The sequence below is a fragment of the Gadus macrocephalus genome, chromosome 1 (genome assembly GCF_031168955.1).
Source record: "Gadus macrocephalus chromosome 1, ASM3116895v1".
Lineage (NCBI taxonomy): Eukaryota > Metazoa > Chordata > Actinopteri > Gadiformes > Gadidae > Gadus > Gadus macrocephalus.
Window position 1 is genome coordinate 17,038,886 of NC_082382.1, and position 115,000 is coordinate 17,153,885.

Genomic DNA, 115,000 nt, shown 5'->3' on the forward strand with positions numbered 1-115,000 from the left:
GACCCAAAAAAAAACACATGCCAGCTGAGATGTAAAATCACTTCCTACATCTAATCCGCCTCTCGATTACACTGTCATCCAGTATCATCTTGCCCTTGGTCCATTACAGTGTTCTGTTTCCCTGGTCGGAAAGGCTAACGTTTCCTTTGGAGAAACCCTTTCTGATATCGAGTTTGATCCACAGATCTTGAGATTGAAAGAATAAGGAAAAATTGCTGGCCAGAAGCAATCATAATGTTATTTTGTTATTATATAAGATTATTGCTCTTGAAAAGGTTTTTGCTTTAGAGCCACAAAAATATATAAATATGAATGACATAATATGGTGTATTTGGAGCAAAAATAACAAAACTGATTTCATGGTAAGATAACCACTTCGTGGCACGTGGTCGGCGCTTAAAATGCGATCCTTATCTCCACGGACGAATGCATCATTTCCACAACCCAACTGACCCCTACACAGTGTGCTGTGCGTGAACCACTGTTCAGTATTTTCTCAATGAAGACCTGCATGCACTTAGGTGCCCTTTTCCATGTAGTCAAGTGGAGCACTTTAACCAAAGGGCCCCTGGAGAAGACCCTTACATCTCTACTAGTGGCCCTGCTTGTGACCACTGCCATGGAAGTATTCAGCTGGAATGTAGTGTTTTTAAAACGATATATATTGTTGTATATATTTATATAGAGGCCAGGGCTCGGTGCAGTCTCTGAGAGTTGTTCTATTGATCCCTGTTGACCTGTTCCTTGGACCGATTGCAAGAGGAGAGGAGGGCTGTTTGGAGCGAGCGAGTGAGAGCTAGAGATACTCTATACTGAACAGTAATGGCTCATGTGTTTACTTCCTATGCTGTCAGCTCTCTCTGCACCTCTCTGCCATTGCTTGTAGAGGTCTTGACTGTAGAGAAAAAACAGGGATAACATTATTTCCTGCAACAACAATTAAGGACTTAAGGGCTTGATTCTCACTCACTGGTGAGAATTGTAGTCATCCACAAATTAAACATGTTAATTTTTTCAATCTTGGTTTTAAATCTTAAAGCCATAAGCCAACAACAAAGTAGCAAAAAAACGGCATTGCATTGTGGACAATGTTTTTTAAGGTTGGTTGATCAGCGATCAGCTGTCGTTCGCTCACATATGTGGAGATCCCTTCCTAAAGGGAAGTTAACGCCTACCACTGAATCGTTGGCATGTCCTGCAGTGAGACAGGCTTTCTGGCCGAAATGGCCGCTGTGTACAAGCCGATCCTGAGTGTGAGTCAATGTTTATGCATGATGCTCCACCAGTAAATCCCAAACCACGGTGCAGCAGCCTATTCCCAGAGGACGGGCGGTATTATTGTTTTCTCACATGGTTCATTGAGACAATCCCCACGCTCCAGTGGGAACACCCAGGACTAACGTCAATCAACTCCTACCTATTGGCTTCAAGGAAGAGATTCACTGATGTAGACCGGGAAATGCCCAGTCCTCCGGAAACAGTTCCCATTTACCCCGTCTCACACACACACACACTCTCTCTCTCTCTCTCTCTCTCTCTCTCTCTCTCTCTCTCTCTCTCTCTCTCTCTCTCTCTCTCTCTCTCTCTCTCTCTCTCTCTTTCTCTCTTTCTCACAGCATGTCCTGCTGTCATCAATGTTTCACTTGTTCACTTTTTTCATCTGCATACTGTGAAACAATGTAAGAGCATTGACATCCGCCACCATTATATTATGAAATATCTGTATTTTATTTTATATATAGTTGTTTAGATCCTTTGCTGTGACACTTGAACGTCGTAGAGGGTGTGTGGTTATAACTTCTATGGTTGCAATTGTACCAGCCAGTTGTTGTCATTCCTTTCATTCCATTGGTTGATTCATCTCATCACCGGCAGACACCTGTGGGTTGGAACCCAATTTACGGTCAGTGGTCTTGGCTGCCAGGGCCGCACATGGCTAAGGCTGTTGCTAGGCAATGGGGGAAAAGGGGGAGGTGCTAAAATATTAAAAACCTTGTTTCCAAGAGCAGAACCGGGAAATCAGTGCTGGCCATTCCCTACTGAGACGCACGTTTCCCAACCTCCTCTTTTAGCCCTGTAGATATTGATGTTGTATGCTGATCAAAGTTAATAAGGTAAGTGCTGTTGTCGCCATTGTAACAAGACAAACCACCAGGGACAGGGGCAGCATCATGGAGAGCACCAGACCGGCGGCACCTGCAGACCTCACATTGATTCAGTGGAGTTACAGGGAAGGGATACCTTTAAGAAGGGGAACTCGAACCACCATGAGATTAACAGTACACTAAGGTTACCAAGGCCAGGCAAACCATTAATCCATGTCACCACTATAGGCCTTATTTATTTAGAGCTCATAAATTCTTGATAAAGTTTTGAGTTAGATACTGGATATTGTTCTTGTTTCTATCGACAATCTCCAACACAAAAGATGCAGCCCACGGTCAACTTTTATTTGATATTATATAATTTTCACTCCAAAGCACTTCTGTAAGGCAGAATGAGGTGAATTTATGAATGAAAACTGAAGATAGCAAAACAGAAGTCAAGGCTTAACTATGATGCACATGTTAAATGAAAACACCTTAATCTTGTATTTCAAAATAGCACTCCGAACACAAGAACATACAACCAACGCTAACCGTGTGTGATTGTGTGTGTGTGTGTGTGTGTGTGTGTGTGTGTGTGTGTGTGTGTGTGTGTGTGTGTGTGTGTGTGTGTGTGTGTGTGTGTATGTATGTGTGTGCGTGTGCGTGTGTGTGTTTTGCAAACCACACACTTTGGAGACACCTGTGTGTTGTGTCCCTCTAGATTATGCTTATGTAAAAACAATAAAGAAGCAGGCACACACAAATTACCATAGTGCCATCTGCATCCATATATGAATAAAACCAATTAAAACCACGGCTATGGTAAATAGCTTCCCTGTGGTTGGAGCGCAGCCGCAAAAGGAGCCTATCGCCTTTGAACACCAGTCCTGATATGCTTCCACTACTCAATGATCGTAAGTCTTGAAGGAGTGCCAAGTGAGCACTCCTGTCACATCCCTCGCCCTAAACACGGTTCAACGTGTGTCTAAACATGAGTTTGCCGTTGTCAGGCGGGAAAGGATGCAGCCTCTGTACACAGCACCATTAAAGAGCTCCAGCTGATTCGCTTTGGTTCTCATCTGCGCAGGTACGCAGCAGGACAAAAGGGTGGGAGGGGGAGGTGACCAAGGCCATTACAGAGCCGCCGTGACCCCACAGAGTCAACAAAGGGCTGCAGGCTGTTGCCAGGCAACACTTTCTCCCATCAAAGCAGGAAGCGGGCAGCACAGAACATTATTCACAGAGTGGCGCGCCGCACAGAAGATGCTGTGCTGTGTTAGTCCATGGTCTGCTCCTGGTCTGGGAGACGGGATCCCACTCCCAGGCTGGTATAAAACGGCGCTCTAATGCAGCTATATTCAGGAGGGGGAATGGGGTGGAGGGTGTGTTTATTAGGTTAGGGAATCAGTAGAAGTTAAGGAAATAACGGGTGTCGTTGTTGTTATTATCATTATGTACATATCATTCACATCATTATTGTATTGTTTTGCCTTTTTTAGGTTTTCTCTACCAATTCTAATTAATCTCAGCAGGAAACCAAAATATGTATACAGTATATACCAACCTGACCGGACAATAGACACCTTCTGCAAAACAAAATGGCTTCTTCACCTTAGAGTCCTTGCTTGTCTTGATGTTGCCCAAAGTCACTCATCAAGATTGGATAGGATATTGGAATGGATCCAGGTGCAATCCTATGCGTGTAGAGTGTGGATGTAACTGATTCTCTATGAAACACAAACAACAAGCTCCACAGTTTATGAACGCAACCGGCCGCCGAGAGCCCTGCATTCATCCAACACCAAACGAAGCATTAGACGGTCAGAGGAGGATTTAATCTGCTACCTCAGCTGGGGGGCTCCATACTGTGAGAAAATAGTGGAAGTCCATTGGCAAAGTAGCGAGCTCTTTGTGGTTGCCAAGCAGAGCACAGACAGGGACACACGCAAACACACAAACACACATATAGACACATACACACACACACACACACTCATACACACAGACTACAGAAGCTATGTGTAAAGAGATCCAAGGCCTACTATCTTCATCATAAGCCTGTGGGTGGGTACAGTTGAGTAAAAAAAATGGCATTGTTTCAACAACTATGAAAAAAGGAAATAATATGAATGTAAAAACAAAAGCCAGGGTAGTTATCCCAGTCTTCTGTCATTAGTGGAGCAGTCAGAAGGAAGGAAGTAGTCGGAAATATTACCATGTGCACTGTACAACTGCTGTAGATCTCAAGGGGCAATTTGCAGCCATATACCAACATCGATTAAATAATGAACACTGAGTGATGGAAGTAAATCCACTCTACAAAACGCAGCCTTTGTCGCAGGCGATGTGGAGAAACACTCGCCTTCTCTCCACTCGTGTCCCGATGATGGAGGGCTCAGTGGGTCAGAAGGCTGTTACACTCATTACTAGTGTTAGCCCCTGCAAAAGACCCCCTAGCACTTTGAGTTACACTGAGTGCACCGCAGCGTGAACACGGAAATACACAGCCAACGACCCCTGAACCCTCAGCCACAAAGCGTTAACAATTCAGCTTTTGTTGTGGGTACGGATGCACATAAACAACCTCATCTGTTATAAATGCGCACCTGTTTTAAGGGAATATCGGCCCCCGTAGTGGGGATGTTATCAGTTATTGATGTATTTGCTCTGTCTGAGTTTCTGTCTGTATGTCTGTGTGCAGGATATTATGGAAGTTTAGCACAGATTTCCACCGAATTTAGTGGGTAAGTTGGTCATGAGCCAAGTAAGAAGGTCCTAACTTTCATGCAAAATGACAAAAAGGGGGTGTGACGGTGGCCGTGAAATGGGTTTCGGGACACAATATCTCCAAAAGTGGAGTACAATTCTGCACTGCAACTGGTGAGGTTGGTTACGGGCAGATTGGTCCACTTTTCATGCACATCAGCATATGGAGGGTGCTTCAGTGGACGTCACAAAACAATGAGTTCATGATGATTGTTAGCTGACCTTCCCAGCCACGCCCACTTCCTATTTTCTTTAAATCTCTTTGTGAGGCGACGTCTATGGAAGCCCATTTCTGCCAGTAAAAAAAACACAAAAACACAAAAACACAAAAACAACTTAGGCTTGATAATAAAAATGTACCCAGTTTTTGCTTTTTCTAATCAAATACGATGCAAATATAATATACATATCCCCTAATTTTGGAAATAGCCGTCATTAGTCATTGGAATCAGCTCAGATTCTATAAGTCTGTTTTAGCTCAGGTCTGCTCTAGTGAGCCCATTTTGTGTATTCAATTGAGTGTAATACACAATATATGTTACCCAAACAAGAAAAGTTACACAGTCAATAATAGTGATTAAAATTCTCTAAATTCTCAATATAGAAATGGACCTGATACATAGCACACATTTTACATCTGCCTACTTATGTTACTACATAGTTATATAATAAATAAATACAGTTTATTATTAATACTCTTGCCACAATAAGTCACACTACTCGCCAAAATCAAAGTGTTTAATGTTTTTTTTTTAATAATAATTGAGAGCAAAACGTCACAAAATCAGTGAGTTAAAATTAGTCATCTTTAATTAGCCACTCTGCACCAAATGATTGATCATCAACAATGAACAATTATTTAATCATGTTCAGTATTTAGAATGAATCACACAGTGACAGCCCAGTCCACCTCACGCACAGCACATTGCACAAGATTAGCCCCCCATCTTTCACACGTCCACAGCACCGTCAACGTGCATCTTGATCTGGACGTCTCACGTCAACAGCCCAGTGTGGCACATTACAGCAGGAGCGCTGTACGAAAACGGTGGCACGTTGAACATCTGACACGGGGAATCTCTCGCGGCAGCAGCAGAGCATGCTTGGGATTATGCATCTCCACGGCCGAGGAGGAGAGGCTACTGGATGCGTGCTGTTGATTATCTGCAGAAAACGTAACGTGAAGGCCGCCTAGATCTGGGGTTTGTGATAACGACGCGCAGTCTAAAACAGGCCCACATTAAGGGAGTTTGTCATTGGTATTTTACGTATTTACGTGTTTTTTTTGGCGTACTTCCCCACCTGGTGTTGGATGCCGCGGCGTGAAGCAGGATTATTTGGCGAGGAGGATATCGGGTGCTCTCCAATCTCGCCGTGTGCCCTTACATGCTCACTGTCTTTTCCAGAGGACCGTCCCCGGGAAACAAGACGGTAAACAGTACAAGCGGCTCTTCAAATTTAAATCGCGGATTTCTCTATACCAGTTGAAGGTGGGTACATAGAGGCACTGTTGATGTAGCTTACTCTTTCCCCATCACTCATATGTGTTTTCAGGAAGTGATCGTTTGGTTTTGAGAATGGTGCAATGCAGGATAAGAGCCATGGTTATGGTTAACGGGAATCGTTGCATGAGTAAACACACCGTGCAGCATTGCTTTGTTTATTAAGTAAGTAATTCGCGCTCTTTAATTTATTAAAATGTGCTGACATATATTTTCTTTGCCTGCATTTAGTTTCCGTAAGGTCGTGAATTGTAACGTGTGTTGTGTATTTATAAAAGTGGTGGAAAGAAAGTATGGATGGAAATGGTGTGTTAACGTGTGTGGCATGCATGTGTCTGTATTTTTCAGGCATGGTTAATGTAAAAGCAGGAGAGCTGGCGTCTGTGTGAGTTCGTGGAAACGAGAGAATATAGAAAATAAATTGTAGGATTTGTAAACAGGTATGCATGTGTCCAACATGCCCGGTGTGTGTGTGTGTGTGTGTGTGTGTGTGTGTGTGTGTGTGTGTGTGTGTGTGTGTGTGTGTGTGTGTGTGCGCGTGTGTACCTACAAGGTATGTAATGTAACCATGACAATACACATCATACTCAACAGCCACGTTTTTCCCTCACGCACATTTCCTATTTTCTCGCAGCCCTCAATTAGCCATGCCTGGAAAGCCTCCAGCAGCCGCTCCAGGCTGGGAGCGGAGAGCGCAGTAAGAGGGGGACTTCTCCTGTAACCAGACCAACTCGCACCATGTTGCAAACCCTCCACCAGACCGCCGGTGTCGGTTGTGGTATGTCGGAGACCCTGGCCTGCCTGCGCTGGTCCGTTCTCCTTGGCCTCTCCGTGGCCCTGCTGTGGATCCCCGGGGCGGCGGGCTCGGCTCTGAACTGCCACAAGACCTGCATCTGCGCCTCCAACATCGTGAGCTGCTCCAAGATGAACCTGACGGCCGTGCCCACCGAGCTGCCGCCCTACACGGTGGTGCTGGACCTCAGCTACAACGAAATCACCCGGCTCCGCGCCGAATGGACCCACGACAAACTGGACAAGCTTCACAACCTCCTGCTCAGCCACAACGGCCTCCACTTCCTGTCCTCGGAGGCCTTCCTGAACGTGAAGCAGCTGCGCTACCTGGACCTGTCGTCCAACAAGCTGCGGCTGCTGGACGAGTACATCTTCGAGCCGCTAGCCCATCTGGAGGTCCTGCTGCTCTACAACAACCACATCTCCCAGATCGACCGCCTGGCCTTCACCGGGGTCAACAGCCTGCAGAAGCTCTACCTGAGCCAGAACCTGGTGTCCCGCTTCCCCCTGGAGCTGGTGGCCGACAAGTCTCGCCTGGAGAAGCTGATCCTGCTGGACGTGTCGTCCAACCGCATCAAGGCCCTGCCCGTCGCGGAGCTCCAGGCGCTGCCGGCGTGGATTAAAAACGGCCTCTACTTCCACAACAACCCTCTGGTGTGCGGGTGCGACCTGTACAGCCTCCTGGCCCACTGGTACATCCGGAAGCTCAACTCGGCGCGGGACTTCAGGGACGACTACCAATGCTACTTGCCGGCGCCAGCACCGGCGAAAACCCTAGTGGGCGTTTTCGAACTGAGCAGCGACTACATGAATTGCAGCACCTTCAAGCAGACGGACGAAGAGGCGTTCCTGGAGCAGACGCTGACCCTGAGCTGCGACACCAAGCACAAGGACATGTCCAAGACCTGGCTCATGCCCGGGAACGTGGTGGTCTCGGCGGGCGTCAACCAGACGGCCCGGGTCCTGCCGGACGGACGGCTCCAGATCAGTCCGGTGAGGTCGGAGGACTCGGGGAACTACACGTGTTTCGCCGTGAGCGAGGCCCACAACGAGACGCTCTACGTGGTGCTGAAGGTGCACAACTTCACCATGAACGCCGGCGGGGACTCCCTGAACACGGCCTACACCACGCTGGTGGGCTGCCTGGCCAGCGCCGTGCTGGTGCTCATCTACCTGTACCTGACGCCCTGCCGCTGCTTCTGCTGCCCCGACCGGGGCAAGAAGGGCGGCGGCGACGACGACAGCATCCACTCGTCCATGATCAGCGTCACTCCCACGCACGACGACCCCGCGCTGGAGGCGGAGCTGGACCGACACGTGGCCTTCATAGACTCCAAGGACCTCCGGGGGCAGAATGGCAAGCTCAACCCCAACGGGGACGAGGAGGCCGGCACGCTGGGGAAGGGACGGAGGAAGAGGTCTGTCGCCGAGTCGATAAGCTCCGTCTTCTCGGACACCCCCATGGTGGTCTAGGAGAGGAGATGGACACCGCAGCGGGTGGGGTGTCTGTCTGTATCTGCTGTGTTTGCGAAGCGGAGATGTGAGCCATGTGTGCGGTCGGCGGGACGGACGGTGCGCAGGAGGGGGGTGGGGGGGGGTACACTACGGTGGTCGACTCGGGGAAACGCCTCGCTCGGCGACAGGGACAACAAACAGGACCTATCCAGCGTTTGAATCTGTAGCACTTAATTATTCATACTGTGAAAGCCCGGAAATGAAAGCGGGCTGTGGAACATTTGAGTGGGTGTGAACCGTACAACAGGGGATTCTGATAGATGTTAGCACTCAGGAAGTAACACAAGCTGTTGCTAAAGTGGTGTGTTTTTTGACAAGATGGACGGATAATTGAGATTTGTTAGATTGGAAAAACAGGAAATCTTAGCACACACGAGAGAGCGTTAGCATAGAGGCTGACTCATAGCCCCCATTATGAGAACAGTTGGTATCATAGAGCATCGGTATATATTAACCTCCTCTCTCCTCTACCAACACAGGCGCTCCAACATCAGTGTTCACCCGGTGGTGAACACTCGTCATTATTTATTAGTCATCAGCCGTAGAACAGCAGCATGCCAAGAGTTATTTTAAAACCCTGGGCCCTGACGGATGATGGGGCAGAGTGTGGATATCCCTCATCATAGCCCCATTTGTTATCCAGTGTTTCCCCTACATGCATCCAGCAGTGGTGCAGCCCTGCCCCCACTGGATTAATAGCGCCACTGCAATCAGACATGCATTATATATTATTATATATATACATAAAAATGTTGCTCGTATAAAATGCTATTAGTTTAATTTGAAAACGTATATCATAGTGGCCCCTAATGCACCCCCTTCAATTGTTACATTGTCATTATTGGCATTGGAGAAATTATGTGGAAAAATACTGACAGCCACAGCTATAGTTCTGCTGTAGAATAAGAGACGCATGAGGATACTGTAGGGCGCATTAGCTCATGAATGGCTTTAGACTTAATGTAGGAAGCATTAGGAGAAAATGTAAGCCACGAGTGACTTGATAATAGAAAGTAGCCAATATATGTGATGCTTCAGAAGAGAAGACCAAGCCAAGTCCAAAGCCAAGAAGGATTGCGACAAATCGCAGACTGAAAACTATATCTGTGCTAACATTAATCGCAAATACAATTCCTTGTGTTTATGGTGCATTCACACTCTATCTGATGGAAATGTATCAGAACCCTAAGGGCATCTGGGCTTTTCCGAACGCTTTTTGCCCTCATAATTCACATCAGCACTGTGCAGATCAGCGGCGTGCACACGCACATCAGAACCGTGCACACGCACATCAGAACCGTGCACATGCACATCAGAACCGTGCACATGCACATCAGAACCGTGCACATGCACATCAGTACCGTGCACATGCACATCAGAACCGTGCACATGCACATCAGAACCGTGCACATGCACATCAGTACCGTGCACATGCACATCAGAACCGTGCACATGCACATCAGAACCGTGCACACGCACATCAGTACCGTGCACATCAGCAGGGTAGTGCAACTCACGCACCCCTCGGCACCTCTGCTGGATAGGAATCCTAGGGGAAGCACTGATATGTATCCAGTTTGACATGAACATAGTAGTAGCACAGCCACTTTGATGAAGTAGAATAGGTTCAACGTAATATAGGTCCTATGAAGCGTACGACAGCACTCCTGATGCTTGTTCTTGTATTCATGTAGTCTATCACTTAATATATATTCATTAGAAGCGAGTTTTATTTGCCTCTTATTTCTCTTCAGATGTATGTAATAGCTTCCAATGGTAGGCTGATAGATGGATGAGATTTTTGTATTGATCCAAATGTTTTAGTATTTAGTTATAGTACAGCTGCTGGAAACTAAAAGTTAAATGTTAAGCCTTATACAGAAAAAAAGTCACATTTAGAACTTTGACATGGAAAGATGTTTTTCGGAACGGGCCTGTTATTATTTTTTAGAACGTATTAATAACCTTCTGATCCATTCTTTACAGAGTAAGGTTCTGTGTTCCTTCCTATACATCGTAGGAACGGGCTTCTCATTGTGGTCGAGTCCCAGGGAGGTTCCTCCTTGAACAACAGAGTAACTCTCCTCTTAGACAGCTCATGTTACTTTCTTTGATCATGCTATGAAGAGGTTTAAAATACCTAACAAATGCTTAAGGCTCCTGTCATTATTGTGTATTGTGTATGTATTCCCTACATGCACTTACTTCAAATGCTGATATGTCTACTATTTAGAAAGGCCATGCTTGCCGCCGGTAGTCAAAGGTCAAATGTTATGACATTTACACATTTCTCATTGGAAACCTATTCCTAGTTTCTGTCTGGGCACATCGACTAAAAAGAGCGGTGTCATTTCATGCTTATTTGTGTTATGGTACAGGACTACCTGTGTGACTAAGAGCTAATTACATTGTTTGATAGTATGATCATTCACTTTGTAGGAGCAGAAAAGAGAGAGTCAGTCTTGCTGTCATGAGTCACTGCACAAAGCAACGGCCTCCATCCAACGTGTGTGTGTGTGTGTGTGTGTGTGTGTGTGTGTGTGTGTGTGTGTGTGTGTGTGTGTGTGTGTGTGTGTGTGTGTGTGTGTGTGTGTGTGTGTGTGTGTGTGTGTGTGTGTGTGTGTGTGTGTGTGCGTTTGTGTGTGAGTTGTCTGATTTGTGCATATTATTACATGCCTATCTGCAAATTCAACTGCGCCAATTTAGCCAGACGATGAATGCGAGTGAAATGCCTGGGGCTCACAAACAACGTTGCCTTTTTCTTTTTATCACATCTGGACTGTGCAACTAACAATCCGTTTTGCTTGTAATCTTCAATTCTAATTAAATCATTCCGAGATAAATGTAACGACGCTGGGAAGATCACATGCTTACCGACTCCTGTGGTCTCCACAGTCTCTTACTTTTAAACAGATTGTTCTGTGGCTGGACGCGTGACTGCTTGGTATAAAAATGAAACATCCTTTGGCATTAACTTAGTGTGTGTGTTTGTGTGTGTGTTCCTGTGTGAGACCAAAGAAAGACACACTTATCAGAGAGGGGTCACCTGAGTCATAATGTCCCCCCCCCCCACACACACAAAAGCACAAACACACACGTGTTCGAGAGTTATGAGAAGCTTAGCATTACAATAAGCCTGAGGAAAGTTAAATTCACCAGAAATGTTTACCTGGACGTCTTATAACAAGGAATCTAAGTACCGGTACTTTGAACTCCACTACAAAAAACTATCTGCGTGAGCCTATGATTGACCCAGTGTTATACTCCTGAGGAGTCTGGTATGCTGTCAAAACTGTGGGATGTGTGGAATAAGGAGCCTGAGGTTTTAAGGAGTTTTGTAATAGAGATTTGGGTTTGTGAATATAGTTTGAGCTTGTCAAATGGGGGACCTGTTCTCGACTTATCAAGCCAAAGTCTGCCTTGGCTAATGGGTGGTTAAAGTTGTTATTTTTACAGTCGGTTCCCTAATGAGGAGCTTCACCTGTGTGTCGAGTGTCTCTAGTGTTATTCAAACAAATCCTAATGTGTTCTGTATAATTCCTCTCAAGCAGCTATTCCTTTCTGTGGCCTGTTGACCTATGTGTTGATCCTCACTTTTCCGTGTTCAATGGTTATGTTTGGACAATGTAGCCGACTAAGAGTATTGTTGTTTCATCAAAATGTCAGTCCTTTTGCTTTCTGTCTGAAGACGGGGTAAGGTCAGCTGTTTCTATGGTAACCTTGACTCTTTGGTATCAGTGTTTTTTTCTCTATGTAGGCAAGCTGATTTTGTTTTTATTAGGGTTCTGCAATTAGATACATAAGAATATCTATGAAGAATAATTCTTCAATTATCATTGTTAGTAAATAATAATACAATTATATGGTAAAATGATAAATTACACAGCGTAGGATTGATTTTCAGGTTTTTTTATGACCGATAATCTCTTCTACCCCGGTGCTTTGATAATTTCCAAACAATACCAGGGCTTTGAAAAAATAAAGTACAGTAAATCTTCACATGTCAGACTTTTATATTGCTACCCGTGCAGAAAATACCCCTGACCTGGCGTGATGTGTCAATGTGATTACACAAACATTACTAGACATGGACACATTAAACAGACTGTCACACAGGCTTCAGTGTGTAGGCCCTCAAAACACAAACACAAACAGCCTCCTCCTTCCACCTAAAGTTGACTTGAGGAATAGGATATGTAATACCTGTCGATTCCAAGTAGTAACTATGAAAAGATTATCAGTAAAATCTAAAGAAACCTATATTGCCACATCATCAGTATGAGTTGGTTGGTTTTTGACTTGGTTGTTTTTGGTCTTGCCAGTATAGCTGAATGGCTTTTGCATGGTATGCTCAAGAGCTCCTCGGACCGCGGGAGGTGTGTAAACGAATAGCTGATACTGTAGAAGATACTATATTTAATTGAATAAAGGATTTGTGTTTTACAGGTTGTGCCGATCCCTCTGTTGGGTTGTGTTGTGTTGACCCTGTTTGTTGTGCGAGACTAAATCCCAGGCCCTCCCTGCTGACTACGGGCAGCCTATAAAGGAGGCTCTGTTCCAAGTACAGGCTCTATTCGTACCTCTAGTCTAGGAGGACATGTTCCTTCCTAAAGACCTGACAGTCACAAGAACGCACATCATGACAATGAGATATCAGGCAGATGGTTCGTATGCACTACAATGCATGACTGGTGTTTATAATGTCTGCACCTATTCAATAAATAACTTTTAGATTTTACGTGAAGTATTAAAGGCTTTATTCACCCAATTTGCACAACTGTATTCAAAACAGTTGCTCTATATATGGTGGCAATGCTATATTCTGCCTTTGATCAATGACATGATTTGCAGCTCGACTCAAGCTAAATAAATGGATATAATAATGTCCATGATGTAGGCTCTGCAGCCCCCAAACCTCAATCGTTTTCTATATTAAACATGAATTTCCTTATACATATTGTATCGCAGAAATTTCACATTTTCTGCGATAACCAAAAAAATTCTTTACTAAAAAGGATAGACACATTTACTTTTTCGTATTTCAAACTAGCTACCATATGATAGCTAGTTTGAAATATACTATATTTAATTGATATGATAGCTATGTTTGAAATACGAAAAAAGTTTCAAACGATAATCTGAAGTTGGATAACATGTTATTTGGCGCTATCTAGTGGCAAACAACGCTTAATGCAATACGTCAACAATAAAATGGATCGTATTACGCACGAATCACCAGGCCACGATATTCCTATTGCCTTTAGAAATACATTTGTTATAGAACCGACCGACAGGGAGCAACCAAACAATGGTCGAAATATAACGCACAGCGCTTTATCTGGAAAGAATTCATCGTAATTAATTGCGATGCTCAAGAAACTAAAGAACACGCCCCAATGAGTATCAAGATATCTGGGTGGACTCACGAGGCTAGCAAATGCCCCAAAATCATAATTATAATGTACAGTATAACCAAGGCATCCCTCATCACTGCATGAAATATGCAGATAGTAAAAGAAACTGGAAAATACACATTTCAAAATGTTTTAATAGAATGATGACAAGATATCGTAACAATAAATTCAGATAAAGCAAATTCAATTAAACGATTTATTTTACCACCAGATAGCAATGTTAAGCAACAAACAAATGTAATCCTACATTTGTTTAATTCCCTGATAATTAATGGTAGCCTAACGTACACCATTTCAGTCTATTACAACACTTTAGTAGAGTAACACTGAAATAAACGTGTAGTAACACTGTCAAATGAATGTGTACAAAGTACTGAGCACCTTATTCTTAGGGATTTTCATTGATGAATAAATGTTTGTTGATATTTAGTTTCCATAGTGAGATTTAACTTTAGCAGCTTAACACATAGATTGAGGTATTTCATGTCCATACAAAAGAATCCAGCTATAACCCATATCACCACGTATACCAAATAGTGTGAATCATTGCAATAATAAACACTGAAGTGGCAATCTCGAAGATTTCAGTTTCTTTCTCATTAGCGACACCTTCGGCGATAAGCAGTATTTTTTCTCAGAGATACCAACAGGGGTGCAACAAACACCTAGTTCGTAACATTCATAATTCTGCAAGTGCAAGGGCTTCCATCAGTGGGACATAGGCTCAATGACTATTGTGTTACCTCATTCGACAATAGATAGACTTCACAGACATTTATTTTCATGCAAATCTTCGAGATTACCACTTTAGTATGTTTAGTCAGACCCACATATCGCAGGTCTATAACACACACACACACACACACACACACACACACACACACACACACACACACACACACACACACACACACACACACACACACACACACACACACACACACACACACACACACACACACACACACACACAGAGGCTGTCCTAGGCTCTTCCTCCAAGTGGTCGTGAAGGTGAATTTTCTCTCGATCTCGTTTCTTGTCTGCCACTACAACAAGAAAACCAAACAGCCTTCGTCAGTATCAACATTTTTAAGAATCCCAGAACATTGCAACACACAAATATCAGTTGGGAAATATTGGGCCCGTGTACTAGCCTAGGTGTTTGATTCCAAACCAAAACGGCTTCCATCTCAATTCAATTCCGGTTGCTTTTGATGAAAGTATCTCCTAAAATGACTTAATGTCTAGAATCCATCCTTGGCCTACTAGTAATGTGCGCAACAACCAGCCTATAGTACAGCCGGAGCCCATACTCCCCTGTGGACCTACCCTGCAGAGGTCCAGGCTAGTCTCCAGGGCCAGCGCCCACCCGGGTCCCCTTCCTCCAGGAGAACAGGCCGGAGGGCGGCGGACCAGCCGGGTGACGGGACTGGGCGGAGCTCCAGGGCTGGGGGCGGGGGCCGCTGGCCAGCCCCTCGGAGCCGCTCATCTTGCGCTTCTGCGCGGGGCCCCTGAGCTCCGGCCCCCTGGCCCCGGCCCCGCGGCGCAGGGTGGAGTGCGGCGGCGGAGCGAAGGCGGCGGCCCGACTGCAGCCGCTGCTCAGCGACGGGGAGCCCGGGTCCGACGGCTTTGATCCTGCGGGGGGTCGGTGTCTGTTGGCCGGTCCGCGAGGGGGCGTGACCTGGGGGTGGAGGGGAGGTGCGGGGGGACACCGCCGCTGGTCTCTCTTCTCGTGGAGCGGGAACGTCCTGACGCTGCTTTGGGTCACCATGGGAACCGGCGCTCGCACTTTGGGGGGTGCCCGGCCCGGTCGCCCCACGGGGAGCCGGGTGGGGTAGGGTCCAGCGGCGCGGGGTGACCCGCCGCCCGGGAGGTTTCCCCTGGGTCTGGAGGGTCCTGAGGAGGGGGAGCTGGGCGGGCCGCAGGAGGAGGTTCTGGGTCTGATGGCCGAGCCCTGGGCGGCGGGGGCGGGGTGACGGGACTGGAGCCCAGCTGGAACCTGAGGTATTCTCCTGAGGACACGGGATGTTGACACGTGAGGCTAGGGCCCGTCAACACACTGCAATTTGCATGCCATTGAAGCTTGATGAAAACACACTCAATCCCATCACGTGTTTTATCAGCCTTACAGGGCTACAGTATGTATGTATTCAAAAGTCAAAGTCAAAGTCAGCTTCATTGTAAGTTCCGAAATATGTGCCAGACAAATAGAAGAATCCAAGTTGCGTTTGTCTCCGTCTCTGATTCAATAAGGAGGATGGGTATTCTAATGGATGATATTTCCATGGGAAGTGTGCGTGTGTATGATGGCTGGTTTAAAGCAGCCTCACCCGACCCGAGTCAGACTGATTCGACTCTGGGGCTGGGTGAGGCCGCACACCTGAGAAATCAAGGTGTACGGGTTAAACAAGCCATCACCGCGAACACTGAGGGAGTTCTGCTGCATGGCAACACGGAGCACCAGCTTATGCATCACTGTCAACAATAAACCAGTTTTCCAACATCAGCGCGCCCTGTGTCCTTGTCTGGAGGACGAGCCCAGTGAAGGTCACCTAGGTGGCGCGTGGCAAACACCTCGTTGCATAAAGCATGGCCCTTGTTACACTCCACAAACCGTATTTGAAGTTTAATATAAACTAGTTATTATGTCAGACATAATAACATCATAATGTGATAATAATGTCAGACATAATAACATCATAATGTGATAATAATCATCAGTCCTCGACGTCTTCCAGCACGGAAAACAAGCACGGTGGTGTATTGTGCTCACTTATCAAACGTTAAACTCCCCAACCCCACTACAACACACTGGCCCCCCCTTGAACCAGGGCTGCCGTGTTCCCCGTGAAAACAGACTCACTTCCACAGATGGGCGTTCACGTGCTGCTCCACCATGTCGCTGAGGGCGAACCGCAGGTGATGCAGGCGCCGGTCAAAGGTGAATATGCTACAACCCAAAGTATGGCTTCCAAAAGTGCATAACTAAAAAAAAGAGAAAATGCATCGATCAGTTGGTCAGCAGTCGAGCAGGGCAGTATATTCATATCATATTCAAAAATGGGAAAGGAACACCGGAGCTGAGGTGAGATTGATTTGGTTATCCTAACATTAGCTTTCAAGCCAATGCAAATCACTTTCTACAAACTGCTACTGGGAGTCGGGAGCAGGTTTCAGCACTCACTCCGAGAGGCTTGGGGTGCCAGGGAGTGGCGGGAATATCGCCATTCTCCTCCTCCTCCTCCTGAGGGTCTGCCTCCTCCTCTCTCTCTCCGCCTTCCTCCTCCTCCTCCTCCTCGTCGCTCTCCCCACTGGAGGGCAGGCTCTGGTTGAAGGGGTAGGGGTGCTGGATCTCCACCACCACCGCGGCGTCCCCCTCCTCCTCGGCAGCCCTCCGGGACGGCTCCCTGGACCTGCGGAGCCAGCCAGAGCGACACATGAGCACCACGCCTCACAGGAAAGGTCAAAGGGCGAACCAGAGGAGTGGAGGGGCTTCTTGGTAATACACCCTGGTACAAACAGACTCCCCTGGGTGTGTATTAAAAAGAAAACACAACCAGCCATGCAGAATGTACACATCCACTTGTCAATAGATTAAACGTTGAGAGATCCGCTCCTAACCTGTTTACACGTATAACCATAATGTGCTGATTTTCCCTGCCCAGTATCTCAGAACATGATATTCATGAGTATGCGATACCAGAGGATGGGGCAGTTGGTGCCGGGGCCGCGTTTCACGTGCTTGGGCGTGGCCGGGTCCTGAGGCTTCTGGAGATATGGCGTCGGCGAGTCCTCACTGGCTGAGAGTTTGTCCACGTCGCTGCCTGAAGAGCTGGCCCTCTGCTCCAGCAGCAGCTGGTCCAACGGCCTGCTCCGGCCTTCCACCCTCCTCCGCTGGTGGATGGAGTGGATCTACGATGGAGGAAATCACGCTTGGTAAGTAAAGAGAGGCTGGGAAACTTTAGTTTCTAATTTTAATTTCTAATTTCATTAGAATTTGTTACACCTTAGTCTTTTTGCTTTTTGGGTCTGAGTATTAATCTGCCAAAAAAGGCATAGTTATCACACTGGGAACTTGGGCATACCAAGATACCTCACACAAGAAAATGACGTTCAAGCAGTGCTTACGGGCTGGGATTGTCCCTGCTACGACACCACTGTACAACGGGGTGCATTGCGGAAGGAACCAAGACATTTCCTCCACTGTTTTAAATGCTCTACGCATGATGATAGCTTGCGATTGGCTTACAGTGAGGATGCTATGAAAGTGTATTTAAGATGCTATAAAAGTATCTTACAGCAAATTGACACTATTAGAGATGATCATAAATGTATTAGAGCATTACAGCTTATATTAAAGTAAATTCTAAATTGATTATTTTAAAGTGTTACAGTACTACAGTACTAGTATTAAATCGTATTACAGCACTACATTAAAGTAATCGACAGTACTACAGATGAGGTGTATTACATTGCACATAAGCTGTCGCGTGCAGAGCGTCTTCCTAGCTGGATCCAGCACCCCGCAGTGTCTGTCCGGATCGCATTCCTTCTCTGGGGAACGAAAAAACAAACACAGTAGCCAGCGGGTTAGTCAGCGAACAGCATTGACCAAAGAAAGACGTGCTGTACTAGCTGAGATGAATCACTTGACACCCCTTCACTAGAAAGATGAATACAAAACCAAATGCTTCATTGTTACCATATAGAGTATTATCCCCAAGGACATGCACAATCAAAAACAGATCCACCCACTGCCACAAAACGTACTGTAGACTTTCTTATGAGTCCGACTGTAGGTCCTCGGGCCCTCAGGCAGAGGACTCTGAGTGGTTCCTGAGGGCCCCGTGTCCGTCTTCGGTCTCTCCGAGGTTGTGGCGGAGGAGTGTGACGACGAGGACGAGGAGACGAGCGCCCCCGGGGTCAGGGGTGGGTGGTCCCGGGGAGGAGCCCTGGTATTAGAGGGGGAGGGGCATGGCGATGAGGGCGGGGCTTCCTGAGGACCTGAAGTCTTGACTGACGGTGAACTGAGAGGAAGTAACCACGACACGTGGGAAGAAATACAGATAATACATCGTTGGATCCATTCATTGTACATCACTGTTGGTGGCTGGATGTTTAAGGATGCAAGGGTTACCAGAGTGCTTTTCTGTACATATAAAAATGTGTTTTTATATGATGTACTGCAGCTTCTAACCACCGGCAAACAGTGCAAAACCGGTCATTTTGACAAAACAAGTAATAGTAATTCTTGTCACACAAAATGGTGCTCCAACATTATTGCGGTCCAGCACAGGCCTGTGTAGTACCTGGCCTCTTCCGTCAGGACTTTGGTGGTTCTGTGCTGGGGTGCGGTTGCTGGTTTGGAGAAGCCGCCAGCCTCCTGAGTTTCCACCTTTTTGTGTTTCTCTCTCGAGGATGGTATCACGGACTGGCGCCCAGGCCGGGGGCATTGCTTGTCGGCTAAGCAAGACGATGGGTTGCACATTTTGATGAGGGCACCATGGCGCCTCTCACAGTGAGCCTCGAACGCCTGGGGTTTGACTAACTGCCCACAGTGACTGCACACCACCAGGTAGAAGTTGTCAAGGGCCGGGCAGTAGCCATAGATTTTCATATCTGTAGAAAGAAAATCAAAAAATATGTTTGACTAAATACATTTCAGAAAAGAAGAACCGTGAGGTAATTCGCTTTGGTTCGTTTGGATTAAGTTGGTGGTTTGAAATACACCCCATTACCCGCACCTTCTTTGGAGAGGGTCATCGTGTCGCTGCCTCTGCTCTCATCAACGGAGTCTTCCTCTTTAGATCCACCTGAATGCAAGGGAAACACGTCTGATGGGAGTTGGAAACCCGAGGTCATGATTTACGGTCATATGTTTTAGATTGAGGACCATATATATTCTTTAAACGTTTAAATATCAGATGCAGAAGCGTTGTTTTGATTTGTAGTGTACATGTAGCCTACTTATGTAGTGTGTACATGTAGTTTGACAGCGGGCACAATGTAGGCCTACTGCATATCATCAGAATTAAATTATTGTTGCGATGCCTTTTGAAGTTGAATTGTCACGAGAAACTAAGTTTGATCAAGGTTATTATAACAGCTGAGCACTTACCGGCTAGCAAATTCAAAATACTTGTAACATGTCCTGCACTAGGACCCAGTGGGTCTTTTGTTTGGGTTGTTTACTGGGTATCGCAGACATTATTCACAGTACAAAGACAACATAATGCGATTATATACAGCGTTTGGGGTGTTTTCTTCACTCACCTTTATCTGTTAAAATATTCCATTTATCTATCCAACAACTCCAGTTTAAACCAACATGGTCGATATTAGGATTGAGCCGATCCAAAGTGGCCATTGCTGCTCTTGCGCGTTCACGAGTTGACGCCATCTGTCCACGCGATACCTTTACGTCATTACACCACAGCATGAAACTCGTGTTCGCATTGGATTATTGTCTGTTAATGCATATATTTCCATATCTCGACATATATTTTGTGTAAAAAAATACTTAAGAAATTATGCATATAATTAAATAGATTTCATACAATTCAGTTAGCAAAAGCAGCTTTTCCTTTTAATTATGAAAACCACGATGCATATAGGTCTATACAAAGGGAAGTTTCCAAAAAATTGTTTTCCAAAAAAAACACAAACAACTTTCAAGAAATAAACATTCGGTCTTCATAACTAACATATGGATTAAAACAATGTTGATAAGTCAAGTAATTAGTTTGTTAGACATTTTGCATCGTTATTACAAACCGCAATTTAACAAGACAATATGTTATAATCCTAATACATAGGATACATTTTTAATAACTTCGTTTCTGAATACGATTTTGCTCTCAACTTATAGGCATGGCATTTGCATGTTATTGAACATACTGAAATGGTCTGCGACTCATTTTTAACAGCTAACATGCATCATATATATAGATAAACACTTAAAACTGTTGGCACAACAAAATCTTCTGATAATATTTAGAAAACACCTCCAATCTTTAAATAAACTTACTAAACAAATGTTTAGATGCAAGTTAAAACCCTTTGCTTACTCATTAAGCAAGTGACTGTAACTCAAGAGAAATGGCTACATTAATTAGTAGCAATGTCAAAAAAACACGAAATACTGGGCGAGTCAAACACTTGAAACAATAGAAAAAATGAAAAGCAGTCCGTAGCAGAAGAGTGACACATAATATACAACGGTTGAGATCAGGACGTTTTGTGGTTAAGTGGGCGGGCCTCTCCCCTCCGCGTCTTCTGGCTGATTGGCTGACTTGTGGAAAGGTGTTTCCTTATAAATGAACCAACAGTTGCTTCCCCACAGAATGAGGTTGAGGAAGCCAAAAATCTGCCAAATAGAAATAAGGAGACAGGGGGGCAGAAATCACAAATTATTGAGAGTATGCGAGTGTCTGGCATATGATTTACTGCATACACATTCACTTCATTTAAATTGAACATTGAATGGTTTAGTCACTTTAACGTAAAGCGAGTTACAAGTGAGGTTGAGAACAATCGAAGCATACAATCAAACCAGACGCTACAGGGATCATAACTTCAGGGTTGAATTTAAGATGACGCGACGACGTAGCTCACCACCGAGGCGTTGAGACGGCCCATGTGGGGCACACTGCCCGCCGTGCAATTTCCGTCAGACCTGCAGACATCACTAAGTGCTACTATGCTTGTGGGGCTAGTGGCCCACTTGACATCAGTCAGACCTTTGCCCCAAGCCGAAGACGAAACCAACCACAGGAAGGCCAGGGCTGCAGTCACAAACAGATCCTTGCAGAGAAACAGAAAAGTCACAGCACAGATTAAGCAATATAAACAATTTAATATGATGACACTTGTGGCAAGCAGGAGATAGAGAGTAAAGGTTAACCAATTTTCAACGTGGGTTCAAGCTGAAGCAGATCTCGCAGTAGTTTTAAAATGGGGAACAGACATTTTTCTGGGTTTCATTTGCCAAGCGCTGTCAAGTGCCCTCACTATCTCTCTCTGGCCTGCCCCCAGAATGAAAGGGCCTCACTTGAAGTACTCTATGAAGCGCATATATCAACACACAATAAGCAGATCGCTCGCCATTTCATGGACCAGAAAGAATAAAATTAAAAACAACGTCAAAGCCAGAGAATTGGCACATACCACTACAGGACCGCGGCTTGTCTTCCTGTAAAGGTGTTCGAAGCCCAGATAGAGGACCAACGAGGCTGTGCTGTAGAGGAAGGACAGCACCCCGATGGAGACAAAGAACTCTGCTGACGAGGAGTAGTTGCCAATAAGGAAAGACTCAGTGGTGTCATTCTTACAGTTAGGGACTTTGTAAGGATGCTGCATCAACCTAAAGTAGGAGAAACATTAACATTGCCATTAAGTCATGAACATATGCCAAACAAATATCAACCAACCAGCCAGGACTTGGGCGAGACAATGAGAATGATTGAAATGATAGCAAAAACAAACCTAAATGGGTAGTTAAAACTGGCAAATATTTCCTCGTTGACGCTTCCTTTGCATTGCACGTTGATACTTGTGGTACCAGAAAATCCTGCAGTTGTTGCAAATGCAAATATGGAGAATATCTGCCAAATCAAAGAAAGCGTCAGCAGGAAAGGCAACCCAAACAAGGCCATTTTGGGGTTAGGACCACTTTCACGCATTTGTAGAGGAAATTGATTGATACCAATACATGACACCATATTAGTGTTCTTTTTCGTAGTTGTAGGAACAGGATGTACTAATATAAAACTATGGTATTTAAAAATCGAACGTTAAACTTATCAACATCGGAAAATCCAGCCCTAAAAATACTGTTTTTACTATGCTTTTTGCCTGCTTGCTGTCTCTAGCAATCGCCAACGGGTGTGCACACTTTATATTAACATTATACAAATGAAGCGTTAACAACTATATCATATCCATCCATTTAAAACGAACTAGCTACCTGCTGAACATTAACACATGCATCCCAGCGCCGTTCTGGGTGTGTTACAAGTCACAAGACGAACAAGATTACATGTGAATAAAACATACCAATTCCAGAACTCGGATGAATGCAAGGGGCTCCTTCAATGGCCCAAAGTCAAGAGAGAATCTCGACGTCAGAATTGTCTGATGATGAAAGATATACATTTACTACAATACTTGCAATACACATTATGTTGCAAAAAGTTGTGTCGATGTTATAAATATTATTACCTGGGCTACAGATTCCATCGCTCTTTATGATATCAATATCCTCTTATGGTGAATCAATCCTTTCGCTTATATCTACTTTTAAAGTCCGCAACTTGTCTTGTCAAACTTTCTTTTCCAAGTGTCTGAAACTGGCCAGTTGGCACATGTCTGTTTAATTCTGACATGTGACCGCTGACGCTCTTAAAGTGATCTTACATGGGGCAAGAAAAGTTTTTGTAGGACTGCTCTTTGGGTTTGTTATGACTGCACGAAATGCATGGACTCGTGAATGCACATCCTTTCACCAACTCGTATTTGTTTTATATTTAACATATAGGCCTTCGTCCCTTCGTCAGGTTGGTTATTTTTTACTCAGTTTGGGAGTTGTTTATTTTTTTGGCATATTTGGTATTTGGATGTAACCTCTCTTTCCTTCTAAATTAAGGTTATAAGACATGAGCTATTAAATAATGTATATAATCACATCATATAAATTGAACTACCGGTACTACCGGAAAAACTGTTTGGCGCAATAACTGTAACCAACACAGGAGGTCGCTGTTTGCCGATCAGGGATTGCGTACATTTTTTAAGCAATGTCGATTGAATAATTGCTCAGACAACTTCCTTCTCCTCATCTTAGAGGCAGTATTTAACAAGGGATAAGAGCTTCTTTGTTCGCTTCTTAATAGTTGATGGGCTGCCACTAGGGAGGTGATTCCACGGCTCTGTACAGACTGAGTTATGATCCCAATAATGCCAAACAACAATCGGCTGTATAAATGTTAAGATAAGTATAAGAATAACACAAGATAAGATAAAACATATTTAACAATTGATGCAATATGGACAGTGTAGGCCGAACTTGAAAAGAGTAACTTGAGGAACACTGAAAGGGAAATACGTGATTGTGATGCCTCCCGCATACTGGCAGTAGAAGAACCATTAGGCTGACCGTTGATTTACACAACACGAATCCTTTCAAACCTGTTCCACAAATCTCTTCTTTGTTTGTCTCGATGACATGGTGTGGTCTCTTGTGCTGTAGGCGACCAAACCAGTCAGACCAGCAGTTCCAAAAACATGACCTAATGACAATGTGATACATCTCCTGTCCTGGCCAGTGACAAGGAAAGTTTTAATCAACCTCAACGGCATGGTGTTAATATGTGGCTTGTCTTCTCCCCCCATTCCCCATAATAGTTAGTCTAGTGAGAAAACATATTATGCATAAGTATGCCCTCAAAACACCACCAAACCATATAATCTGATACTTTCTGAAACTAAGTTTTCCTGTTTTCCTTCGTCACACGATTAGCAGTCATGGGTTCTGGCTCCGAGATGCGCAGCGCACTCAATCACATGCGCAAATTGAATCAGGGTATGAGGCTGTAGCGCAACCCCCCAAATTAATGCTACAAATTTTAATTTTCTATTTGGTGGAAATACCGACTGCTCGGTTAAGTGTAAAGATAGGAATATCCCTCACTATATTCTTTTATATTTGGAGATAGAGATTTGACCACAGCATGAATGACAATATCATGTTTTGGTCTTTACGTTAACAATTTGTACAATAGACTAAATCAATCATAGACTGCCACTTCACGTTGAAGTAGTTTCGACAACCATATAGTCAGACAACGTAAATAAGTAATTATTTTATTCATAGATTATTCGTGTAACAGAAGTCCAAATATATCTTTATTGCACTTTTTTAATACATACATTCTTACAAATGAATGAATGACAAATATAAGACGCATAATTAATTGATTAGACGCATAAAGAAATGCGAATTACACCATTAACTAAATATTTACTGCACCGGTCTTCGACTCAACCAATCTTGACAACCCTTTGACAGCAGCTGGTCAAATCGTTCGCTCCGACTCCAGCCAATCGGAAGAGTCCATACGTGGGTCACGTGAAATCCTGACAAATCCGAGCGTCGTTATCCTGCCAAGATGCATGTCCCATGGACGCAATTTGAGGGAACCGTATAGTCCATCACTTTGGCAAAGGAGTAACTCAACGCGAATAACCGGCCTGAACATCGCATACACATTTCTTTTGTGCGTTTTTTGGGCATCCGTCTGCTCGGACTAATGCGGCGTTTCATCTGCTTCACATCCGAAAGGAGAGGTTTCACCTGCCAGCTTTGAGTCGTCTGTGTGACCCGTGCACACAAAGCCCGCGATAGCTCCGCTGTCAGGACTACTGTGTGTGTGTGTGTGTGTGTGTGTGTGTTTGTGTGAGTGTGTGTGTTAGAGAGTGTGTTTGATAGTGTGTGTTTGTGTTTACCTTTGTGGTTGTGCGTATGTGTGCGTGTGCGCGCGTGTGTTAGCGCGTGTGTGTGTGCGCGTGTGTGTGTTGTCAGCAGTAGCGAAGCAGCAGCGACCATCAATTTCTGCGCAACATTAGGATAAAGCGCACTGTCGTATTTTGTGTGTGAAATCTTGCCATTGGCACACATTGAACAATGGGACTTTCGGGCTACTGCGTGTTGTTTTTATTTTTCACTTTCGCAGTGGCTCTAGATGTTCACCTAGAGCGCCGAAACTTACGGCATCATGTTTTTGTGAGAAACTCTGACATGGATAAAGGATTCCGGGTTTCAAAAAGGTCTCTTCCTGCATGGCTTGCACCGACCAACCAGCACACGATAAACAGACGGAGCGCCGACCAAGGAGACACCTGTGAAGCGCTACAAGGATATGAAACCAAGTTGGCTGCCAACACCCACAGTGTAAGTTATCGTCGCTGGTCTAGTAATTCCTCACCTGTGGGATCATTTTAGCGGCAGTGTGTTACGCAGGTGCTGAGTAGCAGAAGACAGCAATACAGAAGAGACCCTAGCTTCGTGTAGTTCTCATTAAAACTATAAATTATGCTATAATTTAAGTTCCTTCAACGAAAATTATACCTTTTTCCTGTATCTTTTTAAATTAGTAATAGTAGCCAAGTTATTCTCGTCCTAATGTTATTATCTAATGGTGAGTGCAGCAAAGTTATGACATAATCATATTTATAAACCTTAAACACAGAGTTTAGTTGAAACCTTGTGACAGGCAGTGTGGAAGTTACGTTGTAATTGCAAGCTGTGCCTTTGCACGAAAGCTTCAAAGGGAAAATGTCTGGCCACTTCAGGGCTGTGTGTCATCTCTGTGGGTTCAACCGTGTACACATGACCCACAAAAGAGAAGAACGCCAAACTGGATCAACGTGTTCCGCCACCTTTGGGAATACACGGCAGAAGAAAAATAACAACAGTCAAACAGTTCCACCAGCCGGACACGGTAGCCCGGCCTTCATACTCTACCCCACCAGGCAGACTTCACTGTGCCTGGGGAGGAACTAACCCTGGTCAGGGTCTCAGGGTGTGGCTGCCGCTGGGCCTTGATGCCCAAGATGGTTAGATCCACCTTGACCTTTGTCCCCCTGAAGGTCAGAAGTCCTCTCAACTTTCTGCTCCTCTCTGAGGCTGCCCCCCACCCACCCCTTACCTCCCCCTGCTGGGAACCCCCCCAGAGAGCAGTTTCCTAAGGCCACAGCGGAAACTTAAGGCTTTACGGATGCACAGTGACATAGTGAAAGTGGAGAACCATTGGATAAGATTAAGGATTCCCTAAGGAAGATTAAGGGTGTGTTGTACAGGCAGCCATTGGCCTATCTAGTTATCTATTGGTGACTTCCAGGCCCATGGTGATCTCTGAATAGTTGTGTGCGGGCCGTACTGCCCTATTGCCTCTACTTGGTGTGGCTCTCTGTGGGGGCTGTTACTAAGGGCCCCATCACTCAACCCCAGCATGGCTAAAGGAATGAGTAAATGGTTAAAATATAATATCCAAAAACAAAATATTGACCTGCGTTACTAGGTTACAAAGAAAAATATAAAACTTTGGATGACTTACCATTAAGTTTTTGATTCTACCCTAAGCTTGTAGCCTATATGTATACGGATTTATTGTATGTGATGATCTTATGGGTTCCAAAACAAATTCAGAGCTGTGTTAGTGCTTCCATGCTAATGTTCTTTGTTCATTTGACTAATTTGAATGTTGTGTTTTCTTTCTTTTCTTAATCAGCACATCTTCAACGACCTGAGCGGATCTGTTTCACTGGCCTGGGTTGGAGATGGCACAGGGGTAAGTGTTTTGTACACTGGTTTCATTATCCCACCCTCTACTTAATAGGCCCCCAGCCAAACCCCCCGATACCCCCCCTCCCCCACCTGGATAGTTCCAATGGGACAAGTGTATTATGCATTTCATAATAACCATAAGAAAAATAATCATTAGAAATAACCGATATAACTCAAGAATGAAGCAATACAACGCTTAATAACAGGGCAATAACTGCCCCTGGTTTAATAGTGTCTGTGTTTACCTAAGACTGGCAGAACGAGTCCAGTGGAATATACTTGTGATCTGTGTTGTAATGGCACCAACTGACAATAACAATGAGCCAGTGTCTTGAAATAAATGTGATACTATGCTTTCTTGGCAGGTCATTCTAGCGCTGACCACCTTTCAATTACCGTTTCTCATGATCAAATTTGGGCAGTCAAAACTCTATCGGAGGTAAGTACCCATGTCTTTCGTTAATAAATAAAAATATTTTCATTTTGGTATCTTACAGTAAAGTCTCACTCTTCATTGTGTTTTCCAGTAATGACTACGGGAAAACTTTCCTGGATGTGACAGAACTAATTAACAACACGTTCATCCGAACAGAGTTTGGAATTGCCATTGGCCCTGAGAACTCGGGGAAAGTGAGTCTTGGAAACATGCAGGATGAGATTGACTCTGCGGATGCGGAATCCGATGATACTGAATATCCGATTGTATATCAGGGTTATAATGGTGTTTTGCCACATTCAATAACATTGTAATAGATAATCTGCCTATTAACAAACAATTATCTGTCCCATTTGTCTTATAATATTTGCATACTTATCATTATTTCTGTGTCTCAAAGGTCATCATGACTGGAGATGTGTCCGGAGAACAGGGATATCGTATCTTTGCCTCTGACGACTTCGGGAACAGTTTCACCCAGCATGACCTCCCCTTCATCCCCGTGATGCAGATAACCTACAACCCTCGCGATGCCAACGTACTGCTGGTTACCAGCAACCATGTAGGTGGATTTGTTTGTCTTAGTGTGTCTCGGTGCTTGACCACCATTTATGGTTTCTGTCATGGCCATATAAGGAGAGCTGATTACGGGAAGGCCTTTACTTCCTTGTAACTGCCTTTCATTATTGGAATTGAATAATTGCTGACTTGTTGTACTGTAACAAGGTCTATGTCATCCAGGATTGCATCTACAGTTCCACAAGTTGCCCCAGTAAAAGGCTGTGAATTTGTATTCTCAGAATCAGTTGTGGTTGTCCAAAGACTTTGGCGTGAACTGGGTGAAGATCCATGACATGGTGTGCATGGTGAAATGGTAAGAGTCGCTGAAAAAGCCCTTTTGTCTTTCCTTCTTGCTGTACCAAATAATTGGGACCAATGGTGCCTTGACACCAAACAAAGCTCAGAGCAATACTGAATTTGAGGTGGAGTGGGCGAAACCAAACCTTTAAATAGTTTATCTGGAATGGTCCCAGTCCAGGTATGTGAGCAATGAGACACAGATATGTTTTAGTATTGTAGCGATCGCTTTCGTAGATATTTCTTGACATAGTTCCTCTTTGATACACACCAGATGGAGCCCATGAATAGAAGGCCTTCTGTAACATGACATGAGTTCGGATAACGTGCATCTAAGTAAAGTAGCAGCCTATGTTGCGCTACTTGAGGCCAGGATGTTGTAGCTCCCCTGGAACGCTCGCTGACAAGCGTCAAGGTTTTAATGTATCTTTCTCCTGCATTTCACATTTCCACAACCAAGTTTCTATTTCAATATAAGCCAAGGCAGCATAATTAAACGTCAGTGAAAACCATGACGATGCGGTCTGTGGAGGGCATGGATGACAACACAGCAAGTAACCTGGTTTGTTTGTCTCAGTGTTTCCTGCTGTGCACCGCTGACTGACTATGACAGCTGTAAGCGCTTGTATTCACGGCTGCAGCACCAAGGAGGCTGCCCGCTCTCGGTTCTCGCAGACCTTTATATCGTTCCCACAAGGCTTGAGTATCCCCGATACGACCAGTCGAGGGGAAAGTAGGTCGAGTTCAACCAAAGGAGGTTTCTAATGATGTGAAACATAACAATACAGGCAACGTGACGGAGTACGCAAAGTGGCTTTATGATAAACCCTGGCATGTGACACATCAAATCAGAGCGCTAGCTATCCTTATAGCCTGTTAGCCTTACCAATTGTTCTTTCAACTGTTAAGTCATCCAACCATTTTAGCCTAAGGGAATTGCGGTGAATTAAGATACACATCAGTGCAAAGCAGGAAAGGGTAAGGCCTTTTGTTCAATGACTTGTAATCAAAGCCTGAACCTTACCTCCCAGTTGGAAGAGTGTGCCAGTAGAGCAAGGATTGCTTATTATGCCTTCCCTGTTTACATGCCACAGTGTTACAAAACCCCATGACACATGCATATATGTAAAATAGGTTAGGCTGCACCTTTGGCAATGCTCACTTGCAAAAGAGAAAAATATAAATTCAAATCTACTTATTATTTTACTGAGATTTAAATGTTTCCTCATGTTGACAGAGATGCTTACTTCATTGTGGAAGCAAAATAATGAAATAGTCAAGCGGGTGAATTTCATCCTTACTGCCCAATTAATCATTGTTCTAGATAAATATATTCACTGAAAGGACAATGGTCATAAATGAAAGCCTATTTGAGTGTTTGGCCGTTGTGACCGTTGTTTTTTTTAGTTAAGGCCTTTAAACAGCCTTATATCTCACTGATTTCAGGGGGCCGGAAAACACCATCTTCTTCACCAGCCACCCCAACGGGTCTTGCAGTAAGTCAGATGTTCACTTCATGCCTTCCAACTTCCAACGTTTGTTTATTTTACATCCAATGGTTATCAAGGGTTTAGAAAACACACCTGCCATATGAGTGCCACATGAGGAAACAATACGTCTACACAGGAAGTATGTCTTCTGAGATTCTCTCATCTCGCAGCTGTTTTGTTGTTTGCATGTCGCTTCGAAAGCATGACTGAATGCAAAATGTAGGAACTGAGTTGTAGTTCTATTTTTGCAACATTATTTATCTTCAGTTTGTATACACATGATGGTTATCGTATGTACACGTGTCTTGTATTTAATTTATCTTAATTATTTCAGTGGACCGAGGGATGTTGGATCTGAAGAGGACGACCGACTATGGAAAGACCATCAAGACCGTGGCAAACAACATTTTCTCCTTTGGACTCGGTGGACGCTTTCTATTTGCGTCTGTAATGACTGGCAAGGTCAGAATGAGATCCAACTATCGACTACAAGATGTTAAGAGACGTGCTTTTCTGCTTGTCGTAGCAGTAGCACAATCCTACAGATAGATTTCCTTCCATTTGGTAGTGGGTTAATGGGACTGTTCTATATAAAATGGCTGTTTGAGGTTAAGCTATGGACAAATGTGATATGTCGTGTGAAGTGTGTCAACCCGGGTTGAAAACCAGGTGACGTGGTTTTACAGGCTGCATTGCTGCGTCACTTGTTTGCCTGAGTTTGCATATATCTGCATGGGCTTTCGTTCTGCCACTGCCTCCTCTCTACCTCCTTTCCCGTAAACAAAAAACACTTTGGATCGATGGTTTACAAAAGTTTTTAAAGACATATCTGACCCAGTTTTAGGCGTCGACCTGTATCCTGTGTGAAAGTGAAACAAACCACGTACCATGTACGGGGAATTATCTAAAAATACTTGTTTCATAACGTCTGGTGTTCTCTAGTGCAGAACTAACATTTGGAGATTGCAAGAGCGTAAAACTTAAACAGTAGTTTAAGTTTTAACTTAAACAGTAGTTCCTGTCTAACTCTATTGGGCGTATGTGTGTTCAGGGCACCTTGAGGATGATTCACGTTTCGGTGGACCAGGGAGAGCTGTGGAACATGGCCCAGCTGCCCCCTGTGGGCCACGAAGAGTTCTACTCCATCTTGGCTGCCAACGATGACATGGTGTTCATGCACGTTGACGAACCAGGGGGTCAGTTACTCTGAGTTTTCTTGGTCACTACGCGATTGTCATGGTTGGTGATCGGTGCGAACAAGCTGTAAAAGCCATGTCCTCTCCCTTTGTGGGAAGGTTAGCCTAAGCCTAAACCTAACCCTAGGCCGACGCAACTGATTTACCTGATGTACAATGTACCTGAATCACTAAACACACATGACCTGTTTAGAATAAATGTTCAAACCCCTTTCATATCACTTTCAAATCAAACATATTTGAACCTACTATCCTGCACCAATAGTCAATGTCAAGGTGGCAAGATGTCATTTCGTCCAATTCAGTTTTTTTGTTGGGCAGATTCAGGATGTGGCACCATCTACGTGTCAGACGACCGGGGAATCGTGTATTCCAAGTCCCTGGAGCGCCACCTCTACACCACCATAGGGGGCGACACCGACTTCACCAACGTCACCTCCCTCCGGGGGGTCTTCATCACCAGCACCCTGGCTGAAGGTGAGCACACACACGCACACAGGCACAGACACACAGGCACACAGAAAGAGAGCCTGGCCACATACTTATACTTGACCTTTTGAGAAACACACACATTAAGAGCATCTCTGTTTCCCACCGGCCCCATTTCAATATTTTATTAGCTTGTCTAGTTATGGTGGATGCCTCCTACCAAAGGATTGAAATCCTCTGTGCTGTGCAATGCAATGCTATACCATGCTAGGCTGTAATAGGAACCATTGTGTTGTTTTCCCCAGATAGCTCAGTGCAGTCTGTGGTGTCCTTTGACCGGGGGGGTGAGTGGGTGCCCCTAATGAAACCAACCAACAGCAGGTGTGATGCTACGGCCAAGGACCCAGAAAAGGTGACTCAGCGAGAATTCTAGGGTTCAATGGTAGACGTCTAAAGATGACAAGAGTACAATTTCTGCAGTCAAGTTCTCAATGAAAGGTGTTGTACTCTTTAATGGGGAACAAGGTATGTGTTTTAAGGAGGAAGCCAAGAGATTAAACAGCCGTGCTGTTTGTGTGTCCACAGTGTAGCCTACACATCCACGCAGCCTACAGTACCTCCAAGCAACTCGGCGTCCCCATGCTGCCTCTGTCTGAGCCCAATGCTGTGGGTCTCATCATAGCGCACGGTAACCACTCACACACACACACACACACACACAAGCATGCACCAACGGACACACACTAACCCTCACTCCCTCAATTCACTCACTCACCCCACCACACACACTCACCCCACCACACACACTCACCCCACCACACACACTCACCCCACCACACACACTCACCCCACCACACACACATCTACTGAGACTGTGTTAGATAAAACAGCAACAAAGCTGTTTTACTGCAAAGACCAAAAGACCTTTCATTTCTGCAACAGTTTTTCTGTTGTGAAGAAATGAAAGGCTTGGTTTTATTAATTGTTTTGAACCAGGCTCTAAGTAACTTAACAATCAAGCCCCTGCAACCCAATGTCAACTCAAAAACAAACTACAGTAGTATGAGTGCTTGGTCACTTCATGTGTGCATAATAATGAACTTCAGTTTGAACAAGGGATAGATGGACTGCAGTATAATTTTGTCAGTGCAAATGCAGTATTTTGAGAAATTCAGAGAAATACCGAGAAATGTCATTAGATCCTTCAGGGTTTGACTGGGTCCTGCAAGAGACGCAACACTCCAGCTTGCTGCGTGTGAGGCTGCAGGCTTCATTATATCCTAAACAAGTTAGGGTATTTTTGGTTGAAACATTAAACCTGCCTGCCCAAACAAGATAACATCGTCAGACATCTGAGAATAACAAAGTGAAAGTAGGATTTACTTTATCATTCTATGTTTAATAGTTCAGGCATTTTTGACCAATATGTTATTTTTTTTAGCATTAATATATCCTCAGTAACATGTTCTCTTCCCCCCAACAGGCAGCGTTGGTGACTCCATCTCCGTGATGAACCCTGACGTGTACATTTCCGATGACGGGGGCTACAGTTGGTTCAAGGCCCTCAATGGGCCCCACCACTACTCCATCCTGGACTCTGGCGGCCTGATTGTGGCCGTGGAACACAGCCCCACCAAGCCCGTCAACCAGATCAAGTACGTCCCGATCGGAGAGGGAGGGGTGTTGTTTGAGCTCGATGGAGTTAGAACACGGCCAAACCGGTCTCTACCGTCGACAGGCGGGGGAGGCGGCAGGGGCTGGGGGGAGGTGCCGAGTTACTGATCATGTGCTGTAATCAGGACTGGCTGTGTGATCGAACAAGATGAAATGGTTTGATGTTTTTGGGGGTTTTAAAGGCTGGTTTGCAAGAAAGATGCGAAAAAGGATAATATTGATCAGCGTTTGTTTGTGCTTCCTCTCCTTGACAGGTTTTCTACGGACGAAGGTCAGTGCTGGGGCGTGTACAACTTCACCAACGAGCCAATCATGTTCACCGGCCTGGCGTCGGAGCCCGGGGCCCGCTCCATGAACGTCAGCCTGTGGGGCTACAGTGACTCGCTCTTCAGCCAGTACTGGGTCTCCTTCACCATCGACTTCAGAGAGCTGCTCACCAGAGATTGTGAGCCACAGAATCATTCAAACACACACACACACACACACACACACACACACACACACACACACACACACACACACACACACACACACACACACACACACACACACACACACACACACACACACACACACAGTCAGTCAAAATGACCAAATGCAAAAATCTATATAAAATCTAATATTTTATTGCTTATAATAAATGACTACTTTATTGACTACTACCCAAGTATTATTTAGGGTTATGATAAGTAAATCATAACCTGAAATGCAATGATACGAGTTAGCTCTATAATGTTCAGGTGGCGATAACGACTACGTGCCGTGGTTGGCGCACTCGGATGACATCAGCGATCGTGACGACGGCTGCATGCTGGGCTACAAGGAGAAGTTCCTGCGTTTAAGAAAGGACTCTGTGTGCTTGAACGGACGTCAATTCAAGGTCAACCCCGAGCCAACGCCTTGCTTGTGCACCCTGGATGACTTCCTCTGGTACGATTTACATATTATCGTGTGTGTGTGTGTGTGTGTGTGTGTGTGTGTGTGTGTGTGTGTGTTAAATATTTGGACTTGTTTCAGAGGACTTTGAACTTCGAATCCTAATCCTTAATATTGCCATCTCTCCTCAGCGACTTTGGTTACTTCCGGAAGGAGAATAGCTCTGAGTGTCTTGAGCAGCCCGACCTCAAAGGTCAGGACCTGGAGTTCTGTCTGCACGGCAAGGAGGAGAAGCTGATGACCAGCGGGTAAGAGGAGGCTTGCTATGCTTCATTTACATTAAATTTACATTGAGCCACCCAAGTGTCCCGCTGGTATCCCTGTGTGGACACAAAGGGAGATTTGACGACTCTTTGTGCTTGAACACATGAGCGGACGATCAGCGAGAGCGCAGAGGCTTCAGTGAGCCGCGGGCTTTGGGTTTCGTTGATGGTGGTTGATAATCCAGCAAACAAAGGAGGAGCGGACCAAAACACGGGCAATGAACAAAGAACCCTTGTTCGCCCCTGAATCAATCCTTGTACTATCTAAATGTCCCCTTGCCCTCCTATGTCCACAGCTATAGAAGGATCCCTGGGGATAAATGTGAGGGGGGGGAAACCCCCGCTCGCGAGGAGATAGACCTGCGCACGCGGTGTGTCAGTGACATGGTCGGGCCTGAACTACAGGTACACCTTCTCCTCCGGCCCTTCTGTAACATATTTAATTTGATTAATTCCTGCCTGAGCCCTTAGCACTCATCTCCTGTTTACAATGTCTCTCGTCTCTTCAGTCAGATGTGCTCAAGTCCTCCAGTTCGGCGGCCATCATCGTCACGGTGACCATCGTCATGTTGCTGAGCATCGCGGCCGGTGCGCTCTTCATCAAGAAGTATGTCTGTGGTGGAAGGTCAGTGTTGCTCTCTTGATCTCTTAATACCACTACTGATGCTCCCATAGCAGGGACCGGGCTTATACAGCAATTGGGGCCTAGAGGGAATTCTGGTGTTGTAGAATACTTCCAACGCAAACATAAATTCACAAACTGATTGTTACCGACCTAAACGATCATGAATGCTACACCATAAGGATATTTCCACATTAGCCAGCCCACACGGTGCTGATTTGAAACCTATACAAAGTTTTTTGCAGTTTGCTACTGCTGGCAGAGTTTGTGTTTGCCATTACACGCTTCCAGATCCCCGCCGAAAGCAACATTATTAGTTGAAACAAATATGAAGCAAGAGAAAGTGTAACCAAGATCTGAGCTCACCTGCCATCAGACTTTACATAATTATCTAAAGTCTGATTTATGAGACTAATGTGATCGCAATCCTTCTATGATTCAATGTACCTCACACTATCGTGTGAGTGCCCTGTGATCTGACCAATGTGTTGTGTTGTGCAGGTTCCTGGTCCACCGCTACTCTGTGCTTCAGCAGCATGCGGAGGCCAACGGCCTCAACGGGGATGAGCCGCTGGAGACTGACCACACCCCCAACGGCAAGATCGAGTTCCACAACGACTCTGATGAGGTTCGTCTCCTTCAAAGTGGCAATCTCAAAGATCTCCAAACATTGTCATTTAAATAAATGTCAGTTATGTCACTGTCTATTGCCGAACGAGGTAGCACAATGGTGGTTTAGCCTATGGCGTACTTCTTATGTATTATGAATTTTAAGAAGCATTTTTTATTTGTAGAATATGTGAGTTATTTCATGAGATTTTTCAATAACATTACTGATCACTATCGATCAACCATGATTACAGTTATATCATAAATCATTTTAAGCAACGGGCATGTTGAAATAGTTTGAACATATTATACCAAATACAAAGGCAGAGACTATTTATTCTAACTAATCTCCCTTTCCCTGTTGATTAGGACCTGCTGGAGTAGCAGACCATGCCTGGAGAGCAGCAGACTTGGGAGTGTGCAGTGGCCTGTTCATCTCTCCAGCCCAGCTACGGTTTCCTTTCATCTTTAATGTGACCTTTTGGCCTCTACCGAAAGCCTAAAGAGTTGGTGTTACTTTGCTGTGAAGCATGAGGTAAACACAGAATGAACCGGGGTTCCCTGGGGTTGGTGCCTCGGTGAAGGGCGATTTGGCAGAAGAGAGGGTAGCGTTGGAAGTGTCACACTGTTGCTATTGATTCCTACTGATTTGATAATTGATTAAGCTTATTAGTGGCGAGGCTTTGTTTTGTTGTTTTGCTTGAGAATGGCTGGACAATACAGTGAATTAATGGCTGCTGTGAACAAGAGCCAGAGCAATAGCGTTGTACTTTCCGAGCGGCAAAGCTACCAGGCGTTGTTGTTTCACCGGAGAATGATTCTAATACTACTGACTTCTGTTGAAGGTGGTGTGATGTGTAACTATCCCTTTTCTCTTCATGCACTTGTATATAAACCTTATTTTTCATCTTTTTCACGTTCCAGGAACACCTGAAATTCATTTTGCTAAATGCTTTTTACGGTTACTGGTTATTATTGTGGCTTAGGTACCATTTCTTCCCGCCGCTAAAGCCTCGATTTTACTTGTGCTTTTGTTTTCCTCACAGTGATCATTGCAGGCAAAAACTAAGTCCCTTTAGTTGGATAGCAATAACATGTTTAAATATATATATCATCCACATTCACGGACATTATTCATAACTGATCTAACTGATGTTTGAATTCAGTGTGGATCAGTGTGTAAACTAGTATGTAAGTGTAATACCGCCTAAAGCACAAACTCCTTTGAACACATTTGTAGTTCCATATTCCTTAAAATAGTCGTACAAATGTAACTGTAAATATTAGTAATGTAACATAATTTGTTACACAAAAATGTATCTTATCACCGCCTAAGCAGTTCTTTGCAAATCAGCCAAATCCTGTTCTACACATGACACACAAAAAAACTACAATAAAACATTGTATGGCGGAAACTTAGAATAAGTAATAAGCACATTTAATATCTTCCGCTATTTTTACATCATGTTACTGTGAAAGTAAATGAAGCAATTGATTTAGACAAATAGAACTAATGAAATAATGAATAATATATGAATAACCATTAGTATAAGCTGACACAACACATGAGCTGAATTTATTCTGTGAAAATATAGGACTAATCAAAAATTCTAAGTGGACCTGTATTTATGAACGACGACCGGGTTCAGAATGCAGTTGTGTGCCACATATTTCATAGCAAGTGCTTGGTGCAGTATATGACTAGATCAACTGGATCAGACTGGCTCATGAATACAACCAGTTACATCTAAACTTAAATAGTAGTTGACGTATTTAGGTAGAAAACGTATCTAAACAAAATAGACGCTCATTGAAGTCCATTGCATGTTTATTGACAAGAAGGAATGTTTGTCTTTATAGGATTAATCAAGAAGCAACCCGAACATGTGTTACCATGAGACGATAATTGTGTCGGTACCAAACTGACATTGTTTTATAGTCTGAATGTTTGAAGGGCCGACTTTAAAAAGCAGGGAAATGTGTAATGTTTTGGCAATAAAATGAATAAAGGTACATACAATACTGTATTTGTATTTAAGTAAACTGAATAAAGCTGTAGTGACATCTACTGTATAAAATAATACATCATTGTGATGGTTACTGTAAATATACTCTGCACAACGATACATCTTTGTACCTGTTTGTTTCTCTCTTCTTAAATGTATATTTGATGCAACTTGCTTTGGGATGAACAATAAATGACCATGGTACTTCTGATCTTTTGGATTTTATTTGCTGTCAATGTTTAAGTTAATACCCCTGTAGAAAACAGAAAAAAAGCACAAAACCTAAATAAATACGCAAAATGTTTATTTGTGAAACTGCCAAATAGAAGGAAGGGACACATTGCAGTTTGCGGTTTGTCATACGACACAATCTGCAAGTCAGCTAAATTGTATGGTGAGATCCCTAGCGCTGGTTCACAGTCAGTTTTACAACAGTTGTGAAGATACAATGCATTATAATCACTTATTACATACATTCAAATTAAACCATGCATGGTATGGTGTACACTGATTCCTTCTTTTAAAGATACAACCCAATAAACTTAATTTATGATATTGCACCAGAAATAATCGATCAGTTTCCAACATAATTTCATAGGAAAAGCAATTAACTTCAATAATTGATTCACCTAAATTCTGTACAAAAAGGCACCCTCTCTGTCAAAGAAGTCCTTACCGACTTTCACCGCAGGGGAGGGCTTGGTCGTGAGCATCAGCCCCTCAAGGTCACTCTCAGTCAACACTTCTCCATCCCACCTCTCCTCCTCCCCGTCGTCTTCCCCCCCTTCCACTGGTGGAGCACCACGGTGGTCTTCCTCTGATACTGAAGGGGCAGGAGTGAGTCTACCGCTCTCCACCACTGTCGTGAGGGACAGTGGTTTGGGCCGAGTGGCCAGAGAAGCATGACCACTACCTGGGGGGGTTCCACAGAGTTCTCCCCCTCCTCTTCCTTCTTGTACTCTGGGTGTCAGCAGCATCCGATTGGCTGAGGGGACTAGAGTGCCGGCGGAACCACTGGCGCCGTCCCCGGCCCCAAACATGGTGGGTGTATTCTGAGCAGGCAACTGCAGCAGGCTACTCTGTGGCGCTCCACCAGCCGGTAGCCGCTCCGGCTGCTGGCCGAGCCTGGCCAGCACCGAGGCGTCTTGCTTGACCTTTCGTGGGGCGGTTGGGTTAAACTTGCTCTTCAGGACCCTGAGGATGTCATCGGGTGGAACGCCGAAGCCCTCGGCCAGACGCTCCACTGTCCACTCCTCCGGCTGCTCCCGCCGCAAGTACCTAGCGAGCCAATGAGAACAGAGGGTACTATTAGACACAGAGGAGTTCATCATACTAATATACACATGGTGGAGTCCAACTGTGTTGGATACAATCATTACTTTACTCATTAAAAGGCAGAGGTTGTTCTCACCGGATCTGCTCGATGGTGTCCCAGCTCAGACTGCGTTCTGGGGCCCCTGAGGGAGTCATCCGCCTCTTGATCTTGGAAAACTTCACAGCCATCTTCCTTTTCCTTTCCTCGCTGGAAACAACATGTGACAAACCATCTCTTGTGAATTTGCTGCCAATAAGCAGGGTTTATATATTGGGGTATGAAACATGGGGGATTGGCTCTACTGCTTACCTGTGTAACGCATCTAGATTGTCCTCTACATCCACCATGGTGCCATCCTCATTTAACGTATTTTGGTCCTGGGCTTGTCTTCTACCAGGGACTCTCTGTGCAAAGTTATGTTTCGTCCATGCTTTGACATCTCTACTGGCAAACCGACAGCTCTTCGAGGAGACGGTGGGCATCAGCGACAGCGCGCATAGCCGGGAGACCAGCGAGACGACTCCGGCGGGCATGACCAACACACCTCTGAAGGTCTCTGATGGTTAATGTTTTAATTAAAGTTTAGACTACAGGGTAAACAAGCCGAATAGAGTTACCATGCAAATACCTTTAAAATATACGAACCTTGACACGCTGACAGATTATGTTTGGTTGACAATGATGTTACTCATGGATGTTTAACATTGAAAACATGTTTAATCATTAGAAGTCGTGGATATCTTTCCTTTACACCAAAAGTTCCGCAAACAATCAGGGTCAAATGTAATGCTTTGGTATTGAATAAAAAACACTGCCATCTGCTGAGAAGGAGGGGATGTGGTTTGCCGTTTCTTCATTTGCATACTGGAAAGCGGAATCAGAACAATATACATAATGTAGCTAAAGCAGCTCAATGTTTTTTTGGGTGGGTTGTAATTCTAGTTTTCTACTCAGATGTAATAAATTTGATTGCTTTATTACCGAGCTATAACCGTTTATGACTGGACTGTAGAGTAGAATGTCTGCCATCTGGTGGCCATTTAGGAGCACTGCTGGTGTAGATCTGGAGGGTAGATTTTATGATTTGAACGGCCCCTCCCCCACAATGCCCCCACCTCCTCCATGCTGCTGTTGTTTCATTTGCGCCATTTTGTTCGCTCACTTTGGTGATTGGGCTTCAGAGAGCTGTACTCGGGCCAATCAGAGGGACACCGGACAGCGAAGATACGGTAAGGGAGACCCGATTGAAGGCATTGGTAGTTGTCAACACGGATTGGTTTGTCATGGACCAACCAAATTACTAATTCTACAAAATGCCTAAATCGAATAGCACAATGATTGCGGTCGAAACTAATCACAATAGAATACATTGTCGACTACATACCCGTCTGCCCTTCCTTGGCTGTTGTGTAAATATGATTGCCGTGATTAAGCAAGCTAGCTAAATTCTCTCAAACAAAGGAATGGTTTAGATGGCTGATTACGCGTTAAACACGGCCCGGCGTGAGGGTCAGGAGACGTCGTTTATGTTGGGTACATAACAACAAATGATTCCCGTGAACATGTCCGTGAATCAAGCTATTGATAATACGCCACAAGCTGCATTGTTTAACTTGGGCTAGCCTGGCGGGTTCACGAAAATGACTGACCAAAACAACGCCCCCCATATAGCATAACAAGACGAACCATCTAACGTTACCGCTATTTAATATCCCTCCTTGGAAGTAAAGCGCATAACCATCTGGTGTACATATTTTATATTAATCCGCAATCAAACAAGGGGGGACTGGGTAACGCATGTTTGTATGCCACTAATTCACAGTTGACCAAAGATTGGTTCCAGACTTGACCATATGTATTCTGTATATCATTTCTTTGATTAGGACTGACGTTAAGTAGCAATGGAGCAGTACACCACTGCCACCACCACAACTGGGGAGCAGATAGTCGTGCAGACCAGCAATGGACAGATCCAACAGGTAAGCATAAGAGTTGAGAAAAAGCAACACGGAATGTCACAATGAATGCTTGATTAGAGCATTTATATATACTGCTCTGGTAAGTACAGTTGGAACTGAGCACAGGAGGATTCAACTGATCATACACCTGAACAACAACAAAATCCCCCCACACCCGCTTTAACACGCTGGTAGATTTGAGTTTGTTGCCAGAGACTAGCTCTCCTGCCCTGACTCCAGGCGCAGGGTACGGTGACGGCAGTGCAGCTTCAAACCGACGCGCCGGTGGTGACGGCCTCAGGCCAGCAGGTGCAGACACTCCAGGTAGTGGTGGGACCGCCGCCCTGTGTCACCGTATCACAACCAGTGTTCCACTCTTCAAGTCTGCATGCTATGTCCCAGGCCATGGCTCCATGACCCATTTAGCACACTTTGGTTGTTCAAATCACCCACTCCCCTAGCATGCACAGTAGCTTCTCAGGCTGCATGTCGTGGACTAAGTGCAGCATGTCGCACATGATGTGACGGGCTCCGCCTCAGGCCTCTTTTCAAATGGCTGGAAAAGTCTTCTGCATTCCGCTACAGTCTCTGCATTCTGCTGCTATTTAAAAACAAAAAACAGATATCAGAGAAGTCAAACCTGCCCCATTGTGACGAGGACACCGTTTTTTCATAGTGAACACAGGTGATCTGTAATGTGTTTGTGTGTGTTTGTACTTGTTTCATATTCATTCACACCGGACTCATCTCATGTCATGTTATTTTTCCGTTTCATTGCTAAGTGAATGCCGGTTGTGTGTACCTTTTTTATACCAAGCAAGCTGAAATCACAACAAATGTTGAAACGATTTTACCAGCAATTTTAGTTGGTGGTAGTGCTGAGTGATTGCATAGTGTTTCGCTAGCTCTTCACCTTTTGATATCCCTTAACATCTACTGCCTCTCTCTGTGTAGGTTCAAGGCCAGCCACTCATGGTGCAAGTGAGTGGAGGGCAGCTCATTACGTCATCAGGGCAACCCATAATGGTACAGGCCATGTCTGGGGGGCAGGGACAGACCATTATGCAAGTCCCCGTGTCTGGAACCCAGGGACTGCAACAGGTCAGTACTTTACCACCTCACATAAATCCCTCAGCTATAAATTGCGATTTGTAAACTGATTAAATGTGCTGCACAGCATTTCCTGAAAGATGATGAGATGATATGACATATATAATTGCAAAGAACGAATTGTGTTTGAAGTAGGCCATACATATTATAGACCGTATGTCAAGAAGAAACGTTATTTAAAATGAGCAAAATAAACTATTCAGAAACACACTCAAAGCTAAATAACCTTGACCGTCGTTAGATATTACAATAATTACTTACTTTTTTTTCCTAACAGCCTATTTAATGATATTCAGAGTTGTGATTAAAGGGATACGCAGAAATATCTGTAAATCAGTATTTGACTGTCTTACTAAGACGATTTGTTTAAAGAATAACATTATAAATAATAATTAAATCAAATTAACTATATATTCTCTTCAAAACATATATCGGCTGCAATGTAGTTGGTGTGTCTGTGTGTGTTTGCACGTGAGTGCAGGGGGTTAAGGAGGGTGACAGAGAAACATGTGATTTAAGAAAGAATGCTTAGAAGGATAAGGGAAGCGTTGTTTTGGGAGGATAATTACTCTACATCCCTGCGCTCTGAATGATATATGAAATGGAATTGCATCTGGTCCAACTGCTTATTGCATATTATTAATGTTCATATTCTCCTTCACATTTAGAGAACCGGCTGGTTAATGTGTCATATTAATGTTTACATCCTCCTCTACAAAATTCTCTACATTCTCCTGAACGAAATGTGGATCCAGGCGGGTTAATGTGTTTTATAAAATAAGGTTAACATTCTCCTATGCATTCGCAGATCCAGCTGCTGCAGCCGGGGCAGATCCAGCTGCAGGGGGGCCAGACCCTCCAGCTGGGGGGGCAGCAGGGCCAGCCCCAGCAGATCATCATCCAGCAGCCCCAGACCGCCATCACCGCAGGCCAGAACCAAGTCACCCTCCACCCCTCCTACACACAGGTGGGGCTTTTGTGAGGGGAATCCGGGGGGGGGGGCAGGGGAGGTCGTGTTGTCGCATGCCAAACCCCTGGCCATCAACCGGCTTAAGCTAACATCCTCATGTGTCACACAGGGCCAGCAGATCAGCGTGCAGGGCCAGCAGGTCGCCCAGACGGCCGACGGACAGACCATTGTCTACCAGCCCGTGAACGCAGACGGCACCGTCCTGCAACAAGGTAAACCCATTGTTCGGTTGTTTGACACTTTTAAAATGTTTTTAATGTGTACTTAATAGGGCTGGGTAAATATAACGATTCATCAATGCACTGCAATTAATTTGTTCTCGATTCAATTTAGAATCAGACTTTTTTTTTTTAATCGATTTATTTCCATAAAAAATAAGTCATTGTAATCTAGAAGCGAGTATCCCTAAATGTACATGCCCTTTTACATTTGTCCATGTTATGATTATTACTTTCATGCTGCAAGTTTAGCTCAGGAACAATACTATACAATGGTGTATTCCCTTTTTGCTAGTTAAAGCACAATGAAATGGTTATTTCTAAATAATGTTTAGGTATTTTTGTCATCTGCACGTATTATTGAATCGATATTGAAGCAATTGGATCAATATCGAATTGAATTGTGAGGTACCTGGCAATACCCAGCCCTAGTATTTACGTAGGCCCTGTGCTACTTAGTTTAATTTCCGATACGCTTCTTTAAGAAGTAGGTAGGCGGTGTGGCACCTTAGGTAGGCGGTGAACATGGGGGGGGGGGGGATTGAACCAAAGACCTTAGGGTTGGGAAAAGAACACCCTCCTGGCCGCAACGCTAGCCTGTGCTATGTATTTTTCTCTCATCATTGAGGCGTACATTCTGAATATGGCGGTCACCAACTCTTCTTCTTCATCGCTCTCCTTGGCAGGAATGATCACCATCCCTGCTTCCAGCCTGGCGGGTGCACAGATCGTACAGGCAGGGGGCGCCAACACCACCACCACAAACAGTGGCCAGGGAACTGTGACCGTCACCCTGCCTGTCTCGGGCAACATGATGAATACAGGGGGCATGGTCATGGTAAGACCCTCAGAGGGAGCAGAGGTATCTGAACCTTTCTTTTACCCATCGTCTGCACGGCCTCACACGGGGAGCAGGTGCTGGTGGATAAAGACTAAAACGATTAGAGCACATGGTTTTGGACATTTTCATTTTTGTAGTAGTTGCACTTTGTTAATGCTTGTGAACGGTGAGAATTGTGGCGATCATTGATCACTGACTATTTACATATACCAGAATGACCAAGTGGTTTTCGGGTTATAATACTATTACGTTTCATCAAATTAGCCTGGCATTTTGAGTCATTTAAACCAAACCCAGTGTAAGGGCACTAATGAGAACCACAATTGTAACCGCCACATTAAAATCTGCTGTGTTTTATTGTTGGAACTGGTTACTTTTCACTGACATACTGTCACCGTCATGGTGTCCCTGTAATGAATCTCTACCCCTCTTTTCCTGTGGCCGTTGTCCCTCTTCTACCAGTGGCTCTAACACTCTGTCCATCTCCCCCCCCCCCCCCCCCCCCTCTCCAGATGGTTCCTGGGGGTGGGACGGTGCCCACCATGCAGCGTATCCCACTGCCGGGGGCTGAGATGCTGGAGGAGGAGCCTCTGTACGTCAACGCCAAGCAGTACCACCGCATCCTGAAGCGCCGCCAGGCCCGTGCCAAGCTGGAGGCCGAGGGCAAGATCCCCAAGGAGCGCAGGGTAGGGGAGAAGCCGTTGTGCTGGGGGAAAGCCTCTGTCCGCGCATGCACTGGTCGAACCGCCGCTCCTTCACACACTCGGGAGTCTTTGGATCTGACTCCCAGCCGAAAGGATCTGGGTTCGAACCCCGATGACTGCAGCCTACCTGTTAACATCTTTGAGCCGGAGCCGTTACTGTTGTTTACGTGCTCCTTAATTACATGTATCTTGATTCCAAGACGGGTCCGTGTTTAACGAAGGGACCTGCTAAATAAGAGGTTGGTTGTTTGCCCTCAGAAATACTTGCACGAGTCTCGCCATCGCCACGCAATGCAGAGGAAGCGGGGAGACGGTGGGCGGTTCTTCTCCCCCAAAGAGAAGGAGGAGATGGCGCTGGCCCTGGCACAGGTACGAACAGCTCTCCTCATACTGGATCCACGTGGAGAATAGAGTAACCAAATCCCTAAAGTCGTTTTTCTAAGGGCACTTGCATTTGTGCTAATTGTTGGATGTTTTTTCCATTTAGTGTGTGTTAGAAGAGCTCTACATGACCATTTAATCTGTTGCCTCTCCTCTCTCTGGTCCTCCGGCACTCTGTCTCGTTCACAGCAGCAGCAGGAGGCGGCCCAGGCAGCAGCAGATGAGACGGTGGCCCAGATGATCCGGGTGTCATAGACGAGCCAGCAGGCCACCGCGACGCCTCTTTGGTGTGAACACCACCACATGGCCACCCCGTTGGGAGAGCCCTCACCACAACCCGGCCTGCCCCGCTGCATCTTCCCATCCATGTCGACCCCCTCGCCCTCCATCTGCCCACACTATTATTTTCTCTGTGAACTCCTACGATGTTCTTCCAGAAAGCTGGCCTGGCCTTAAAGTGTGTGTGTGTGTGTGTGTGTGTGTGTGTGTGTGTGTGTGTGTGTGTGTGTGTGTGTGTGTGTGTGTGTGTGTGTGTGTGTGTGTGTGTGTGTGTGTGTGTGTGTGTGTGTGTGTGTGTGTGTGTGTGTGTGTGTTGGGGTCCACCCTCCAGCCTCCCTCTCAGCCTCAGTGGCTTCTCAGCCGAGGGTCGGGGGTTATCTCACACTAGGAGCTATTTATACAGACGTCATTCAAATGTGAAGGTACGCCGCAACCAGCGCTTGATCCAGCTAACTTTGATAGCATAGGCGACCGAGTTCATACTCAGTACTCATCAAAGGGCCACATTTTCATCGTTTGTTTTGATTGTTAGTTTTTTTAAAAGCTGGTACAGGAAGTGTAAAAAAAGGTATGACATCTGCCCTGAATATTTCAACTTTTTTTTTTATGTAAAGTTTTCATTTGTATGAACAATAATGTGGGAAAGAATTACCTTGGTCCACTGAGAAACCAACATCTAATAGAACCATATTGTATATAATTTCTTCCTTTTTGTGTGCATCAGTTATACTTGATAAGGTGCCCAATTCTTTGTATGGGCATGTCTTTTTATGACTATTAATGTTTCATCACATTATATCCATGTAGTTACCTATAGGTGTTTTTTATTTAAATTATAGAAGCCTTTTTTTTTTTCTCATCCCATTCAGTCCCTAATGATACTTTTTTTAAATGAAAATAAAAACAAATACCAGATAACTCAAGGTTTCGTTTTCCTTATACCTAGAGCTACTTCTATTTTTACAAATAAAAAAGTATTTGCTTAAATGTTAAATTCTGAAGTAGAATTCCTGCTTAGCAGAACTAGGTAGAGGCCTAATAAGTAGACAAAATGCGTTAAGTCAGGACGAGGTGGAAAGTATTAGGTATAGAAACTGTAAAGCCTTAAATGTGGCTTGGGTTTGACAGTCACAGGATATACTTAACATAAAACAAATGTAAGGGCTAGGATACAATTTTCAGCCATTCCATTGTTATATCCTCAACTAATAATTTATGACAGAATATACACAGGAAATTGAACAATACGGAAAACGATTGTGTGTCAAAAGTAAACTCGTAGGCAAGCCGAGTTTTGCTTTTGCCCTGTGGGCCAGCTTTCCCTCCCGTTGTGATGAATGGCGACCTACATTGACCCCGACACCAAAAACGGTCCTATATCATACATAGTATATGTCCTAGATACATATCTAGGACATACTAAAAAACTAAAGTCCGTGTTGCATGTACACGGTCACGTCCATTTGAAAATAGATGTAGGTCAACGTTGTTTGTTCTGCTGTGGTTGTCCTGGCATGTAAACGTAGAAGGCATAGGCATAAACATTAAGTAATACAGTGTAACAGAATGATAACATTGATGCAATACATCTATCGCCTGAAAAAATCTGATGACGCTGATTGGGCGACACCACACAACACACACACACACACACACACACACACACACACACACACACACACACACACACACACACACACACACACACACACACACACACACACACACTGGCACGTTCAGGTGATGCCACTCCAACGACACATTGGCCCCTGTGTGTGTGTGTGTGTGTGTGTGTGTGTGTGTGTGTGTGTGTGTGTGTGTGTGTCTGTGTGCGTGTGCGTGTGCGTTTACTGCCGTCTGGCGATGACAGCGAACAGGGACAACATGTGATTCTGCCGGCTCGTACAGTAATGACGCTGGGATACAGGCCGACACCATTTCATTAAACAAATTTCGGCTGAAGGTCAAACTGAAATCACCTGAACCACATCCCATTGGAACATTTCTACAAACCGACGCCAGGAGGAGGATACTAGGGAAGGCTGTTCGCTCTAGATCGAAGAGATCATACAATATTATTTCGTCCTCTTAACCGATTCGCACCGTTAACGCGATGACTGACTCGGTGGTGGAAGGCATGACGGACGTCAAACAGGCGACGAAATATGTGAAAGAAACCGAGAATGTCGCAGAGAAATATTCATCCCTGACTGTGAGCAAGAACAGCGATATGAACATGAACGTCGGGGAGCTGCCGTCTGCAGCGTTCACTGCGGTCCCGACTCTGAAATCCGTCAAGAAGGTAAGCGCCGTGATGTCGGGTCATTTGCTAAGTGTGTGACAGTAATACGGCTCTCCAGTAGGCTTTTATTCCCGGGGAAGCCACAGTAAATCCCGGGTAGTGCGCAGTGATGTCGTGCAGGTTTTCCATGATCACTGATCTCTCTCTAGAACATACAAACACATCGCAGGAGGAAACACAACTTTTCTATTGACTGGATTAGATTATCCTAGATGTAAAGTAGGCCGGCACCTTTCGAAGAAACATAGTGCAGACATTTGCGTTGCACTAATTGTGTTCAAAAGTTTTTGACATAGATAAATCTAAATATATTCATATGACGATGAAAGTCTAGCGAAAGGCAGACCGATAACGCGTCCTTCAGTGTGGGGCACTTGGTGTTCATGCAGTCTGCAGAGGTGTTATTTTGCTTATCGCAGTGTTGCGCTGCGGCAGAACCGTTGCTTTGATCGCCGCTCAGATAGGCTTCCGACGTGACGTTAAATTTCCTGTATTATTTTTTCTTTTTTAAAGAAGCCGTTGTATTAAGTGATGTCACGCGGACCATGTTCATTTTACTCAACCAGAACCGAGGTAGTTATTTTCAACACAAAGCCCTATGAAGCAATATAAACCAATATATATTGTATACATTTCGCCCGTGAACTGTCCTTCTCACTCTGACAAGATAGGCGCACTTGCAGGCTCAGGGAATCAGATGTAAAACGCCTATTCGTTGCTTGCTGCAATATGTTTCTTTGAAAAAACTATTTTTTGTTCAATGAAATGTGAGATCCCAGTTCACACAAGAGGAACAATACAAAGCCCACGAAATATGGTCAAAATGAAGAGGTAGAAAAGACAATGTGGACGATATGAAAGTTATCTGTATCATGTTGCGCTATGTCAGCTCGTCACCCTTGCAGGTCGCCCCAGTTAAACAGACCTAGGTGGGCAGAATCCTTCTCTGTTTCAGTTCAAAAGTTCATCACAGCTGGTTGGGCCTCAGTGACTGTATATTCCTACAACATCAGTAAGTCTCCTCTGATTTGGCAATCCAGAAACCAACGTTTGTTGAAATGGTACCACGGATTCGCACAGACTCAGGAATCTTCTTTCTTCAATTATTTATTCCTGTAAACATTATTCTCAACCCATGTGTGTCCTACAGGTGGATATGATATCTTCCAAACTCACTTAGTCAGTTTGAGTCACTATGTAAATGTAATTATTAATTATTAACCCACTATATTTATCTATATGATGTGGATGTGTTTCCGCACTGAACTGAGTCAGGAGTCTTGACAAAGGTTATATTTTGACCATGGATGCTTTCTCAGAATACCTAAAGCACACCCTCAGTAACCTGCGGTTCCCTTTTTAAAGGTTGCCATAACTGTGGCCTAAAGCTCATCTGCACAGTTTTACAGCGCTTCAAATTAAATACTGTGCTTTCAAAGTGTTTCTGCTGAGCTAAGGCAGAAACCATCTCCCTACCCTGATGTTAACATTGAATACAAACATTGTTCTAATGATATAGTGACATAAACAGTAAAAAGGTTGCTGCACAGAGTGAAGGTCACAATGTGTTTTGGGGGGGGGAAGTTCATTATATTTTGTGTCCACCCAGCTTGTGTTGAGGTTAACACAACTTTTTGCCCCGATATCATAAGCCATCCACATCTCATTGTGCCCATCAGAAACCTAGAAGTGGACCGTCTAAGTATGAAGACGGAGGATAAGTTGGAACAGGTAACTTGTTGATGCAGCAGGAGGTTAAAAGTTCAGTTCCCTTTGTAAACCGCCTTAATCAGTGTGTGTGTGTCTGGGCTTGTGTGTCTGAATGTGTGTGTTTGAAAGAAACAAACACACAGAGGATATGAACTGTCTATCTCTTTCATCTGCATGATGTTTGGTGTGTCTACATGCGCTGGTGGTCTCCTGAAAGTCCAAACCTTAGCCTATGACCCCAGCAGAGGCAGAGAGTTACATGAAGAGACGGGCAAACCAGAAAAAGGGAAAAGAGGGCCTGGATTAGGCAGGTCCCCCCCCCCCCAGACTCTCACTCTCCCTCTCCAGGTTGGCCATTAGAACGATGATAATCGAGGAGAACCTCCCACCAGCGCTGGCTGGCTGGGTTTTGGGATAATAGCCTCAGGAACACTGAGTTCCACCACACAATAGACTATAGGCTCAGGGAGGCACATGCATGGACACAGGAGAAAAAACACAGACTCAATCAGAAGTCATGGCACAAAGACACGCGCACGGCAGGGAGCGGGTGAGTCTGGAAGTAATGCCTCTTCTCTTGATGTTATATATATATATATGGTCTGTTGTTTTGTCTATTGTCTGCAATGAGTCTGATTTGTTTGTGATCATTTGTTTGAATGTGTCCTAACAAAACTATAAAAGGCCAAATTATTCTTTCCTCCTATCGAGCGAATTAAGCAGGGTGTCAACTTTCCAGTGTGCCAACAGTGTGCCAACGTTACACCTTCCAACAGTTCACATTAATTAAAAACCTCAATCTTAAACAATTAAGTGGTGAATCGTTCATAAAATAATCAAGCTTTGCTCTCCCATTACAATACATTGAAATGCTGGAGTAGTAGGTTCTTCAGTTACTTGCACATGCAGTACTGACACTGAAACACAAACACCTAGCTATAGAGCCTCATCTTTTATCCCCAAGAGAGCAAATGGATTCAAAGTAAACGGAAAGTAGTTTTCCACAAGGTGTGAGGAGACATTGCACACCGCAAACCAAAACAGCACCACACAGAGATCACTGTCGTCTACTCGGCCTCCCAGGCTTCTTGAGTTCCTTCAGTGACTATATACACTCCACAGGGTCTCTCCCACAGTACAAACATCTTCGGATGAGTATAATGAGAGATGGAGAACCAGATACAGATTACAAATCTTCATCTTTCTTTTATTTTTTATACAAATATTCATCTTTCAACCAAATCGTATTAAATGTTTTAAATCTGATCATGTCTTTTCGATCGTTTTTAGGTTAAAATTGTAATATGCATGTTCTCTAGGCTATGAATTTCCATTAGGGAAACTCATTTCCCTCTAATTCATTCAAGGAATGTTATTTTCTATTATAGAATGATGGCAGTGAAAACTAAGATGACAATTCATAATTATTGTTAATCATTGTCATTGAAGTTATTGTCTGTATTATTCATATATTCGTATAGCATTAACAAAATTATGATTTTAAGGGTATTTTTGGTGATTCATAGTAGAACAATAAGTACAACAATTCTGTTCATTTACAAACAGAATTGGTTTCAATATAGCACGATATTGAAGGAACATAGATATAATACATGTTTTTGTCAAATTAGTTCAAATTACCTAACTGGCTAGCTTCTTAATTTTTGGCAAGACATTCCCCTATTTCGGATCTGACAACTGTGTGTTGTGTCAACTTTGTAGCGCTGCACATTTGTTTTCAGTCCAAACATTTTTTATGGATATCCTAAATATCACAGCAGGGAGATAGGGGAAATAGCTTACATCTTGAAACTTGGCTGGAAATGTATTTTAAATACAAATAGTTCTTATTCCTATTTTAATCTTGCAGTTCTGAAATTACTATATAAGGCTATATTAACAAAGAATATTATTTGGAAAATTTGTACGATACTGACTAAGATATTTGTCGAGGTCAGTAAACAATACAGCAAATCTACTTCTAATGGCCAATTCATTTATAACAATTACGGTCTCATTGGGTTGAACACTTCACTCACACCCGATAAGCTGGGCAGAGATGATTTAATAATTGAAAAACATTTTTTCTTAATAGCTTTTTAAGAAATGCTCTTACAAAAGGTTAATTTCACTATAATTCATCATCATGGACTTAAATGAAAACATGTAGCATTGATCTATTTATGTGGCATCGATAATGTTTTTGGTCTGATGAAAAAGGCGTGCATAATTCTTCAGGGAATCCACCTGCATATGGCATCATTAAGTCCCCTAATTTATCACTCAAGTCTAACATGTCGACAGGCTTGCTGCCCTCGTTGACCTGATTTAGAGGGTCTGACAGGACATCTGGCTTACTCTACCTAATCTCTCCAATGGTGACAACTGACTGCTAGTGAGAATGCTCCAGAGTTTCTTAGCATGGATTTGTCCGATCTCACGGCTTATTCTAGCACACAGAGCTTTAAATAAGGCTAATTGTATACCGGCCACTGTCATTTAAGTTAGCCATATAACCATTGAACCCAATTTGCTTTATATTGTTGCTGGGATACGGCTGTACTAAACCATTACCCCACCTTTCTTTACACAGAAAGCTGTATTTTGTGTGGATTTATCTACTTGGAACTTCTTGGTGGGCAATTTGATAGCTTTGTTTGACATAGTTTAAGGTGTTTAAGCAAAAAAGGTCAACGTGGTGCACTTGTAAATAGGCTTATGTAAATAGTTAGTTAGATCTTGTAAATATTTAAATAGTTTGTTTGATCTTCACTCCTCCCTTTGTAAATAGATATAATTTGTTTTGATACTTCAAATAGCCGATACGATGTTCCTGTAGTGAGTCTGTGATCATTTGGCTAAATATATTTATATCCATGGCTTATGGCTTAGAAACCAAAGCCTATCCTCATGTGAGTCCTGTTTTGCCATCCTGACATTTCGCCTGACTGTTTCTTCCTATTCCCTTGCCGTCCAGAAGGTGATCTCCGTCTGCTGTCTGCCTGAATCCATGTGGTCGCAGCATTCAGGGGACCTCTCCCTCGCTTGGCGAAAATAAATAAATAAATAAACATTATCAATCTGTTGTGATTATACATTTGTCATGTTTTTGCTGAGGCACTTTTTCCCCACATCAGAGGAGATTAAGAGTGTCTAAAAATAGGCACTTTGCGTGACCCCCTATGATTAAACCATGTGTTTTATGTGTTAGTAATTAATGTAATAACTGTTAAACCTAACGGAAATAAGACGCATTTCTAATTTAGGGAGGCCTTCCTGGCATACTTAGACATATTCCTACATTCTTTTACAGGTTTTGTGTAAACATACATGTGTTTTTTGTTTGCTCAATTGACATAGTCTTCCTTTTACACATTCTCATAGCCAACAATAAAAGACACCTATGACGTTACCATTAGTGAGGCCAACTTACCTGTGTATGTCCACAGTAGTGAAAGTCCCAATGCTCTTCCATGGGGCATTTTGTCATTACCCTCCGCTGCCATATGGATGCCAGGTAGCCTGACCTCGGCACAGCAATTTGAAAATGCATATTAGTCTGGAACCTCTCCCGACTCCCAGGGTGCGCACCGAATGACGTGCAGTGCTCAACAGGAACACATGGCAGAAGCGTCCATTACTACCTATTGTATTAAGCACAGAATGAGTCCTAAGGTGTAATCTTCTTCTAAAATGTAAAAAGTGTGTTGTTCTTTTCTACTGTACGACACTGCCTGACTGGCTGGGCCGGAGCCAAGTCGGACTCTGACCAACAATGAATCATCGACAGTAAAGTGGATTATTAAGTGACTATTGTGTGCGTGTGCTGCAGCATTAACCTGATACTTTTGTGTTCTGCAGATCCAGTTTGCCAACGCGGAGGACAAGCAGGAGTTCAGCAAGTACCCCACCAAAGCCGGCCGGCGCTCTCTGTCCCGGTCCATCTCTCAGTCCTCCACTGACAGCTACAGCTCAGGTACTGCAGGGATGTGTGTGTGGGGAGGCTATTAGCGATGAGCAAGCTGGCTGCATTTTCTACACTATCATATTTCCAGGTGTGCTTCCAGGTAGCCTATGCATGTACATTCTTGTTTCTATGCCAAATTAACACTGGCCACAAAACAATACCCCTCACACATGCACACACGCATGCACACACGCACACACACACACACCCCTGTGTTCAATATGCTGACCTTTTTATGCCCCCGTCTCCCCAGCTGCCTCCTACTCTGACAGCTCAGATGATGAGACCTCACCCCGCGAAAAGACTCAGGCCAACACCCATGGTAGCAGCGACTTCTGTGTCAAGAACATCAAACAGGCCGAGTTCGGCCGACGTGAGATTGAAATCGCAGAGCAAGGTAACCGCTGAGATGTTCATTCAGAGATGAGGCGCTGAACAGCGTGTGTGTCAGAGATCCACCCCTGTGTTCGGGATGTGTTGTTAACTAGAGAGGCTATACTGTTGCTAAATGATGAATCTCATAATCCCTATGGATCCATTAACCCCAGTGTGAGAATGCAGGTTCAATATAATCAGGTCAGAGGGAAACTTACTCCAGTTTAGCTTTTTGTAGCGTTCTCAGACGTTTCATTGTTGAGATCCACAATTGCTATCCAAGCTTTTTTCTTCTCAGACCAGAACCATATAAAATGGACTGCCTGGGTTTTTACTTTACCTCGCCATCTCTAACTTTTCTACAGTCCTATTTAATTCGCCTCCATCCGCTGTGCTCTCCCCAGAGCCGGGAGAGTGATGAGCCAGCACAAGTAGCACACGAGTGGTGTTCTGAGTAATATGCTTACACCCCCAGCTGTGGAGGTCGTTGTACTTCAACCAACCTGAATTTTTTCGTTGTTAACAGCACACCCTTCAGCTAGAACAAGCCTTTTTACTTTCAGACCTCTCATACAGAACAAGCTTGTTTCAAATTCAGACCTCTCATCAAATCCGTTTACCTCACGCTGTTGTTCATCATCATTTTGAACTCCTACTTCACCCTTCTCCTCTCGTCTGCTTTACAGATATGTCAGCTCTGATCTCCCTGAGGAAGAGAGCCCAGGGGGAAAAGCCATTGGCCGGGGCCAAGATCGTAGGCTGCACCCATATAACAGCACAGACTGCAGTATGTACCCCCATTCGCTGATTCCTGCTGTGTCTCTGACCTTGGTCACATTATGCCTGACCACCGGTTTCAGTTGTGCTTTCACGTGTCTGTTAGGTTCTGATCGAGACCTTGGTCGCCCTGGGCGCCCAGTGTCGCTGGACGGCTTGTAATATCTACTCCACTCAGAACGAGGTGGCGGCGGCTTTGGCCGAGAGTGGTGAGCCGCGATAAATGTTGTCAACACAGCCACGGCTAATGGACCAGTTCTGTACACAGCCAGGCTGACCCTATTCTCTCTCCCTCTCTTTTCTGTCTCTCCTTTTCTGTATCCACATGAGCACACAAAAAGGCAATTTCTCAAATGCTAACCAGTGTTCACTTGCAGGCGACTGAGCAAACAGCGTTTATTTTTTAATTTATAATCTGCGTTGCAGTCAAGGCAAAGACAGGCAGCTGTTTGCATTAAATGACCGAGAGCAAAACATCGACCACCTGTCTCTGGGTTTTTTGCTCAGCACTGTTGACTTGCAAATTCCAAAGTGGTGCATGCATGTCTCTCTCTCTCTTTCTCTCTGTTGATGTCTCTCTCTCTCTCACTCGTGTCCTAGGGGTGTCTGTATTTGCCTGGAAAGGGGAGTCGGAGGACGACTTCTGGTGGTGCATCGATCGCTGTGTCAACACAGAGGGCTGGCAGGCCAACATGGTGCGTGTCTCTAGGCGTCCCCACGGAGGGACTCTTTGTTGCGGTCGTTCAGCGTCTCAACGCCTTCCCTTTGCTTTGTGCTCCTTCCCTTTGCTTTGTGCTCCAGATTCTGGACGACGGGGGGGACCTCACCCACTGGGTCTATAAGAAGTACCCCAGCGTGTTCAAGAAGGCCCGCGGCATCGTGGAGGAGAGTGTCACTGGGGTGCACAGGTCAGATTGGCCTTCACTCTCCTCCACTTATGAAGATCCTAGATCCTATTTAAATGTATAAATATGGGGAAAACAAACTGATTGAACAAGCAGATGAGCCTTTATCATCCAGTCATTCTAACAACAGCTGCAGGTCTGATTAAATCACTATAGTAGGAGAGGGGGTTTGTAGAGGTGGGAGATATGGCCAACTGGGTTGAGCATGTGAGAAAACAATTATCGTTGTTAAAAGGCACTGCCAGAGCCAATTAGTCCACAGTTTACACTGAATTGTAAACTCCGGCCTGCTCTGACTGGAAATTCATTACGGAGATCTGATGGTGTTAGTCTGCAACATCTGCTGATTATCAAAAAATAGGACTTATTATTCGCTGACAATAAGTATGATGTCACAAACCGCATGTGTGGGCATTTGGCTCACACCACCCTGTCTTTCCAGATTGTACCAGTTATCGAAGGCAGGCAAGCTGTGCGTCCCTGCTATGAATGTCAACGACTCTGTTACCAAGCAGAAGTTCGACAACCTCTACTGCTGCCGTGAATCCATCCTAGATGGGTGAGCCAGAGAGAATGTGCTGTTTAACGCAACAATCTAAATGTAATCACTGCTTATTATTCATGTTGCTAACTTATGTTTGTGAGTATGTTTGTGCATGGGCTCCCTTAATACTTAATGATGGTAATGGGGACTTTTTCTTTGGCTAGATTGAAGAGAACCACTGATGTAATGTTTGGAGGAAAGCAGGTCGTTGTGTGCGGTTACGGGGAGGTGAGTCAAACTCTATTGAAACACATTGGCCTTGTTCACAGTGCAATCAAAAGTGGCCCAATTTAGAATTTTTTGCAGGTCTGATTCCTCATATTACATTTTTTCAAATTCACAAGGAATCAGATGGTTTTAATCCTGATTTGGGCATTTTCGTACGTGGTCCTAAATCAGATACAGGTCAGATGTTTTGCAATCTGAAAACTCTGTGAGAACATTCATATTGGAAATCACGTGACACTACAAGGAGGATGGAGCGTGAAAACACTAGTTCATATTACTAATGTTGAATGGCGGTTAATAATGATCCTTCCAGACGATCCGTCACCAACAATAGCCCTTGTATGTTTTCAAGAGAATAGCACTAGTCCTGCAATAAAATGTCATCAAAACTTTATGAACCTTATTTGTAGTATACTCTCATACTACGGATGCTATGCCGTCGTTTTATTTTAATAACACATTTGTTTTTAAATTGCACTGCTTGAAAAACATCCACCAGTGTGAAAACGTCCACACCGCATCAACGCTACTGCAGATCAACTTAAAAACAAAACTGTAACACTGAAAATGGGAATTCAGCATTTAGGCTTGCAGTGTGAATGAGGTCATCGAGAGATGAACACGGGTTGTGGGTGGGTGTTCATACTCATACTGTGTGTTTGTGTTGTGCTGACCTCCTGGTCTCTAGGTGGGAAAAGGCTGCTGTACTGCCCTCAAGGCGCTTGGAGCCATCGTGTGCATAACAGAGATCGACCCCATCTGTGCTCTGCAGGGCTGGTGGGTAACAAACCAGCGCTTTCATCATCATTCATTCATCTATTCGCAGATCAATGCGGTGCCTATGGATAACCTTTATTTAGTACTTTCATCCATGGAAATGATTGAATTGGTACTTCTTTTTCACTGCGTCCGTGGGTGGGAGTTGCTGCTGTTTGTTATGATTTAATTATGTCTATTTTTAGCTTTAAGCATATTTATTATTTTTTTGGCGTTGTTTCCACGCAGCATGGATGGCTTCCGAGTGGTCAAACTGAATGAGGTCATTCGGCAGATGGACCTCGTGATAACCTGCACTGGTAAGCTCACCCATTCAGCTACGCTAATACTGCCCTCCATCATTCATAAGGCATCAAGCCTGGAAATGTTTACTGAACAAATATCCTATTAGCATCATCGTATGGTGACCAAAATAAAATAATCTGTTAACAAATATAATGCATTTATGGAAATGTGTTCCTGCAGTCACCATTAATTCAAGTCACATTTCATCAAACATAAAAAACAACAGAGGAAAAACAATGTTTCTTTATGTAGTGAGCCAATATAACAATAACATTGACCAATGCCATTTATTCTAACAGCAGTGTTTTTTAGCATAGAGTATGGCTATTCACCATGAATCCCTAACCTTGTTAATCCAGTTGATTTTCTTGAGAGGGAAAGTCAAACAACCCTGTTCACATGTTCATCAATTCAATTGGTGTCCTTTACATTTAGGCAACAAGAATGTTGTTACCAGGGAACAGCTAGACCGGATGAAGAACGGCTGTATCGTGTGCAATATGGGACACTCAAACACAGAGATTGACGTGGTGGGTAACGATGGATCAATACAAACCCTAGCCTGGACCCGTGTGTGTTCAGTTTGGCTTCTGTGTCTACTTTCGGATGCCCTTTTCAGTATAACAGGAAGTAGCTAAGTTGTTTTGTATGCATCCACAGGCAAGCCTGCGCAGTCCTGAACTGACCTGGGAGAGGGTACGCTCTCAGGTAGACCACATCATCTGGCCTGACGGCAAGAGGGTGGTCCTCCTGGCAGAGGTATAGAACTTCTCTGGAGTGTATCCACTTACTGAGCTGTTGTGCGTGACACAACATTTCACGCAATGCATGGAGATGAAAGATGATGCCCAGCTTCTTTGTATTTTCCAGCCTGTTCTCCAACTTAATTGTTTTTTGATCAATATGACCCAAAATGACCCATAAGAGCGTTTGCTGATTTAGCGGCCCCTATCAACTGGTCGATGAAACAGCAAACAATATGTCACGTTTCTGCATGCAAAATGGTAATATTTATTTTATTTTTAGATGGACATCTTTTAGATAAAATGCGTTTTAATAACATTTCTAGCGAGAAATTTTATTTGAGTCGAGAAATGTATTCAGGTTTGAATAAATCAATTTCTTCGCGCTGTTAGATAATCTGAGCTGTTACACTCAAAGTATACTTATGACGCCAGGGGTCGCTTCATCAAAACAATAACAAAATACGTAGTTTGTTGACGTCGTGCTCCAACGTTGGATCATGGGAGTTGTTGTCTGCAGCACCAATGCCCGTGAAATCTATCTGACGTTACTCAGGCCATGATGCTGTCTTCTGGTTCTTCTGGTTTATTCTCAAGCTGTTAGGAAGTGAAACACTTGTATCTTAACTCTCTACAACTGTGATGTCAGGCGTTTGTCTCATGGGTTTCTGTGTCAACATCTCACCTTGTTTGTCTTCCACTCTCCTCTGTTTCTCTTTTCGTCGCTGCAGGGCCGGCTCCTCAACCTGAGCTGTTCCACAGTGCCCACCTTTGTTCTGTCCATCACTGCTACCACTCAGGTGTCTGGTTAAACCCGACTCTCCTTTATACGACATACTTCTACACTCTAAACAGTTATGGCTCCTGAGCTTATGCAACCACATTTGAATGAAGGAAGAAGAAATGTGCCCAAAAAAAATGTCCTTTGTCCTGTTAATTATTATTAACAATTCCAAATTATTAATGAATAATTCCAAGAGAACTTTAAACAACATTGTTTTCATTACAATTTCTTAATATTATCTGTTTCTGTGAACCTGCAGGCCTTGGCTCTGATTGAGCTGTTCAATGCTCCAGAGGGACGATACAAACAGGATGTGTATCTGCTACCTAAGAAGATGGGTAAGATACCCGGTCTACTATATTCATTAACCTTCATCATAAATCATCCTTGTGTGAGGTCACTTTGACCATAATCTGATTGAAGCTCATTGCTGCCACCTAGTGTTCAGACAACAGCAATGTTGGAAGTCAAACTGCATGAACGTTATGGAATAATATATCATTCTTTTCTAGATGAGTATGTGGCCAGCCTGCACCTACCTAACTTTGATGCCCACCTGACTGAGTTGTCAGACGAGCAGGCAAAGTACATGGGCCTCAACAAAAATGGCCCCTTCAAACCCAACTATTACAGGTACCATTGTGTGGTTGACAATGATTAAGATCAATGTAATACTATCTTTAATATTTTTCTGATAAAAAGGAATAATTTTCACAGGTATTGATGGGACTACCTGATGGCCTGGGATTAAGAAAAAGTATTTCCAATGTTCATTTGTGGTTTTAAGTTTTGCAAAATTCATGATTCATTTCACTTTCTGAATGTAACTGCATATTAGCAATATAAGACACTGTGTTAGATGCAATTAGAAAAAAAAAAAATGTTATATATAACATTAAAGGTCTGTCACATGTTAAAAAGCCTGCTTGCATGCTGTCATGCAAGCAGATCAAACCATTGTGTTGTTGTTGTTAATTTGTCTATACACTCCGGATATATGCATCATGCCAAACAATGGCTAGAAGTTGATTCCTGAGATATCTATGTTTTCATCTGTGCATGCCATTAAATCATCCTGTACGCTGCCAGAACTCTTAATACTCTAATCAATACTGTAATTTAAATTTTTTACTTATTCTGAGTTATAGGACTGGTTGACATTGAGTATTTTACTATCACAGAACATCTCTGCTGTCCATAACATTGGAAAGACTACAGTCCATAAATGTAAATCATATATATTTTAAAAGAAACCTCTTGATTACATATATATATCCCCATCTGAGTGTATGATTTTGACAACATCCATTCATAAACATGTGCTCTTACAAACAAATAGATGGTTTTGAACAGCTGGAGAGCAAAGGGACATTTATAAAGTGTGCAGAACCCTTTTGGTATGTGGGATTAATTTCAAAGGTCACGCACTTTGCAACCACTCCTAGAGTATAATCAGTGTGTAAGAATAAATGAAGTGTTAAACGCAAACAACAAGGATATTTTCAAATTGATGCTGCTTGGACGACTCATTCTGAACTTTAATTCCTGTCATTTGAATTCCTCTTTGTCAAACTAAAATGTATTGTATTGCTGTTGTGTCTGAATAGCACATTTGTAGTATTGGTAAACCTTAAATGGTATAAATGTGCCTTTTGATAAGATTCTAAGGAGTAGATTGCATTTCCACATTACTTTAAACCCCAAGTGGATAACCACTTGGGGTTATCCACATAAACACTGTCTTTCTCTGACTGCTTCTGCATAATATATTAAACATTCCCTAAATGTTAATAGATTTGAGACTATATTGTCATATGATTTAAACTGATTTTTTTCAACAGAGTAAGCTCAAATAAAGTAATTATTCAAATGTAGCCCATGTACCATCACGTATGTAAAATCATGTATTCAATTAGCAATAAAGTCATCATTGTCTTTCAAGAAATCAAAAGAAAACACATTTAAGCACAGTGATTTTGTGTGATTATAACTTATAGTCTTACAATGATTGGAGACAAGCTCAAATCTGAATGAGCCACTTTCTTTTGCTTCATATCAATGTAAGCATGAATTTGGCGTACACGACTATCATCACTAGTAAACTGCAAAAATGTGTAATGGTAGAAGCAACAGCGTGTAGCCTGGCCACTTTAGAAATACAGCTTATAAAATTCCCTTTTGAGGGCTTCATCCACTCACGCTAATTAGTTTTCCTGAGAATATCTCTGTATCTAAACAGGAAACGGGGCCTATCGAAATAGGAAAGGGGGTGTATCGAAACAGGAAACGTGCTGTATCGAAACAGGAAACGTGCTGTATCGGAACAGGAAACGGTGTATCGAAAAAGGAAACGGGTGTATCGAAATAGGAAACGGGGTGTAATGTAACAGGGCGTAACAAGACCTTCATTCCTTGCAGTATTTGATATCCGTCCAGGTTCTGAGCCGTTTTCCCCCAGAAACTGCTGTAGCATAGTAGGACTGCTGGATCTGACATTACATAAGGTAAAAATAGTGAGCAAGAGAATTAAAAGGTCAAGCAAGTTAAGAGATCTAGTGTAAACGTCCATTATTCTCAATGAAAAGCTTAGCCTACATATAATATGCTAAGGGTGAACCCCTTCATGAAAGTTGCTGAATGTGCTTTACGTAACATTCTTTGCATACCGGTCATTCAATTTCTAACAGCTAGGCCTATTGGCCGAGTAACAGTAGGCTGGGCTTCAATGCTCACTGGCCTTCTCTAGAATATTCACTGGCCCAGCCCCCACTGCCTCATCTGCTAATATTAACAGTTGACTCACTGAGGCTGGGGAGCTGAGAGCATTCTAGAAACTTGCTTTTGACTATATAAGCAAAGGGTTGGAGTCAGTTTAGGTGTGACTTTTTGGAAGAATCAAGAGGACAGACCAGCTTCAAGCGACATCTACTTTAGAGGACTCGACTGAGATCCTTCAGGCGATTAAAGGAGTTTTCAGATATAGAGTAAGTAAGAGATTGTATGAAAATGTTAGATTACACTGTTGATTTAATATTATTATCATTATAAATCCCTGGCGAGAGCTCAACAGAATCACAGGACATATGAAGTCAATCATTATTCGATATATTGATTTGAGATTAACATCTTTATGATAGCTGTAATGATAATTCCTCGTATTACGAGATAAATTCAGTATCATGCAAGTTCTTTAAATTATTAAGCTATAGTTTTCTCCAGATTACAAGATAGGTTAGTTTTCCGTCATGACAAGATAATTCTCTCATACTAAAAACATAAAATGTTCTGTTGTGGCAGTAATACACTTCCGGAAAGACGATATATACATACTATACAAAAAAATCTCAGACAGCGTAACATTTTATGTTTTTAAGTATAAATAAAATGATGGCGTCATCATCAAAGATTTATATTAACACTGACATATTAATAATTTCCCCAGGTACAAAACCAAAATAACCAAGATGTCTTCAGCGAAGGGAATATCAATAGGCATTGATTTGGGCACCACCTACTCCTGTGTGGGTGTATTCCAGCATGGCAAAGTGGAGATTATCGCAAATGACCAGGGAAACCGGACCACACCGAGCTATGTGGCTTTCAACGATTCAGAGAGGCTCATTGGAGATGCGGCGAAAAACCAGGTGGCCATGAACCCTTCCAACACAATCTTCGATGCCAAGCGCTTAATTGGTAGAAAGTTTGATGACCAAATTGTGCAGGCTGACATGAAGCTGTGGCCTTTCAAGGTCATCAGCGATAACGGAAAGCCCAAAGTCCAAGTGGAGTACAAGGGGGAGACCAAGGATTTCTTCCCAGAAGAGATCTCCTCTATGGTTCTGGTCAAAATGAAGGAGATAGCTGAGGCCTACTTGGGGCAACGGGTGTCTAATGCAGTCATCACCGTCCCAGCTTACTTTAATGACTCCCAGAGGCAAGCTACCAAGGATGCCGGGGTTATTTCAGGCCTGAATGTGCTACGGATCATCAATGAGCCGACAGCAGCGGCCATCGCCTATGGTCTTGACAAAGCCAAAAAAGAAGAGAGAAATGTCCTAATCTTTGACCTGGGTGGAGGTACCTTCGACGTGTCCGTCCTCACCATTGAGGATGGCATCTTCGAGGTAAAGTCCACCGCAGGAGACACGCATCTGGGCGGGGAGGACTTTGACAACCGCATGGTGCAACACTTTGTCGAAGAATTCAAGAGAAAACACAAGAAGGACATCAGCCAAAATAAGAGAGCAGTGAGACGGCTTCGTACTGCATGTGAAAGAGCCAAGAGAACCTTGTCCTCTAGCTCGCAGGCAAGCATCGAAATCGACTCTCTCTTTGAAGGCATTGACTTTTACACCTCCATTACAAGGGCCCGCTTCGAGGAGCTCAACTCTGAGCTCTTCAGGGGAACGCTGGATCCGGTGGAGAAATCCCTGCGTGACGCCAAGCTAGAAAAGGGGCAGATCCAGGAAATTGTCCTTGTCGGCGGCTCCACCAGAATCCCTAAGATCCAGAAGCTCTTGCAGGATTTCTTCAACGGCAGAGAACTGAACAAGAGCATCAACCCGGATGAGGCCGTGGCCTATGGGGCCGCGGTCCAGGCGGCTATCCTCATGGGGGACACTTCGGGAAATGTCCAGGACTTGCTCCTGCTTGACGTGGCTCCCCTGTCCCTGGGCATAGAGACCGCCGGTGGGGTTATGGCCACTCTCATCAAGCGTAACACCACCATCCCCACCAAGCAGACCCAGGTCTTCTCCACGTACTCTGACAACCAGCCGGGGGTTCTGGTCCAGGTGTATGAGGGCGAGAGGGCCATGACTAAAGACAACAACCTCCTCGGGAAGTTTGACCTGACTGGCATCCCCCCTGCACCGAGGGGGGTGCCTCAGGTGGAGGTGACCTTTGACATTGACGCCAACGGCATTCTGAACGTATCTGCGGTGGACAAAAGCACTGGAAAAGAGAACAAGATCACCATCACGAACGATAAGGGCCGCCTGAGCAAAGAGGATATCGAGCGGATGGTGCAGGACGCAGATAAGTACAAGGCAGAGGACGACGTTCAGAGAGAGAAAGTAACAGCCAAGAACGGCCTGGAGTCCTATGCCTACAGCATGAGGAGCAGCGTGGAGGACGAGAACCTGAAAGGGAAGATAAGCGAGGAGGACAGAAAGAAGGTCATCGAAAAGTGCAACCAGACTATCTCCTGGCTAGAGAACAACCAGCTGGCAGAGAAGGAAGAGTACCAGCACCAGCAGAAGGAACTGGAGAAAGTGTGCAACCCTGTCGTTTCAAATCTGTACCAGGGGGGAGCCTCAGCAGGAGGCAGCTGTGGGGGACAGGAGGGAGCCAGTTCAAAGGGCCCCACCATTGAGGAAGTAGACTAGTTGAAGGGCCTTTAAATGAACCACACATGTAGGCCTAATGTTTCAGCAATGGTAGGACTGTTGATGACACTTCTTATTCTTTTCAATGTGTATTTTCTGCTTTGATTATCCTAATAAAACCAACACAAACTAAGATGTTGTTAGTTTCTTATTCCACCAGACCTTTAAACGTTCCATATGTAGATGGCCGATTAGTTACATTTTACGTGATGAATTAAATCTGCCGTCGAAATCCCGTAATTACATCATACAGCACCTGGAGACAAATTATAACAAGGTATATGTGAAGCTGTCAAACAGAAAGTAACAATTCCACTAGATGGCGGTCTTTAGTTGACAACCAGTTTGCCTCACACTCGGATAGGGATGTTAGGTAGTGTGCCCATGATGTGTATTGAAATGTATTGTAGAATGCCTTCAAATCAATAACTTAGCTTAAAATGAATTGTGTATAAATTAATGAATTAATATGCATCATATAAAAGAATGATGCATACAAATCATGGTACACCTAGACTATATTCCCCATCACGTTTAGTTCAACTGTAACAGACAATTATAATTACCCACACCGACGAAAAAATGTTATAAGAGTGGTAATGTTTTTAAAATATCTCTAGATATGCCCAAGCCAAACCCGTATAACACCTGTTTTATATAGCTTCATACATTTCCAGGTTCAATAATTGGTCAATAGCCATATTTAGATTGAGCCTTTCAATAAAACACCAGTAGACGGGTCGGCCACCAGAGGGTTAAACTAGACAGCGGCTGTGTTGCCTGGTGTGTGTCGTTGAGGGAGGATACTTGTTGAGAAGCAACAGATTCTCTGAAGGAGAGAACCCTACATCCCTCGAGTCGACCCTTTGACAATTCCAGAATGCAGTCGGTGTCTGATGAAGCAACGCAATTTACATCATTGGGTCATTTTAAGTAAAAACGTTTAAAATGTTTATTATATTTTTTAGCGTGGATTAAAAGAAACACATTTTGGATAATATTTTGGCGAGAAAAGGTGCACACTGGTAATCTATCTCCCTCTCATCCCTGATGGACTACGGGGTATAGGATTCAGTTACCAGTATCCTCCGGTCTTTTTGTTTATCATCTAAGCAGGAGCCTATTAGTCTTTCGTAGTCTTGATGTGTTTTGAAGTAGACAATTTCCTTCCATCAAAGCAACACACTGCACTAGAGGACATTACTTATTTTTTTGTGCGCCATCGCGCTGGAACCGTTTTACGCGGAGTTTTATTGTAACAGGTGGTTTTTACAGTCGCGCCTTCTTTTCACTCGGGCTAACAAGTCAGTTTAACAAGTATTTTTTTAATAAATGATCCCCAACAGCAAGTACAAGGATTTTGGTCGGCATAAAAGGTGGGTTCACCATTCATTTTATTGCATTTTCCACGCGGAGAGATCTGTCAATAACCAAGGGAAGAAAATCAAAAAGTCCCTCCATCTAAATGATCAGCTCCGTGTGTGTGTCGTCTTACCGAGGACGCAAGTCAGGTAACAAGCCTCCGTCTAAATCATGTCTAAAGGAGGAGATGTCGAGAGGGGAAGACTCAGACAAAATAACAATCAATGTTGGTGGCACGCGACACGAGACCTACAAGAGCACCCTCAGGACCCTGCCGGGAACTCGCCTGGCATGGCTGGCGGACCCGGCAGATAAACCGATGGCTTCAGACACAGACTCGGCGCCGACGAGCACCAGCGAGTTGTTTTTTGACAGGCACCCTGGTATCTTCGCCTATGTGTTGAACTACTATCGGACTGGGAAGCTCCATTGCCCCGCTGATGTATGCGGACCTCTTTTCGAGGAGGAACTGGCGTTTTGGGGAATAGACGAGACCGACGTGGAGCCGTGTTGCTGGATGACTTACCGCCAACACAGAGACGCGGAAGAGGCCCTTGATACCTTTGAGCCCCCTGATCCTGAAGAAACCGACGACGACAGAGAACTGCCGAGACGTTTCGGCATCGAGGACTGCCCCGACAGGTCGAGGGGCTGCTGCCAAGTTTGGCAACCCAAGATATGGGCCCTATTTGAGGATCCGTACTCATCCAGGGCTGCAAGGGTAAGTTGACTAGTAGAAGCATTGTTTTCTATAAACTTAATTAAAATGTACATTTAAGTATGTCCATTTAACGTTTAACAATTCAGGAAACATTTTGCTAGGTCAATTTCAGTTGGCGCCATAAAATAGCGCGCGTAATGCGAGCCGCTTCAACAGCTGACAAACTTATATTTCCCAATTGCAAGAAATTCGAGGTGTGTGACTTTAGCCAATTAATTCCATTAGAGTATTACTTTATATAGAGTCCCGACGTGTGTCTGGGTTAGAGTCCTAGAATATATCAGATACCTAGAATAGAATTTGACTAGAATCCGGGTTGGAGTCCCAGAGAAAGGACCAAGTTCCTTTAGGTCGGGTTGGAGTCCCGACTTGGGTACCAAATTCCTTCAGGTCGGGTTGGAGTCCCGACGTGGGTACCAGAGTGACTGTTGATCTGATCTTAAATACATTGCACTTTCTATTTTACTCATTTCTTTGCATATGTTTTCTTTTACTTATCTATTATTTTATTTTATTGTATGACAATGTTTATATGTGAGGCACTTTGAGTCAGCCTTGTGTATAAAAAGTGCTACATAAATAAAGTTGCCTTGCCTTGCCTATACCAGGCGCGTGCCGTCCATATGGGCAGGTAAGCAATGTGTGGTAAGCAATTCCTGACAGTGAATTCGTTTTTTAAGGTAACATTTTATCGGATATTCAACAAATATTAACACATGGTGTAAGGATGACAACCATCTCTAGTTGACTGCATCCAAGCCACACATGCATCTTGAGTGTTTTCATCTGAGAGTATAATTGAGAACACGAAGCATTCAAAAGTGGTTTGCAGCAAATGGCCGTGCAACAAAGCGGGAGAGCAGGATGCTCATGGAGGTAAGTCTGAAAGCACAGTTAGGCAATTGAAGGACATTAGCAGTTGGCTGGCAAATGGCAGTGAATAGCTTTCATGTGTATCGGTAAAACATAGGTCTCTCTCAATGATCAATAAGCGCCTAATTAGCTCCTAATTAGCTTGTAGTGATGGCAGCTGCAAAAATACAGCAGACATTAGAAAGAGCTAAACGAAATATAATGGCATTGTGGTCATAGTTGATAAGCTGTATTAGACTTAAACGTAGACTTCTTTTATCGTCATTCAATAAGTGCACCCGTGCACATATTAAATTGTGTTACGTTGGCTCACGGTGGAGTGGACAAAGAAAATAAAAAAGATGGCATGAATGTAAAAAAAGGTTCAAATACTATACTATCTGAGTCTAAAGTCCTGAGCCCACCCTCCTCTCATTCACATGTATGTGTGCTCAATATGTGCACCCTTAAAGGCTGCAGAGTGCCTTTTCAGAGACTCATGTTACCTTTATGGCCTTTTTATTTTCCAAGAACCTTTAAGTCCATCTCACGTAATGCGATTCTTAAAAGCGGATGTCCATCATTTACAGCGGTTTTCCCTAATCCCATAGGTCTGGAAATGCTTTCACATCAGGGAGTGTAACACGTACATGGGCAACGGTATTGTACCACTTTGATTCATTCACAAAGGCTAAAACTAATTGGAGCTCTTGCTATGTAATCAGATATAGCGTACATCTCAGAGTCCTATTACAGCATAAAGTAATATAGACAAATACGTGGATAAGACCGAGCTCAGATTGTAATGCTTGTTTTTGTAAGGTCTGTAGCTGCATTACCGTTGGTGTTGCATTGCAACCAAGAAGATAAAGAAATCCATATGGAAACTCCAAATCCATTACATTTGGCATGTCCGAATGACAACTGTGTCACCACAATGTTCCAACTTTAGAAAACATGCAAACTTAAACGATTATCTAACACAGAAGTTATTACAAAAAGTCAGCCCTTTTTTTAAACGTGTTTATCAGAATAGCCAATATACAGTATGTGCACGCATCCAGAGAAGCAATGATAGTGATAGTACAGGGGCAGTGTAAACCGAAGAACGCTCCACTGTTTACACTGCCACTTTAGAGTGGAGCCAGACATGCCATGCTGGTTAGTGAAAAATAATGTCTTGGATCGCAGCAAGAGATTAAATGATTAGGCCAGTGGCCTGCCTCACACACTCCAAAAAGAGGTAACATGCAATAAGGCATAATTTTTTTCCGAAAAAGAATATCATTATGGCCCACTACTGCCAACATTTCTCCATCTGTATTTGTTGGTGACTCATTGTGAAAAAGACTTTGTGAATCTCTCCAGTCTGCTAGCCCTCTCCTCCTTTGCCAGTTTCTATACATAGAAGGTCTTTAGGTCCAGTGCTTGGTTGTCACCTACCGATCCCTCTAGAGACTACGGACTATGGATGGTGTGTGTCTGTGTGCGTGTGTGTGTGTATGTGTGTGTGTATGTGTGTGTGTAGGTGTGTTTATGTGAGACAAAGGGGTGGGGAGGGGTTCTAATCCTATGTAATTATGTTTGTTTGTTGTGCCTTAGCCTTCAATGTTTGCGGAGAAGAAAAGGGTGCCTCTTGCTGTGAGAGCAGCAGATGCATTAGAGTGCGGCTTGATTAAATGTACAACTCTCTCCTATCACCCATAATTCACATTCATAACAAGCCTTTCCACTCAAGCAACATAGCTGCTTTAATGGTCTTTTAGGATCTGTATCAGAGCTGGGATCTTTAGAACAAGTCAGTATTTCTGAAAACATAGTAGTGGTTATGTGTCTGACAAGTATTGTAACAGAAACAGTCAGGTACACTCACATCACACTCCACTAATGTGGAGTGTAGATTGGCTTTTAAGAAAATTCAGTTTTTCTAACCACACTTGATCAAATCTATCGTTTTTGCTAAATGGCTTTAACCAGATAAGCCGTCTATTTTCAGCTGTGTGACTTCAATTGTCTTTGGTATTGAATAATATGAGGATCTTTCGCTTTTGTTATCCCCATGGCGATGACAACTGGAACTCCACCCATCCGCTCATCTTGGCGTTACAATATGGCTGTCGGAGGAGCTTCTCTTGGACACACAATCATGCACAAGCAGACACACATACCCACACACACACACACACACACACACACCGCCGTGGCGTGTATGGAACTAAATACTTTTACTTTAATAGTTCACGGAACCGGTGACTTGTTCCGCTCTGTGTGGGGAACCGCTCTGTCTTTATCAGAAGCAGCTGTAGGGGACGGTCCACAGCTGGGGGAGATGACTGTGGTCGGGCAGCTGCTCAGCTGCTGCTGTTTTCCGGCCATGCCTCCCCAGCTGCCTGGCTTGGGTCATGCCATCTTTGCACGCCTTCTCAATAGCTGGTTGGCCCCTGACATGTGTCCCCTCTAGGGTATCTGCTGGAACGGTGGTTGGTATACAGACTGCTCGGGCACCCGCTGACCCTCTGCAGGCATTCAAGCACCTTCCACTGCATCTCTTGTATGTATCCTATAATGTTAGGTTAGTAGGCATGCGCTGGCAGTTAATCATTGATGCCATTTTATTACCTTGCTATCTTTGTTTTTTATCGGAACATTTATTAAAGATTAATACATTTTAATTTTGATCGCACCAAGGTACATTTTACTTAAATATATAAATATATACACTTAAATATAACGCCACAGTGTGTGTGGATGTGTGGGTGGAGCGCCATCTATGCAGCAGTTGTTAGTTGATGTTCGCTTCCGAGTGAGCTTCTAGGACACTTATAGTATAACGCCATGGTGAATGCTCAGTGGAGCCCTTTGTCCATTCTGAGCTAGTGTAGAAACATGGCGGTGCAACATGGCGGCCTCCATGAAAGCGGACCTGCTCCCGATGTACTGTAGATATAAAGACTACCGGTAGATACAAATTTGAGGGTAACGAAAACACAATTTTTTTTATTTTCATAGGATTCAAATGTTCGGGCTCAGGCCCACACTGCAAGAAAACATAAAAAATATATATGAAAAGAATAACGTGCTTGAGATGACATGTTAAAAAAAATATCAACTAAAATCTTAAAAAAGTAACAAATTATAAGGAAGAAAGTACATATTTGCAATTGTTTTTCAATGGGCTCAGGTACTTATACATTATTAGGCTAAATTATATTGTTACAATTCTGTATATTGCAGTTTGCATAGTACATTGCACATTTTACATTATCTTCTCTTGCATGACCTGCTGCAATAGCTAAGACAGACCCCAAAGGGGGAGTATGTGCAGGAGATGATCTTGAAGCCTTCTCCCACATGTTTGCATGGTGGCATATTGTCTGAAAGTTTGTTGAGTTGCTTAGTGTGACTTAGCAGTGACGCGTCATATATACGGGAACATTTGGAGACCACCCTGAATGTGAGCCGATTATAAATGACCATTTCCCGGGAAAAGTTATTCTGTGAACTGTTTCAGTATTGTGACAATACAGTGGCGGTGATGGTTCCATAACTAAACAGTAAACCTGATGTAACACTTACTCCTGGTGTCCAGAAGCAAGCACACAGACGGTTCAGGGTCCCCGAGGTAAACGATAGAGACACGTAGACACACAACCCCACAGACAGGGCGACACATGCTGGCCTCACATGCAGGGAACACTTTTCAGATCCAGCCAGGTCATTCAGATCAGTGCCATAGTATTATTTTTTATCAGGCATCGGGTTCAAGATTTCAGAAGCCAAGTATAAATCTTAACAGCACTTCACAAAGTAAAAAGTATAATTGAGTTTTGGTTGACGTCCCCCTTTCTCTCAGCGGTGCCTTTGGAGAGGATAGTGTGCAGATACGCCAGTTTGTTTAGGTCTGGTGTAAATCGTTTGCCATGTAGATAGACAAAATACCGCTGGGACCCAATCTCACACACACACAGACACACACAAAGACGGCACAGTTGAGGTTTGGGGATCCTCCTTTTTATCGGGCTGCGCAGGCGTTTCCTACAGTAGCGTTTACAGAATGTGCGCATGTCATCCGAGCCTTCAGTCAACGTTCATTGTGCACACAGAAGTCTGATAAGTGGCACTAAATCTTCAAGATGTATTGCTTTGGTAGGGTGAAATAACAGTCGCATCGCATATGCAGGGATTATGGAACAGAATCATATTGAGTTCTTTGGATGAAGATTAAATATTCATTTCCCAAATCAAATGGTATTTATAGCCCTTTTAACGACTGTAGAATAGCATGTGGTCTCTGTGGGTAATATATTCATATGTCAACCTGCATAAAAAATGCGGACATACTACATTCAGTCAGAAATGGGCCTTCCTTAGTTCAATTCTAAAGATGTTGAATTTGAATATGGTTATGAATCTGTCCATCTCTCTCAAGCCATCTATAAATCTATAAATTATCGATCAATGTTTTTTTCTTTCTTTACTGCCATAGCAGGTGGCTCAGCCTTGTCTGGAGCCGTGTGCTGTACCATGCAGATCTGTTCGGGGGAAATCCTCATCAGAGACACATCATGAGTCCAGACAAAGTATCACTTGATGTACATACTTTTTCCGGCATTTTCTGATCGACCGGTTCATGGCGTGAAAAAAGACCTGCATCTCGTGTTCCTTGTTAGCGTGATTATTCTGCAACCTGTTGCCACAAGGCAGCGCACAGGAGGACAGGAAGGAAAGGATGTAAAGGGGGGAAAGCAGAACTGCCGGTGATGAGCGTGTCTCTTCTGATGGAGCGTGTCAGGCAGGGGCCTGTTGTGATGAGCTGTCCTACAGGGTTAGCACTAAGTGCCGGTGCCGCTAGACACGTGTAGTGTTCATATGATTCACTCCTCAAAATACTTGTTTGTCTGCCTGGACCGCCCTCATTATCTGGCCCCAGCTGCATGTCCGTCTTCGTTGTCTGAGGAGCTCCAGGCTAGGAAATTGCGGATCAGTTGAACATAATGAAAATGTGTGTGTTTCTGTGTGTGTTTTGTGTGTTTGTGTGCGTGTGTGTGGGAGGGGGGGGACTGTGTACGTGTGTGTGTGTGCGTGCGTGCGTGCGTGCGTGCGTGCGTGCGTGCGTGCGTGCGTGCGTGCGTGTGTGTGCGTGTATGCGTGTGTGCAGACGTTTTTGTACGTTTTGGTTCATGTGTGTCTATGCCTTTGCATCATGCTTGTGTCTGATAGATGCAGCCTAAAAATACCTTGGAATATAAAAAAATACTACTAGTATTTGTATTGGTATCAATATAAATTAATACAATCTACATTTAAAACCTATCGAAGCCTGCATGGAAATTAGCCTTTTAGTTTATTTGTCTAGAAATGTCCTTTCATTTAAAGGGAAGGAATGGGTGTTGTAACTGCATATTCACGGTAGTGATTTGCATGCATCCTAGAAATATCTTCAAACATCTAAATTCTTAACCTTTTCTTTTTTATTCTCAGAATAGAATGCAACTTGGATTTGAAAAACATATCTGCATCGCGCATTTATTATCGGCAGTTATCGGCAGTTATAACCTACCGATGCACACGGTAAATATTGTAAATTCGTCACAGCCTGTGCCAATTTTCCACTGTTTGGCACATGTGGCTACTCTGTATCTCGGCTGCATAGTCGAACTTAATTAGCCTACACGCAGAGCAACAGTTCCCACGTTGGCACACAGTGGGTTTTGTGATGCTCAGGGCAACCGTAGTTATGGAACGCGCGCGGGGGGGGGGGACTCTTGTAAGGATGGGGCCTGGGGGCAGAAGTCTCGTACTCTGGTCTTCATAGGCCCACTGGGTACAGGAGCTCTTAATATAATGGGCAGAAGCAATCTATGCTGTACTGGAAACACCCCGCATGGAGCCACAGACAAATTGTAATGGTTGAGGGTAGGGTTATATATTATTATCAAGAATATACAACATCCTTATCAATACCATCTCGAAATGTGTCTCTCTTATAAGCCAGGTTATAGGTTATCAGGCATTTACCGGCCATTTGCCGACTAGAATTTAAATTGTCCTGTTATTAAACATCTGGACCTGGAGTACTTTGGATTAAAGTGAGGCCCAAACGCAGTCATATCACTGAGTGGCAAATGCTTTTTATTGATCTCTTCCACTCGATGGCAGGAGGCAGAGAGCTCCAATTCAGATGGAGTCTACTTGCGCTCTGTTTATAGAGTAACTTGCAGCCATTGCTCCCCTCGTCTCCTGAAAGCAAGCGTGCATATGTTGAAATAATAAAAGGTTGGCACGCCCAATCTGTCTGCAGGGAGTGGAAACGGAACGCCACACACACACACACACACACACACACACACACACACACACACACACACACACACACACACACACACACACACACACACACACACACACACACACACACACACACACACACACACACACGCACTGGCCTGCTATCGCACATCGGTGCAACTCATAGGAAATACAGATTAAAACACTGTCATTCTTAGAGCACTGGTACTAATAAAATGGGCCATAGTGCCGTTTTTTGGGATGCATGTTGCTTGTGTCTCCTGTTGTGTCGGAGAACAAAGGCAGAATTAATGACCTCTGGCATACGTTGAATTCGATTTGTTGACTTTGGATCCTCAATTAAATTCTAGATCCAATTCTCCGTCTTCAGCTTCCCCAGAATTTGCCCTACCTTTATGGCTTTATGGCTTGATGGTCGATATGCGTGCAATGCTATATAAACAATTATGAAAGGGAACTACAGTATAAAGTGATGGTCGTATTTCTTTCTTTCTCCATAACCCTAAAAAGCAGGTAAGGTGAGCGGGAATGGGTAAGGTAAAATTATGTCTCAAACTATATCAGCATACATGCAGTATACGTAGAAAAAACATGAAATAGGCTGCGTGTCAGGGGTCAGAGCATAGCAGAACAGAGTAGAGTGTAGCAGCCCATGGTACATTGGAAACAGACTTTATGAGATGCACTCCTGCTTATTATACAAGATGGGGTTTTTGTTCCGATTGAACCGTAAAGTCTAATGTGTCAGGAAGAGGTTTCAACGGTTTTAATAAAAGGATTTAACCCAACCCTAGTTAAGTGCAGATACCTTCACTCAGCCAGTATATATAATCTTGCCTGACAATGGATGCTTCAATTACCACTTCACCCTGAGTATAGTTGTGGTTTTGTCTAGGTGAGAAACACTTAATATCATACGACTTACTAAAATCCATACTTTAATAGAGGCAGCCCTTTATTAAATCCCTATTGAATGAATGAATTAACTCCATTGAATGAATAATCTGTGGTGAAAGCAGATGACATCCCAAGATATGAATGCAGGAGGGACCCGGGTTATCTGCATAGCATTTAATGGCTAGGCAGAATAAAGAATTAAATCACTTGTCATTGCACAGTGTATATATCTCACTCGCTCCCATTGTGGGGAGGATTAGCTGTCCCGCAATGCGTCCGGTGTAATGGGCATTGAAGCCATGCATGCGTGCTTTATTAGTTTTTCATACAATACCGTAGACCCAAACACTATAGGACTGATTGATTTGTGTGCAGCAGGACGGAGGAGACTGGAAGCTAAGTGCACCCATGGCACAGGTACATATTTAACCAGCTGGAAGAGGATGGGGCACGGCGCGGCACTACAATCCGGCCAGACTATTGGGATCATTAGTGACAGACTGCGTTTTAGTTTGCACAGAATGAATGACAACACAAACACAGACTGCGGTGGCTTTTGTGTTGGATTCAAGAGCAACTTGCCTACAAGGCACGGCAACACCTGCCGTCAGATGGAAGAATTGATTCACTAATGTTACGAGGTAGAAAACGCAGACTCTCATAAAGACAAGGGAGGGTTTCCATTGTGTCCAAGGATTTGGATTGTTTCCGTCAGATACTTCGTTATGATGTAGCAACCCTGGATACTTCCTGTAGAATGCTTTGACAACATGCCACTGTCCTGTAGCAATCCCATTTGTTTATATGTTTGGAAACCCTTCATTACCCTAAGAGATGGAATGGACCATTGTTTCTGTAATGTGACGTGTGAAACAGGACATTTTGTGATGGGACGTTTAAAAAAATAATAATTGTGACGTAATTTTTATTTATTTGAATTTTCCAATATCATAAAATATAAAAAAATATTCCTCCCAGGGGGAAAATTCAGGCGATACATCCATAATTAAATTTCAATTATTGTCATCTCTTTTCTGACAAAGAGGCTATTATATTTAGTTGTTTTGGTCTTTCATTTGAAATGCATCTTTTTTTACCACTTAAACAAAACATATGTCAGTGCCCACAGCTGTATCCATGTAGCCAGCTCTCTGCTGTCAGTGAGTGGCAGGTTAGACGATGGCTGGACTTAATGGAATCCCATTAGTCTCACAGCGTGACTCTGTGAGTGTGTGCATAGCTGTAATTGATTTGAAACGGGGGCTATTTTCTCAAGGAATCTTGTTGAGCTTTCTCACAGACATAATCGCTAATCTTGAAATCACAGCTTTTGTTCTACAGCTTTTGGCCAATCAGAAGGGACGATTGTTCTCCTGACAGCTAAAACACCATACAACAGCTGCGCCTGGCTATGCATGGTAAATCTGCGCCAATTTAACTTGTCCCTTCCTCTTTCTTTCAGGGAGTCGCGTTTGCCTCCCTGTTTTTCATCCTGGTGTCAATCACCACCTTCTGCCTGGAGACCCACCAAGCCTTCAATGACATACACACCCGGACAGAGCTGGTGGTCGTGGGGAACGTCACCAGGGAGGAGGAGAAGTGGGAGATGGTGACCAAGCCCATACTGACCGTGGTGGAGGGCATCTGCGTGGTGTGGTTCACCTTCGAGTTCCTGGTGCGAATCATCTGCTGCCCGGACAAGGTGTTGTTCATCAAGAACCTGCTGAACATCATCGACTTTGTGGCCATCCTGCCCTTCTACCTGGAGATGAGCCTGAAGGGCCTGTCCTCCAAACCGGCCACCAAAGTGTTGGGCTTCCTGCGCGTGGTGCGCTTCGTCCGCATCCTGCGCATCTTCAAGCTGACGCGTCACTTTGTGGGGCTGCGCGTGCTCGGCCACACGCTGAGGGCCAGCGTCAACGAGTTCCTGCTGCTCATCATCTTCCTGGCGCTGGGCGTGCTCATCTTCGCCACCATGATCTACTACGCCGAGCGCATCGGCGCCAGCCCCGACGACCCCACGGGCCACAACCACACGCACTTCAAGAACATCCCCATCAGCTTCTGGTGGGCGGTGGTCACCATGACTACGCTGGGCTACGGCGACATGTACCCCAAGACCTGGCTGGGTATGATCGTGGGGGCGCTGTGCGCGCTGGCCGGAGTCCTGACCATCGCCATGCCCGTGCCGGTCATCGTCAACAACTTTGGGATGTATTACTCGCTGGCCATGGCCAAGCAGAAGCTGCCCAAGAAGAAGAAGAAGCACAACCCCAACCCGGAGGCCCCCACGGACTCTGCGTCCCTGGGGAAGTCGGAGAGCATCTCCCACAGAGACGGCACCCAGAGCGACACCTGCCCCCTGGCCAAGGACGAGACGGTCGCCAGGAATCGCTCAGGTTAGAGCATGAGCACGACACTCTTGTTCCCAAGCCGACATTGACGTTATGATTTGAGTTACTGACTTACTTAAAACTTATTAGGATTTTGTGGGGGGGCTGTCACATACTGCTAGCTTGTCTCCAATAGTGTTTAGTTGATGAGCTTAATCTTGAATGAGCTTCATATGTTTTATTGATTTATTGGTTGGTATGTCCTGATGCTTATTTCCTAGCAACCAAAATGAACAATCTGTTCTTCATTAATGATAATCACTGCATTAATTACCCATAAATAAGAAAAAGGTTGATTCATCTAAGGTAAAAGTCAACATCTGTTTAATGTCTCTGCTATCCAGTTATATGGTCCCAACAGAATATCTCTAATATATTCAAGCACATCGGCTGAATACAGCGTGTCTGGCGCCTTTACCCCTTTCTCACGTACACCTGTATCACCCGTGCAACAACCAGCCAGCACTGATGTTAATCAAATACAATCAACTCAAAAGGGATGGGAGGGTGAACCTTTATTTCTAATTTAAACCAGGGGTGGGAATCTCTTGGCACCTCACGATTCGATTCGATTCTGATTGTGAGTTCAACAATTCGATTCTAAAACAATTATCGATGCATCTTGATGCATCGATAAACATTTGAGTTTGCTACTCAGAGTTTGATAATCACTTCCTACTTTTGTGATGATCATTAAAGACATCAACAGATTAATTAACTTATCTAATATTTTATTAGAGAAAAAGCTTTTGTCCCAAATATGACTTTCTATGAACAATGCAACAATCAATGCATCTTGCATTACAACACAATATGGAAGTATGTAAAAAATAGGTTTCAGTTTTCTTTTCTTTCTAATCTTTCTTTTCTATGTCATTAAAGAAAAAGCTGCTCTTGAATTAGAAGGAGTTCTTGTGTCTCGCTGTGAGTTTGCGTGCATGCTATGCGTAGGCTGAATCGCAATCGTGTCAAGACAAATCTGCCAATACACACTGAAGATAAATTAAATCATTTAAAAATTACTAAAATTATCCCTCTCTGGCGAACAGAATGTTGCAGCAGGCGAACAAGTTCAAATTATAATTATTTTTTATATATTTTTTTATTCCGATTATTAATTTATCTGCATCGAGACAAAATCGTTTTCCCACCCCTAATTTAATCATAACAAACTATGCCATGGTGTGTGTGTGTGCCTGTGTGTTGGTGAGAAGGTTAATTGATTTATATTTATTTATAATTGATGCAATCAATCCCTAGTTTTCTAATGACGGGGTAAGGTATTGCCACAACGGCTTCGACAAATTATACCACCAGGTGTGAGTGTGATTAGCCGTTACAATCCGCCTTGAAATTCTGCCTCTTCTGATATCACAAGTGGGCGTGTCCACCCAGATGTATGACAGATAGATGAGCAACATTTGCTACAGTCCACTGGATAGACTGGTAGACCCATCTATCCAGCACACATCTAGGTAGACACGCCCACTCGTGACGTCAGAAGAGGTAGATTTTCAAAACGGCTTGTAACGGCTAATCACACTCACACCTGGTGGTATAATATGTCACCTTTCAAATCCCCTTCCAGGCACTCCAGTATGTGGATATCGATGTTACTTTGGATGTCATCCCAGCAATACACGTTCCTTCAGTTATGTAATCCAACCTTTTCCTGCGGAGCCGCCGAGGGCTGCTTGCTAAAAGCGTTGACATTTACACCGGCGGTGCGTGTGTGTTGTCGACCCGGCCAGACTCCAAGCAGAACGGGGACGCCAACGTGGCGCTGTCGGAGGAGGAGGGCTGCAGCCTGACCCAGCCGCTGTCCCCCGGCGAGAGGTGGTCCCTGCGCTGCTCCCGCCCACGTGACAAGCCCGGCAAGAAGGAGGCGTCCTGCTTCCTGCTCACCTCCGGGGACTTCTCCTGCCCAGGAGAGCCCACCATACGGACTGGTGAGTCACACGCACACCCTTTGAATGTATAACCGCACCACTGCACGCACGCTCACGGCACGGTGCTTGAATAGGCGGAGCTGGGATGGGGGTGTGCTGAGTGAGCGAGTGCACCGGTGGTTCGGTGCTCTGCTGGTGGACCGTCTGTGCTCTGGTAATGTGTACCATCGTATCGGTGCTCTGCTGGTGTACCAGCGGTGCTCTGGTAGTTTACCATCGGGGCTCTGGTAGTGTCCCAGTGGTGCTCTGGTAGTGTACCAGTGGGGCTCTGGTAGTGTACCATCGGGGCTCTGGTAGTGTACCATCGGGGCTCTGGTAGTGTACCAGTGGTGCTCTGGTAGTGTACCATCGGGGCTCTGGTAGTGTACCAGTGGGGCTCTGGTAGTGTACCAGTGGGGCTCTGGTAGTGTACCATCGGGGCTCTGGTAGTGTCCCAGTGGTGCTCTGGTAGTGTACCAGTGGGGCTCTGGTAGTGTACCATCGGGGCTCTGGTAGTGTACCATCGGGGCTCTGGTAGTGTACCAGTGGGGCTCTGGTAGTGTCCCAGTGGTGCTCTGGTAGTTTACCATCGGGGCTCTGGTAGTGTACCAGTGGGGCTCTGGTAGTGTACCATCGGGGCTCTGGTAGTGTCCCAGTGGTGCTCTGGTAGTGTACCATCGGGGCTCTGGTAGTGTCCCAGTGGTGCTCTGGTAGTGTACCATCGGGGCTCTGGTAGTGTACCATCGGGGCTCTGGTAGTGTCCCAGTGGTGCTCTGGTAGTGTACCATCGGGGCTCTGGTAGTGTACCATCGGGGCTCTGGTAGTGTACCAGTGGGGCTCTGGTAGTGTCCCAGTGGTGCTCTGGTAGTTTACCATCGGGGCTCTGGTAGTGTCCCAGTGGTGCTCTGGTAGTGTACCATCGGGGCTCTGGTAGTGTACCATCGGGGCTCTGGTAGTGTACCATCGGGGCTCTGGTAGTTTACCATCGGGGCTCTGGTAGTGTACCAGTGGGGCTCTGGTAGTGTACCAGTGGTGCTCTGGTAGTGTACCATCGGGGCTCTGGTAGTGTACCAGTGGGGCTCTGGTAGTGTACCAGTGGTACTCTGGTAGTGTACCATCGGGGCTCTGGTAGTGTACCATCGGGGCTCTGGTAGTGTACCAGTGGTGCTCTGGTAGTGTACCATCGGGGCTCTGGTAGTGTACCAGTGGGGCTCTGGTAGTGTACCAGTGGTGCTCTGGTAGTGTACCATCGGGGCTCTGGTAGTGTACCATCGGGGCTCTGGTAGTGTACCATCGGGGCTCTGCCTGCACCGATCCGATATTTGTATCGGTATCGGTACCGATATTGAAGACATTTCTAGATCGGGTATCGGTGACAAATGGGCCGATCCATATTTTAAAAAAAAAAAACGTTTTTTTTACGTTTATGTACATACTTGAATCCTATTCCTACTACCTTGCTGCTTTGATAATTGAATTTCCCACGAAAATGTTCTCACGGGATTAATAAAAGTGTATCTATCTATCTATTGGCTGATCTATTCAGTTTCTATGCTGTGCGCTGTGAGTGACGTCATAAACAAGCAACACGCCGTGCGGAGCCTACAGTGATTGCAAAATGGAGCGAGCAAAAGGATCTGCTATCTGGAGCTATTTCACTTTACCTAAGCCAGCAAGCTCCACGGCTACATGCAACATATGCAAAGTAAATGTCCCGAGGGGTGGTACTAAACCTTCTAGCTTTAATACCACAAACCTTATAAAGCACCTCCAAAAATTCAAGTCTCATGATCCCAGTCTTTTCCCCTCAATGAAACGTACAGTTTGTAGCCATAATTTCGTGCTGTTTTTCTATATCGGTATCGGCCGATACTAAACCTCAGATATCGGTATCGGTATCGGAGGTGAAAAAAGCGGATCGGTGCATCCCTAGGCTCTGGTAGTGTACCATCGGGGCTCTGGTAGTTTACCATCGGGGCTCTGGTAGTGTACCATCGGGGCTCTGGTAGTTTACCATCGGGGCTCTGGTAGTGTACCATCGGGGCTCTGGTAGTGTAAGAAAAATATTTACTGAGGCCTTTTTGTTAGCTTCATAATATTTAAAAGTGCAGTGTGTAGAAATTAGCAGCATCTAGCGGTGATTGCAATCAAGTTAATAACCCCCGACTCCTCCCCTTTCCAACGACTACGGAGCCAGTAAGTACTACCAAAATTATGTCATCTTCAAATCAAGTAGCCAAGGGTCAAGTGATTAGGTTCCTTGATAGATTATAAATTGTATTTACTAATTTCGTCTTTCAATGCAAAAACTATAGGGCATAGCGTACAAGTAAGATAGCGTTTATGACTTTAAAGGGGAAAAATCAAATATCTTCCCTTTGTTGAAAGGGCTAATATGTCGTGTTCGACGGTAAACATAGTAATCAATGCTATTTTGTGACTGTCATTAACATAAGACCATAATATAGAGAAAACTGGTCTCTGCCAACCAAGCTGTGAATGTTCCACTCTGCTCTGAGAACAGCAGGCGTGCTGTGCGTGTTGTGTTGTGCGCGCAGTGTTTGTGGATGTGTTGAGCTCCGGCTTGTCAGCGGTGGATGTTGACGGCCGACATGGCAAATTGAATATAATGCCAGAGAATCCATCCACACACAAACGAAGCCTAGCTCGTTACATTTTTTCTTGCATTTATTCTTCCCTCCATTAAAAAATGATTTAGTATTACAACTCCTCCCTCAAAAGCCATCACACTAGGACTGCGGTTAAGTGTGTTGTAAACGCTGCATCTTAATGGTATGCCTTCACACGAAGACACACAACACTCCGCCAGCAGGTAGGTGTGGTGAGAAGGTGGCTGTGTTCTGATTGGACGGCTGGTGATGGGTGGTGTTGGTAAAAGGCTGGGAGCCATGTTATTCAACTACGGCTATTGATGCCATGAAGGGCTAAACCTGACAGAGAACAACCACTTGCAATGGAAAAACTCAACAGAGAATATAAGAGCAAAGACTATAATTACATTTATGCATTTAAGACAATGATCTCTGTGTATAGTATAAAGTAAGCTCCCTTGTGTATGGGTGCATCTGTAATTTGCAAAAAATATAAAAGCATCAAACTTTCTGTAATGCATCCATCTGTCTTTCATTATTGGGTAAACCATGCAGAACCCTGTAGGCCTACAGTCTTTACAGCTGTTTTAAAACTGGACAGGTTCAAAGGGATTATGACTGCCTGCCAGAACCTGGGCCCGTAGGGGATGTGTCTAATTCTTGGATTGCACAGGATGTAGGTTATGGCTGATACGCTAGCCGCGCACTTTGGCAGGAAATAGGGGATAAGACAGATGTATGCAGGCAGCTCTGAAAATACTTAAATGGTTATCAGTTACAGGAAATGGTTGCCTGACAGCAGAGTAGCTGTGGAAGCCGCAAAGGGAGTTGAAACAGTAGAGCTTACATACATTAGGTAAGGCAGCCAGTTACCGCCGTTAGCAACCACCAACACAAACAACCCCACCCAGACAGTAACGCCCCTGCTTTGAACGGTGTGTTCACTGTGTTGATGTGTACAACACAACAGATGATTTAGAGTGCATAATGACTAACAACTAAGGAGATGCCCATTGACTGATCAACAGGGCCAAGATGGATGAGCATAGGAGGGTTTCCATGATCCCATATGCAAGGATGTATTGATATGCATTAGACCAGGGGTGCCCAACCAGTCGATCGCGATCTACCAGTCGATCGCCGACAGATCCCAAGTCGATCGCGAGGGGTGAAAAAAAATAAATAATAATAATAATAATAATTTATTTTTTTAATAAAATAAAATTTGCGCGGCACATATACGCGCGGTAGCGCATGCGCTGTCAACAGCAGTTGAAAGCCGTCAACAGTAGTTACACACTCCTAAACGTTGGCATGGCTGAGGGGAAACGAGCTAAGACCTGCCATTTTCACCCTGAGTGGGAGGAAGATCATTGATTATCGTTGAGAAGGTGCCGTGCACAGACGGAATGAAACCCCCACTGAAGTCCGTAGGTTCACGATACACCCCCCCCCCCCCCCCCCCCCATTGAAGGTAGGTTTGCTGGTTGGCTACTTGAAAAGTAGATCTTGGGTCAAAAAAGGTTGGGCACCCCTGCATTAGACTATATACCCATTCTCTTTACTTCTTTTTAATCTTGTTTTTGAGGTGAACCATGCACAGGTGTGAGTGATCAGACCTCAATGGACTGTGCCAAGTGGAGCTGGATGGGGGGGGGGGGGGTCCGGAAGGGCTCCGGTTTAGTTTGGATGCTTCTGAATGTTTGGTCATTTATTTAATGCAAATGTATAATTAAATGAAAAAGCAATGACGTAATTAAAGGATCAATTTATTTGACTGATTCCCCCCTTAATGATGGCAGGGGGTAATGCATGCATTTGTATTCCGTTAAATCCTGCCCTTTCGGGGGCATATTCATTGAACATTGTTTTGTTTTTGTTGATCCCTCCACACATATACCAGCTGCTTGCTACCACCCCAACAGTCTTACATCATCCCCTACTGCATCATATAGCAATCGCCTCCAATAGATAACCATTAGCGTCATGCTCGATCAAAAAATCCAAACCACTTTTGTCTCGGCCCATGTAGATCTGATCTGCGTTCGTCCAATATGCTTGATCCTGTTCGAGACCGACCTATCTTAGCAGCGATGAGATTTTGGTGTTTGTCATCTTTTCTGTCGTATCGCTGAGTTGCATTTTCTGTGCCGTGTGTTTCCCTCCACATCAAGAGAGCTGTAAAGACATCCTGGCTGCAACGGGAATCTATGCCCAGCCCGAGGTCACGACTCTCACCTGATCCGGATCAAGAAAGGACAACCGCGATCTGTTGATGAACCAAGGACCCTCCGGGAAATCAATGAATGAACTGTGTGTGTGTGGCGGGATATTGTGCTTTCTTCTTTCCCGTGAACTACCAAGACATAAAATCACATGGTAGAGGAGCATGTGCTTAATGGACACGCCATCACTATTTCACTCATATCACTCATTTCTATGTTTTAACATTTATTAAATTAAAGCATGTTTTGCATGTCTAACATTGTACAATACATTACAAACCATTTAAGTTCATATGTGCATCGTTTATGGATGTGTCGAAACTGGTCCAGAGCAATGTTAGTCTGTCATTAGCGGTTATAGGTTTCTATCCAGTGTGTTTTTGATTGGGATCACGTTGCCTTCATACATCCACAAACTATAAGCATTTTTTACAAAATAGCGTGCCGTTTCGATTACAACAAGTTTGTTTTTGAACTTTTCTTCAAGCTAGCTAGCTCCATAAATGTGTCATACGGTGTCAAAAATAGAATATATATATATATATATATATATATATATATATATATATATATATATAAATAGATACGCTTATAGATTTGAGATCGAACACAACCATCCATAGTACTGTGATCTCAAAGTCAAGCCTGAGATTGGTGTTCAAAGTCAAGCAGCTCAAAGGTCATAATTAACACAACAGGCCATGCACGTGGGTGTGTGGGTTTGTCTCCTGCCATTGCCACCCGTCACACCTCGACACAGACCACCGCGACCAAGTTCAGACATTTGTCAGGAGAACGCCATCTGCACGGATGTGCTCAGGCAATACCTGTGTCAAAGTAGTCTTGTAAAAGAAAAACAGTTTAAATAAGAAATATATGGGAACATCTATGGAATGCTGTTGTCAGTCTGTTATATAAAGTGTGTCTACCATTGACGCGTCAGTGCTGGTTGAGAGAAGGACCAAATGTACAATAGACTCTATGGAATAGCATTGTATAATTTCATGAAACATCAATAGTGCAGTATGGGAGATTCTGTGACCGGCCCATCCGGTTCAGACGTGCCTAATGTGGAGAAAAGCAGCTTAAACGTGTGCAGTAGCCTAATGTAATTTGATTTGTTCCCTGACACTTTCACATGTGTTAGATCAGTGTAAACCATTTCACATGGAGTCCAAGGAGTACTGGTGACGTATATTTATCATGGTCTACCATAGTTGCCTTATGTTTAATAAAGAAAAGGAAATGTGGCCAATTGTTGTGCTGACACAAAAGTCTGTATTTATGTAGAAGAAATGATATGTAGCAATGCATACATATATTAAATAATATATCTAAAAAACGTTCTCCGTATATCAATCATAACGCAAACAAGTGCATTATTTCAACAAACAGAAAGGGAAAGGTTATTTTATTTATGTATTTTTTCTTAATCTTCTAACCTCGGATTTCTAAAGGGAACCATGCCGTTTGTTTCCATGTTTCCACATGGGACTCGTTACATCTTTGGTTTCTAATTTTGTGTGTCCAACACCTATTAATCAGTTGCCTTTCTCCAGTATCTTGTTCCATTTAGGCATGTGTTTCTATGCAGAAGTGCAAAAATAAAATGATAATTCTCCATGTGGATGCTGAACACCTCGCCATGGAGTCTTATTGTGGAATCTCGCTCGTTGGACATTTCGATTAAATAATTCAACATTTCACATTTTTCAACTTCGTGCACACTAGGCCACACCATCAGTGTGTCGTTAATCACCTCTATTTTTAGTGATGATGAAGTATAGCTGAACCGACTGTAATAGAAGGGACATCATAGCCATGGCTCCCTCGACATGGCGCTTGGATTATGAACCAGAGATGTACAGATGGAAGCGGAGATTCTGGAATGACAGGCAACACTAATTAACGTTCAGCTGCACGCCTGCACCCACCCACCCACCCATCCACCTTCCCCTTTCCTCACAACCACCTCACCTTCCCCCACACACAACGCACGTAGAAAACACTTTGTCGCTTCCAAACACTTCGTCGGAGCGCATTCGTACGCAACTATAACAAACCTGCGAGTCAACCCTGGTGAGGACGTGTCAATTGAGTCAAGTACACACACACGCGCACACACATGCACAAAGCCCGCGCGCACACACTTATGCACACACTGACGCCAACACATAACTGTGCTCTGGGCGTGATCATCATTAATGCTGTTGCCCATGGGGAGAGTTTTCATGTAGAGTGATGAGAAGTGCACAGTGGTGCACTGTGGTGTCAAGGAGATGGGGAGGGGGGAGGATTAACATGAGCGAGTGAGTCCCAAACAAAAAGAGACCAAGACGCATGCATATGAAAGCGACAACGCTTCTACAATAACAACATGTCACAGACTTATGCTGAATGAGAGTTATTTGGCTAAATTGACAGGGTCTCGGGATTCAGTGTCGTTATTTTGTCGCTGATAGAAATAACACATTTAGCCTAATAAGACAAGTGGGACATATTCACAACATCACATTTTTTATTATTCAACCACGCTGTACTCTGTACTTGTACTAACTTTCAAAGTGACTCCAACGTATTTAACCTCTGCCTTTATATTGTGGTAAATAGCTGTCAAGGGAGCTATTATATACCCTTAAGTGTTGTCCTGTGAAGCAAATTCACAGATTGGAAAATATCTAGCAAAGAATTGGTTGTGTGTTACTTAGCAGTCACACTGCAATTTATGTGATCCCAATAGGTTAGCTAATTCCAGTGAGGATATATTGTGTGTCTTACACAAGTCACACTGGAGATAATTGTCTGACTAGAAGCCTCGGCATGGTTGATACCTCCCCTATTGTAACGACACCATCAAAACAAGATGCAGCACTTTTTCCACAGGTTTACTAGTAGTTACACCCATTCCTGCCAACAGGTAGATTCAGCATCAGGGATTGATCAGATGTTATCTTACATGAATCAAGATAGGGTCAGAGGATAGAGTATGTCTGAGCTGGATGTCAGGGCAAGGACAGTGAAGGAAGGCATAAGAGGGAAAGTGTGAGCGAGAGAGTGGAGTGGTGAGAGAAAGAGAGAGGGGGCTGAGAGGGTGAGAGGGATCGAGAGAGAGAAGGAAAGTGAGCAAGTGAGAGTGTTTGAGAGAGTGATGGAGAGAAGGAAAGTGAGGAAGAAAGAGTGACAGAAGCCGACATGTGATTCCATGATTACTTCCTTTCACTCGTTTCCCTTCATTTTTATTGTTTTCGTGTTCACCCGCTGTTGAAGGTTGTCATGACGATATTGAACAGTTTCCATGGAGAAATCCCCCCCCAAACCCACCCCTAACCGCCAACCAACACTGGCCTTTAGATCCCCAAGTGTCTGAATGAAGGTGTAAGGCAGTGGGAAATAAAATAATTGAAGATTGTAAAACTGATCATTTCTTTCCAAAGAACCAGAGTTAAGGCTATCTACATAAGGGGTTCGAAATGTACTAAAGATAAGGAACTAGGAGGGATGCCAAAACAAGGAAATGAGTTAAAGCAAAAATGAAACTAAATTGAGAACTGGAACTTGTAATTGAAATACTAATCTTATCCATCATACAAAAGATGAACAATAATTCACTGCTGACTATACTGCTATAAAAATACCCTAACAAAAAACAAAGGCATCCACAATATATATATTGTTGTATATCGACAAAACATCTGCAAATATCAGTGAACTGAAGCAAATCAAAACTACTAGCAACAATATCTAAACGTAATGGTTAACAAAGAAAAAGTAGCGCATGAAATATCCTTTACAAAGCATATCTATAAAGGTTTGTCATCACAAAATAAGGATAGAAACACTAGATTAGTACACAGATACATACTAGTCAACGTATATAATATTATACAGTTCAATTGATATGTTAGCATAGAGAGTAAAGGGAGCAACCTGTGCAGCTCTCAAAGACTGGTGCCGCCCAGTCTTGAAAGAAAGTCTGGGCTATCCGGATCATTGATTCCTCCACTGCAAAGAAGCATGCTCAATACATTATTGAGTTAACTTAGTTAGGGCTGAGCTTAAACTTTGAGCTCAACCTTTGTTCTGATTTGCATGTCATTTCTCAGGTGTGTGAAAAGAAAAAATCTGTCCAGTCTAATATTTGAATGGCTTAAAATAGTCTATTTTTTTTAGCTTACTTTGGGATGGAATGCGATAAAAATGAAGGCCATATTTTTGTCATTTCTATTCTGACTGCCAACAGCACAAAAAGGTATTTCATAATTTTTGTTGTGACCATTCCGACTCTCTCCATCTGTCTTTACACTGTACTGCCACTGGGCTTCTGCTAAGACATAATCATGACGTCCGTTCCAAATTGAAGGAAGAATCCCTGAACCCATAGCAAATACAGTTATTTATTTTTTTATTTTTTAAGCACTGGCATAAGGAAAAACACTTTTTGATAATGCACTACTGGTTAGATGTAAGCTGCATTTCGTTGTACTGGTTCTCCTTACTTGTGCAATGACTATCACATTGAATCTAATCTAATCTCATCTAATCTGTCCAGCATAAAACTGGAATTTGAAAGGATGGTTGTTTTTGGTATCGAAGAGTGTCCGAAGTTTAGAAACACAATAACAAAATGTTATCACTCTATTAAACAGTGCTTATCTCCCCAGTAATTCCCCTAAAAACTATTTACATTCGTGTTTTTATCTCAAATGACTGCGGCAGTTGGCCGTAAAGATGACCTGCTCTCAGAGTCTGACTCATCCTAACCTCAGTAAAGGTTAGGATATCTAAAAGAGACTTCTCCTTGGGCGAGACTTACTTTATTTTTTTCAGCATACCTGAAAACAAATGTTACTGTCACGATATTGAGGAGACGCGAGTGCAAATGTATAAATGTTAAACATGGAGGTTTATTCCAGACGTTTTACCAAAGCATCCCCATAATGTAAAGGGCCCACGCTCAGCATCGTCAGCCTCATCTCGCAAACACTAGGCTATATAAGTGTGTTCACTCGATTCTCCTCAGAGCGAGCATTAACAGGACTCGCCGGATGAAATCTTTCAAAACTCTGTATCCATTAGGCCCACTCTTGTGGTTTTGAAAGGTCGAAGGACTGTGTTGGCTGAATGCCTAGCACCCTGCCCTGCTGCTCTCTGCGCAACAACCGCTGCCTCCTCATTAGCGGCTCCTCCCTCATTCTGCGGTTCTTTGCGGTTCTTTGCCCCAATTCTGTGATCCGCTGCTTCTGTCTGGCTAGTCTATGTGGAGTGTAACCTTTCAGCAGTGCGTCACAGGTAGCCTTATAATAATAAGTGCAGAGCCGAAAATAGTGTTGGATTATCTGTGGGTTTGTAGACAAGCTCCAATCTTGTTGTGTTATAACTGGTAGGGGATTAATCTTTCGAAAGTAATTAAAAGAGTATTCCCCTCACATAAACAGGAGCTATGCTACAGGGAACTCCCCTTCTGGACACACAATTATTGATTCAGAATTAAACAGATCCTATTAATCAGGGTGACAAAGGCTAACGCTAATTTATAGATATGTTGGTGTACCCCTTTAAACATGGCGGTTCATTTAAATCTGCCTATGGGCCAATGCTTGTCAGACGTTATGAATCAAATGCAACATTATGGTCTCAGGAGGCAACATTTAATTAAAGTCCACTTTTGGGCCAATGCTTGACAGAGGTAATGAATAGAATGCAACGCTACACTCTCAGGTCGACATCCGCAGGTCATATGTGGACTATCTGGGATATGATGTGCTCCACATACTTGATGAAGACGGACTCCTCTACATCTCCCCTTTGCACCTCCGCCGGGTTCACTTAATCTGTCCATCGTGTCTCCAAGCATCCCTCAAAACATTTGTAGCACACTTGATTGATCCTCCTCTGCAGACAGTGCAAGAGAACTCCTGATTCGCTTTGGCAAATGGGTCATAATTTCATATTTTTCCCCAGACACAGATGAGAGGGTGGGAGGGGGCAGTGATGACCCCGGACACTTCAGACAGTGAAGTTCTAGTCCCTGAGCTTTGAGTCACCGCTCCCTGACATAGAGATGAAAGGGCTTGTTCTGGGGTGGACCCCTTATCACAGTGAGATTGACATGGCCATGATTTGTACTTGAGATCATGAGCTTTTCCCACCAAGCATGGAAAGAGAAAATGTTCTGTAGTATCACTCCTGTTAACATTTGTGCCCATATTTTGTAAATGTCAAGCATATTATGTCACATGTTTACATGCACAGACAACAATAACTAAGAAAGAGTACATAAATATAACAATAACCTGAGTACTGTCCATATTTTGGATATTCTGGCGAAGCTGTTCTGAACCTTTTGGAAAACGATTCTTTAGAGAACCAAAGAACCAGAAATGGAGCCTCAAGCAACCATTTTTTAACGGTTCTTCCAGGCACCTTTGTCGGTTCTTTAAGGAATAATTTCATTAAATGGTCTGAAAGGTTATTTGTGGAACAAGAAATGGTTTCTATGGCCTCACTCTGAAGAACCGTTTTCGGTTCCTGTTGGGACCTGTATTTCTCTGTGTGTACCCTGTTTTCTTCAAACTAATCAGCCGAACGTTCCTTTGAAACTTGGTATCCTGCCCACGGATAGAATGATACAACTCAAAATGTATAAAAAGATTCAACCGGCAGCTGCCCTCTCCCTCTTCATATAGGTTGACTGTTGTGCACTGTTTAAAGAATCATCTAATGTGGCCGAGATGGGCCCCGGAATCACAATGAAACCTTGACACTGGTCTGGCGCAATAACATCTGGAAACCCCTCCCCCTTTGTGACCGGGGTCTCCATTAAACAGCGTTTCTACTAAGAAAAAGGAGTCACAAAATGCAGAAGACGAAAACGCAAGGGAGGGGCTGAGAAATTGCGGACCAAAAAAAGACAGGCACTTCAGGCAGACGCTTACAAATGTATCACACTGACTGAAACGGCAGCCTTCAGCACCCATGATGGTTGTGGTGGTGGTCAGAGTGAGAAGGATGAGGAGATGGAGAGGTACGACAGGGAAAGTGGAGCGAGAGCAGGAATCGCAGTACGCAGAAGCCAACAATGAGTCTGCCTAGCTTAATACAATGCATTGAGAGATGATGAAATGCATTAGAAGCGACATATCATAAAAATATCATAAAAATCCTTCTGAATCATTACATTTAAAAAACGCACAGCAATTGTGTTTAACATCACACTGGTGCTATCAAAAAGTACTCAATACTTTACGTCCTGGTTTTTAACGAAACTTCCATGCGATACTTGTTGCTCTGATCAAAACATCTGAGCTACCATGTGCACTGATTTTGACCACAAGTTACTGTTCACAAATGATCATGCCTCCTACGAAAAATAAGATGATTCACCATACATTAAATGTAACCTTTATAGCTGTACGTTTTAATTGCGTAAATGGATAAATAGACTGCATTTATAAAGCGCTTTTCTAACCAGTGGCTATTCAAAGAGCTTTACAATTATTGCCTGGCATTTACCCATTCATACACACATTCACGCACCGACGTTGGTGCAACAGCCAGCTAGTCGTGAGCAATTAGGGGGAACAGCTCTTATTCAATTCAATTTTATTTTATTTGTGTAGACCTTAATCACCGTTACAGTCTCAAAGGGCTTAACAGGCCAGATATTTATGACCCCCCCCCCCTTGGCTACGCAAGCCCCCACAAGGGCAAGAAAAAACTCCCTTGAAATTAGCAAGGAAGAAATCTTGGGCTCCAGGTGACACCTGTGACGTGTGATGTTGAACATGGTTCAAAGGTGAACTAAATCCGTCAGAGACATGCAAATGATTCCCTTCTAATGCAAATGATGTAAAAAAATAAATAAAGAAATGAACACATAAATACAAAAAAGAAAACAAAGCGCTATTGTAATTTGCATTTCAAAACATTCTCTAAAACCAGCAGTAGTGGGTATAGGCAGACAGACAACATCACATGGTGAAACCGTAATGCACAAGTGTGTGTCCGTGTCACGTGAGAGAAATTAATCTACAGGTGTAATTGGTTTTTTGTTCCCGTCTAGCATATCAGTATTCAGAGGCTCGCACCACCGGTGCAAGGCTCTGTTACGCCGATTCCCCGAGACGGCAGACAGGGCACAATAGGGTTGCTATGGTGATGCAGCTCTCCCTCTTCCTCTTCCCCGTGTCCATCCCCATTTGAAACAGCTAACCCATATTAGCCTTTGGGACTTGAGTTGATTTGTAAGCACGGACTCTCCGCGCTGACGTCGCCTCAGGCTCCGCCATAATGGACACGGGAGGGAATCAGGTGTCCGCTCCTTCGTTAGCAGGGATGGGAGCCGGTTTCTTGGGGCTGAGTGGTAAATCGTCAGATGGTTTACAAAAACCAGCATTTGCAAACCTTCAGACGGTTTATAAATGCCATTGTCAAACCCCAAAAAACTATGCGCCGCCCAGTAGGAAAATTTGAGACTTAAAAAAAGAAGCGCAATGTACTATTTTATTATTTTTCTATAGAACAAACATACTTTAATGCGACACGAAACCACATCAGCGTGGCACACACCCAGATATATTCTCCCGAGGACATTCACAAATTTAAAAAAACACTGAAAATAAATCACCACAGGCAATCCAACTCTGTGAATGGGGATGGAGGAGTAACGATCCATGAAGACCAAAAGAACGATTCTCGCCCAACACTCCTACAGGGAGGGCCGTCCGCCGCAGATGCATTATGGCGCCAAGTCTCTTCGGGGTTACTAATGGACATCAGCACTCACAGACTCTACTACGGCACGCTCTGCGTGAGTGAGTGAGTCTCTGTAGTGGCTGTTGTTTTTTGTGTGTTTGTGTGTGTGTGTGTGTGTGTGTGTGTGTGTGTGTGTGTGTGTGTGTGTGTGTGTGTGTGTGTGTGTGTGTGTGTGTGTGTGTGTGTGCGTGTGTGTGTGTGTTTGTGTGTGTCAGTGTGTGTGAGCGAGAGTACATTTTTGTGTGTGTGTGTGTGTTTGTGTGTGTCTGTATATGTGAGCGAGAGTACATTTTTGTGTGTGCGTGTGAGTGTGTGTATGTGTGCACAAACTCGCCGGTGTTCATGGACACATGTTTGCATGTGCATAGGGAGTGTATGCACACAAAAAGATGGTGGGTTCTGCACACGCACACACACACACACACACACACACACACACAACCACACAACCACACAGACACTCTCACAGCCGGGAGTGGTGATGAAAGTCAGAGGCCAGCACTAAGTGTGTGAGGGTTAGACATGCTATTGGCCTTCGACTCCTCTCCCCTGCCACAAGCAACGCACCTTACACCGTCTCTATTTTTCTCCATAACCCCCACCAGTAATTCATCAGACCGACCAGAGGTGAGCAGACTTCTCTGTCCTGCAAAAAAAGAAGAAAAACCCTGTGTTTGTGTATGTGTGTGTGTGTTTGTGTGTGCGTGCTTTTTGTCAGAAAAGTAACCAACCTTTGAAGTAAGGATCCTTTCAAGGGTTGACATGGTCACCTCTAATGATGATTGTGAGCTTAGATGCGGTAACAGGTGCCCGTCATCGCAGCATGGCTTGAGAAGCCTTATGGAGAGATGCGTAATAGTTTGAGATGGTTGACTGTGCTCAGTCACAAAAACTGCTTTCAAAAGCGATTCAAACCTTTAATTCAATTAGATCTAGTGCATCAAATAGGTAAATTGGTTTCAAAGGATGCCTATTTCTATGTTTTATATTGCATAGAATACATCTGCTACACCAATGCTACATACATTCATAATCCGTACCTAAATACATAATGTTTAAATAATTAACTGAAAAATGGAAATTGGTTGATTTGAATCGTAGAGAAGAAGAGAAAGGGAAGTATACACACTTCCTGTTCGCTGTTCCCCTCTTTTGTCTTTATATTATATCTCTTCCTAGTCGCTGTTCCCCCACTAGTGCCCACCAGAGCCTCTGAGAACACACCGTATTCCCCAACAGTGTTCTAAACTTAATACAATTGCAGAGCTGCACTCAAAGCTACCAAATTGTTCAGGCACCGCAAAAGTTTTAAATTCACTCATTCACTCTAATCAATAACTAGTTTCCCAGTTATTGATTATTTAGAAAAGATTAGCTCTTCGTATATGAGTAGAACTGAACCCCAAACTAATTTCTTTCAAGGATGGATTGCAATTACGCCTGACGTAATAATGACGTGATACTTCATTGGTTAGGTTCATATCATGTAATGTAACTTGAACACCCGAAGGATGTCAGCGAAAAGTCACATTAACGAATAGCAGTTACAGAAACAGAATGTGAAAATATAATTGTCCAATTACAGAACGCAGAGGGGGATCCCTCCTTCCACGGAAGGTCAGGAGTGCAATGGGTGCCGTATCTGACACATACATACAGGCAAAACATTTAAATCTGTTTTTGGGTACTGGCCGGTTAAGCATAAGGAGGCATCTAGTCGCATTCACCGCGACATGCTAGAACAGACAGAATAATGAATTAGAAGGGAAAAGTGCCCACTGGAAATGTAGACTGCTGCTAATTTAGTAACAATACAGACAAGCACGAACAAACACGCATCGATACAATCAGAAACAGAGACATTATCATGATCAGACAGACACCGACACAAATCATCCACGCATTCGGTATCATTCCCGAAATAGGCATCGTTCTGGCACTCCTATGTTCCAAACAAACCATTTTAGCTTTGCTTTGAATAGCATGCAGAGACAGGTTCCCGGAATACAGGTGGCTGACTATTCCATAGATAGGGTGCTGGATAGGCGAACAATCTCTGTCCAGCGGATGTATTTTTCACCTTTGGTAGTGAAAGAAGGCCAGCTTCTTTCATTTGAGACCAAGACATGTTTGGGTTCATGTGTAGTAAACCTTTTGTTTACAGTAAGCATTTTGGGTAGCCAAAGGTCTTTTTTGGAGTCTCTATAAGGACCCTGACCAAAACGAATGGACATATTACATAAAAGGAGCTGGAGACTTCATCTTTTATGCTTTGATCTGCTTTTACACACCGCATCACAGGACCTAGGGCTAGGGCTCAGTAGTGTTTCCAAGGGACATGGAGTTACCCAGGGGTACTACAATCAGCTTGGTTTTAGAGGTGTGTGTAACCGGCTGGAAGGAAAAACAATATTGTAGCCTTCCCAGCACTGTGTCAGTACATGATGCCGTTATTCTGATAATGTCATACAATTCTACAGGTTCTCAGCTTTCCAAAGAGAACAAGCATGTGATTAGAGGTCATACCGTGAATGAGCAGTGCTCTCTAGAGTAGGCGCAGTGCAAAAACTAAACAATGGCCCGAAGACTAAGTGGTTAAGATGTTATCCATATATATTTTAAACAAAAGGTTTTTGTTCGAGACACTGTTTGGGGCAGAATATTTGTAACATAATGGTGATGAAATTTGGTTGGAGGGGCCCCCTAGGAATTTTTGCCTAGGGCCCCCACGGACACTCAAATCGCCACTGCTTGTTGTGAAAGTGCCAGAGACGTCAGACGCAGTCTTTATGATTCAGAATATCATCCGAAGGCGCACATAGCTTTTGGTCGTGATATTAGATATAATATTATATAAATACCCATACATAATATTATTATTATTATATTATATTATATAGATATAGAGGAGTCTGCAAACGGCAACAATCCCTTCTCCTCCATGCTGTTCAGTCTGAGCAGCAGCTCATTTGCATTAAAGCTACAGACACCAGAAACAGTGCATTCTGAAGGGACTGAAATAAATAAAAGCTATTTCCAGCAAACAGCTTCAGAAACATGTTTTCTGGAACTCAAATACTATGTTTACTTGTTGTGAAAACGCCATAATATCTCTCCTTTAAAAAAAAACCTTTGGACACTTGCAAGGAGACATCAGTACATGATGGCCTACCATCTCAGTTCTCCATTCTTTTTTAAACCACATCAACACACGTCACTCTTTTCCCCTGTATTTGTTTCTGAATTACCCGAAGTTGCCAAGCAGTTTGTTACCGAAAGGAATGACAGCCCTACAGTTGACAGCACACAACAGATCACAATTGATGGTACTGCTTTCTGCACTGGGTCATATCTTTAAGTTGGCTTTGAAGCAGGACTACCTCAGTTTTGTAAGATTGACACAATTAATTTGGTCAACAGTGAAATTGTCTTCATTTGCATGAAGCAGAAATCAGATTATGTTGAACACTTAAGGGCATATAAATGATGCCCAGGTTACACATATGTGCACACTGTCCTGGATTTAAATGACTCATGTCCTCTCTCTGCATATACCATACTTCAGGAAGATTGTTTTTGACACCAAGAAGATTTCTCTTGCGTAGAAAGAGATTCACCTAAGCAAGAACAAAGGTACTGCATTTTGCACAGAAATAATACTTGTGTTTTGGTAATTGAGAATTACAGATTAATTTTACTTTTATGTTTTTCTCTTATTTTTTAGATGTTCATCCCTCACAAGTTCATCCCACCAACCAGACCATCCACATTAGAGGAATTGATATCATTTATGCGAGAGAGATTTAACTTAGAAGGCCATTTTAATCTGCGTCTTGACAGAGATGTCAAAGTTGCCCTCAAAGGCTGTGGTCAGGATAATAAGACCAGACAATCTAAATGACTCCCCTCCTACAGAATTCACTACCCAGACTCAGGAACGCACTCAGAGACGGCCCAATGATTTCCCAGTTCCATAATGTTCCTATGATGTGGAACACATACTGGAGGCAGGTAACACGGCATATAATACCATACAAACACCCATAAAACGTACAAATGGACCGAAACATGACATTTAGAAAAAATGGGGGTGAAAAAATGAGTTCAGTTTCAACGCCTATGCCGGTGATGAGGAGTTGGCAAAAGCTGCAGAGGCATTAGTGCGCAACTGCGCAAGCACCCTTGCCTAAAACAGCGTGGGAGTGATTGTGGTTGGTTGGCTTGGCAGACCAGCTTATTTTTTTAAATGGGTAACTATCGTCACAAGTTGAGTAGAGCTCGGTTTCTAGAGGTAGCGGTTAACTCAGGCAAAAGGAGCCAGTCTAAACCTGATGGAGCAGCATCCCACGCGAACATCGAAAAAGGGTGCAGAGCTGAGTTGAATTACTCCCAAACTTCCCCGAAGGAGAAAATGCCACAAGTTCTGAACAGTTCAGACTGTAACTTCTTGCAGAAATTTCAAGGGCCGAGACAGATCTAGTTTTAGCTGATAAGGCTTATGAACACTACCTTTGCACTGCCAGAAAGCACATTATTGTGGAGAACTCGTCTAAACCTGTGTGTGAAAGCCTGGAAAATTGGCCTGCTCTTCGAATGGAGTGACAAGTAATTTGAAGTTATTTACGTATTATATCTGGTGTGCTTAATTGGGGGTCTAGCAGCAAAGCTTGGAATGCACTCACTGTGTTTTTATGCATTCTACTTCTTACTATTATTTATCTCTCACTGCACTAGTTAGACAATCGTAAGTTGCACACTAATGGGCGCAATCGTAAGTTGCACACTAATAGGTGCAATCTTAACCATCACATTTTAACCAATCATATGAGTGACCGCACTAATGGGGGTCAGGCATATGATTCATCTCACCAAATTGCGTTTTTGCTGCTGAAGAGCTTTAGGGCCAACAATATGTCACATTTGGTTTTTCACCCATGTATCTATCTTTTGAACCGAGTATCAAATCTTAAAAAACGGGACACCATTGGGATTGTTGAACCCCTTTTTTCCCCACAATGGATTGAAAGTGAAAAAAAAAATCAGCGGTTGCATAATGTTTCTACATTTACCTGTAGCAGTTTCCGTCATCAAAATCGTACTTCTTCTACGGCCAATAATATTTAGCAGTAAAACCAGGAAGTGGACTAATTTCTTGTTTCAAAATCAAACTTGGCCCACACAGCCAGTTGTGAGGAAGCGCAATGTTTTTTGTGTAATTTTACCTGTCGAGAGAACTGATTGCAGCGATTTTTTACTTAATGGGCCCTATCTCTTGCATCCAGCGCAATTGCCACACTGACGCATGTATCGTTGCTAGTTTGCAACTGGCGCAGAGCATTCTTTTCCCTCCACCGCCAGGCCTCGGTACATTAGGGAATGATCTTGTGCCCCAAGGGGCGGTTCGGCGAAAGGAGGAGGCGTGTTCTGTCGCAAACATTCCCTGGTGTTATTTTGCAGTTTCAGAAAACAATTCAGCACAAACCAGGAAATACCTGGTGTAATGGCAGTGGCGCGTTGTTCAGATGCTATTTTAAGGGTGCATGCATAATGTTGATTGTGCACCTCGTGCATACACTTTGCTTCTCTCATCTACCTAGCCACACATTCTTGATAAATTATTTGGGAAAGAGCAGCTGATACAGCGGTAATAAGTGGTACTTTTAAATCAATGCATCTGCAAACACCGTACAGCAAACACATATTTCCTTAACACAGACATCATGTACGTGTGTGCATCCATCTATTTAAACAGTGGAGGAAAAGCCCACGTGTGCTCAACCAATCAGAGATTGAGTGAAATAGTTATTTGACATTGTAATCAGCTGTTCTGAAATCGTAAATCCCGACAGTGAAGGAAAGCGCTGGCGCTTGAGTCAGAGTTCTGGCTTAAGTTTCCTAACAGGCTGCTTGAAACGGGCCACAGATCCACTCACTTATTGATTCACTCAAAAGCAAGATGTGTTCAGGTGGCTTGACCATCACAGCCAAACACTGTAAAGTGCTGCTCAATAAACAAATGGCATGAATTAATAATAATAACCATCGTGAATAATTGACAATACCATACAATTATCAGTGTCACATTCTACTTGAGCTGAGTCAAAGTGTATTTACCACTTAGAGGTTTCATTTTAACCGACCTTTTAAGCAAATCAAACATGAGATTATGGCTTGCCTGGCAGGAGACTACTCATTCATGCTTTTTCCTGAGAGCTCCACTACTCTCTCCATACATAAATTCTCGGCATTGGATATCCCGTAGCAGCTGAGGGTTGTGGAGGGAAAAAGACCACAGGACTGTCGAAACTTCATTGCTTCATAATTTACTGTACTGGGTCTCCAAGAACCATAGTGGAATAAAAATCGCTGACGTCATCACCATCAGTGAGGTCCAACAGCTAAATATCCTGAATAGCTCCATACATTTTGGGATATATATATATATATATATATATATATATATATATATATATAAATATCCCAAATGGATATCCATGCTTTGTCAATGCACAGCTGCATTTTAAACAGGTTGTGGGGTCAAGTGTGGTCTAGGCAGATTTTCATTAAACACAACTCCTTGGAATAAAACAGTTGGAAAGCGATTTTGGATTCCCCTCAAAGGGAAGGGATGTGTCCCATTAGAGCTTTTTCTTTGGTAGTCACGTTTTCCTTTTCGATGCACAATATGTCCTCCCAATGATAGATCCATTTAGATACATTCCCAAACAGTCAGAGCCACTTCCTGCCTATGTGGGATTTAAAAAAGGAAGTGTTTTTCTATAAACAGTGGAGTTATGAATAGGAGCCACTCACAAAAGTTTCTCAATCACAGTTCACTCGCAGTCCATCATTTAGGCGGCTGATCTATTCCAATCCTCCAGGCGGTCAGAAACTAAAGTGGTCTGACCGAACAGGCGCAATCATCCCGTTGAAGGGGGGCCGCAGACATTAAGTGGCCGATGCATTATTGATGAGGCAACGTAGGCGGTGGGCAGGTCATTACGTCTCATGCATTGGTCAACCCAGGATTAACTGCACTGCAGTCCACTCTCTCGAACGCATTCCGGTCTCAAGTTAAAGCAAAACCATTAATGACCCCTTTGTGGCAAACATATGAGTCCCTCCGAGGAAGTAATAGAGCATTGAGGTCTGAAGCCATGAGATCCCACCAGCATACCACAGCTTGGGTGCTGGAAAATACCCTGCACTATTCCTGGACTAGTGAACACAACAGAGTGTAGAAGAATAGTGTGCATGTCATGAGCCAAAAAGAAATAAGAAATACATAAAAACTACATTGACCCAGCGGGATCTGTGTCTGCAGCTTCAGCTCTGTTCCACACATCAATCTAACAACTCGACCGTATTAAAGTCAGACTTCATTCAACTACACTACATTTGCACATGGTAGAGTCAACATGGCAGCGAGCTCGGACGCAACACAATGAAACCAAGGCTAAACTCAGGCACGGCCAAGAGCCGAGCTCGGGGAAAATGAGGGTTTGGATATATGTGTTTGTTGGTGTCGCACTCTTCTTTGTGTGTTTGTGTTCACGTCAAGCCAATAGGGTTAGACATGGGTGGCTTCCAGTGTCCAACGGTAGATGAAGAGAGGATTCTCATGGTTTGGTAAAGCATTTGTACAAAAAATAAGTAGAGTGGAGTAGAGCCACACGTACACGCATATGCAAGCACACGCATACATACACACACGCACACGCAAACATACACACACGCACAGACACACACTCATACACACAGACACACACTCATTGCAAAAAAGTAATTGCCCTGTGATTACTAAACATCTATAATTAGCATGAAGCAATGCAATAACTGGATGCGTTATTGTGGATGCAACTCAATCGCTGTTTTTGGGGACGGGACAAGACGTCGCTATATGAGAAGCTTCAATCAGTAGACTGATCAATGCGGCAGCCAATGTCACGGAGGGTGTTTTAAGAGTCCATTGTAAACATGGCTGTTTTCAATATAAAGAATCAATGGTAATAAAAGCCAAGTCAGAAGGCAGTGTTTGTCTTTGGCCCTGTTTATTTAATTGAACCCAGATGGCTTCACAGACCCATTGGCCTGCGTCTTTTTCCTGCAGCATTTTTGGAGTCCTTCCTGTTTACCTGCGACCTTGTGAGTCATCAGGGACAAAAATAAGCTTTTTATGTCTCGGTGAATTATTATATGTGCGAACGTGTGCAAATGTTTGCACTTGCTTCTCCCTGTCTATGTGCTTTGTGCTGTTTGTGTGTATTCAGGTGCGTGAACATGTTTAAAAGCTATAGCTCCCGAAACAAAAGGAGGAGAGACGGCTGGCCTGCTGCATTTACTCTCTCATTAACGCGGCAGCATGCTGAGTGTGCATTGCTTCTTGTCCTCAGAGAACACTAACACTTCAAGCTTGCTCATTGATCCAGGCATATTTGAAGATTCTCCTGGTAGACTTACCACGAGATTGGCTTAAAACAGAATTACTGACAAAGGCACTTTATTTCTCAATGAACAACCAACAACAACAACCCAAGAATACATTTTTTCCCAAGGCTATTTCTTGCACTTCTTTGACATAAGTTGCGGTACATGAGCAACATTAGAGCAGAAGCCCTGTTACACGGTGCTGGCTTGGCTGCACTCATTAGACCCAGTGGCTGTCAGTGCGTGTCTAGGCCCACTGACTCCTCCGCCCTCTAATTGGTATCCAGGAAGACAGAGTGCATTTTGGTTCACTTGGAGCTGGAGAGCGTTGACGTATTGGCTGATGTCCATTCTTCCCTGTCTGACACCCCTGGCCACATGCAGTGTTGTGAGGTCAGATGATGGCTGCCATGTTCTCATACAACCATGAGGTCATTGGATGGCTTTCACTTACGTATCATGGCTGATATATATCATGCGTGTATGGATTTATATCCTCAATTTCCGTCCAGGGATTAATAAAGGTTTATGTTATGTTATCTTTTCTGATCATCTTTCACGCTGTCATATATCATCATCATATCGTCATGTATAGCTATATTAAGAGGAGGGTATCATATAATGTGCCGCACATTCCACGCCGCCGTGTTTGGGCCTTCTCACCATCGTGATAACAATGACCCTTCTGATGACCCCTTCAAAACCCTTCTAATCCTTCAGCTGTGCTTTCGTCAATGTTGTGTCAAGTGCACATGGGAGATGTTCGGCCTACCCCAGGCCCCCAGCAGGTTCCTGGAGCGGCTTCAAGGAGGCCTAACACATCACATCCTGCCTGGACATCCTGCGTGACGCGAGCTCACGACTGACCCCTGCCATCAAATGTACCTTTCTCACCGCCACACACACAAAACCCCTGCACAGCGTGCCAGACGGCCCCGCGGCCCGACAGGAAAAAACATATCAGGGACCAGTGAGCCGGATCCTGTGACCCGTTCTAAACTGTTTTTTATGTTTTTGTTTGTTTTCTTAAAACCCGTGTGTCCCGAAGCGAGTGAGGCCCGTATTTCCCCCTCCCCCCATCGTGTCCAGAGATTTAAACAACAATGCTAGGTTAGGTTAGTTTTGCAGTGGTTACAAAGACATCTCCCATTTCTACTGCAAGTTGATTCAGGCATAGTCCAAGGCAGCAGGTATGCTACATTATTCAAATCTCCACGCTATAAATAGGTCAGCATGAAGGAACCAGGGCTGGACCATCGGGGGCCGTTCCAGGTCTAGCAGGAAGAAGCAGAGAGCCAGACATATATCATTAATCAATTACAGGATCGTATTACAGAACCTAATTTATCCGGGGCAGGATGGCTATAAGAGTTGAAGCTCTTTTCCAGCAGTTCTCGCCCTCAGAAGGCACACAGTTCGGAGACGTGAACTCCCCCCAGCATTATCCACTCAAGCAGGGAGACAATTAAGCGAGTAATCTGACAACGCACCCAACCTCCCTCACACAATGATGACTTCTGAGACATCATTTCTTTATGGCAGTGATGACAGAGATGGCTATTTGCAAAAAATGCATTTATCCACCATTCTCATTCAGATAAGCAGCCCCCGGGGGCGTGTGGTGGAGGTGGTGATGGTGGTGGGCTCGGTGTGGAAGCTGACAGCAAGAGGAAGGAGTGCGGGGGAGGAAGTGACGCGCGCACATCCTCCCCCGCACTCGCTAATAAAGCCTCACCTTCACCAGGTGGGAGAGGGTCCTCCAGAGAGGACCGGCGTGCACCTCTGCCTCTCTCTCTCTCGCCCTCTCTCTCGCCCCCTCTGTCGCTCTCTCTCTGGGAAACTGGGAAGTGGTGTGTTTTTATATTTACATCTGAAGGGGAACCTCACCGGGTTGCATCATCCTGTCTAATCAGCGGCCATGCACATGTCTATACCTGTGTGCGCGGCCCAATGTGTGTGTGTGTGTGTGTGTGTGTGTGTGTGTGTATATCCGTCCGGGTCCTTTGAAGGTTTGTATGTGTTTAGATGCTTGCGTGTGTGTTTGTCTACATGTGTGCATATGGGTTTTGCATTTGTCTAATTCTGTCTTTCTATGTGTCTCTGTGGGACAGTTTGCTGGCATGTTGACAATAGTGCTTGTGTGTGTGTGTGTGTGTGTGTGTGTGTGTGTGTGTGTGTGTGTGTGTGTGTGTGTGTGTGTGCGTGCGTGCGTGCGTGCGTGCGTGCGTGCGTGTGTGCGTGTGTGTGTGTGTGTGTGTGCGTGTGTGTGTGTGTGTGTGTGTGTGTGCGTGTGTGCGTGTGTGTGTGTGTGTGTGTGTGTGTGTGTGTGTGTGTGTGTGTGTGTGTGTGTGTGTGTTACGGGACGGCCGGGGTTAGGAGAGGATAACGTGACGCAGCGCAGGAAGAAAACCAGCCGTGGGCAGCCTCCGCAGCCAGCGTCCATCTGTTGATCTGCTTCTTGCTCCGCACAGGAGCCATCGGGACTTATTGTGCGACCCATCCATTAAAGACACGACCTGTCCACGACCACCACCTGATTGAAGACCAGTGGACCATCAGACCAGGCCGGCGGGGACATTTATTAAAACCACAAATCACAGCCGGGTGTCAACGGAGCGCCGCGAAAACAAACGCTCCCTCCTCAGCGTTTCCTCTGGCCTCTGCGTCTCTTACCGACACCGGGACATAAATCGTCTCGTTTCGTGGAACCTGCATGAGGAATCCTCCACTTAGGAAAGAGCTGGTAACGGGCTGGACGGAGAGTGTGGGGTGACTTGCACCCAGGAAGACAGATGCTTTGTCTGTGAGTAGGCAAACACCAGCCTGTCCGCTTGAAAAGGAGCAGCCTTGCTCAGTGGAAGCAGGCCTAATTTGTGTGGGCTGCTGTAACATCTGAGCTAGCCACGGCCTAACCTAGGGCCGGGGACAGAATGGTGCCATGTGATGATAATGGCCGGTGAGGCCACCTAACCTGATTGCTGCATCCATTACCAGCCAAGTTTATGCCACAATTGGACATGTTTCAGACACTTTTATTACATTACCGGGAGCAATGCATGTTCGCCATGGCCTGTGTTTAATGATAGGGAGAAGGATGTCAAAGAGGAGGAATAAACTGATGTGCTCTAATAACGGTGTGTCATATTTGGACGAGGGGGCTGTCCATCATCAGCGAGCTCACCATCAGGAAAAGGAAATAAAGCTGAAGGACAACGATGAGATAATATGTGGGTTGAAGAGGTAAAAAATTATTCCAACTCATACTGCATAGGATGAATTCAGACAAAGTGTTCATTTAAAAACACAAACACTAAGAAAGAGAAGTTTGATTACATAGCAGATAGTAAATGCATTCATTCAGCTCTATTCTCCTAATCTCCTTGTGCCATTTTGCCCTAAACTATATTTTACTGGTAGAGAGTTACGCCATATTTAGGATGGCGATGCAGGCAAATCTGTTATATATAAACTTAGCACAAAAAGTAAGGAAATTTGTGTTTGGTCGATTATTTCACTGTGGTAACAATGCTTTTTAGCAATAAATCTTATACCGTTGGAAAGCCTGTTTAGTTCCCTTTCAAATGGTGCCCCATTTGTAAGGAACATGCATTTGTGGCGTGAGCAGCAGCGCTGAGTATGTGGGTTGCACCAATGGAAAATTAGCCCAAATCTTTTCTGCCATTGCCAAACAGGTTATTTTGCTGTTGATATTGACACTTGTTTTGAGCGTCTGGTACCCCCAGGCAACTTCAAGCTGGTGTTCCGCAAAACCAAGTTGCGGCATTATTTGGAGTGAGCCCTAGTACCCTCTCCAAACTCAAGGCCAAGTTCCATATAACGGGGGATGTCAAAGACAGGCCGCGAAGCGGGCGTCCCAAGAAGACGCCACCCCAAGAAGACCGTTTCATCACCCTGTCAGCATTCAGTCTTCAGTCTTCTTCTGGAAAAACGAGGCTTGTCATCATTGGAGGCAATCTCAATGCAGTGAGATATAGAGATGAGATTCTACAACCAGTGGCAATCCCATATCTCCACAGTCTGGGACCGTACTCTCCTCCAAGAGGACAACGCTCGCCCCAGCAGGGCGGGGTTTATCAGAGACTACCTCCAGAATGTGGGAGTGGAGAGGATGGAATGGACTTCTAGCAGTCCTGACCTCAACCCCATAGAAAACTTGTGGGATCATCTTGGACGTGCTGTTCGTGCCAGAGTGACCGACACAACCACGTTGGCTGACTTGCGACAAATGCTGGTTGAAGAATGGGATGCCATCCCACAGCAGTGTGTGACCAGGCTGGTGACCAGCATGAGGAGGTGCCAGGCTGTTGTGGCTGTGTATGGTTCTTCCACACGCTACTGAGGCTCCTGTTTGTGAAATGAATAAATTGTTTAATTGCCAATATGTCTTGTTTCTTCAAACTTCAATCATCCAATCCACCAAACACCAAACGAGTCAATGGCAGAATAAGCTGTAAGCTGTAACTATACAGGCTTTCCAACGGTATAAGATTTATTGCCAAAAAGCATTGTTACCACAGAGAAATAATAAACCAAATGTGGGTTGCGCCAATGAAAAATTTGCCCAAATCTTTTCTGCCATTGCCAAACAGGTTATTTTGCTGTTGATATTGACACTTGTTTTGAGCTTCTGGTACCCCCAGGTGCTGCCAATCAGGTGCCTGATTGGCACCTGATTTTTTGTCCTTACTTTTTGTGCTAAGTTTATATATATATAAACTACAACTTCCAAAATGCCTCCTGCCTCTATACCAGGTCTGTAACAGCAGGAGAGGCAGATAGTATTAAAAGATTGCATTTGATGTATGTATATATATGTATATATTATATATATATATATATACTCTAGCCTTAAAGACGTGTTTTATTGTAAGGGAAGGGTTTTTCAAACAATTATTCTTCTGAGAAATTTAAGCTTTTAGATAATGTCGAACCAAACCAAAAGAAATGACGCAACCCAATAATCTTTTGTAAAAGTGTAACTTTAATTTCCTATTCTGCTCCTTCTGTTAGTAGAGTAAACAGCCCTCCCAAGATTGCTTCAGTTCATCATTGTATTGGCTTGTTTATGATGAAGAATATTTCAAGTTTGTTGAATGTGTGATGAAACCAAGACGTTGTTCTGGTGAGAAGTGGCCCATCACAACACACAGAAGAGTACATCAGGGGCCCCCAACTCATCCTGACAACCCTACTGCTCTATAGATTAAGATGACAACACTGAAGGTAGAGAGGAAAAACACACACGGACACACTTTAAACACCAAGATCTACCTGTATTATTTATAACCACACACACACACACACACACACACACACACACACACACACACACACACACACACACACACACACACACACACACACACACACACACACACACACACACACACACACACACACACACACTACAGACAGACACCAAAACCTCATTACTTACAAAAAATCTGGATTTTCAAAATATACAGATATTATTTACAGGTCAAGTATACACTCTGTCACTCTTACATTTGATATTCAACGATCATTGGTCAAAATGTACATATATATTTTCACACAATAAATACCACTAATTGCAATTCGTTTATGAAGATTTTGCACAGTGAAATAAATACCCTATAGACCTGTCTGTTGTTTGACTGTGCTTTGAACTAGAATTACATTACATAGGACACATTGACAACACAAATAGACCCTGGAGTCACAACACTAACATGGCTCAACTATGTCTATTTTTTAATCAACATCAGCTTCAATTGGTTAATTTGGTAACAATGGCGAGAACAGCAGGCCACACAAGGTTCACCAAAACAGATTTCCTCAATTATAGTTTTAATATGTCTCTGAAATCTGAGTACTTTCATGGCTCTGAATTAATTAAGTGTTCTCCATTATTTATCCAACATTGAGTAGGTCCTACATCCTTTGGTTTGACAATAGCGGGCTGCTGTTTTAATTGAACAATGACTCATTGTGGCTTGTAGGACCTACTCAGTGGTCCAACCAAGATCGATGCATGCAAGATGACGTAAATATTTCTCATATAGAGAGCACAGGAATCACATAGATGTACAGATTTTGTTATATAAATTGACTGCTATCACTTTTTTTTTTTTTTTAATAAGATGAATAGACCCAAACTGTTAAAATATCCTCAAGGCAACATTTTCTATCCCCTCCCATGTGTTTACTTTCATGTGCTTTCTTCAATGTGCTCATTTTAATTAGTGTGTGACATTAATATGTTTGCTTGGTGCTTGGTTTGTGCATTCATAGGCTAAGGCTACCTTGTGTGTGTGCCCTTTTTCACCAAACTAAATTTCCGATGCGTTTCCATGTTTGAGCTATAAGTCCAGGATCTCCACGTAATTAAAGTGCTCAGGTGAAGAGAAGACATGTCCACGAAAAATCACTTCATGATGGACAACTGTACATAACATAAGAAATAAAGTGTAAAAGGCCCATAAGACAAAAGACCCGCTTAATATGAGGCACCAACTGTGCTTCAACACACACTTGCACACACCTGCTCAGTATCATCCATGCCCAGCGGCTGGGGCAGAGCAAGTTAGCTGCTGCTGCTGCTAACAGCTTCTTTTTAGGACAACAGCGACACCTAGTGGCGTGAATTGTGTATTAAAGCCACAAACGCCACAGATTTTCTCTAGCTTGTATATCTCTAAACACAGATTTTCATACAACACACACAAAAAAGCTAAGTTTTCACACCTCAATCAACACACAAAACAGACATATTCAAGTGTAGTTGCTGTGCAGACGAAAACATAAACTGCAGTGGGTAAAGTTTTAGGAATGTACATAAGAATCTGCTGAGATCCGATCTAGCCTTGGTGGGACTGTGGCTCGGCAGTGCACTTTGTCTTGAGCCCCCAATAACAAAGTCAGTGTGCTGTGGCGACAACAGACACAGGGTTTGAACTGGCTGTCACTTTTTCTTATTGTATTGCTGGGATCGGTAGGCAAGGCAACGCAACAACGTTCCCCATGATATATCAAAGGACGATTCATCACCAAAATATTGTTAGGGAGCAGAAACACACACAGCCACCCCCCCCCCCCACATACACACACACACACACACACACACACACACACACACACACACACACACACACACACACACACACACACACACACACGCACGTACACAAAGCTGGTCTATTGGCAAACAGACAAGCGGATAAACTATGTGAGATTTGCATGGACACGGGTCAAATATACACAAAATCCACTTCCACTTGCCTCTCTGTCACTCTGACACATCTACTTACATGCAGAGATAATCACGCTCCCCATGTCCCATAGTGACACATATACACACGTCACACACACATACACACCGCCAGTCACATTGACATCTTCGCACCCAGAGCCCTCTTCCCTAACTCACACACAAACACACACACACACACACACACACACACACACACACACACACACACACACACACACTGCATATCACACATACACACCTCCCTCTTCTCCGAAATGTGCCAACCACACCCACATGCACTACCTCAAGCTAGCCTGATAATCTGCCCGCATGCTATTGGCCTGGGTGAGTTGGTGTAACCCTCTGCCCTTATCTAGCAGGGAGTCCATGTTTAGCATTGTGTAGCCGGCTGCAGCTAGGAGGGAAATCAGAGTGCAGTGTGTTGGCAGCAGCTCTGCCCCTCAACAGAGAGAGAGAGAGGGATGTGTTCTGACTCAAAGGGCCACCGTGTTGTGTAAAGGCTCAGGGATCCTCTCGAGACAGAAAGGGCTTCTGTGTGTGTTGACGGAGAAGGGATGTGTTTTAACGTGTCGGCTCATGGAACAGATGTTGTGCTGTTGGACTGTGTGTTCACTATGTTCACAATGATGAGACATCTAAGCCTTGATCGCTGCAAAACATGTGTCTATATATACACAGTGTTTAGTACATCGACAGGGAAAACAAAGTCAAAGGGAGTGGGCCACTTCTTTAAGCACTCTCTTGACTGGCCATGTGTTTCAGTTTAATTTGACTAAATTTAATTTAATTTAAGTTGCATCGCTTAGTAACACTGTTTTCCCCTTGCTTCGCATCACTAGTGGTGGCTGGGACATACTGTTATTGAGTAGTGTTTGTAATGCTGTGGGATAACAGCATTACAGGACATTGAAGAGATTGAGGATTTACTGTCAACTTGGAAGCTTATTCACCTGGCTGAGCCCAACATATACAACAGCTTGAATGAGCTGAAGCTCTGACTGAAACATCACACAGTTTATCTAAGTCTTCTTCGAACACATCCCTATGACTGACCGTCCTTTGTATTAGTACCAGACGAAACAGCAAGTGTTGCAGAAAGTAGGTCAACCTTGGCTGCTAAGGCATAAATGAATCCTGGCAATACAAAAGCGCTGCAGCAGGTCTATACATCTTAACCTTAGAGACAGCCATGTAGACCCTGGCTAAGCTTCTCAGCCCAACAACAACCTTTCAGACGATATCTTGTGTATTTGCTAGATCCTCCTCTATATCTCCTTCACTCTGTTAAAACAAATGTGAAATGTGGTTGGCATCACAGAATGGGACTGTGAGGTAGAAAGAGGATTCGGTAAGGTAAGGGGGAGAGGCGTGAGCACATGTAAGCAACACAAAAGAAACGTCAAACACTAAATCAGTACGACCAAGACGTGCGCACTGCTGCAACCCTCCCTTTGTCCATCCTCAACCTGTGCAGTTATTGGACTTGTTTTGTTTCCTCTACCTCCTATCTCCCTCTCTCTCTCTCTCTCTCTCCCTCTCTCTCCTCTCTCTCTCTCTCTCTCTCTCTCTCTCTCTCTCTCTCTCCCTCTCTCTCTCTCTCTCCCTCTCTCTCTCTCCCTCTCTCTCTCTCTCTCTCTCTCTCTCTCTCTCTCTCTCTCTCTCTCTCTCTCTCACTGTAAAGCTGGCCCCGTATCCACCATCAGAGACAGCACTGGACTGGGGGTTGGGTTGGTTGGTTGGGGGGGGGGGGTGCGTGATACAGACTGAGCTGATCATAACTGTGACTCCGGGGAGCCGATGTTCTGGTAGCCTGTCTTGGTGCTGGTGCCGTAGCTGGTGTTGGTCATCTCCTGGGCGCCGCCGGGCCCCAGGTAGGGGCGGTGGGCCGGGCTCGGGGAGGGGGCCTCGTTGGGGCCCTTGCCCAGGATGAAGCGCTGCTCGTCCTGCTCCTCCAGGTTGGAGATGTCCTTCATCATGCCCTTGCGGTACGACACTGACAGCTTGTTGGAGCCGTCCGACAGCAGGTTGAAGCGGCGGGCGATGAAGACGATGGGCAGCGGCAGCAGGGCCGCGAGGATGAGGGCGTAGGCCATGCCCAGCGCCCAGGGCGGGTAGTTCATGAAGCGCTCCGAGCCCTGCCGTTGGTGGGGGGGGGGAAAGGGAAAAGACGGAGGGGAGGTGGAACAAAGGAGAACAACAGAGGGAAGAGAGGAGGGAGAAGAGGGAGCCAAGAGATGGAAGGAGAGATTAGCGGGGTTGGGAAGTGGGGTTGAGTGTGGTTTGTCTGTAAAATAAAAACAAGACCAACGAACAGCAGAGAGGTAATGTGGTGGAGAGAGAGAGACCGCGAGAGGAGCAGCAGTCGGACGGAATGTACAAAACACTAGAGCTCAGCCATGTCTGAGGGTTGGCTGACTAAACGGAATATTAACCGAGGTCTAACAGTGCTGGCGATCTCTCCCTCCCTCACTCTCTCTCCCCTCTGTCTCTGGCACTCTCGCTCTGTCTCTCTCACTGTCTCTTGCTAGTGTCAACACATACACACAGACACACTCTCATGTAGCCTGTGGTAGATCTCTAGCTTTCGGAAAGAACGAGTGCTTTGCCTCCGTCAACGGAAAGATCATAGAGATTCTGAACCTCTAATCCTTCCCTCAGTGAGTCACATGTGCGGCGCCTCACGAGGGCTTCAGGGGGCTTACTGACCTCGGCTTCGATCCAGGCGTTGTAGCCCGCGGGGCTGACGGCCATCTCGATGACGGTGGCCACGATGAGCACCACCAGGATAGCGGGGGACACAAACTTCCACATGTAGAAGTAGAAGGAGTAGGGTCTGAAGCCCAGCATGTCCTGCAGGTCCTGCATGAACCTGGAAGCCGGACAGAGAGGGAGGGAGGCCACGAGGAAGGGATGAAGAGGGGTAGAACGGGAGGAGGATAAAGACACAATAGTAGGTTGGATAAAAGGAAGGAGGGAAGGAGGAAAGGTTAGTCGGTTGGGGAGTGAACAATGAAGGGTGGAACTGAAGGGATGAGATTAACTTGTGTCAGATAAAAAATTGGGAATGCCTTCCTGAGAAGCTATACTGTAATCATTTGAGGTGAATGGGGTCCTTTGCAGTCCTTATCTGACATATAACTCATTCTGGACATCACACCTTTAGTTATTGCCGAGGTAAAAATGCACGTCCTATCTGTGTGTGAGTCTAGCATAGGTTCTCTTTTTGATTTGTTTTATTTACACCGATTAAATAACAAAGAGATTGTATTTGAATAAACTTAATACATGTGAAGGTGCAGTAGAAACCCATTTTTGCACATTTAAAACCACACCCAAAATGACCCAGAATACATCCACCATGAAGATCTGCACAACGGAACGCCCGGTGGATATAGGGGCCTCACCTCTCGGTGCCGTAGATCCAGGCCACGGAGATGTTCTCCAGGAACACCACAATGGTGAGCGGCAGGCCAGCGGAGTAGTCGTCAAACATGGCCACAAAGTAGTTCCCGGAGCGCTGGACAAACAGCAGGCCCAGGAAGAAGGCGATGATGCAGCACACCACTGTGGAAGAGCAGAGATATATAGAGGGGGTTGAGACGGGATTACGTGATTCCCGGGATGCTTGTGGATGACAGGGTGATGTGTGAATCTGATAGTTTATGATGGGAAGTTTTTTGCTTTTGTTTTCCATGAGGTTCAGGTTGGAAGTTGGAGGGAAAGAAACAAACATAATAAGGAGAAAGATGATTTTAGGAGAAAATTGGGATTTGTATCTCCTAAAACACTGGGATATATAGGTGTTTAAATATCCAGGTATCCAGATTCTTGGTCCCGCCTTGATGTAAGCCCTACAGACTCCTAAAAGGCAGTCAACTTCTCCTCTCTGATTTCCTCAGAGACCAACAAAACGCTTAATTGAACTTTGTATGCAACACACCACACTAATAACTAATAACTACTATCTTATTCCCATCTTGCTGAATCCTTTCAAGTGCTCCTCATTCTTACCGAGCTACGGCTACCACCAGGACCCCAGCCCCATCCCCACGTACCACACAGGATCTCCTTGCGTATCTTGAAGGCGTCCAGTATGGGGGTGGTGATGCCCGTCATGGTGCCGATCATGCTGCCCAGGCCAAGGTTGATGAGCATGAAGAAGAACATGACCGACCAGAAGGGGCTAGCAGGGAAGTGGGTCATGGCCTCGGTGAAGGCGATGAAGGCCAGCCCCGTGCCCTGCACCGCCTGGGAGAGAGGAGCACATCCGATGGTGGTTATGGGCAGGAATCATGTGGCTGTTGTGCCTAATCAGCTGTTCATGGTATGTGCAGGAAATGAAACGCTGTTGGGAAATCCCTGTTTGAAAATGACCTCCCAATGACACTGTATCTTACAATCTGTGCAACTTTATTTCATTTAACCACAGAATGACTTGACAATGAGTGGAACGGCCGGGAAAAGACCCAATATTCTTATTTCAAAACGGCCCTCGTTTTTTTGGCATGAGATAAGTAAGGGAAAAGTGGAAGTCGATTTTTCCCTGACATCATTATTCGCTATGATAAGATTGTTTTCAGACATTGGACACCCATGTTGTGCAAACATCAGATGGAGGGCCGGAAGGGAAATGGAGAATGTCAGGCAGCAGTATTCTCTTCATGTAAACAGTGTGGAACCAAGCGTTTGCAGAAGATACTATAACCTGTATTGTTTTAAAAAACAATGATTTATCACATGATATCAACGACTTATCCACTATCGGGGCTTCCGCTATTCAGTAGGGGGGTCTGGGGGAATCCTTCCCCGGGCGATGTCTTATTACATTAAAGATCTTAAAGCATTTTCAATCAGCTTGATCTGAGAGCCCGTCCTTGGAAGACTTACATGATTAAGGGCGTAGCCGTACTTACATGATTACTTACACGAACACATGCATGATTGCACGCGTGTTGATTGCAGTTTACATAGAAATAATCGGACTAATGTCACTATCTCTCACTCTCAGTATAGACTAAAACACTCTCCAGCCAGTCTCTCTCTTTTTACCCTGTTCCATGACTAATCCTTGTTCTTCAAACTGAAGCACATCTGGACAACCATTCAGACATAGAATGTTGTCCTGATTTACATTTTCTTGCTTTCACATTGTTTCCATTAAAATGTTCTTAAAGGTGACATATTATACCACCAAGTGTGAGTGTGATTAGAGACGGATAGATGAGCAACGTTTGCTACTAGTACACTAGTAGCAAACTGGTAGGCTGGTAGACTAATCTATCCAACACACATCTAGGTGGACACGGCCACTTGTGAAGAGGCAGATTTTCAAAACGGCTTGTAAAGCTAATCACACCTGGTAGCATTATATGTCACCTTTAAGAGATATACACCGTTTTCATATTTGTATGCATACAAACACATCTAGGCTTCTCTCGTGAACAGTAAACATACACGGGATGATGGAGCCCAGCGCTTTCGTTCACCCAGCGAGTCTCCATGCGCCCCCCCCCCCCCCCCCCCCCCCAGCTCACCTTGTTGAGCTCGTCGGCCAGCAGGCAGGCGTCCAGACCGAGCTGAGGGAAGTCCTCCTCCGTGACCGTCTTGATGACGCCGTACATCTCGCTGTAGTCCTCGCTGGTCAGGTGGGAGAAGTTGATGTGTGGGGGGATGAGCTCTCGGCTCAGCACCCCCGTGTTCAGGTATCCCAGGATCTTCTCCGCGTTCCTGGGGGAGGCAGAGGACACGTCAACCACCGTTTCTGACTTGCATATTCAGTCCTTCAACCAAACTTTAAACACACTCAGTATCAGAAAACATTCTATCAAATCAAATATTCGACTCAATTAAATAAAGATTGGAACATTTAGGATGCCAGTTGCTTGACACAAATGTTTCAATGTTCACAGTATGATGTCCATTCTTTCCCATTATGTCCATAGTAAAAATACAAAAAATACAAAAATACAATACCAGAGCCATATCAATCTCAATAAAACAAATGAATAAAAGGGAGCTCAGTTTCCTGACCTTGTCATGGAATTTAACAGTTGACGCTATGCGGACACAACAAACCACGCGCTACACAACAAAAAGCTACACTCACTCCACGACACACTTCTCGTTCATCACGTTGGCCTTGAAGCCCAGGACGGCAAACACCACCAGCGTGGCCAAGATGGACGTGACGAAGTTGATGATGGACACCAGCGCCGCGTCGAAGTGGCAGTTGTTGTCCCGCTTGTTGTAGCTGGAGAAGGCGATGACGCCGCCAAAGCCCAGGCCCAGGGCGAAGAACACCTGGGTGGCCGCCTCTCGCCAGACCTGGGGCTCCAGCATCTTCTCCAGCTGTGGTGACACGAGGAACAGGATACCGTTGGTTAGGGATTGATACTTAGACTTAGACTTCTTTAACGTCCATCAAACTTTACATAAAAATGGAAATTTGTCTCTGACAGCGGCATACAAAACACACCAAAAATACACAGACATCACAGATATTAGTTACTATGCACAGTAATAGATAGAAATAGGAATATATAAGTTAAAACTATGAAATCAGTCCAGTTTGCTCCAGAGAGGAGTTAAAAGATGTAAATACATAAATGAGTAAAATACATAAAGTGCCTAACTGCATACATCTATCTGACCATGGGTAGTTCTTTGTTAAGGATGGTAACGGCTGATGGAATGAAACTTACAGAGCTAGTTGACTAGAGTCAGTGGATAAGGAATCATAGAAGGAAGGAA

The 115,000-nt window shown here is 44.2% G+C and overlaps 10 protein-coding genes across 20 annotated transcripts in view; 6 read left to right on the forward strand and 4 right to left on the reverse strand.

Annotated features, from left to right (window-relative positions):
• Positions 1–5,675: 5,675 nt before the first annotated feature.
• Positions 5,676–10,812, forward strand: amigo1 (adhesion molecule with Ig-like domain 1). The gene is made up of 3 exons (XM_060050415.1): positions 5,676–6,028; positions 6,260–6,343; positions 6,990–10,812. The coding sequence occupies exon 3, from the start codon at positions 7,094–7,096 to the stop codon at positions 8,618–8,620; it is 1,527 nt and encodes a 508-aa protein (XP_059906398.1). The 5' UTR covers positions 5,676–6,028; positions 6,260–6,343; positions 6,990–7,093; the 3' UTR covers positions 8,621–10,812.
• Positions 10,813–14,192: 3,380 nt separating this feature from the next.
• atxn7l2b (ataxin 7-like 2b) lies at positions 14,193–20,927 on the reverse strand. Of its 5 annotated transcripts, none has more exons than XM_060050298.1 (10): positions 20,350–20,927; positions 19,821–19,889; positions 19,386–19,695; positions 18,832–19,103; positions 18,548–18,630; positions 17,777–17,988; positions 17,261–17,489; positions 16,940–17,061; positions 15,406–16,088; positions 14,193–15,122 (listed from the first exon to the last, which is right to left on the reverse strand). In XM_060050298.1, the coding sequence occupies exons 1-9, from the start codon at positions 20,513–20,515 to the stop codon at positions 15,422–15,424; spliced, it is 2,130 nt and encodes a 709-aa protein (XP_059906281.1). In that variant the 5' UTR covers positions 20,516–20,927; the 3' UTR covers positions 14,193–15,122; positions 15,406–15,421. The 5 variants fall into 5 exon arrangements, with proteins under 5 accessions (XP_059906281.1, XP_059906295.1, XP_059906273.1 ...); XM_060050312.1 differs by having other exon boundaries at positions 18,832–19,028; positions 19,821–19,910; XM_060050290.1 differs by having other exon boundaries at positions 18,847–19,103; positions 19,821–19,910.
• A 44-nt stretch (positions 20,928–20,971) lies between these two features.
• On the reverse strand, positions 20,972–23,459 carry sypl2b (synaptophysin-like 2b). Its single transcript, XM_060050520.1, has 6 exons — positions 23,296–23,459; positions 23,131–23,208; positions 22,561–22,679; positions 22,243–22,438; positions 21,691–21,879; positions 20,972–21,442 (listed from the first exon to the last, which is right to left on the reverse strand). Exons 1-6 carry the CDS (start codon positions 23,311–23,313, stop codon positions 21,320–21,322), a joined length of 723 nt encoding a protein of 240 aa, XP_059906503.1. The 5' UTR covers positions 23,314–23,459; the 3' UTR covers positions 20,972–21,319.
• A 1,539-nt stretch (positions 23,460–24,998) lies between these two features.
• sort1b (sortilin 1b) lies at positions 24,999–38,148 on the forward strand. Its single transcript, XM_060050270.1, has 20 exons — positions 24,999–26,023; positions 27,363–27,422; positions 27,784–27,857; positions 27,946–28,048; positions 28,255–28,416; positions 28,655–28,728; positions 30,159–30,208; positions 30,537–30,664; positions 31,254–31,398; positions 31,720–31,875; positions 32,133–32,239; positions 32,413–32,515; positions 33,311–33,482; positions 33,756–33,946; positions 34,242–34,431; positions 34,569–34,685; positions 34,997–35,105; positions 35,210–35,325; positions 35,824–35,950; positions 36,301–38,148. Exons 1-20 carry the CDS (start codon positions 25,757–25,759, stop codon positions 36,313–36,315), a joined length of 2,466 nt encoding a protein of 821 aa, XP_059906253.1. The 5' UTR covers positions 24,999–25,756; the 3' UTR covers positions 36,316–38,148.
• On the reverse strand, positions 38,143–40,073 carry ngrn (neugrin, neurite outgrowth associated). Of its 2 annotated transcripts, none has more exons than XM_060050500.1 (4): positions 39,898–40,073; positions 39,562–39,808; positions 39,349–39,459; positions 38,143–39,215 (listed from the first exon to the last, which is right to left on the reverse strand). In XM_060050500.1, exons 2-4 carry the CDS (start codon positions 39,783–39,785, stop codon positions 38,567–38,569), a joined length of 984 nt encoding a protein of 327 aa, XP_059906483.1. In that variant the 5' UTR covers positions 39,786–39,808; positions 39,898–40,073; the 3' UTR covers positions 38,143–38,566. The 2 variants fall into 2 exon arrangements, with proteins under 2 accessions (XP_059906483.1, XP_059906491.1); XM_060050508.1 differs by having other exon boundaries at positions 39,562–39,713; positions 39,898–40,061.
• A 253-nt stretch (positions 40,074–40,326) lies between these two features.
• Positions 40,327–46,631, forward strand: nfyal (nuclear transcription factor Y, alpha, like). Of its 3 annotated transcripts, none has more exons than XM_060050442.1 (10): positions 40,327–40,481; positions 41,136–41,231; positions 41,451–41,534; positions 42,165–42,311; positions 43,129–43,287; positions 43,400–43,502; positions 44,195–44,346; positions 44,862–45,035; positions 45,312–45,422; positions 45,624–46,631. In XM_060050442.1, exons 2-10 carry the CDS (start codon positions 41,154–41,156, stop codon positions 45,687–45,689), a joined length of 1,074 nt encoding a protein of 357 aa, XP_059906425.1. In that variant the 5' UTR covers positions 40,327–40,481; positions 41,136–41,153; the 3' UTR covers positions 45,690–46,631. The 3 variants fall into 3 exon arrangements, with proteins under 3 accessions (XP_059906425.1, XP_059906433.1, XP_059906443.1); XM_060050450.1 differs by having other exon boundaries at positions 45,627–46,631; XM_060050460.1 differs by lacking the exon at positions 41,451–41,534 and having other exon boundaries at positions 40,328–40,481.
• An 877-nt stretch (positions 46,632–47,508) lies between these two features.
• Positions 47,509–60,038, forward strand: ahcyl1 (adenosylhomocysteinase-like 1). 3 transcript variants are annotated; one of them, XM_060050384.1, is made up of 17 exons: positions 47,509–48,015; positions 53,587–53,701; positions 53,946–54,089; positions 54,754–54,854; positions 54,951–55,053; positions 55,445–55,539; positions 55,646–55,752; positions 56,192–56,308; positions 56,458–56,521; positions 57,210–57,298; positions 57,527–57,597; positions 58,019–58,113; positions 58,244–58,342; positions 59,058–59,126; positions 59,370–59,448; positions 59,623–59,743; positions 59,828–60,038. In XM_060050384.1, exons 1-17 carry the CDS (start codon positions 47,827–47,829, stop codon positions 59,832–59,834), a joined length of 1,665 nt encoding a protein of 554 aa, XP_059906367.1. In that variant the 5' UTR covers positions 47,509–47,826; the 3' UTR covers positions 59,835–60,038. The 3 variants fall into 3 exon arrangements, with proteins under 3 accessions (XP_059906367.1, XP_059906386.1, XP_059906377.1); XM_060050403.1 differs by lacking the exon at positions 47,509–48,015 and adding an exon at positions 50,118–50,275; XM_060050394.1 differs by lacking the exon at positions 47,509–48,015 and adding an exon at positions 50,152–50,287.
• Positions 60,039–61,889: 1,851 nt separating this feature from the next.
• hspa1b (heat shock protein family A (Hsp70) member 1B) lies at positions 61,890–64,630 on the forward strand. The gene is made up of 2 exons (XM_060050324.1): positions 61,890–62,094; positions 62,553–64,630. Exon 2 carries the CDS (start codon positions 62,575–62,577, stop codon positions 64,495–64,497), a length of 1,923 nt encoding a protein of 640 aa, XP_059906307.1. The 5' UTR covers positions 61,890–62,094; positions 62,553–62,574; the 3' UTR covers positions 64,498–64,630.
• A 96-nt stretch (positions 64,631–64,726) lies between these two features.
• Positions 64,727–85,039, forward strand: kcnc4 (potassium voltage-gated channel, Shaw-related subfamily, member 4). Its single transcript, XM_060050371.1, has 4 exons — positions 64,727–66,580; positions 76,101–77,037; positions 78,783–78,980; positions 83,746–85,039. The coding sequence occupies exons 1-4, from the start codon at positions 65,963–65,965 to the stop codon at positions 83,811–83,813; spliced, it is 1,821 nt and encodes a 606-aa protein (XP_059906354.1). The 5' UTR covers positions 64,727–65,962; the 3' UTR covers positions 83,814–85,039.
• A 20,922-nt stretch (positions 85,040–105,961) lies between these two features.
• The window catches only part of slc6a17 (solute carrier family 6 member 17), a 22,227-nt gene continuing 13,188 nt past the window's right edge, over positions 105,962–115,000 (reverse strand). For both annotated transcript variants that reach the window (XM_060050215.1, XM_060050223.1), the window contains 7 exons: positions 114,357–114,598; positions 113,785–113,977; positions 112,306–112,498; positions 111,655–111,814; positions 110,957–111,119; positions 108,696–110,385; positions 105,962–108,644 (listed from right to left, as the gene is read on the reverse strand). In XM_060050215.1, coding sequence (XP_059906198.1) covers positions 110,023–110,385; positions 110,957–111,119; positions 111,655–111,814; positions 112,306–112,498; positions 113,785–113,977; positions 114,357–114,598 — 1,314 coding nt within the window. In that variant the 3' untranslated portion in view covers positions 105,962–108,644; positions 108,696–110,022. The remainder of the gene's footprint in view (positions 108,645–108,695; positions 110,386–110,956; positions 111,120–111,654; positions 111,815–112,305; positions 112,499–113,784; positions 113,978–114,356; positions 114,599–115,000) is intronic.

Excerpts from the sequence above, each read along its gene's own strand:
- sort1b (XM_060050270.1), top strand. The coding sequence starts at position 25,757 with ATGGGACTTTCGGGCTACTGCGTGTTGTTTTTATTTTTCACTTTCGCA. Across the intron at positions 27,858-27,945 it reads CAGTCAAAACTCTATCGGAG|TAATGACTACGGGAAAACTT; the intron begins GTAAGTACCCAT and ends TGTGTTTTCCAG. Across the intron at positions 35,326-35,823 it reads AAGTATGTCTGTGGTGGAAG|GTTCCTGGTCCACCGCTACT; the intron begins GTCAGTGTTGCT and ends TGTGTTGTGCAG.
- hspa1b (XM_060050324.1), top strand. The coding sequence starts at position 62,575 with ATGTCTTCAGCGAAGGGAATATCAATAGGCATTGATTTGGGCACCACC.
- ngrn (XM_060050500.1), bottom strand. The coding sequence starts at position 39,785 with ATGCCCGCCGGAGTCGTCTCGCTGGTCTCCCGGCTATGCGCGCTGTCG. Across the intron at positions 39,460-39,561 it reads AATCTAGATGCGTTACACAG|CGAGGAAAGGAAAAGGAAGA; the intron begins GTAAGCAGTAGA and ends TGTTGTTTCCAG. Across the intron at positions 39,216-39,348 it reads GACACCATCGAGCAGATCCG|GTACTTGCGGCGGGAGCAGC; the intron begins GTGAGAACAACC and ends TTGGCTCGCTAG.
- atxn7l2b (XM_060050281.1), bottom strand. The coding sequence starts at position 20,515 with ATGCTGTGGTGTAATGACGTAAAGGTATCGCGTGGACAGATGGCGTCA. Across the intron at positions 19,104-19,385 it reads GTCCTGACGGAAGAGGCCAG|TTCACCGTCAGTCAAGACTT; the intron begins GTACTACACAGG and ends ACTTCCTCTCAG. Across the intron at positions 17,062-17,260 it reads GGCACCCCAAGCCTCTCGGA|TTATGCACTTTTGGAAGCCA; the intron begins GTGAGTGCTGAA and ends TCTTTTTTTTAG.
- sypl2b (XM_060050520.1), bottom strand. Across the intron at positions 22,439-22,560 it reads AGTTTTAACTACCCATTTAG|GTTGATGCAGCATCCTTACA; the intron begins GTTTGTTTTTGC and ends CTCCTACTTTAG. Across the intron at positions 21,443-21,690 it reads GCCGTCTCAACGCCTCGGTG|ATTTTTGGCTTCCTCAACCT; the intron begins GTGAGCTACGTC and ends TCTATTTGGCAG.
- nfyal (XM_060050442.1), top strand. The coding sequence starts at position 41,154 with ATGGAGCAGTACACCACTGCCACCACCACAACTGGGGAGCAGATAGTC. Across the intron at positions 42,312-43,128 it reads GAACCCAGGGACTGCAACAG|ATCCAGCTGCTGCAGCCGGG; the intron begins GTCAGTACTTTA and ends ATGCATTCGCAG. Across the intron at positions 45,423-45,623 it reads TGGCGCTGGCCCTGGCACAG|CAGCAGCAGGAGGCGGCCCA; the intron begins GTACGAACAGCT and ends TCTCGTTCACAG.
- ahcyl1 (XM_060050384.1), top strand. The coding sequence starts at position 47,827 with ATGACTGACTCGGTGGTGGAAGGCATGACGGACGTCAAACAGGCGACG. Across the intron at positions 54,090-54,753 it reads GATTGAAATCGCAGAGCAAG|ATATGTCAGCTCTGATCTCC; the intron begins GTAACCGCTGAG and ends TCTGCTTTACAG. Across the intron at positions 56,522-57,209 it reads TTGTGTGCGGTTACGGGGAG|GTGGGAAAAGGCTGCTGTAC; the intron begins GTGAGTCAAACT and ends CCTGGTCTCTAG.
- kcnc4 (XM_060050371.1), top strand. The coding sequence starts at position 65,963 with ATGATCAGCTCCGTGTGTGTGTCGTCTTACCGAGGACGCAAGTCAGGT. Across the intron at positions 77,038-78,782 it reads GGTCGCCAGGAATCGCTCAG|ACTCCAAGCAGAACGGGGAC; the intron begins GTTAGAGCATGA and ends CGACCCGGCCAG. Across the intron at positions 78,981-83,745 it reads AGAGCCCACCATACGGACTG|AGAGCTGTAAAGACATCCTG; the intron begins GTGAGTCACACG and ends CTCCACATCAAG.
- amigo1 (XM_060050415.1), top strand. The coding sequence starts at position 7,094 with ATGTTGCAAACCCTCCACCAGACCGCCGGTGTCGGTTGTGGTATGTCG.